The sequence below is a fragment of the Phascolarctos cinereus genome, unplaced genomic scaffold, assembly GCF_003287225.1.
Source record: "Phascolarctos cinereus isolate Bilbo 61053 unplaced genomic scaffold, phaCin_HiC Scaffold_4;HRSCAF=312, whole genome shotgun sequence".
Lineage (NCBI taxonomy): Eukaryota > Metazoa > Chordata > Mammalia > Diprotodontia > Phascolarctidae > Phascolarctos > Phascolarctos cinereus.
The window spans coordinates 324616178-324760356 of NW_027555847.1; positions in this window are offsets into that span (position 1 = coordinate 324616178).

A 144179-nucleotide genomic window follows, 5' to 3' on the forward strand; every position below is an offset into this window, starting at 1 on the left:
AATGCTGGGCTTTGGCTCTACTCATTATTGGCAGAACTAGGGGCTTTTTAAGACAAGTGCCCTTGCTCCAATTCACTCTCTGCTCTAATCTTTTGCTCAAAAAGGGCCACCATGCATCAGAATGCTGCCCCACCTCCAGGCAGATCTGCCTGCCACTGGCTTTTCCCAGCAATTCACAACCATTCACAGCCACAAAGTTGTTGGAGTTGTTTAGTCACATGAGCTATGTCTGACTCTTCATGACCTCTTTTGGGATTCTCTTGCCATTTCCTTCTCCAGCTCATTTGACAGATAGGAAAACTGAGGCAAACAGGGTTAAGTGACTTGCCCAAGGTCATGCAGTTAGTAAGTACCTGAAGTCAGATTTGGAAGAGGAAGATGAGTCTTCCTGACTGGGACCCAGCATTTTATCTACTGTGCTTACCCAGCTCAACCACAAAGTTGCATTATTTGAAACTGTATTCCCCTATATGCTAAAGTTACTTCTTCTACCCTCCCTATGCATAGATTTCCTTCTTTTAGCTTCTCACATAATATTTAATTAGCTGAACTCTTCTGGGATCAGTTCAGGGAAGTTGCGTCCCTCTGCAGAAGGCTTCAGTGCCAGGAGCCCAACTGCATTTCAAGAACTTACTGGAGATGATATCCTCCTTGTTTTGGCATTAAATGTAAAGCATTTCTCAGTGGTATTTTTTGGGGGGAGGGCAATTGTGGTTAAGTGACTTGCCCAGGGTCACACAGCTAGTAAGTGTCAAGTATTTGGTCTGAGACCTGATTTGAACTCAGGTTCTCCTGACGTGAGGGCTGGTGCTCTATCCACTGTGCCATCAAGCTGCCCCTCAACGGTACTTTCTAGAAAGCTTACTGATGGGCTCCTTCTGGCTGGGGAAAGTCTCTTACTGAGGGCTAAGCGACAGCAGAAAGGCATCAAGTCTCCATTTTCCAAAGGTTTATCTACCAAGGATTTTGTTTGACACCTACATTGGATAGTCTCTGTAGCATGCCTGTCTACATTTCTATACTTTTGTGAAAATACCCAATGATCACATGCACCTCTCCCATTGGGCTGCATAACATACTAGAAATAATTTTACTGCTCCCTACAATTATTTATATTCACAGGCTAGCCACATTCCTGCCACCATCCTCTTACCCACACTCTCCTCCCTTTGGATCATACATATAATATGAATAATTTACCAATATTCGAGCAAATCTAACCATTTCAACATTTCATGGGATGGATCCCTCTTGCCCATGTGTGGGAAAGAAGAGAAATAGGGAAGTAACTAAGAGATTGTTGAAACACCTTGGTTGTTTTTACTGTCCATTCCTCAGCTCTATCTCAGGGGAAAGAGATATTTCTACCAGCCTCTCTCTTCCATTCCAACATCATTGATACCGGAGTGGCATACGATGTCTAAGACAGGTTTAGGGATGACAGGTTCATTGAAGGTCTATAATGATACCAACTTTCCATTTGGTGTGGAGCCTGATACTTTTGAAGAACTTTGCACTGAGTACTAAGCATCTCAGCATCACAAAAGATATGACAATCTTTTTGAGCCAACCTCTGTTTCTTAATTATTCAATGTACCCTTATATACTGTGCTACACTGGGCATTGTGCTACATTGTAAGGTATGATGTGTTCAAGGAGGACTAACGCTTTTGGTGTGAGGGCTTGCCAAGCTCTTTTCAGGGCTGCTCATCCACCTTTGATGTCCACATGACACCTAACTCTCACCCATGGTTCCAAAAAGCTGTAGCATGCCTGATAGCCACTTCTCAGCAAAACAATCTCAGCAGATAGGCTAAACCAGTTTGAGGGTAACCAACAGGCCTCAAATCCATTGGTGAGTTGGGGGGATTTCTACCCCAAGCACGTGAAGACTTCTTCCAGATGAGAACAATTTGTTCCAGCGGCTGTGAAGCTGCTGAAGCAGGCGCTCTGGATCACTTAGAGCTTGGTCAGACATAGAAGAGGCCAAGGTTATCCACTGCATCCCAGGGCCACTGCCAGTCATCTTGACTTTTGCCTTGCCACTGGACTTTGATGACTCTGGAGGAGAGAGTGAGGCTGCTGACTTTGACAGCTCTGCCTCACTTAAATCCAATTTATCCACAAGTCAAAACATCACCCTCATGATGTCATTGGTCTTCTTTGAGAAGGAAGGACAAATAACAACAACAACAAGGAGGGTCAAGTCTAACGTTTCTGGGCAGAATATTGGGGCTGGCCAAAAGAAACACTCATGTTAACACCTATGTCTCTCCACCTTCTGTCCTGCGGTGATCCCATGTAAACTTCCTTGTCAAACCCACCCTACTGAGAGAAAATTCGGGACATTCTGAACAAAATATTTTTAGCACAAATCACCTTGTTATAAATCAGTCAACACATCACAAGAACAAACATGTGATTCTCACATCTAGAGTCTGAATTTCTGTAATGGCCATGCACAAATAAATTCATCTCCTTTTCAAAGTTCTTGATTTTTTAAAATAGCCGACAATGTGGGAGACCTTTTCTCTGAGATCACGAAAGATTCCAATGATCCAAAACCCAATTGCAGTTTCTGAATTATTCTGTACCTTTGCAACACAAAGTGCTATGGAACTAATCCACAATTAGCGTTGTGTAATACACAGTCTTTAAAAGCTTCCTCTTAACATTCACTGGTTATTACAAGGACATTCAAACACATTTCCTTCCAGAGAATTTATTTTAGGATGGATAGTTCAATTTTATCATTTATTATTTTGCAGCCAAAATCCCACCTCCTGCAAGAAACCTTTTCCAATCCGGCTTAATTCTGGTGCTTTCCCTTCCTTGATTATGTCTAAGTTATCCTGTCTCTAACTTGTTTGTGCATTGTCCTTTGCTTGGTCTCTCCAACATTAGCACTTGATTGCTAGCTCGTTGAGGACGGGAACTGTCTTTTATCTTTCTTTGTATCCCGCAGTGCCTGGCACATAATAGATACTTAATAAATGTTTCTTGGCTGACAGACATATTTTATTGAAAGAGACCTGGGAAAGAACCAGGAACTACGGGAGCCGGCAGGAGAAATGCAATGTATCCATTGAAAAAGTCAACTGAAAAACAGTGGTTGAGAACCACAAAGCAAATCACATGGATGAGTTCTATGTCCCCTTGACTTATTTTTTTCCTACAGTGGGACTAGTTATGCTACATAATGCTATCTACCAGGGACAATATAGTGACAAAGAAAAATTTTGCTTTCTTTGTGCACATACATGCTACATGAGTTTGTGCTGACTTCTGGACATCATGCCCTAAACCCCCTGATATGATCAAAATTGAAAAATTATGTATAGTATATAAAAAGGATGTCCTAAAAGTCTCAGTGCAATTTAAAACTTATTAAAGATCAAATTTCACAAAGACTTTTGGGAGAACCTCTGTGTGTATGTGCACGTATGTGTGTGTGGATAGAGAGATAAGAGAGATACAGACATCTGTGTATGCATATATGTATGTGTGTGCATATATATGTGTATATATAACATATGTACATATATATAATACATATACATTTTTTAAACTATATCCACACGAGGTGTCTACAAAGACAATACACCTTGGAAGGTTTTCAAGTTTTTCTAAAGCCATCTGGAGTCTTTTAAAATTTAGATTGTTTAAAAAAACCTGTTAGTTATATGAGCTATGTCTTTTTATCTAATATGTATGCTTGTATGTGTGTATATATACTTCATTATATATGTACACACATTTAAATATATACATACATATGCACATATGCATTTATGTGTGTGTATATATTATATATATTATATACATACATATACATATATAATATATATATACATATATATATACATGCATTTATTATTGCCTCCTAGCATCTCTTTTAAGGGATGATAAACTTATCATTTTTCAAAAATGATCAAACTGATCTCTCTGTTTCTTACCTGCTTGGCATATTTATTTATCCTTTTGAACTCTAATTCCTAAATTCTACCATTTTAGCCAAGTCATAGCATCTCATATTTAGAGTTGGAAAGGATCTCTTTAGACAAAGCTTAAGTGATTTGCCTAAAGTCACATGGGTACCAAACATTAGAGTCAGAATCTGAACTCAATTCTTCTAACTACAAATATAGCACCCCTCCTACTGTGCCATGGCACTTTTCCTGTATTTCAGCCTCAGGATTTGCTGTTCTATTTCTATTTTACTCTGCTGAATGTCCCTTCTTCAACAACCAATATATCTTATTTCTTATTTATTATTCCTTGCATCTTCTCTTCTTGTCTTGCAATCCATCCAAGACACTCTCTTTATTTTTAACCAACATGATCCCCAAGATCCTCACTTTTCATGCTTTTCTTTTTTCGGTTCCTGACTAATTCTCTTCTGCTTTATCTCAATACAACTTGTCAACCAACTTTCAAACACTAGGATTAAAGCTGCAGAAATTTCACAGAATCAAAGATTTTGAGAGTTGGAAGGGACCTTGGAGACCATCTAATCCAACCCAAACCCTGAACAAAAATTCCTGTACTGCCTCCTCCACAAATGGCCTTTCTTAGTTTTTTCTCAACGATATCTTAACAGGAGTGATGAGGATCCCCTCTCTCCTAAAGCAGCCCTCTCCACTTTGGGAAAATTCTAATCGTTCTGAAGATTTATTTGTTTGTTTGCTTATTTATTTATTTTTTTTTCTTCAGATACTGAGGCAGCGGCAGCTAGGTGGCATGGTAGATAGGGCAGTGGGCCTAGTAGCAGGAAGACTCAAGCTCAGTTTCAGCCTCTGACACATATTAGCTATGTGACCCCAAGTAAGTCACTTAGCCTCATTCTGCCTCCTTTTCCTTATCTATAAAATGGGGTTGATAATAATACCTACATCCCAGGGTTGTTATGGGAATCAAATGAGGTATTTGAAAACAGCTATATAAATACTAGCTCTTAGCACCCTAAGCCTAATGTGCCTTCTCTGTAACTTTCATGCATTGTTTCTAGTTTGAAGAACCAGAACAAGACGACATCTAAGGTCCCCTCATGTTCTCAATCTATGATCCTAGAAGATTTAAGGCTTGCTAACAAGCTGTGAGCAACTCGAGTAAAATCATTCAGACCATGAATATCGCCATCAACTTTAGTCATAAATGATACTAATAAAGGAGAAGTGAGGTTGTTGAATGTGGGTCTATCATCAATTGTTCCACATCATAATTAACAAACTCCTGCAAATGAATAGATGAAATGAGCATCACCGATTCACCCTGGAAAAGGAAGATGGGCTCAATTCTTTTACAGAAATTACAGAAATGTCTATATTTAGCTTTTGCTGCCATCTATTCACTATGTAATTATAATAAATAAATATGACTTTGAATGGTGGAGCTCTGTCATTTCAACCATAGTAAACAAGGAGATCTCAATACTATTCCACAGGTATTTTTTTTCTTTGTTTTGTTTTTTGTTTGTTTGTTTTGGCTAGGCAGTGAGGTTAAGTGACTTGCCCAGGGTCACACAGCTAGTAAGTGTTTTGTGTTTGAGGCCAGATTTGAACTCAGGAACTCCTGAATCCAGGGCTGGTGCTCTATCCACTGTGCCACCTACCTGTCTCGGTATTTTTTTTCCTTAAGAAAAAGTTTGTTTTACTATTCTGTAACAGTATAACACGTATGGTCTCTGGCTAGATTCTCAGAGTTCAATCAAGGATACACCAACTTCAGAAATGCGGAAATATTTTTTTCTTTTGTGATTTTCTTGTGAAATTATTCACAAAATTCATTGTCTACAATTATGAATATCATATTTTAGACAAAAAAATTGATAAAATGAATATTATGCAGAGGAGAGCAACCAGTATTGTGCGGAGTTTTGAGTTTGTGGTGCTGATAAAACTAGGAATGTCCAGCCTAGAGAAAAGAACATTTGGGGATGGGACATGCTAACTGGCTTCAAGTATTCAAAGGGCTGTGACTTTGGCAAATACCTTTAAGTGTGCATTTGTCTTCCTGTTTTATGTCTCAATTGATGTTTAAAACCAGAGAGTAGTTAATCAAAAAAGTACCTCTGCTATTGATATATAGATATAGATATAGATATTATATGTCAATATACATATTCAACTTTAAGGAGTTGGACATGATTTTTATGTATGCATGAGACCCTACTTGACAGTGGAGAGTCTTTCCAGTGATCTTTTACTTCAACCAACCACGTGTTCTTTTAGAGTCATCCGATTAGAATTATCATTGACTCTTATCTTTTCTGAACCTTTCAGTAAATTGTGTGAGTGTTCAGATATTGTCTGGTATACAATATTATTTGCAGAGGTATGTTTCCTTTCCATAACTTCACTAAGGATGTCTTCAACAAATGCAAAATTATTCTTATCAAGATGATGAAGAGATTGAAAGCTCAGCACACATGTAATTATTGATGTTTTATTAATTGTAAAATTTCCATGATTTTTAGTAATAATAATGTCAGTAACTGTTTTCTCTAACATACAGTATCCCCTTTTCTTTACACTCAACCCTGCATTGTCTTCAGAATGGTCACCACCAGAATATAGTTCCCTCAAGTAGGGCTGTGGGAAGGCTCAAATTAGGTAATGGATGTACCATGCAAACCTAAAGGCCACTATGATTATTATCATTATCATTAGTATCTTACAGCCACCAGGCTTCCAGTCTGATGATAATGCCATTCTCTGAGCCTTATATTACACTATTGCTGAGCTCAAACAATGTTTATAGAACAGTACAGGGTTGTGTTGGAAAATGTTTATCAACTATGCTATAAAGTGGGATGGGGAAATATGTGTATTCACACATACTTTTTAATTTAAACTGCATTATTAACACTTTCTTAAGTCTAAATGATTGGCAATAGCAATTGCCAATTTCTGAGGTATAAATATTCACATTAAAAATGTCACAATTAACTTGCAAAAGCTGGTTCAAACTGGTTCCAGCACACTACTGCCTCAAAGTCAACTTTATTTGGTTAAGTTGCTTCTTTTGCCTTTCTTTTAAAGTGTGATTTCTATGTTATTATGCAACAATTTGAGACTGCAATGTCATTGGTGACATGACGGTGAAGGAGAGAAAAGGTTTTTGTTTTTTTAAGAGTAACCATGGCAGAACTTTGCAACTTTTTATGCACTTATTCCTTTTTTAGTTTCATCCTTAAATACTGTTAGTCTTTATGTCTATCATTTTTTCTCCCAGTATTTCTTACTGTTTTATGAGGCCATGCTACTAATAATTTTCCACCATATTTTTGCTTATTATTTTGAAAGTGAGATCATATGATAAACTGGTTTTCCCTTTGGCTGCCATCTCCCTGCTTGGTAAGTCTAGTATTAACCAGCTAAAATGATGTTTAGGCTAAGCCTCTTCATTGTCCTGGTTGATATATTTCAGTTAAACTTCTTAAGGCAATGGTAACACTCTATATTGATGTCTATTCTTTTATCACTTTCCCTTTTTCAACATCAATTTTTTATTTAAATAATTCAAGTTGAAGTTGTTCTAATTACAAGCTATATTTTTTTTATTCTTTAATTTAGTTTTATATTGTTTTAACAGGTCAGTGTCCTAATTGTACACAGAAAATTAACTTTAAAAATGACTCACAAATCAATTATTTCCTGTTTAAACAAAAAGAGATTTTCTAAAAATTTGATTTATATCTATGATATTATCAGTACAGGAAACTTCGAATGTGAAGACTTTCTTTACCAATGCAGGTCACCAAAAAATAACATGCAACTTATTTGTATAAAAAGTTGTCTGAGGCTAAATGAAAAGCTAAATGACTTGCCCATTGTAACATAGTTAGTAAATGTCAGGCATGGAGTCAATAAGTATTTATTAAGTAGTTACTATGCATCAGACACTGTGATAAGTACTGAAGATACAAAGAAAGGCAAAAATTTTAAAATAAAAGACCCTGCTCTCAAAGAGTTTACAATCTAATGGAGGAAACAGCAGTGTGACCTTGGATAAGTCACTGTTTGCTCACCAGGAAAATGGGATAGTTGGGGGTAATCTCAGGGGGGAAAGCACTATAATTAAGGAGGGCTGGAAAAAATACTCGCATAATGTAGGATTTCAGCTCAAATTAGGAGGAAGTTAAGGAAGCTGAGGGTAAAGATGAGGAGGAAGAGACTTCATGAGGGACAGTCAATAAAATTTCTCAGAGTCCGGGGATGGAATGTCACATAAAAGGTATAACAAGGAAGCCAGTGTCACTCGATCTCAGAGTATGTGGGAAAGGAAGGAATAAGGTGTAAAAAGAAAGGAAAGGTGGGAAGGGTCAGGTTATAAAGGGATTTGAATGCTAAACAGAGGTCCTAGAGGTGACAGGGAGCCAAAGGGGTTTATTGAATAGAGAAATTAACACGATCAGACCTGGGTTTGAGAAGATCAATTGGACAGCTGAAGGATGGAATGGAGTGAGGAGAGATCTGGGGCAGGCAGACTAACCAGCAGGCTATTGTAGCAGTCCAGGCATGAGATGATGAGAGTCCACACCAGAATGTCAGTGGAAAGAAAGGGACATATGAAGGAACCGGCGGACTTGGTTTTGTCATATGTCCAAAGGCAAGAAGAAAAATCTTTTCATGAGGTCATCTTGCACAGTAGGATTAAAATGGCAATTGATATGTCCACTTCCTACCATCTCTCTTCTTAAAGTATTCGTGCTATTCTATATAGAGATGAGGCTTCTGTAACAGTCTAAAAGCCTTTGGCCTTATCAATACTCAATCTTAAGCTGTATTTCTCAATTTATTTTCACTGCCCTGCCTCATGTTCCCCTTTGTTGTGGGCACTAAGTATTAAAGTGTATATTAATTCGACTTGGAGAATCTTATTTTTTTTCATTGAATTTCTTCACCAATTTGTTCTCTACATTAGATGCTGGAAAAGAAGTTATCATCATCTTCATGGCAGTTTTTTTACAAATATTTCTCATGAGCGCTATTGTTAGCCTCAGTGAATCCAAAGGCTCTATACACAGTAAAGAAAAGGTTTCTGAATTATACATTCCTTGAGTCATAATCTCCTAGAGTCAGAACTACTCCTTAATAGAGGATTAATAACCATGAAAAGCTTTACTATTTCTTGCAGGTAGGAAGGATAGTAGCTGGTACATCATTGGTAAAGTCTCTTTTAGAGAAGCAGGCAACTTTTCAGGGAGCTGAATCTTCTGGTCAGTGTTGTACAACAAACCTCACTCTCTGGGATAACAGCAACAACAATAACAATAACAATTGCAGCTTGAATTTATACAGGGCTTTAAGGTTTGCAAAGCACTTTATGTTAACCCATTGCATCCTCACAACCACCATGGGAGGTAGGGGCTACTATAATCCCCATTCTACAGTTGAGGAAAGTGAGGCAGAAAGAGATTATGTGACCTGCACAGGATCACACAGCTAGTATATGTTTGAGGCAGGATTCAGACTCAGGTCTTCCTGACAAGTCCTGAGCTCTAACTCAGTTGCCCCTACATGCTGTAGTATGCCCTTGAACCAAGGATCAAAAGGAAAGAAGACAAATTTGAACATCTACATTTCTAGTTATAGTTCATATTACTCTTTTTCATACATTCCATTCTAGTCAAATTATTTCTTATACTTAATGTTCTGTCCCCCACTTCTTTGTTTTTGTGTAAGTGTAGACCACATTTAAAGGATATTTCATTTGACCATCAAAATACCCCTTGTTATCTCAGCAGTGACATTTCTTAAAATAGGGGTAGGAAATTCCAGGTGGGGAAATTCCCTCCACCAATGCAGGCCAGCTCCTTCTCTACAACTCTAGTCCAGTGGTGTCAAACTCAAATGTGATACATAAAGATCCCAGCAGACTGCATATTAACTTTTGTTTTAGAATGTAATATTATCTATTGCTTTGTTGTATTTTTTGTTAAATATTTCCCAATAACATTTAAATCTGGTCTTGTTGCACCCAGGAGTGTTCCAGGCAGCATGTTTGACACCTCTGATCTACTTTGAGAAGGTTGCTTAGAGTCCTACGAGGTTAAGTCTCCTCTATCTGCAATGTCTTCTTTCTTCATTTTTAACTCCCGAAATCTCCAGCTTTTCTCAAAGCTGTAAACCTTTACTGATCCTCTGAGTTGTTAGGATTCTTTCTCTCTTTTGAAATGACTTTGCCTGTCAATGTATTCACTTACTCTTGTACATGTTGTATCTCTCTTCTGCCAACCCAACATCCAGCAGCAGAATGTCGAGTACCTTGAGGATATGGACTGTTTCGGTTTTGTCTTTGCATGTCCATTTCCTGTAATGTTATGGATGTTTAATAAATGTTCACTAAATTGAATGAGCAAATCTATGTCATGGGGAAAGAATGAATGAATGAATTTCCTTTATTTCTAAGGAGAGAGATACACTCACATAGAGACAGACACACACAGAGAGACAGAGAAAAAGAGTGAAAGTGTGTGTGTGTGTGTGTGTGTGTGTGTGTGTGTGTGTGTGTGTGTGTAGGAGAGGAGAGAGAGAGAGAGAGAGAGGGAGAGAGAGAGAGAGAGAGAGAGAGAGAGAGAGAGAGAGAGAGAGAGACTATAACTATAACCACATAATACAAAAAGAAACAAACTGTTCCTAACAGGAAGTCACAAAAATAGTAATGTATCAGTGGTGGCCCAAATTGTGTTAAATATGTTTCCCCATTGTTCCTTTTAAAATGAAAGAACACAATGTGATTAGAATAATAATGAGCAATCTGATACCCTTGACTGGTTTTTCTCAGAAAAAAAAAAAAGTGATCATCCAAAAGTACATACAATCATTGAATTTCAGAACAGAGACTTTGGACATCATTGAGTTCAACTCCTCATTTAATGGGGAAGGAAATTAGGAAAATGGTGCCAAGAGAAGTTAAGTGACTTGCCCAAAGTCACACACAAAGTGCTGGACTGCTTATTTATGTATTTGGTGTGGCTACAAGGTGAATTCTTTAATATTTTGTATTCCAGTAACATAGTGGAAAATCCATTGGGGTAGGGGATATAGCATTTGGGGCATTGCAGCAAAGTTGAGAAAATGACTGTGGAAAAAAATGGGGTAGGATTTCTCTACTTTTTCTGGCCTTGTGCCTTGCAGGAGATAGTGTTGCCTTGAACTTAAAGGTCACAGGTCTAGCTGAAAGAACCAAAGATGGAAAATAAAACTCCAAACTCAAAGAATTTGGGGTTAGGGGAAAAATAAAACCAAGGATGGTAATAAGAAGGTCTAACAGAGGATCATAACGGTGAGAAGAGCAAGAAAACTCCATTTCCCATTTGCTCAGAAACTCCCTTTCTCAGAAATGCAATTCAAGATACAATTGAGAAGAGAGGGCAAGTACTAAGGAAAAAGGATGAGATTGTGTTACACAGTCTCCTTTCTTCCTTTTCTATAACTTCTCTCATTCAGTTAAATATTTTAAGTCAGCATATGTAGCCTCCCTCCCCAAACTGCCTCATATTAATTTTGTGTATAGCATGTATTCTTAATTATGTATATATTGTTTCTCCTGTTAGGATGTAAGCTCTTCAAGGAGAAGGGTATCACTTTTGTAAACATCTAACTGGCATAGTGATAAGACAGACAAACAGACAAACAGACAGAGACAGAGAGACTCAGAAACACAGACACAGGCAAAGGCAGAGAAACACAGAGACAGAAAACAGGAGAGAAGTGGGGAGGGGGAGGAAGAGAGACAGCTGAGAGGAGAGGTAGAAGGAAGAAGAGGGGGAAGAAGGGAAGAGAGAGGAGAGATAGTGTAAAAGGAGAGAGAAAGAGAAAGAAGGGGAGAGAGAAGAGAGAAAGAGAGAGAGAAAGAAGGGAAGAGAGAAAGGGAGAAAGTAGAGAGGAGAGAGAAAGGAAAAGAGGAAGGAGGAGGAAGATGAAGAGAGAAAGGAGAGACAAATGAGGAGGAGGAAGAGGAGAAAGAGAAGAGAGAGACATAGAGAGAGAGATACAGAGACAGAATACTAGACCTGGAGTCAGGAAGCCAGACATTTCCTGGCTGGTAACCTTGGGCAAGTCACTTTAGTTTCCTTATCTGTAAAATGGGGATAATAATAGCATCTACATCAGAGGGTATGTACACACATATGTGTGTATATACCTACACATATACATGCATGTATGTATGTGTGTGTGTGTATACAAAGAACTTGGTAAACAAATGTCAGCTACTATTACTTTGTGTTTGTGCCTCAGCACGTAGCACAGTCCCTGGCACCTAGTGGGCATTTAATGCATGTTTTTAGATTGAATGTGACCTTCTACTGATCACCTTTGAACCAGATTTCCCTTACACCAAAAGGTATTTAGAGGAATGAAGAGTGTGAAGTTGAAGAGAAAATTCTTTTCTTTTAGTTTCTTTTCTTTTCTTTTTTTTTTCCTCTTCTTGGAGCTGTGCCCTTTGAGTTACAGGCCTTCCATGGAGTTCTCTGAGAGATCCTTTCCTGGGGCGATGCAGCTGCATGCCTGGAGTTTCTTCTAGCCTCTTGATCTAGGTGTCTATACATCCTGTCAGGACTCTTGGAAAGAGCCTTTCATACTTTTCTACATATTCCCTCTTTCAGTATGGCTGTTTGGTATATGACTGAAGGTTAGAATGTTTTTATTAGAATTAAAATTCTTCATGCAAAGAAGTTTCTCAGTAGAATGGCATAGTTTCTTTTGAGCTTAAATTTTCTAAAGTAATCCAGGTGCTTTATGTTGGCAGGGGTCCCCATGTATTCACAACCCTGTTTCACGTAGGTGGTTTCCCAGAGTGAATGGACAATAGGCTGGTCTGTTACCCACTTTACCACTGAAGAGAGAAAAGATGAATGTCAGGGCAGCAGAAAAGGAGACAAGGCACTATTTCTTGAAGGGTTAAAGAGAACAGCAATCACCATCTTCAAATGAATGGAGCTGGGTCATTATAAGGCTGATTTTTATACCAAATGCTTTCAGTAAGAAACAAAAATAATTAGGCAAAATTCCAACACTGAATTTAAAGGCTACTTCATCTTACCCATCAAAATGTCCATTCTTATTTCAGTTATAACATTTCTTTTTTTCTATTTAATAGTATTTATTCTTTTCCAATTATCTATAAAGATAGTTTTCAACATTCACTTTTATTATATTTTGAGTTCCAAATTTTCTTTCTCCCTTGCTCCCTCCCTCCCTCCCCTACTTCTTCCCCAAGACAGCAAGCAATCTGGGTATAGGCTATACATGTCCAATAATATTAAGCATACTTCCACAATAGTCATGCTATGAAAGAAGAATCAGAACAAAAGGGAAAAACCACAAGAAAGAAAAGAGAGAGAGAGAGAGAGAGAGAGAGAGAGAGAGAGAGAGAGAGAGAGAGAATAGTATGTTTAGATTTGCATTCAGATTCCATAGTTCTTTCTCTGGATGTGGATAGCATTTTCTTTCATGAGTCTTTTGAAGTTGTCTTAGACCACTGTATTGCTGAGAGCAGCTAAGCCAATCACAGTGGATCATTGGACAATGTTGCTGTTACTATGTACAGTGTTCTCCTGGTTCTGCTCACTTCACTCAGTTCATGTAAGTCTTTCCAGGTTTTTCTGAAATCTGCCTGTTAATCATTTCTTATAGCACAATAATATTCCATTATATTCATATACCACAATTTTTTCAGCCATTCCCCAATTAACAGGCATCCCCTCAATTTCCAATTCTTTGCCACCACAAAAAGAGCTTCTATAAATATTCTTGTACATGTGGGTTCTTTTCCACTTTTTATTATCTCTTTGGGATACAGACCTAGTAGTGGTATTGCTGGATCAAAGGATATGCACAGTTTTATAGCCATTTGGGCATAGTTCCAAATTGTTCTCCAGAATGGTTGAATCAGTTCACAAGTCCACCAACAATGCATTAGAGTTCCAGTTTTCCCACATATCCAACATTTAGCTTTTCCCTTTTGTTTTTGTCATATTAGACAATTGGATAGGTATGAGGCAGTACCTCAGAGCTGTTTTAATTCACATTTCTCTGATGAATAGTGATTTAGAGCATTTTTCATATGATTATAGGTAGTTTTAATCTCTTCACCTGAAAGGTTCATAGCCTTTGACCATTTATCAACTGGGGAATGACTTGTATTCTTATAAATTTGACTCAGTTCTCTTTATATTTGGGGAAAAAGGCCTTTATCAGAAATATTGATTGTAAAAATTGTTTCCCAGCTTTCTGCTTTCCTTTTAATCTCGGTTGCATTGGCTCTGTTTGTGTAAAACTTTTTTTTTATTTTAATGCAATCAAAATTAACTATTTTGCATTTCATAATGTTATCTATCTCTTAGTTGGTCATAAATTATGACATTTCTTACAATAGGGATAGGGACTGGACCCGTGATTTCATTTGCATTAGGGAGCTCCTAGGTAAAGAAGGGAAAAGGAAGAAAGGGAAGAGGAAAAGCATTTATATAGTATCTACTATATTTCAGGCACTGTGTGATGTGCTTTTTACAAATGTTATCTTATTTGATCCTCACAAAAACCCCATTTTATAGTTGAGGAAAGCTAAGCAAACAGAGGTTAAGTGACTTGCCACTGCTAATAAGTGTCTAAAGTAATAAATTTTTAACTGAAAATTTTTTTTTCAACCTGTACTTTAATGTTTCTTTTCACTCTAGTGGCAAAACTATTGGTGAAATACATTATATTTGTTTTCCTTTGACTTATTTTTTCTCAATTAATAAGCATCTATTTTTCTCTCCCACCTCCTTACCTCTCCACTTCCATTGTAAAAGAAAAGGAAAACCTTTGTGACAGTCCCATAGCCCAATGCGCTTTGCTGAGGTGTTTTTTTAGGACTTCATGGAAAAACTCTAACCTTTTTCATAAACACTGATAGCCATAAATATAGGGTAATAGAAGATATAGCATGGAATAACATCCATCTATCTGCACTAAGAAGGACAAAGCCATCCCAGACTTTAGTTAATCCTCTGCTACAACCCATTCTTCTTCTCTTAACACCCTATTGTCACTAAGCAGAAAAGTGATGACCCTTCACACACACACACACACACACACACACACACACACACACACACACACACAGAGTTCCTGGCAGGCCAGAAGTTCAGCCAGAGAAATCTGGTCAGGTCTGCCTACCATTGTTGTTTCTGCACCACCCTCTACCCGACAACGTGGAGGTGCCAAATTTGAGCATGTTTATTCCAGAGGTTTTTGGTTTTTTGTTTGTTTAGTATATATCCTAGGACTGTTTGCTTCTTTCAAAGGCATTGCCTTTCCCTGCCCCTATATATATTCCTTCTCTGTTTCCTTGAGAGCATTCATTCCTGTAACCTCTGAAAGAAGACACATCTTAGGCAGGCAGGGCAAGTCTTTGAATGGAGCCAAGTATGAATCAAAGGTAACCTTAATTTACTGCAACATGAAGAAACAGGTCAGCAATGCCTATTCACTAGGAGGTCCCCCTGTTAATTACTCTGACTGCTTTCAGGGCAGTTGGCACCATTTCCTACTTTGATATCACATTAATTAAGTCAGTCTACTAATCAATAGACTCAAAGAAATGGCATCCAGGATAAGCCTACTGGAATCTTCTAGCTTCTCTGGGCTACAAAAGCCATTTGCCTGAGGAGATGTTTTTATCTGTTTTCAAGCTAGCTAAGGGGAAGGGAGAGGGGAAAAAAAAAAGAATATTTTAGGGACAGAAAGAGGCCACATCCAACCCAATGTTCTGGCTCGTTTTCGAGTACATTTTATTTAATCCCACTTTCCTGAATTTTTCACCAGACTCCTCACAGCCTTTTGGAAAGGATGGTGTGATTATATAACCAGGACCGCGCCTAAAAACAATCCTCTTTAACTCCCAGAATTCCAAAGAATGTTGCTTCTCTCTGGCTGTAGTTTGAGTCTTTCCCTAGGAAACCATGGAGGCCAAAGGACTCAAACAGCACACCAAGGCATGATACTTTCTGCAAGAACCACTTTCATCTTCTCTTTTCGGATATACTCAGTCACTCCAAATCAAAGTATATTTAACCCAGGCATTTTGTGGACCTAGAAGTCAACTATTTCTCAAACTTCCCTGAAATGTATCTTTGGATAAATCGTATACTCAAACTCATTCTAGTGGGGATTCTTAACCTAGAGTCCATGGATTTAAAAATATATATATTTTGATAACTGTTTCAAATATATCCGTTTCTATTGTAATCCTATGTGTTTTATTTTATGTATTAAAAAATATTATTTTGAGAAGGGGTCCATAGGCTTCGCCAGACTGCCAAAGGGGTCCCTGACACACAAAAAAAGTCAAGGATCTCCGTTGTAGGGAAAAGAACTTGGGAAAAGGTCATGTTTAATACAATGGTATTGTAGTGTAGTCAAGGGTAGAGAGCCAGTCTCCAAGATAGAAAGATCTGGTTCAAGTCCTATGTCTGACACATAGTGGCTATTTGACCCTGGGGCAAGTCCCGTACTCTCTCAGTGCTTCTGTAAAACTGCAAATTGTAGAGCCCAAGCTGATCTGTATTGATTAAAAAAAAAAAAAAGCTTCTTCACTAGGAATTTCCTATAACAAGAAAGTCAAAAGTCCAATCCAAAAAATTTTTTTCTCACAGTTAGAATGAAATTCATAGGCCCCCAAGGCAATCTACAAATACTTTCATTCACTATAATTAGGTCTTTCCCTAATTTCATTACATAGTACCCCCTACTTTAAGTGAGCCATCCTCCTGCCTCAAATCAAGGTCTTTTCTAGCTCTTCTCTTCTTCCTTTTTTCTACAATCTATTTGTAATCATAATAAAGTCTGAAATTCTAAACACAGGCCTAGATTGCTCATTCCAGATAGAATTAATTCCCAAATCAAGATGTAAGAAAGAAGTGCCCTTGACGGAGAGATATTTCTATAGGGCTTTTCTCAGTGTGCTTTGACAGTATATGGGAAGGTTTTCTCCCACAGGACACTGAGCTTAGAAGGAGCCAGGCTAGCATACATGAATGACATCACATTCAACCCCTCTGACAATCACATAATTAACACTCATACCTCACATCACCGAGCTAAAAAGAGGCCTTGAAGTGCAGCCAATCCCTAACCTCAGAGGCCACGTGCTGTACAAAGGGAAGCTATGCTTAGCCAAATTACTTGTGATAAGTAGGCTATCAGAGCAGCTGCTGTCATGGTGATGATTATTGGGGGATGCTCCTTAACATGACACTATGAAAGGAGATGGGTTGTAGGAAGGATGGTAAAGTTTTCCACACATTGTTGTTGATTGCTCTATTCATTAAGAAAATGTTATTTCCTACACAGATGTGTATGAGTATGTGTACATAAACACCCACACGCGTGTTCACGCACACACACACACACACACACACACACACACAGAATGGTGGGACTGCATTCCAGAAACGAGGAGTAGTAGTGATGGTCAGAAGAAACTCTGGCTATGATCCTTCCTACAGGTGAAACATTTTAAATAATCTTTATATTTTTAACTTTATCATTTTTGACATTGTTGTTGAAGTATATAGCCAGAAATGTTGATTATTATTTAAGCCTAGGAGGTTAGAGGCTTTTATAGAGAGAGGGAAATATATAACTGCTTTATGAGAAATTAATTTTCTCTAGTTTATTAAATAAGCAATATTTAATCAACTGTATAAGGGATTCAGAGCTGATTAATTAATTAATATGAGGAAGATTGCAATATTAGTATCTAGTGAGGAAATACCTAAACATATCCCTCTGGATTACCTCAACTCAGGATGATGAGAATGAATCAAGAAAATGAATTAGTAATGGGTAGAAAGAGAGTGGTCATCCCACCTAAGTTACATGTAAGTACTGATTAACCCCATTAATAGGTAACCCCAATAATAGGTAAGAACCTATTATTCTTACATCTTGTCTCTCCCCATAAAATCTAAGCTCCTTGAGAGCAAGACTTCTTGTTTTCATTTAAATCTTCATCACCTAATACAGTTCCTGGTAAATTCTGGATAGTTAATAAATATTGACTAATTAATTCATCAATACACCAAAAAAGTACATAGATCCTAAGGAAATAGATCATTGGCTACACTTAACAAATCACGATATTTCTTTCATCCACAAATTATTCAAAGATTTTTGTTTAAATTCATTAATCAAATTTCTGTTTCCCATTATGTCAACTGGTTGGTCTTACAAACTAATCAGAAAGTATCACATTAAAAAAAAATTAACAAATGGATTCAAAACCCACTATAACTCTTCGTTTGGAAGGTTTTTAAATAGGCCAGAAAATTATTTTTTCAAGTTTTTTTCATCTAGGCAAATATCAGAGTGCCTATAGGTGACATACTTATACTATTTTCACCATCCCAAAGTGGAAAAAATGTCTAGGAGAGGAGAAGGATTAACAGTATGAGGCTTGAGAAAAAGAAAACTGATTTTTCCATTAAGAGAACACAAGTAATTTTGAAGACAGCAGTTTCAGATGAATTAAGAGTTACTAATGGGTTGAGAACTTGGGAGATTAAAACGGTTTATAGGATAATAGGATGAGAGATTTAGAGTTGCAAAAGAACTCTCAGACAACTCATCAAGTTTAACATATGGGGAAACTGAGGTCCAAGAAATTAAAGGACTTCTCTACGATCACCCAGGTCTTCTTATTGCCAAAGACAGTGATCAGTCCACTACACCATGCTTCCTGTCTTTATTCTGGTACCCTTGACAGAAGCAGGGTATATTTGGAAAGAAAAAAAAATATAACGAGATCTGCAACATAAGATGACAACCTATCCATGTCTGCTCATCCTCTGCAATACATTCTGTACCACTGAAAAAGAAAAGGGGGAACAGGACTGTTACAAGTGACAGCCTTGGAGCTCAGACTCTGTACCACCAAGGGGTACCTGCCAGAGCCATGAGATGTCATTGGGGGGAGGGAGTGGGTACGCTAGGGGAGAAGGGGACTTTCCCAACAGCAACCAAACAGCTTCTACAAGTGTCCAGATTGCAGTTCATCCTGAGGGGCTGATGCATAGCACAGAAGGGAGGAGCTTTGGAGCTTGCAGAACTAATGGAGGCTGGCTATCATGAGGAAGAGTGGGAGTGTATTATGTGATCATTAGGAAGAGGATGGTGTAGTTGCTTGAAGGACTATCCCCATGGTTGTTTATAACAGCAGTGGAGAGGTGGGGGTGGTATAGGGGGGTGTGACACAGATTTCTGCCATCCTCTTGGTTACCACCTCAGGACATATAATAGGGGAGAGGTTGTTCCATAGCCCTTGTTCTGTTATTACCATATCCCACCAAGAATATTCAGCCTCTACTTTGGAAACTCAAGATCTAATGCAAACACTTCATTTTACAGATAAAGAAAATGAGTCCTAATGTTGGTAAGTGTTCTAAGTCATTTAATTTACTACCTTACTAACAAAGTCTCCTAACTACTACTTTTACTCACCTTACTACCAAGGTCATATAGGTCACTAGGAGCGGAATTGGGATTTGAACTCTGATCCTTTGAGTCTAGGTTCAGGGCCTTTTCTCTACTCTACCATATTGCCTACCATGGTTATGTTCTTCATCTTATATCTCTTTGTGTGTTTGATAATTCTATTATTTATGGTATATCCAGGCAGTTTTCCAAGCATGGAAGTAAGACTCATTTCCTACAGTGAGTAGTAGATCTATAGTGGGTCTAAGGTGTTTACTATTTCCTCTTGAACCCTTTGAATGTGGTCAAATTTGAACCCAAATGTAGCCCTCAAATAGACAGCTGGATTCACATGCAGTTATAATTGGGGGTAACAATTTCCAATCTTACATGGACATGTGAGGAACAATAATAACTAAATAGCTAGACAATTGAACCACAAAGGCTTGTTTAAAGGATCAGGATTATTTCACTTGAGAAAGAAAGCCAAGGGGTAACTTACTAATTATAATTATTATTTGAATGGTGACCCACTCTTTTACAATTTTGAGCCTAGACCTAGACAGAATGGATCCCAATCGCCGGCTTTCAGTTAGCTATTAGTAAGAATTTTCTTGTAGGGAGGAATAAGAAAGTATCATGGTTCAGTGGAAAGAACACGGGACTTGATTTTAAGTCTTAACTGCCTATTGCTAGCTATGGAAATCACTTGAACTATCTAAATTTATTTCCTCAACTATAAAATGGGGATAATGATAATATCTACCTCTGAGAGTTGTTATGAAGATGAAATGATAAAATGTTTGCAAAGCACTTCGCACATGGTAACACTGAATAAATGCTTGTTCCTTCCCAGCCACCTCCATCCTTCATCCCCCTGTTGGTTGCTCAGGATATGTTGGATGCCCTTGCAATTGCCTGCACCCTAGTGATGATAGTCTTAGAGCACATGAAACTATGGCTGCAATTTTTCCTTCATTCAGCAAATATTTATCAAATTCCGACTAAGAGTAACCCATACACTGACTGTAGGCCTCCACTAATGTCTTCCTCTGATGCCTCATTATGGTTCAGAAGTTACTTGGGTCAGGTAATAATGTTCAGTCTCGAAGATTCCAACTTTAAGACTTTAAGTATAAGCTCAGAATTGGACTGTGGCTCTATAATCCAAGTATTAACCTAGTTAAATGTAGGGTTGCTAAGCATCAGGTTAGGGGTGATAAGTGAATCCCTCATGCCAGTTAAATCTTCCTCTCCTCCCTAACTCCTAATCTCATACTAGGGGTTTTCAACAGACCTATTGATACCTCCTCAAACACCTTTAACTCTCAGTTCTTTGACTTACTTATTCCCCCTGATGTTTGCTTCTAACACCCTTCAGATATACTCAGCTAGACACAAGGGTCATAGCCTTGATCTTGTCATCATCCCAAAATGTACCACTTTGATGTTCATGAATTCTGAAATTCTCTTTTCTGATCTCAGCCTTTCATCATTTTACCTCCCCTTTGCTTTGCAACTCTCAAACTCCATTTATCCTATAACCTCTATAGCCATCAGTTGTTCCACAAGACATTCCCCCTACATTCGCTTCCCTTTCCCATCTTGACCCCCTTAGTGAGCCAGTTCAACTCCACACTGTCCTCTTGTCTCTCTTCCCCTTGTCTTATTGATGACCTTGCCCTGCCAAGACTCAGCCTTGTATTACTTTCACCATCCACTGCCTTTGGTCCTCCTCACTTGCTGCTGAATGAGATTGGATAAAATTACAAAATCATGCTGACTGGGTCCACCACAAATTGGAGTTACATAATCTCAACTGGGCCCTCAGTGAGGAAAGGAAATCCATTTACACTTCTAATTGATTCACTATTGCACTTGTCATAGCAGCTTTTCCCAACTTTTTCACCTCTTTTCAAATTTATGGTGCCTCCTCTTTCCACGCCCAGCTAAAAACCTTGCATCATATTTCACTGAAAAAAATTAAGGCCATTCACTGGGAGTCACCTCTTCTCCCCTCCTCTATCTCACATCACTCAGATGCTTTTTACCACTATCTTCTCCTTCACCCTGTGAAGGTGACCCTTATGCTTTCCTAAGGCACAGACCTCAAGCTGCACAAGCAATTCCATTCCATTCCATCTTCTCCAGAACATTGCCCTCTCTATCATCCTCACTCTTTCACTAATTCTCAGTCTTTTCCAATCTACTGGCTGCTTCCCTGCTGTCAACAAGAATCTGATGTCTCCCCATCTGCAAAAAACCCTCATTTTTTTCTATCTATACCCACTACTATCATCCCATTTCTCTCTCTCCCTTCCCTTCATCCTTGAGAAGGCTAACTACATTAGGTGCCTTCACTTCCTCTCCTCTCACTCTCTTCTTAACTCACTACAGCCTGGCTTCCAACCTGATCATTCATCTGAAACTGCTCTCTCCAAAGTTACCAATGATCTCTTAAATGGAAAACTAATAGCTTTTGTTCTCAGTCCTCAATCTTCTTGACCCCTCTACAGCTGTTGGTGCTGCTGTTCACCCCTTTCTTGATACTCTCTTCTTTCAGGTTTTTGTGACACCTCTCTTCCCTAGTTTTCTTCCTACCTGTTGAATCACTTTTTCAGTCTCCTTTTCTAGATTTCATCCGGGTTATACTAGCTAACAGTAGGTGTTGCACAATACTTTGAACTGTGTCCTCTTCTCTTCTTTTCTCTTGTCTTGTCTTGTCTTGTCTTGTCTTGTCTTGTCTTGTCTTGTCTTGTCTTGTCTTGTCTTCTCTTCTCTTCTCTCCTCTCCTCTCTTTCTCCCTCCCTCCCCCTTCTCTCTCTCCATCTCTCAATAAAGATATATATATATATATATATATATTATATATATGTGTGTGTGTGTGTGTGTGTGTGTGTGTGTGTGTGTGTGTGTATGTATGTATGTATATATGTATATATTGGTGATCTCATCAGCTCCCATGAATTCCATTGTCTCCTTATGCAGCTCTAACCAATCGTCTACCTTCCAGACCCCCATCCTCAATCACTTATTAAACATCTCAGACTAGATGTCTCAGACGTCTTAAACTCAGAATGTTCAAAACTGCCCTTATTATCTTTCCCCACAAACTTTTCCTCCTTCTGAACTTCCCATTCCTACTGAGGGCAGCACCATGCTCCCAGTCACTCAGGCTTGCAGCCTCGATGTTAACCTCAATTCCTCGCTCTCTCTCACCCTCTGTATCTGATCTGTTATCATCTGCTTTGTCAGTTTTATCTTTGTAACCTTTCTCATATACTCCCTCTTCCTTCTGCGGATGCTCCCACCACCCTGATGCACATCTGGACCATTGAAACATCAAGCTGGTTGGTCTTCTTGCCTCAAGTGTCTTTTTGCTCCAGCATCTCCTTCACTCAGCTGTCAAATTAATCTCCCTAAAGGACAGGTCTAACCACATCATCTTCCATCAAGTCCAACACTCTCAGTCTAGAGAGGAGGAAACTGAGGCTCAAGGAAGTTAAGTTACTTACCCAAGATCAGACAAATGTTATATGCCTGAGGTGGGATTTGAACCCAGGTCCTCTGACTCCAAAGCCAGTGCTTTATACCACCTCTTATTCTCTGGACAGTTATGTGGCACAGTAGATAGAGTGCTAGCCCTAAAGTCACAAGCATTTGAATTCAAATCTGGCCTCAAATACTTCTTAGCTGAGTGTCTCTAGGCAAGTCACTTAATCTTATTTGCCTCAGTTTCCTCATCTATAAAACGAACTGGAAAAGAAAATGGCAAACCACTTCTTTGCTAAGAAGACCCCAAATGGGGTCATGAAGAGTTGGACATGAGCAACAACAGCAAAATTCTTGGGCAGAACACCTGAGGGGGAAAAGCCTCACCCACTGGACTTGAAGACTTAGAATCTTAAAATGTCAGCACTAAAAAGGATCCTAATAAGAATCTAGTCCAATTCCTTCTTTTTATAGTGGGGAAAACTAAGATCCAGAGAAGTTATAACTCACAACTCTAAGATCTTATGATTTCAGAAGGCTTAAATGTAGTTTATCCAAAGGTAGTAGAATGACTCTTCAAGGTCGCTAACATTTTATTCTAATTTGTGTGGCCAGTTATAAAACTGGAATTTATAATGGCTCCTCAAGTAGAAAATGGTTTCTGCTCAAACACAAACTCTGTTCTCCCTCTCTTCTCCAAAATGAAGATATGAAATATCAATTAATATTAAAAGTCACTGGACTGGATTTTAAAGGTTTCATGGCATGAAATGAATGCTCTATCAAGGATTTTCATTTTCTTCTCTCGCCTCTCAAACATTTTCTCCACTGCACATCTTTCATTCATGTAATCAATGTTTTCTCCTTTTAAGACCTCTCCTATGTTATCTGGTTTTCCTACCTCTCCATGCAGGTTGACTTAAATTGCATCCAGATACTTGTGCATGCAGCAAAGTCACTGATGTACTGTAAAGTAAAATCCTTCTGGGAGTCATTGTTTAAACTTGAATATGTGGCTTGGAAGAAAAAATTGCTGTGTGAGGATTTATGCCAGGACAAACAATTTCTTTTTCCTGTAGGATAAATCAATGCTATGTGGCCAGTAGGCACATGCACGCGCACACACACACACACACACACACACACACACACACACACACACACACACACACACAGAGCCAGCATCTCATAAACTCAGTCAATTGAATTTGTAGTTAATAGCAATATTACTATTTAGGAAATCAGCATATTAGTACCTTAATACACTGAAATTATTAACCAGAGAAAGCGAAACACTGACTTTTTTAAGCCCTTAGGGTAACTGGGATTTTGCTGTAGAAAGCTTTTTAAGGTATAAATATTCCCATCAATGTTCTCATTTATATATGCCATAAAGTGTGTTTGGAATTGCCCAAATGACAAGGAGAAAAAGGGGGAGAAGTGCTGAGTCAGAGCTTTCCTCAAGGACAAGGCGACAGGAAAGAAAAACGATTCAGCCTCGGATTGGGTGTCCTTGGCAGAGCTAAGTGAAGTTTTTGTCTTTTGTAGCCAAACAAAGTTTCTTTCAGTTTTTCTTTTTTAAAGGAGGCTGAATATCATAATCCTTGAACACTGCTTCTTGTATAATAAAGGCAGTCTGTTCCACACATTTTCAAATTCACTAGTACATCTTAATTATTCCAAAGCATGGCATGCCAGATGGACACTGAGAGTGGTTTCCATCTATTAGGTAAACAATGTTTTCCAATCCCTTTGTTACTTCTGGGGTGACAAAATGGAGGGTGCAGAAGCCTTGGAAATAAACTTTTGAATTCTTTTCCTTTAGATTTTGAATTCTCAAGAAAATGGCTCGGTATGAAAGGAAACCAGGTTTACAAAAATTGACTGCAGAGGGTCTGGCATCAGGTTTCCCCACTTGTCTACTGATGGCAAAAACAGTTTCTGAAACTTGAGAAATTAAAGTGAAAGAGACAACAGCTCTTGCAATGTAACAAAAGCAAAATAAATGTTTATCTTCATTCAAAGAACATTTTATTTCTGCACTTTCCTAAGCCCCTATCCAAAACCAACTCAAGCAATATTCATAGCATCATAGATCTAGAGGTAAAAGGGACCTCAGAGGCCATTTGAAAAACAGAGATAGAGATAGAGGAAGAGACAGAGAGAGAAGACAGAGACAAAGACACAGACAGACAGACAGAGACAGAGAGACAGAGAAAGAGAGAGAGACAGAAACAGATAGAGACAACTTAAAAACTTGAGCTTAGGAGCTCATACATTTATGGAAAGGACCTCAGAGGTTACTTATTCCAAATCTTTCATTTTGTAAATGAGGAAACTGAGGCCTAGAATGAAATGACTTGCCTAAGGTCTCACAAACAGTATAGAGAAGAGTTGGAATTCAAACTTTAGTCCTATGATTCCAGTCCAAAGCTTGGAACACTTCATTGCTCTGTGGTTATTAAAGAGCACTTAAGATAAGCAAAAAAGACCAAAATCATTGTTGTTTGTTTTTCATTTTCAAAGAGGATTAATGTCATCGTGGTGTTGGGGTCAGAATTGGTGATGTCTTTCTTGACTGGCTCATGAATTGGATTTAAATGAGGCAAAGTTTCACAAAGTCATCAGCTCTCTCTCTCTTCCAGACCCATCGAAGTCCAGTGGCAGGACAAAAGTCAGGATGACTGATGATGGCCCAGGATGCAGTGAATGGTGTTGGTGACTTCTATGTCTAAACAAGCTCTAAGTGCTCCACAGCATTTGCTTCAGTCATCTTCATGGCCATTGGAACAAATTGTTCTCATCCATCCATTCCACATGGAGGAGTCTTCATGTGCTTGGAGTAGACACTCCCTTAACTCATTGATGGGTTTGAGGTCTGTTGGTTAACCTCAACCTAGTTTAGCAACCTTCCAAGATGGTTTTATGAGGTGTGGCTGCTGTGCATGCTACAGCTTCTTGGAGCCACAGGTGAGAGTTGGGTGACAGGTAGAAACCAAAGGTAGATGAGCAGCCCTGAAAAAGTCTTGACAAGCCCTCACACCAGAGGTGCTAATCCTTCATGAACATCCCATACACCCCAAGGTGTATTGACTAGAGTAATGAGTTCAAAGGCCACATCCCCATTTTATTTGTACCAGAAAGCTGGGATAAAATAATCAGTGGCTATTTGCATTGCTTCCCTGCTTCTGATCCCACCTCAGGAGAATTTCCTTCTTCTAGAGCTCCAGCTCAGAACCTACCCCTAGTTCAGAGCCCTGATTGTGGGTCTGCAGGGTACTGTGCTAAAATAGCAATTCACTATGACCCATTTACTTCTTTAATTCCCAACCTCACTATGGTGTGATGAGGGTTAATTATCTTATTCCCCTTGACACTGAGCATCTTTGAGTTCCTTGTGGCAAAGTGCTATATAAATTAAAGTGGGGACACAAATATCAGCTTGTGTCTCCCTTTGGAGGCACTTAACCCTGATGACACTAATGAGGCTGCATTTGAGATTGTTAATGGAATTCTCTGAAAAATACTCCATCATTACATAGGAAAGTCCAATGACCTTGCCTTTTCAGAAATAAGGAAGGAGAACCAAATGTTTTTTAAGAAAGAAGATATGCATGTCTGATTATTTAAAACAAAATATTCAAAGAAGGAAAATAGTTTTTGTTTGAAAAGGAAAATGACAATTTCCAAATGACCAGAGATGTGAGAAGCAGAGACAAGAATGTCTTAAGGATTTTGTTGGTGCCTTTTCCCTCTCTGCCATAGACAATGTGATTTCCTTTCATGTGACTGGGTTTGCTTATGGGGGATTCTTCCAGGACACCATAAATCCAAGGACAAAACATGTTGCCTCTTCTAAGAATCATGAGCTGACTGGTCAGTTTCTATTATTACAATGAAGAGTAGGCTTAAGGTAAATAGCCAAATAATTGAGGGAAATGATACTTCTTGAGCATCTCCAAACATTCATTTCGCTTAATCTGGGAAGCCTAGACTACATGACATTTTAGAATGTAGTGAGGCATGATGTCCACGCTGGGAAATGTAATAATCCCATTATGTTGTGCCCTGATCAATCAATAATCATTTATTAAGCACTACTATGTGATAGACACTGTGTTATATAATGGAGATATAAAGACCAAAATGAAAAATGGACAAAATGAATCTAGAGTGCTCTGTTCAGATCTAGACATCACATTTTTAAAGAGAAGGTTGACAATCTAGAATAAATCCAAAGGGATGCAATCATTAGGAGACTCTCACGTTTGTTTCTCTGTCTCTTTGTCTCTCTCCCTCTCTCCCTCCCTTCCTATATAAAGCAATATTTAGGGATGAAGACTAAGGACAAGACCTGTGCTTTCATTGTAATTTTGTAATTCTCTGATGCTAAATGACTTTCCCAGGGTCACTCAGCCAGCATATATCATAAGTGGGACTTAAACCTAAGTCTTTCCGGTATTGAGGTCAGCTGTCTAATCCACCATACCGTGCAGCTTCTCAGCTTTATATATTTTGAAATTATGAGGCCTCTCTTGTGTTTGCTGAGAGACTCATCATTAAGTCTAAGACTGTTAGTCCATTAGTCCATTTCATCTTTCCACTTTGGGAAGCCACTATTTTTTTTTTAAAGAAAACTTTGTTGAGAATGCAATAAAAACTGGATTTTCTTTATCTGGAGACAAAACCTATTGTAAAAGAACATGTCACAATAAAAGTTTAGAGAGAGCAGTAAACGCTTACAGGTGATGTTTGTTGCCAGTTCACCAGGCAATGATGAGGTAGGGAATGGTGAGGAAGTGCAGAGAGGATGTATTCACTGTGTTCTAGTAGCAGCAGAAGTCAGGGAAATCAAATAACTCCCTCCAGGGAAGTCACTCCTTAAGTATATCAGTGAGCCAGACCAGGCTCCTAATTCTCTTAAATATATTTAATTTAAGGTAGCAGAGCCCTCAATTTGTAATTAGTTGGCCATCCTCTATGAGTGGCTCAAAGGTTCTCTGGCCTCCCCCATGCCATCTGGCTTCCACTTCCCATTACCCTTTAGTCTCTCCTTCCAGCTGAGAAATAGTATTCTTTCTCATCAGTCTTTTTGCCAAGAAGGGACTACACTTAAACACATTGTTTGCTTCCAGTAGAATGCAAACTCCTTAAAGGTGGAGATGGTTTAGTTTTTGTCTTTGTATTCCTAATGTTTAGCATGAGACCTTGAACACAGCCAATGTCTGTTGAGTTGGAATTGAATTGTTGTTGAAGGAAGGATGAAACCACTAGGGTAAAAAAAGTAAGAGAGAAAAGGACCAAAACGAGCAAAATGGTAATACAGTTAAAAATTCTCCAGGGAATTAAGCTCCTTTATTACCAATTTGGCTGAATAAAGAGTATTAATATAACAAGTGAAATACACCAACATTTCGTTACATGACAATAACATTCTTATTCAACTATCCATGAAATACTTCTCTAGGACCTCAGTTTCCTCATCTGTAAAATGAAGGTCCCTTTCAGCTCTAAGGATTTATGATTTTCTGATGCAGTACATATAACCACAAAGACATTATCAGTCTTCCCTTGAGTTTCTGTTCCTGAAAACTAGAAAAGCAGCATTGGCTTAGGGTTAGGCTATATTAGATCAGAAAGTTGGGTGGATTTCTATCGAAGACTCACTATAATGGAAATTCAAGACTAGGTATTTTTGAGCCTTAGGCATGGTTTGAAAATTGCCCTCCCTTCTCCTCACCACATGTATCATTATCCCATTCCTGCTTTGAACCTTTCCTGGAACATATGACTAGACTTTACCACGAAATAAATACCTGCATGTCATATGTTAGAAGTATGAGACTTTTCAAAACCGGTATTCAGTATTGCATGGCTTTAAACCCTCTGTTCCCTCTCCTTACTGAGCCTTGGGTGGCCACTCACTTTTTTTCCTGTTCTAGCCTCAGGCTTTGGTGATGATTCCAAATTTGTATCATTCGAAGGAAGAATTAAGAGTGAGGGCAGTGAAAGAGATTTGAAGTATTTTCTTACTCTTCTGTCTTTTGACCTCCCCACCTCCTCTCTAGTCTGCAAAGGATGGATTTCTCTGCAGACCAATGAGACAATGTCCAAGTACCCTTTAGGTTGGCCCAATCCTTACAAAACCAGAACACTAGAAAACCCTTTGCAAACGGAACATTTTCTGCAAATGCAAATGCCCTAATTGGTTCAACTCTGCAAGATTGGATCTAATTTGGAGACTACCCACTGAACAATACACCACAGAACAGTACATTAGATTTAGGGTAGGTATAATTAAACTGCCATCCAGTTCCAGTATTGTCTCTTTTCCATCCCACCCTTACCACCCACAGAAGGATTGTGTGCAGTGACAAAGAAACAGCTGGAGGATCTGCCTGCCCCCATCTGTGGACTCCACTTATACTCAACGAGAATGAATTTGGCAAAGGAAAACAAGTTGCCTAATTGAATTAGTACTTTTCTTCTCCCATTTATAAAAAACAATAGCTTAAAAATCCCCACCAGGCTTTTCTCCCCAATGAACACTTCTACAAAGAGATCTCAAGTATGCCTGCCATATTTTAAAGATAACCTTTGGTCCTCAAATGAAAGCTGTTATGTGGACACTATTCAAAAGTGATATGGAGTGGGGGGGTGGGATGACTTGTGTCCCTTGAATAGATGAATTCAGTATACTGAATAAGTAACCAGATAATATAACAGAATTATTATTAGTGTTAACTCAATAGACACAGAAAAGTGAAGGATTTGGGGCAAAATGTCAATGTTAGAGCATGTAGTATAATGGAGTAGTAGCTTTAATTTTTTGTGACACCCTTTTCTACCCAAATTCAATTATTAGTCTTCTTTCACACACACGTAGGTGATATCTCACTCGAACTATTAGTATCTGCTGGTTACTCTATATGAAAGTGAGAAATAAGACTGAATCATTTTCAGTGAACCCAGGGATTTTCTGACATGATCTGCATGTGATCTTGAAGGCTTTACTAGTCATTTTCAGTGAACTGGGCACTCAGGGATTCACCCACTGCACTACACCTGGAGGTAAAAAAACCTCAACTCTGCTCTGTCAGCAACTAGAAAGTCATGTCACTCTTCTAGGCCTCAATGATCACCTTATCTGTAAAGTGAAGGGAAGCTGAGGGTCCCTGCCAACTTTAAAACTCCACGATTTTAATGTATTGTTCCTCCTTGGCATTTCAGCTTAGAGGCTGGGGATTTAGGAGTTGGAGGTATTTCCACTCTAGTTACAGAGCCCCACAGTTGATTGATGCTGTTACCGCATCAGTTCCGTGGATTCAATTAACATCACTATGCTCAGGGGGCAGCTAGGTGGCGCAGTGGATAGAGGACCAGCCCTGGATTCAGAAGGACCTGAGGTCAAATCCGGCCTCAGACACCTAACACTTACTAGCTGTGTGACCCTGGGCAAGTCACTTAACCCCATTGCCTAGCCAAAAAACCCCCAAAAAAACCATCACTATGCTCAACAGCTCCGTATCTATATATCCAGTGCCTCTTATACCCCATTTTATCATCTCATCAACTTCCTGAAGGACAATTTCCCCTGGCTATCCCACAGGCATCTCAACCTCAAAATGTCCACACCAAACTCATTATATTTCACCTCACAGACACGTCCCTCCTCCCTTTTCCTCTTTAGGGCACCACCAACCTTCTAGTCACCCAGGTTCACAACCATCACTAAATCCTTCCTCTCCTCAGAATCCATATCAATTAGTTGTCATCTTGTTTATCCTATCTCCATAACCTCTCTGTCAGCTGTCTCCTCCTCTCTACTTATGTGACCTATACCATAGTTCAGGTCCTCATCACCACTTGGCCAAACTCCTACTCATCCATCCATCACTCTGCCTCTGTACTGTCAGGCTAGTACAATCTGACCATGTCACCTCTTTACACAAAAATCTTCTAGCATAAAATACAAAATATTCAGCCTGACATTTAAAACCCTCTACAATCTAATTTCATAGTACTATCTTTTATGAACTCTTCACTCAGGGCTTGTTCTTCCTGGTACACATTCCATTTCCCACCTTTATGACTTTGTGTGGGTGGTGGTCCAAATCTGGAATGTATTCTTTCCTCCCTTGTGTTTCCTAGAATACTTAGCTTCTTTCAAAGCAAAGTGCCTGTACCACCACATACAGAAGGACTTTCTTGATCTTTCCAGTTGTTAAAACTTTGTATTAACTTACTTATATGCATATTGTACAGTAGGATGTAAACTCCTTGAGGACAGGCACTTTTTTGGTTGTTTTTGCCTTTGAATCTTCAGTGTCTAACACCAGGCCTTGTGTGTGGTAGGTGCTCATTAAATTTTTGTTCAACTGAACTGAATCCAATACTTAGCTGAGTACCTGACATGTAGTAAAGTACTCAATAAATGTTTATCAGTTGACCAGCTGAATTAAATAACTATTTGGAGCAATACAACTCCATATTCCACATTATGGAAGCAGCGTTGGTGGGAAGTTTGAATTCTCTTAGAACTTTCCTGACATAACTTAATTCGTCCCTTTGTGGCATAAGAAAATTCACTCAAGCAGGATCTCAGCAGCATAATAAGATCCAGGGCAATTTCAACTCAGTTCCATTTGACGAGAAATGTGTCCAAGATATATAGCGCAGGGACGGGTGTCTTTGCCTTTGTATCCTCAGGATCTGGCACAATTGTTGTTACAGCTGTCATTGCTATACCACCCGTCAGTTGATTATCTCCAATTTATCCTGCCTATTATATCTTGTTGGGGCATATTTGTTTGAACAGTGTCTCCCCTATTAGACCGTGAGCTCTTTGAGAGCAAGGACTGCTTTCTTTGTATCCCAGCGCTTGGCACAGAGTAGCTGTTTAATAAATGCTAGGTTTAATAATTTAATATTAAATTTAAATGTTATTTTAATATTAAATGTTATTTAATATTAAATATTAAATCAAGTAATTATTTTGTGTTAAATAAATGGCTAACTAATTGTTGCTATTGATGCTTTTGTTGTTCTTAAATAAACAGTGGTTGGTCCTGGGGATGCAGAAACAAAGACAAAACAGTTTACATGCTACAAGAGAGAATATATCACTTACATGTATACTAATGCATTCGACTCTTGGAGAATGTAATGCTTACATGTTCACCAAATGTTCATTCAAGGTAATTTGTAGAAGTTATGAGTACTAACAACCTGAATTACTAGAAAAGGCTGCACAGAGGAGGGGGTGCCTGAATTATGTCTGACAGGAAGATAAGGACTCAAAGGGACAATTAAAGATATAGTCAAGGTATGGGATCAGCTTGTGTGTACTCCCTATGCGCAGATGCAGAAGATGGAACATGGAGTTCTCAGATCTGGTTTGGCTGCATTTCAGGGCATGTGAAAGAGAATGTGTAAATATGTGCATAGTAGACTTCCAAATATCCATGTCAGTGGAGATAGAAAAAGATCACAGGGAAGCATGAATTCCAAAGATGGGATCATAGAACTTCAAAGCTGGAAGTTGAACTCACCTAGTCCCATTCCCTTATTTTACAGATGAGAACATTGAATTCTAGAGAGGTAAAAAGAGTTAGCTAGTTACTGCTAAATTAGTGGCAATTTAACCTCAACTTCCCCACTTTCCACCCTATATAGCTTTGAGGGACAACGAATAGAGTGCTGGACCTGGAGTTACGAAAACCTGAGATCAAATCCTGCCTCAGACACTTACTAGCTGTGTGACCGTGGGCAAGTGACTTAACTTCTGCCTCAGTTTCCTCAGTTATAAAGTAGATAATAATAACAGCTACATCTCAGGGTTATTGCAAGAATCATATGAGAGAACATCTGTAAGCACTTAGTGTAGTGCCTTGCATATAATAGCCAACTAATAAATGCTTGTTTTCTTCCTTCCCAGGTTTTTCTTAATTATGTCACTCCACTCCACGTCTGCTGCCCTGTCTGGTTTTTTCACCTCCACAGAACAAGATGCCCCATGTGGGTACCGCTGTTGTCATGTGCTCCCGTTTCCTTTCTCATTTTCTGTGTTGCCTCCCGCCACCCAATTAGATTGCAAGCTCCTTGAGGGAAGGGGATGCCTTTCTTTTTAATAATTATATGCCCAGTGCTTAGCTTAGTGTCCAGAACATAGTAGGAACTCAGTAAATGTGGATTGATTGGATTAGATTGAATATCACACTCTGTGAAATCATTAGCCACTCATTTCCACCTCCTCGTGCAACCGTCTTAATGAGAACTTACAGACATGGAGTTGAATGGAGTGATTACAATTGCACCTTCTCTCCTAGTCCCCATCCTATTCACTCACTTAAAAGACTCATTACCTCAGTTAAAAGAAAAAATCAAAAGACAGGAAATGAAAGAAGTAGAAGGAGGAGAGAAGGATGATGCCATTCACGTGGATAATTAGCATCTAAACAATTGAAAATGTATTTTAGCATTCTCACAATCCACCTAGAAGAGTAATTCATTCCAGCTCATTTCACACTTCTGTCTCCCTGCTAGGTTTTGGCAGAGTACTGTCTCAGAAGCCAATATATTCCCTACTCAAGAAATGGGGTTTGGCCTATGAGACTTGCCTGACACAAATGCTGTAGCCCAGGGACGGGAAGCATCTCAGTGAACTAGGCAATTTCTAACACTAGTAAACTGTCTTTTGTTTAAAGCGAAGAAGATAAAATATTGCCTTTGTCCCTAAAGTACTCTGGTTAGAGGGAACAGGCCAAAAGACTGTGATGTATAATGGGAAAGTCTGGATCAATTTCTGCATTTACACCAGTGCCTTGGAAATATTCCTTTGCTACATGTTCCTTTCCCAAATGACAAAATAAATATCAGTTTTTCAGCCCCAATTTTTAACTGCAATAACCCTTAAGGTTTCATTTCAGAATTTAGATCAGATGAGTAACAGAAACTCTTTCCCTGTACTTCTTTTAGGTAGCCACAAGGGAAAAAGGAAGCTTTTTGTGGCTTTCATGATGACCTGGTGCCTTTAACTTTTATCATAGAGACAGGTGACTGAGTCAGAAAGAACTGAATCCAACTCTAATATGTACTTGCTAAGTGACCCTGAGCAATTCATCCCATTCTCTAAGATTATGATACATAGAACAGGTGCAGAACTCATTGGTTGAGAGGTTCCATTACCAGGGGTTGCTGACACTAATGAAATAAATCTCCAGTCCAGCCCGACTACCCTACCCTCCTTTTTAACATCAGTTCATAGTTTATTCCTCCCTTTGTAGCACATTCCTTTTTTTTTTTGAGGCAATCGAGGTTAAGTGACTTGCCCAGAGTCACACAGCTAGAAAGTTTCAGGTATCTGTGGCTGGATTTGAACTTAGGTCCTCTTGACTTCAGGGCTGATGCTCTATCTATTGTACCACCCAGCTGCCTTTCTGCAATGTATTCTAGCCAATCTCAAAGCTACTATTTTACTAGATCGCTATGGCATCTTTGAGGTATAGAGTCTAAAAACAGACAAAGAACCACATAGAGACAAGCATTTGGTTGGATCAACTTCATTTTCTCTAATATAATGTCATAAGTATCACAGAAAAAATCATTAGCTTGATTATTCAATGGACCATTGGGAAATTTCTTCCCAAGAGATGTACCAGGCAGCCACTGTCTTTAATTGAGAAAGGATAAAGAGTCAAGAAGATGGTTCACTGGAGATAGCTCACTGAACTTGGAGGTAGCTCACTGAACCTAGGCCAACATGCCTCTGGCTTATACTGGTCACTTCACAAGGAAATGAGAAATAGGACTCTATGATTCATTTTCAGCTAATTAGGTTCCTGGAAAAGTTGCCAGTTGAGCCGTGAGCTGAAGGAACTTGAAGCATATCCTGTCTTATAGGAATGATAAACTCATTTAAAATTTATATGGATGCTATTCTAAAAAAAAAACAATAACAAAAACCCTAAACTAAATATGTTTCAAATTTAGCAGGGCTTGTCTGAACATATGGTGAGATATCTACAGGAAAACTTAAAGTGGAACTTAATTAACAAGAACCTTTAATTAACCACAATTTTCTAAGCACTTCACTTTTAGGACAAAGAGGAAAATTATAAGGAAAGTTGACATTAGGAATTTTTTTAAAGATAAAAACAACCAACCCTCCCAAAAAATGTTGAAAGGATATTTGAGTTTGGAATTTTTCACCCACCATCTTTTGTACCTTCCTTCTGCATCTGCATCTACATCTGCAGAAAGAACAGTGAACAAAGAGTTAAAAGAAAGGCTTGAGTTCTAGTTTCAACTGTAATTCCTAAGGCAGGAATGCAAGCTGATATATTTCAGAAGGTTTTCAACAAAGCCAAAATAGTTTTCAGTTTTGTATTCAATTAACTAGAACATTCAATTCAAACAGAACACTATTCTTTTTTATGAAATGAGTATGAACAATATCATCTTATTAAAGAGAGAGAGAGAGAGAGAGCAATCAGTTTAAAGAAAGCTTTGCAAAGCATCCTGCCTTTGAAAGCATCCTACCTGTATGACCTTGAGCCTTGGCTAGAAAATGGGAGACTTGGATTAGATGACCTCAGAGGTCACTTATTGCTCTAAATCTACAATGCTATGATCCAAAGTCATCCAAAAGATACTTAAGGATAACAACTGAAGGACAACAATAAGAATAAAAGGGAAAAGATTTGTAATAATTAATATAACAAACTATTGTCTGCACCACAGAGAATGGTTGTACCTGCCACACTTGGACCTTAATATCACAGTCCTAGGTATGTTCCTAGGGGCTATAGAAGTGACATTGAAGAGAATAAAAATGGGAAAGGCAGATGAATTAGATCAAGTTTATAAAAGGAGAAATGTGCTATAGGCAACACAACTGTTAGAATAAGAAGGGATTGATAGAAAAGGTATCTGAAGGAGGAGAAGCTAACAAATACAAGGTGTGTGGGGGGGAGGGGGGTAGAGAGCTTCTTAGTACCAAAAAAGAGCAATAGAGAAAACATCAGTAATTATTGAACTATATGTCTGCCCTCCCATCTATACTAAAGCTTTATGTAAATCATCTATACAAGAACTGAGGGCATCTTAGACGCAGGAGCAAGCAACCAATATTTTAAAATGGACCATATCTTAAATTTCGCAATTGACTAAACAACACTGAAAATACGTTACACTGTGATTATTGTTTAGTAATCATAAAAGATGTATGATGTAATTATGAAAGATGTATGTATGATTGGTAGAGGAAAGTGATGCCTTACAGGGTCATTTCCAACAAGGGATCTCTCATCCTTACATCAAACACATTCAAAATTCTTTGAAAGATATAACAAGAAAAAACTCTGTTTAGTGACCTTCTGACCGTAGACCTCTGGTAAGGCATAGTTCAGGGAGATGTGTGGATGCCAGAGGTGTTCAACACAGTGATGAAAAAGATCCAGAAAAGACACCAAGTTAAAAATGGACTCCTTGTGGATGGCAAGCTCTTCCAGATGCTCCTCTTTGCAGATGACATTAGGCTGTTTGACTCAAGCCTCAGAACCCTGTGATGCCTCCTGGATGAGATCTTTAACCACTCAAAGGAGTTTGGCCTAACCATCCACACAGGAAAGACCAAGTGGATGAAGAATGTCTACTACCCTGATTAACCTAGTAAACCTGTACATTCCATGACAATCTGAAATTCCCTACAGTTGAAGTTTTAGTTTGTGCAAAACGAATCAGTATCCCTCTCCTGCCACACACACACACTGGATCAGCTTTGTTAGCTTGGAAATTACTAACATGAGATTCCTTAAACTGGAATCATTCAGTTTCTCTTGAGTTCAAAATCATTATTTATGGGATTCTAGAACCAGAGATGTAAGGGTTGTCAGGAGTCACCTAGTTCAATCCCCTCATTTTACATATAAGGGACCTGAGGCCCAGAAAGGATCAGTGATTTGGTTAAGGTCACACAGTAGCAGAACCAAGGTTTCAACTCCTGTCTTCTGACTACCAAGTTCACTATGCTCTCCACCACCTCCCATGATTATTGTTCTACCTAGAGACAGATAAATCTGCCAAGACTCTACATTTACACCTTAATTATTATCCATTTTGCAATCTTTGCTTTAATAAAAAAAAATTTAGGTATGGTTTTTGAAACATCGTAGTCTTTTTACTTAGATGTTTATTCTGAGAACATTAATGGACACACAAAAACTACTGCCTGTTTCTAACCTTCTCGTCCAACAGCAGTTATGTAATTTAACAAACCACAATATACATAATGTTTATATTATATTCAAAAAAAGTCCTATCTTTCAAAACTGCACAAGACTTTGGGGACATACTATATATAGATATGTCTCATTATAGTTTAAAGCCCTTTGTGGACCTGGACCCTTCCTACCTTTTATTCTCTTCCACATAAATCTATGGTATATTTGCATTGGCCTCCTTGCTGTTATTCACCTAATGACTCATCTAATACTTAATATCTTTTCCCTGCTTGTCCCCCATGCCTAGAATTCCCTTCCCCCTCAATTTTGTTTCCTGGGCTCAGCTCAAATCCCATCTTCCACAGAGATATACTTTCCCAGTCTCCCCCACTCTGAGTTAGCATAGTGACTGACACAGAGTAAATGTTTAATAAACACTTATTGATTAAGATGTCTATATATCTCTATATAAACATACGTACATAGGTATCCTTGTAGATTTAATGTATAATCCATAAAGCTAAGTGTTGTTTTGCTTTTCCTGAGGCTTTGAAGAGAAAGATGAATTTCCTTTTTTGTTGTTGTTTATACCAAGCCTCCTTTTTAGCTGTGTTGTGACAAGACTATAGTAACACCTATTATCAAACAATATTCGACAATTACTCCCCTGTGTTTAGCACTGTGCACCAACAACTTGCTAAATAAACCTAGTCATTTATTCATTCAGTGAGAATCCATTAAGTACCTTCTAGGTACCAAGCACTGTGCTAGATTTGATATACAAAGACCAAAAAAAAAGCAGTTTTTTACCCTCAAGGATCTTAAAGCCCAACAGGAGGAAATAATACATACACAGAAAAATTAAAAACAAAACATGTACAAAGGAGTGTCTGGGGAAAAGAGTTGGGAGTGGATGGGGGCTAAGAGAAAGTGTCTCCTAAGACGCCAGACCTGGCCTGAGTCTTAAAGGATGTTAGAGATTTCATGAGACAAATGTAAGGAAGAAGAATGTTTCAGGCATGGGGAACTGCTGGATAAAGGCACTAAGACAGGACCCAGAATGCAGTGGACAGGGAACAGCAAATAGGACAACCTAAAAGAATATAGAGAGTGTGAAGGAAAGCAATTTGCATTGATACTGGAAAAGTAATTTGAAACCATACTGTAAAACGTTTTAAAAGTCAGAAGAATATCTTCACTTCCTTTGGGCATCCTGGAGGTGAGAGATGAGGAGAGAAAAGAAAAGACCATAGGGTCTTCTCTCCTTTGAGACCCTATGGCCCCAAGAAGAAGTCTTTGGCCTTTTCATTTATTCTTTTATATTCTAGGTGAAATGAGTGAGGTCTTTGCTTCAGGGAGTTTCAAAGTTGGGGAGAGCAAGCCACTTGGAATCTAAGCCAAGTTTTGCAGCCAATGTAAAATTGATGACCAAAGGGTCAAAATTCCATCTTTGGGAGTGACCTTGGTAACCTCAGCCGAGGAGAAAATTTTACCAGGAAATCTACAATATTTGGACATAAAATTGATAGGACTAATTCTATGTAAGAATTGAGTTTATCTAGAGACATTTTAGCCCCAAGGTATTGGGGAAAATGTTTGGTTTACTCTTGCTATACCTTAGAAGTAAAGGTCCTTTTGTAAAAACTAAAAAAACAAAACAAAACAAAACAAAAAAACCTAAACATTGTATTTCATCCACTACATATTCTCTCATTCCCAAGTCAATACTCGAACTTCCCCTTCCCAATCACATGACTTCCTAGTTAGAGACACTCAGAGATGCATACACAATTATATTTGATTCCATTAAGTCCACACAGATACAGAGTAAAGACACATGGCATATTCTCCTTCATTCAGACTGAGTTGTGACTAAGCAGTTCATATAGTTGTGTCTCTAACTTGTCCCTCGTTGGAAAGAAAATGTTGAAGTGAAAATCCAAGTCTTTTTCCTATACATCACCTTATTCCTCCAAATCACTACCAGTATTTTTCCCTAATTAAGCATCATGGTTGGGATGATGACTAATTACTTCATTAAACTGAGTTCATTAAACTTGCCTAGTGTAAAGCACTAGGTTTCTATGCTGAGAAAACTGAAGGATTCTAATTAAAGATTCCCACAGACAAGAGCACAAAGAGGAAGTCTATAATGGGGTGCTTGAAGAATATAATCAAGTTAACGAAACAAGAGAAAAAAAGGCACAGTGAACAAAAAGGCAACAACAATGGAAACCCCCTGAGATAAGCAGGCAGGAAAAAAAAACTAACAATGTGGCAACTAAAGCACATGTCAGCCATGTAGACTTTTCACTGCATGTGCCTCCTAAACTGGGTTAAGATATACATCTATTCCAATCCAGAATAGTCAATTAGGTAAATCTGGGCTCTCATCGAAGCATGTGACTAAGACAGCATGAGAGTGAGCAGATGGAGGAACCCCTTGAGAAAGATGGTGTAAAAAAAATCTCCCCATGCAGAAAGGGCTCCTTTCACTCAAGAGAGTGATCCAGGCTTTACCTTAAAACAATTTTCTCATTGTATGAAGCTACATAATATAATGATCAATATAACACAAATGTACAGTAATAATGAGTTGGGTCTATAAGGGCATTTCATCTTCCAAAAATATGTCCAGACAATGCTGCTAATTATTTTGTGTGGTTGATAGTTTCAGAGAAAGGAAAAATGCTAGTTGCAGAGGGCCAGAATCTACCAAATGGTTCCAACTCAAAATAGTTTTCATTCACTTTACATCTGGTAAGCAAAAGGATTCAGCCTTCTCCTGGTATCAGTCATTTTAACCTATTGTATTAGTGTATATCAGTGTAGTTTTTATTCAGAAGAGGCTCTTCATCCCATTGCTAGAATTCCCTCCATGAGCAGCAGTGTTACTGGCTTGCACCCATCACCCTCAACTTTTCAGTCTCCTTGGGTCACAGTAACTGAGCAGCAATAACAAAAGCACTTTCATGCATTGTACTTTTGACAGATCTTGGGATCAAAATATAGAACAAGAAGACTCAATATTTAAGGATTATTTTTTTCCTCTAACCTCCCAATATGAGATATCAAAGGAGAAATGAATTTACCTCAGCAAGAGGGAATTTAGAGGAGAGTATGGTGTGGATGAGAGGTTATCGATTACTAAACACTACAATTTTGCAAGGGCCAGGAGAAAAAAAATCATTGGCTTTAGAGCTAGAATGAACTTTAGAGATCATTTTGTCTAATCCCTTAATTTTATAGATTAGAAAATAAAAAGTCAGTAAGAAGTGAAATGAGTCTCCTCCGCTCTGGTCTCCATCATTTCCAAAGTGATATACCTAAAGCACATGTCTGACCACGTCACTCTCAGAACAAAACAAAACGAAACAAAACAAAGAAATACTGATGGCTTCCTATTAAGTCCAGGACCAAATAGAAACTCCTCTGTCTGACATTTAAAACCCTTCACAACCTGACTCCAATCTACCTTAATAAGGCTTATTACACATTGCTTCCTTTCATCCATTGGTCATTTTGCTGACCCTCACACATGCCATGCCATCCTCTCTCCATGTCGACATATATGTGCCCCATGGCTGGAATGCCTTCTTTCTTCATCACCTCTTAGAATCCCTTCAAAGCTCGGGTCATATGATACCTCTCCTCAACTGGCCCCCCCCAAATGCTTATGCCCCCTTGAAATACCATTTATTTACTTCATATTTGGCATACATGTGAATATATGTATACACATACATATATACATGCATACATATATATACACATACATATATATATGTATGTATGCATATATATGTATGTATATATACATACATATGTATGTATATATACATACATATGTATGTATATATACATCCCACACCCCTTCCCCCCAGTATAGAACGTGAGATCCTAGAAGACAGGTATTGTTTTGTGTTCATCTTTGTGTCTCCAGAACTTGGCACTTGGCATAGCACATCGTGCTTAACAAATTCTTAATTGGTTGTTGATTGACCAATTAACTGTCCTGGGATTCCATCCCACATCTCCTGATTCCAGATTCATGAGCCCCACTGCATCTCAAAATCCCATGCTAGAAGAGTGGGGGAAGAATTATGCAGCAGCTTCCTAGACCAGGGAGCATTTTTTGGTCAATACCGGGAAGTAAGTGCATTACTCAAAGTTGAGGATCAGTGAAAACACTATGGCAAAATAGTGACCCAGAAGGGGATTTTATGGAGGCAGAAGAAAAATGTAAGACCACGGAAACCTAAAAGGAGGATGAATAACAATGGACAGAGATCTCAAAAGGAGTTTTGGGGAAAGAGAGAAACGATATTTTGGTTGGATATTTGGAATTGGGAAGCAGTGTAAGATAATGGACAGAGAGTTATTTCTAGAGTTAGAAATATCTGAGTTTAAGTCTGCCATCTGATCCCTACTTGGTGTCTTACTCTGGGCAAGTCACTTAACTATTAGAGTTACAGGAAACTCTGTAAGACTAAATTGTTGAACGGGTATGGATCTGCATTAGCAGAGGGAATTTCCTCATGAAATGTTCTATCAATGTTTTTACAGATTCACTCTGAAAAAGAATATCTATAGATACTGAACTTATTTGAATAGCCAAACTTTTCTTGATAGCATTTTATTTGTTCTCAATTACATATAAAGACAATTTATAATGTTCATTTAAAAAAAATGAGCTCCAAGTTTTCTCCCTTCCTCACATCACACCTTTCTAAGACAGTAAGCAATCTACACAGATTACATATGTACTATCATGTAAATCATATTTCTATATTAGCAGGACAATACTCCTGAAGAACTAATAGACAGCATGAAGAAAAGTACACAGGGCTTTGAATCTTCATTTCACATTTATCTTCTTTCTTCCCTTGTTCTCTTTTCTTGCATATATATCCATGCTACATTTAACATTAGCATCAAGAAGAAGCTGGTATAATTGGGTTACCCTGTGGCCTATGGTAGCTGTAGGGAGACCTTTGGAACCCAGAATAAGCTCAGTCCGTGAAACTCTATTCTCTATTATAAGGGGTTATTTCTCGATGCCTGGGGACATGCCATGACTACTCTCCATACATTATAAATTTTCTACATCATACAATCACAGATATAAAGCTGAGAAGGATTTCAGCAGCCATCTAGTCAGCTCCTTCATTTTACAAATGAGAAAACTGTGGTCTAGAGATGGTAAGTGACTTGCTAACAGTAACATAGGTAAATTCATGTCGGAGGTAAAATTTGAACCCAGGTCACCTGATCTTATAACCATTGCCTTTTCCACTGTACCACAAGGCAGTTGTGAATATTCCAGGGTGGCAAGCTCAGCTATTGCCAAAGTATCTACCTTCAACCTCACTCATTGGGAAGTTCAGCAACAGAAAGGAAAACCGCTCAGAGCCAAGGCCCAACTGACAATGTACCCCACAGCTTAAAACTACATGAGGAAAAAAAATTTCCTACTCTTTGATACTTTTCTTTAATATGGCTTTTTTTTTTTCAGCCTTCTTCTGCTTCTCTTGGGTTTTGCTTCATCTATTTGGCCAAACTAAGATGCCCTGATTCCTCCACCCCTCTCCCTTTCTCCCCCTTTTCTAACCACAGTAATTTACCCAGGAGTCAAACCCCCTACTAAAGAATAAAGAATAATTTATAACAGCTCACATTTTAAAATAAAATGGTTTGGGGGAAAGGGAAAGAAGGGAGGGAAACAGGGAGGTCAGAAGTTTATTCCTGAGAACGGTATGTTGGCGGTTGTCTCTTCGAGGCTGGCCCACAGGGATTATCACATTACGTGGATTGTCTGTGCCAGACCTAGGAACAATGCCACACTGATTCCATTCAACCCCTTCATGTACTCAGTGGAGTAGGCAAAACTGAGTTGTTCATACTTTAAGTACCCTGGCATTCCTGAAGGTCTTGTTTCTTACCAGTGAGGTGTTTATTGAAATAGTAAACAATTCAGTTGCCTCAGTGAAGAGACATCATATTGGTTGGCTGAATGATCCTGGAGCCCATTAGCAGGCTTAGCTGAAGGCAATAACCCAGAGAAAGCAAAGGTTACAAGAAGCTCCCACCGAGCAAGTCTAGGTCCTACCAACTCAGTGCAAAAAAAAAAAAAAAAAGGTGACTTGTTGGATAGCAGACAAAAATGATGTTAGTTGTTTCATCTCCATATTCAAGTGTCAAACAGGATTGAATATATCATGATTTCAAATTCTTAAGCTCTGTTGTCAAATATAAACCTGGCTCTAACCTCATCACCTGGACAGCTAATTCAATTTTGCTTAATAATGTTTAACTTTAAAGAGACAGATGCATATGTCAATTCAGTTAGAGAGAGAAAACTGAGGTGAAGTAGAATGGGACTACCTCCAGCCAGAGTGTGGTATAATGGAAAGTTTTAGATTGAGAAAAATCTAGGTTCAAATCTCAGCTCTGATATTCTTGATTTTTTTTGTTCTTCCAAATGAATTTTGTTATTATTTTTTTTTCTAATTCAGTGAAATAATTTTTGGAAATTTAATTGGGGTGGCATTGAATATATAAATTAGTTTAGGTGAAATTGTCATTTTTATTATATTGGCTCTGCCTACCCATGAACAATTAATATTTTTCCAATTATTTAAATCTGATTTTATTTGTATAAAAAGGTTTTTTTATATAAAAAAGTTGTACATAATAAATTTGTAGTTTCACATGCAATCTTTTTTTTATTATGCTATGTTATGGAAATGCTTGTTTTATTCCATAAATTAAAAATAAAATAAATTTTAAAAATTTAAAAACAAAATCAAATCCCAACTCTACCATATGTTATGTGTTTGGCCCTAAACAAGTCATTTTAACCTGAGTCAGTAAACATGATTTTGAGCAGCTATTTTCCTTGCACAGGATTACTATGGGTATTGTTTTTATTATTTGTCTTTCTTATTCTATAAAGACATTAATTACATATATATATGGATTTTAAGTTTGTTACCTACTAATTTATTTATTAAAAAGAAACTTTTAGTGAAATTCATGATTATGTATTAATAATGGTGTATCTATTGTTAAATAATAAAAGTTAATTGAATAAAGCAAAAAAAAAATCAGTATGACCCTGGACAAGTCATTTAACATTAATAAGTTTATCAACTTACATTTATCAAGTACTCACTATGTACCAGACTCTGTGCTAAATCTAAAGATACAAAGAAAAGCAAAAATATGGCACCTGCCCTCAAGAAGTTCACCTTTTAATGGGGCAGACAACAGGCAAACAATTATGTTATAGCTACATACACACACACACATGTACATATATGTATATGTATATATAGAGAAAGAGACAGAGACAGAGATGGAGAGACACAGAGAGACAGATACAGACAGGCAGACAAAGACAGAGAGACAGGCAGACAGAGACAGAGAAACAAAGACAGAGACAGAGACAGAGAGACTGGGAGGTAAGGGCATTAGCAGTAGGGGAGACTAGGAAAGGTCTCGCAGAAGGTAGGATTTGAGCCGAGTCTTGAAGGAAGCCAGGAATCAGAGACTAGGAAGAAAAACAACCCAGGCATGGAGGATAGCCAGTGAAAAGTCATGGGATCAGGAGGCCTTAAGGTTCCTCATCTGTTGAATGACAGGGTTAGACTAGACAACTTGATGGATCAAAGATCAAAATTAATCAAGGCAGCTCTCTCACCAAGAAGTGCAGGACTATGGGCAAAGAACTCTGTATATACTTTCAGACATGGCCAATTCATCAGTTGGTACGTTGATGTTTTTTCTTTTTCTTTCAAAATGCAAGGGGAAGCTCATTGGATAGAAGATGCAGAAGGAATAAACCCACAAATGAATGTGATGATATTACTAATAGCATCAAAAAAACTTTTAAAAAATACAAATCTTGTTGAAAGTCTAAAATGAAAAAAAGATATGCTGTAGAATTAAAATCATTTCAGTTTGCCCTATGTAAATGAATTGTTGAAATAAAAGACAGGAAATGGATGGAACAAGGGACATCAATATAGATTACAGTACTTTTGCACATAAGTTTAACCATTGTAAGCAAATTGCTATACCAAGGAGAGCAAAAAAGCCTAAAATCTTCCTTATTCTGCAAAGCTAACACAGAGTTTCTGAGTGAGTAGAGGGCAGGGATAGATGAATCCAGAATTCCGTAGGATCTAGTAACTTCATCATAGTGCCTAGTATTTTTGGTACAACCTAAATCCCAACTCTAAAATTTTAGTTCATTTCCCATGAGGGACTATTCACCCTTTAGGGCAGCAAAAAAAAATGACCATGTGTATCCATTAATTTAGATAATATAGAGAGTAGCCACCATGATGGAGGAGAAATAGTAGTTGAGTTAGCCAGAAGTTCACAAGAGACAAAAAAAAAAAGTCCAAAAAGGAGCTATTAGTAAAATCTGTGACCTCTCACAACTATATTCAAATGCCCAAAGGTAATATAACAAACAAGAAGAAATACAAATGAAAAGTGGTAAATTTGCCTTTATAATGATCACTGAGGCTGGAATATAGCCCTAGATGATTATACTTTATTCAAAAGAAACAATATAGATAAGAAGTGTAGGGAAAGGGCAGCATTTTAAGAAAGTATGCTCATGTGAGGAAATGCAGGAACCAGAGAAGGGAAGAATAATGAATGATATCTGGGTAAAAATCAATGAAGGGAGAAACAGAAACAATTTTGTTGCTAGGGCATAACTATAGACACATAGAATAGAATAGAGAACTACATGTGGAGTTTGGGAATCAGATCACTCCCCTGGCACAAAGGAATGGTGAAAGAATCGGGAATCAGGAGATGGAGTGTTTTGTGCAAAGAAGGTAGTCTCACTGTATCACAAAGTACATGGGTAGGAGTAGGAGAACAAAATAAAATGTAAAAAGACTGGAAAGAGAGGAGAGGAAGAAGTTTTGAACAGCTTTGAAAGCCAGACTTTATGTTTGATCCTGAAGGTAATAAGGGGCAATTGCTGTTTATTGATTTGGGGCGGGGGGAGTGGTTGACATGTTCAGACCTGAACTTTGGGAAGATTTATTTGACAGCACGGTGGAGGATGGGCTGAAGTGGGAAGAAAAACCATGAGGAGGGGAAACCATGCAGGAAGCTATTTCAATCGTCTTGGCCTGAGGTGATGAGAGCCTGTACAAAGGTAATGTCAGCATCAGAAGAGAGAAGGGTGGCATATATGAAAGCCTTTACAGCTGAGTGGAGGATGGACTGGAAAGGGGACACACTTGATGGATTTGTTTTCTTCCTCCCTTCCTTAATCCCATCTTTTCTTCCTTCCTTCCTTAATTCCTTCTTCTTTCTTCCTTAATTTCTCCCCTCCTTCTTTTGTTAATTCCTTCCTTCCTTTTTTTTTTTACTTAGTTACTTCTATTCTTTCTTCCTTCTTTCTTTCCTTGTTTCCTTCCTTCCTTTAATTCCTTAATCCTTTCCATCCTTCTTTTCTTAATTCCTCCCTTCTTTCCATATGTAGCCAATGTGGATATAGTTGTTTCTCTACTGATTTTTCTTTGTATAACTTTCTATAGATTTCTCCGTATTTCATTCACATTTGTCTTTTTTTGGCACCCTAATAACATATTATGTTAATAGAGCTTAATTTATTCAGTCTTTCTCTAATCATTGGATATTAGGGCTATTTCTAATTACAGATATAAAGGGTGTGGGTACCCATTACCTTGGCTCTTCTTCTTTCCTTCTGAGGAAATGAGGTGAAGAGAGCAGCCCATAGGGTGTGCAGGCAAACCAGACACACAACACACACTCAGCACAACCTCTAGGCATATCTCCATTTCTTATTTTTTGGCTATTTATAATACAGCAGCTATGAATATTTTTTGAATAGCTGAGTACTTCCCTCCCCTCCCCCTTTTTTATTATGCTTCTGGAATAAAGCCCTAGCAATGAAATTACTAGGTGGAAAGGTATTTCATGGAAATTCAAAGGAAAGAAAAAAAATATTTTTTTTTCTCTCCTCCCAACCTTGTTCTAAAGACTCATTATCTAGCTTTACCCTTTGTTGTCCTCCATGAAACAAGACACAGGGATCTAAGGTCAGAAAGATATCCCCCAACACCTGCCCCCACCTGATAGAAAGGCTAAAATGTTATCTGTGTATCTTTGAACCCTGAAGCTCCTTATGTTGGCCTGCCAAGAAAGGCTTATCATCTCCAGCTTTTGTGTCACATCTGTCTTGTCTGGAGGAAAATATATCTTATTTATTAAAGACTTTGCTGGTTAACATCATTATCTGGTTTACCTAATTGAGCCACATATAAGATGAATATCCTGCAAATTGAATCTAGCCTAATGACTTCAAAGATAGGATTCAGTGAACCATCCATTCTTCTCAGTTCTCTCCTGTCTTAGTGCTGAAGAAACAGAGTAGCTTCAGGATTTGTCTTATGTCATCTGGTATGAAAATCACATTAATAGTGATGCACCTTAACTTCAATGTTGTATATTTCACAAGGAGAAGAAAGTCTCACATTCTCCATGGTAGTTAGACAAATAGTCTCCTGCTTTTCATGGAAATCCATGGCTTCCCCTTTCGGTACCTAAAAGAGGTGACCAAAGTAGGACACATCTTTCCATAAAGGAGAATGAGGAAGAAGAGAATTCCAGATACGGTAGAGAGCCAATGAAAATGCCCAGAGTTTGGAGATGTAGGGCCTTTTGCAAGGACCAGAAACGAGGCCACTATACAATTAGATTGTGAATGGCATGGGGTAAGGGTTGGGGGGGGGGTAAGTAAGTGTAAAAAAGACTGGAAAGGTAGGAGGAAGCTGGGTTATGAAGAGTTTTCGTTGCCAGAGGAGTTTATATTTGATCCTAGAGGCAATAGAGAATCACTGGAGTTTATTGAATGGGGAGAGAAGGCTAGAACCAGAAAGCTATTGCAGTATTCTGAGCAGGAGATCATGAGGACCTGTACCAGGATGTGGGCAATATGAAGGAGAGAGAGAGAGAGAGAGAGAGAGAGAGAGAGAGAGAGAGAGAGAGAGAGAGAGAGAGAGAGAGAGAGAAAGGAATATAGGAGATGTGTTATAAAAATAAAATTAATAGGACTTGGCAACAGTCTGAGTGACTAGGAAATGGTGGTACTCTTGACAGTAGTAATAGGAAAGTTAGGAAGATTGCAGGGCAGGAAGGCAAAGATAATAATTTCTATCTTGAGCATGTTAAGTTTAAGATGTTTACAGGACATACAAATCAAGATATCTAATAGGCAGTTGGAGAGGGGGGTCTGGAGTTAGGAATTTAGTGATTAATTTTCTTTATTTTCTTTCTAAAAAAACACTTATTATCCATTCATTTCATTTCTTTTTTTTCTTCTTCTTCATTTTCTTCTTTTCAAATTTCGATTTCCAAATTTTCTTACTCTGTCCCAACCCCTTTCCCTACCCACTTAAAAGGCAAACAATATGATATCAATTACACGTGTAAACATTAATTTTCTTAATTACATTTTGCATGGAAGTAGCATTGTATTAGTAGATAGAGTATAGGCCTTGGAACTAGAAAGACCTAGGGTGAAACACCACCTCTGTTACTTCTGGTGTCACCCTAAGCAAATCACTTAAACTCCTTATTCTTCAAGCAAGTCCCTGAAATTTAGCTACTAAATCAAAGACAGGTTGAAATTACAAAGCTAACAAAATCATAAATCCTTTGCATATTTATATACCTTTTCATGGAACCCTAAATTGTTTGAGCTGAAAAAGATGCTTAGAGATCATCTAGTCCAATTTCTCCATTTTACAGATAAGAAAACGGATCTTTCAAATTAAAAAAACAAAACAAAACAAAAACTGGGGCAGTATCTACTCAAGTAGAAAGAGAAAAGGGGCAGCTAGATGGTGCAGTGAATAGAGCACTGGCCCTAAGGTCAAGAGGACCTAAGTTCAAATCTGGCCTCAGACCAAACACTTGACACTTACTAGCTGTGTGATCTTGGGCAAGTCACTTAACCCCAATTGCCTTAAAAAAAAAAGGAAAAAAAATGCTGTCAGCTATTCATTTCAGTCAAATTGCCTAACATATCTTCCCTAGAGCTTGGAACTCATGCCTTACTTTTATGCCTTTGCTTATGCTGTTCCGTGCCTGAGCTATACTCTGAGACCCAGAATGCTGCAGTGATTTGCCCATGGTCACACCAATAGTAAGTCAAGATTGGAAACCAGACCCTATGACTCCAAATGCAACCTCATTTCATTGTCTCATGCTACAGGTGCTTCCAACCTTGTCTTTCCTGTCCTTTGGTGGTTCTGAGCTATAATGGTTCTCTGAATGCAGATCAAAGCATGATGGGGTTTTTTTTCTTTTTTGTTTTTTCTTTCTCATAGTTTTCCCTTTTTGTTCTGATTCTTCTTTTACAACATGATTAATGTGGAAATATGCTTAATATGATTGCACAAGTTTAACCTATATCAGATTGCATGCCATCTTGGGGATGGTGGAGGGGAAGGAGGGGAAAAATAGGAACTCAAAAAATCTTATAAAAGTGAATATTGAAAACTAAAAATAAATAATTATTTTTTAAAAGTTGAGGCATATGAGAAAAGTTAGGGGTCCAAAAAGGAATTTTTAAAAATTTTCTAAAGATAATCCACCACCCTCCCCATTTAATTCTGGTCCCAGCTTACTGTCTATCAGTACTATATGTCCAAGTTACACACACACGCACACACGCACACATGCATGCACATGAACACGCACATGCAAGTATAGGAACTGGACCTGTTTTTTCACTGTTATAGGGAGCTCCTTCTGTCAATGTAGGTCAACATCTTCTCTGCAACCTGTAGTCTTGGAAAGCTTCCTAGAAAACTAACAACTTAAGTGACTTTCTCAGGGTCACATAGCCAGAAAGTGCCAGAGACATGGCTTGGACCTAGGCCATCTTGGATTTGAAGTTGGCTCTTTACTCCATGGTGTAAAATACATAAATACATACATACATACATAATACATACATACATACATACATACATACATACATACATGTATGCATGCATGCATGCATATATATACACATACATACATATGACATACACATGCATACCTGCATATAAGCATATGAGTTCATAGTGGCTTCATGTCTTAATCTGGACAATATAGACAGTATTCATCCATTAGTTTTTTTTCCTCCCTGCATATACAATCATGTCAAACTCTTTTGAGTGATTAGAGATCTCTTCCAGGAGGATTTGCAGGGTTTAGTACAAGCAGAACAATTTTATCTACAAACAGAAACATCTGGAAGACCTCAAAATCCATAGACTATCCCTTCCCAACTCAGACTCTGCAGAAGATCACTTGAATTACAATGACAAAAAATCACCAGCAGGCCTATGTCTCTCTGTTTTATGGCTCTCCTGATATTGTGATCAGGGTATCATCAAATAAATTTTCTCTCTTGTTCACTTTTCAAGGAATCTTGAATAAGATTAATGTATAGATTGGAGGTGCCTTTCTGGGAGAGAACTTTTAAAGTGATAATTCTGCTTTAGTTAGTCAATTGCATTAAAAAAAACCTAACAAACAATAACCAAAATGACATCTTATATTCAGCATATCATTTAGTCATTTTTAGGATGGTAAAGATGTGCTTTGTTTTGTAATAGCACATGCAAAATTCTGCCTATTTCCTACTAACACCCTCATTGAGGATGATCTCAATATATGCAGAGATTAGTCTCATAATTATTTTATTTAGATGGGAAAGTAGGACTCCAGTTCATTAGCTCCTTCTGAGTCACTTTTCTCAGTATCAAGGTCGTTTTGTTTTTGCCATTTTATGGTATCTTTCTGTCCTGCAGATATGTTTTGAATCATCTCTGAATGTCCTCACAACTGGGTCACTTCCAGCTTGAGTGTTCTCTATTCACACTTGGTCTACTCCAACTGCTTTTCCCATCTTTGTTTTCTATGGTATTCTACCTCTCATGTAAGTCTTTACAGGACTATGATATTAGAGTCTAAGTAAAGTGGATCAACTCTTCTTTATGATGAAAAAAATTGGTTTCAAAAGACTGAAGATCTTTCTTGTATTTCTTCTGCTGTACTTCCGTTTTCATTCTTAAATGCCCTTGGCATGACTTTGCTTAGTCAAGTCTGTACCCAAACTTTGCTTAAATTGATTTTAACTTCCATTTCTTTTCTCTTTTGTAATTTGATAATGCTCAAAATCTATTATTCTTCTCCATAGGGTTGTACAAATAAGTTAATGTCGTAAATTGGTGCTGCCTTTTGCTGCTATAGCTCTCACTTTAGCAAACATATCAAGCGTTTACTGACTAAGGTACTTTGCGGGCCTTTTCATCTTATTATACAATTGATTTATGGTGATCAAACTTTGATGTGAAATTATTATATGCTGTGTTTATATCCTTTCTTCTGTTTATATTCCATTTGTCACCATCAAAATTTCTTTTTAATACACCTATTTTTATTTAATATATGTATTTTAATATATTACCAATTTATTACATTAATACATTTAATATATTAATTACATTAATGCAATTTAATATGTGTATTTTTAATCTCACCTATTTATAGAGGCCTTTGCTATCTAAATCCCCATAAAGAAATCTCTGTGTTATTTTGTATAGTAGAAAGAATACCTGAACTGAGGTTATGAGACCTGAATTGAAATCTCAGATCTACCACAACTAGTTGTGTGACCTTGGATGGTTCATATTACCTCTATGGCCCTCAGTTTCTTTGTCTGTAAAATCAAAGGGTTGGGTTAGATGACTTCTTGAGTTCCTCCCACAGTTAATATTCTATGATTCTATAATAGACCTCCACTAAGAAAGCAGAGATAGGGAATGGCTATGAAGTGAAGGAGATGTGACAGAGAGAGCCCTCCTATACTAGGTTTTCCAATGTATCTTGGCTCCCTTCCTTATAAGTCTGCCTGATATAAAAATTGTGGAGAAATTACCTAGGGGACTTCCTTACCTAAAGCAGGAGTTCATTTAGATTGAAGTCTGACAGTTTAAAATACCCCCCTGAGACACACATTAATTCTTTCTAGTCCTGATTATATCCCATATGCTCCTATTATGCCATCTTGAAGTCTGGAGTGCTACCTATAAAATCCATAGGTAGAGAGAGTACTTAAAAATTCTGTTTCTTCTGGTAAAAACAATGGGAGGTAAGATTCTAAGAGAATCTAGTCTGAGGGATAGTTCTCCTCTTCCCCATCAGAAAGAGTTAGTTCTGAGGATGAGAGCTGAAAGAAGAGACTGGGTCAAACAGACAGCAGCAAGGAGGACTTTGAGGGGACTCCAAACTAAGGAACGATAAGACCTAGTTTAAATGACAGTTTTATTTAGAGCTAAGATTAACTGGTAATACTATGAAATCTGTCTGTCTTTTTTCCATTTATTATTTTAACCCTTGCATGGTTCAACTATAGTGCTCAGTAACGAAAGACCTTTTCAAAATGCAAAAAAGAAAGCTCAGTATTATTTCTAAGGGAAAAAGATAGAGAAAAGACCTTGCTTCATTTCCTGCTTGCAACCTGGCTGTTGGGGGACCACATCCAAGGAAAAGAGACAGTTGAAAACCAATAGGGATCATTAGCAAGTTGAGTCCTCAGTCTATTGGAGGAAGAGATTTATGGGGTCACTTGTGGGACCACAATAAAGTCAGATACTACTTTTATTACTTTTCTGACATGCCTGCTGATAAAGACCCCAGTGTGGCAATAGTGACTTCTTATATTAATTTGAATATTGCTCATTTGATTTTCCTATACAGGAAACAATTGAAAAATTCCTTGGGCAATCCAAACTGATAGAAAAGGAGCTGCAGAGGGACATTTTATGCCTAGTTTAGGAAGGGCTTAAAGGAGGCCTATTGATGTGAGGGGAGGAAGTATCTTTAATACCTACCTGAGTTCTGACTTAGAACCCAGTCGACGTTTCGAGCGCAGATGTTGCTTTATGCTAAGAAACCAAACCAACATCCCGTTTGGGCCGTGACATCTGTTATTCCAAAAAGAATCTGAGGCCAAATTCTGGAAATGTTGTTCATTGATGGCAAAGCCAATCACATTCCCAAGTTGTGCTCTGGCAACAGATGTTTGCAATACCTTTCTGATAATACGCCTCCTGTTTCAGAACCCAATGTTCTCCTCAATGGCACATGAATTAAGACTGTGATTTTATGTCTCTTGCCTTTTTACCTCATGCTCTATTGATACTTGATAAAATGTTGCTAGCTAAAAGGGATCGCTTCCCCAACCTCTGCATCACAAGAAAATCACAAGATGCTAGAACACAGATTTAAAGCTGGAGGAGAATTTAGACCTCCCTCACTTTGCATTAGAAGAAACTGAGGCCCAGAGAGTGACTTGCCCAAGGTCATGCAGCTACTAATTGTCATGGGCAGGATTTAAATCTAGGTTTTCCTGACTCCTAGCCCAGCACTCTGGCTCATAAAGCCAAAATATATGAGGAATAGGGCTTGAACCCAGGTCTTTGTGACTCCTATGCCAGCTCTCTCTTCACTATGCTACTCTGCCTCTCTATGTAGATATATAAATGCAAATATGAACAAAGTAAACGTAGAGTAATTGGTGGGGGTAACATTAACAATGGCAGAATCAGGAAGGAAATACTATAGGAAGTGACATTTGAGCTGGCCCTTGGAAAACTAGAGATTCCAAGAAATAGAGGAGAGGAGGATCCTTCCATCATCTGTGAGGCCATTGGAGTGGATGTGCCCTTCGATGAGGCAGATCCCAACCTCTCCAAGCCTGCCCACTCTGTAAGATCATTGCCTATGTACTACCATGAGGTTGCCACAAGCAGGCGGCACAAAGTACAGGGAGACTGTTTTGTTCTCTCTTGACTATGAGTATACCAGTGAAACACATGAAACGTCTCTCAGTTATTCCAATCTGTTTTCTCTTTCTTTCTTTCTTTCTTTCTTTCTTTCTTTCTTTCTTTCTTTCTTTCTTTCTTTCTTATGCAGCTAAAGATTTTTATTTATGTTGTAACCTAAAGATAAATGTTTAATGTGAGAATGGGTATTTGTGTGCATTGCCATAGATTCTTTCATTCATGGATTCATAGAAGCATTTATTAAGTACCAAACATGGGCCAGGCACTATGTTAGGTAATAAGGTTGTAAACCAAAATACCAAACCCTCCATGCACTCAAAGAGTTTACAGTCTCTCAGGGGAAACTCTATATACATTTGCAATCAGGAGAATCTGTTTAGATATCAATCAATATATCTAATATATTGATTGATAAATACATAAATATCTATTGATAGCTATACACACATGTATGTATATATACACATATATGTACATACCTACATATTTATATATATACATATATGTGTGTATAAACATAAACATATAAGTAAATTAAAATACATAAAAAGTAATTGGAGGAAAAGACAATTGTAATTGGAGGGGTCAGAATATGTTTTTAGGAGGTGGCACTCAAGCTGAGTTAGTGAGTCTTCCAGGTGAAATTGACAAGGAAGGAATTATATAAGAGATATCATATGCAAAGGCACAGACTCAGAGAAATCTACATTTAATTTATTCTACTATGTCAGAATCCTATCCCACCACAAAGAATATTAGAGAGAAGGGTCAGAAAATGAAACTTGCTGCAAAGAATAATATCCTTTCAGTTGTATATATACAATCTTGCATGTATAAATCTGTGTATATGTATGTATATATACATATACACATACATATATATGTATGTGTATATGTGTATATGTATAGATGTAGATGTATATATGTTTCCGCACCTTAAATCCATCACCTCTCTGTAATGAATGTGTTATTGTTCAGTCATTTTCAGTTGTATCCCACTCTTTGTGACCCCATTTGGGGTTTTCTTAGCAAAGGTACTGGAGTGGTTTGTCATTTCCTTCTCCAGATTATTTTATAGAAGAGGAAACTGAGGCAAATAGGGTTAAGTGACTTGCCCAGGGTCACATAGCTAGTAAGTGTCTAAATCTGGATTTGAACTCAGGTCCTCTTGACTGCAGGGCCCTCCCCTGTGTAAGTCATATGATCATAGGTTTAGCACTGGAATAGACTAATATAATCCAAGCCACTCATTTTACAGATGAGGAAACAGAGACCCAGAGACTGACCTAAGTGTGCAGAGGTAGTTAGAGGAGGAGCCAGGAGTGGAATCCATCCTTTGATTCCTAATCTATCAATTTTCCTCTTGCACTGTAGGATTTATATATCTTTAGAAAAATGTCTAATAGCCAGAGGTAATCCCTACCTCCCAATCTCTCAAGCTTCTCTACTGTCAATAAACAGAAGCATTAGGCACAGCACACCTAGCTAGTGAGTACAAGAGAGATACCAAGATGAGCAATATCCATTCTCTGCCTTCAAGGAATTTACAATCTGCTATGAATGTATCTCATTTAACTTTCAGTATAAATTGTCTCATGCCTTACTGCTAGTTTGCAAGCTCCTTGAGGGCAGGGTTGAATTAATTTTTTTCTTTGTTATGGTTAGCGTCTAGTTTGGTGCTTCCTGACAGTAGGTAATTAAAAAGTGCTTGTTGAATGAATGAGAATGAGATCTGCAGTTATTTCATCTTGAGGGACATTTTCAGTCTGGTTTCAATGTATTGGCATTATGTCTGTCCAGTATTTATCATGTTGAATTTCATCATCCTCCTAAAAATTGATGTGATCTAATTGCATACCTATTTTTGTTCCTTATAATAGAAATGGAAGGTGGAGTTCTCTCTGTAAGGAAATATGCATTTATCAAGTGCCTACTATGTACACTGTGCTAACCACTTTTCAAATATTGTCTCATTTAAGAATCTGTCATATGTCAACAGTACCAGGTATATCAATTGCTGCAAAAAATTACAATAATTTTAAATAAAAATGTTCATCTACTTAAAAAAATAATCTAACATGGACACTGTAAACAGCAAGTATTTGAAAAAACTGTCAGAAAATGTGGAGCAAGTTAAAAAAGAAGAAAATTAATGCACAGCTTTGAGTTATATTTACTGTATCCATGATATCAATTTATACATATACATAATAGTAGGTATAAATACAATCCCAATGGCCTTAGGTAGGTTTCCATGAACACAGTTTGGAAAATATAATAAGCAGGATAAACTGCTACTCAAATTTCTATTGGATTAGGCAATCCCTTAAACTTAATTCAGAAATAATTCTTAAAATTATCTACTTTGCTCAGAATTTCACATTTCATCCTCTCTCCTTCCCCTCAATATAGAGAAATCAAAAAGGAGTGAAAATCTGTCCAACTTTCTGTTGATTAAGGAACACTTCCTCAAAATCCCATCACATTATTCACTTTCTGCTGATTCATCTTATCTGCTTACACATTAAACCAATAACATACTCAAAACATTTCCTTCTGAGATCTTTGTAACAATAACGTGACTTTAGATAATTAAGTCATCAAGGACCCAAAGTCTTCATATGATTTAAATTTTTTTTCTTGGTCAATGAGCAAAGCACCAAGTAAGTTATAATCACTGTTAAATGGGGAAAAAAAAACCCTGAAATATAAAAACAAATTGTAGAGCACATGCTGTTCCAAAAATGAAGCCAAGGTCCAATTATAACCTGAAAGGAACACATAATTTTTACATGTGAGAAGGCACTCTGACCCAAATACTAGCAATGTGCCACAAATAAGAGGAGTGTCTGGCAAGAACTAAGGCCAAGCACTTTCTCCACTGATCAGGGATGAAAATCCAAAAGAGCAAAGGTCAATTAATAGCTCAGAAGTCCAAGGTCAGAAATTAAGCAAAATCTCTCTACAATGTTAGTTTTTACTTGCCATTAGCACCTGAGGAAAAGCATTTCAGTTGCAGAATCACAGAAGTTCATCAGAGCTCAAAAGAACCTCAAAGACTATGTAGTCCAACCTATTAAGTCCTAACTGAATTATTAAGTATCACAGATTTAGACCTAGAAGGAGTATGAGATGCCATTGAGTCTGGTCTCCTTTTACAGATAAAGAAATGGAAGCCCAGTGAGATGAAATGATATCCTCAATGCCCCATAGGTTAATAGCTGGCACAGTTGAAATTAGAATTCTGGTCCTTTATAAATACAACGTTCCTTCAACATTGCCTCTTCTAAAACCTGAGCACAAATTTATTTTTTCTGAAAGCTATGCCTGTAGTCACTGATAATGAGCATGCATAAAAAACACATAAAGAGCATACATAAAGAGCATCTTCTTTCTCCTTGTGAATGACCACTTCTCCAAAATGTCATAGATCTAAGGCTCCTTCCAACCCTAAAGTCTTTCTTTAGCACTCAAGGCCACCTGTAATCAGCGGCTCACTCAGGGCCCCACAGAGGCAATAGTCTGCTCTTTGCCTATGATTTTTTTTTTACATTTTAATTAAGTTTCTCATCCAGGAAACTAAAGGGCAATGGCAGCAACAAGGAGTAGGCAGTATCCATTTGCCCAAAGCAAAGGGATGACAGCCAAGTGGATCATTATCTGGACAGTCCTCACATTCACTGTCTGGCCTTGAGGCCAAATGTAACAGATAAGAATTTGTGTCAATTGCTAAGCTGGACAAAAATGAACTGTTGGATTGTGGTTTTGATCCTTCATTGATTGTATATAGAACTAGCCCACAGCTTGGAAGAAAGCTGTCTGTGGCAATGATCCATTGTGTCATCTTGGCCAACACTCTCAAATTCTTATATTTCTCTCTTTTCCTTATCACTGAACCTTCAGCCCCTTAAGAAACTTGTCATGGATGAATCCTGCTGTCAAGTAAGTTTTGATGATACACCCAAAAGGCCAAGTTTTACTTGCCTCCAATTTTCCCTGCCCCTGGTCACCTGTGATCTTGCCACTTTTCTCCTTCTCCTAATAAAAGCTTTTTTTCTTTTTCTGGTGAGGGACAATCCTTTTCATATTCATTTACCCAGTTTCTTTAAAAACCCTGGGCACCAAAGGGTTATAAAACTGTATACCCTTTGATCCAGCAACACCACTGCCAGGTCTAAATCCCAAAAACATCCCAAAAAGGGAGAAAGGACCTATTTGTACAAAAATATTTATAGCAGCTCTTTTTATAGTGGCTAAGAATGGGAAATTGAAGGGATGCCCATCAATTGGGGAATGACTAAACAAGCTATGGTTTATGATTGTAATGGAATATTATTGTGCTATAAGAAATAACAAGCAGGGCAATTTCAAAAAAACCTGGAAAGACTTATATGAACTGATGCAAAGTGAAATGAACAGAACCAGAAGAATGTTGTACACAGTAACAGCAATATTGTGCAATGAAGAATTGTGAATGACTTAGCTATTCTCAGCAATATAATGATTCAAGACAATCCCAAAGGTCTAATGATGAGGTATACTATCCACCTCCAGAGAAAGAGCTGATATTGATTGAATACAGACCAAAGCATGCTGTCTTTCACTTTCTTTCTTTCTTTTTTTCTTTTATTCGATTCTTCTTATACAAAATGACTAATATGGAAATGTTTTATGTAATTGCACATATATGACCTATATCTGATTGCTTGCCTTCTCAGGGAAGGGAAATGGGAGGGAAGGAAAGAAGGACAGAATTTGGAACTCAAAATGTTAAATAAGATTTTTTTTTAAAATCCTGGGCACATGCAAATGATCAGCATGGCTAGATTAGTAGACGGTTGTAAATACTTTGGATATATAAGTATACAGAATCATTCCAATTAGGTCAAATTTTCTCCAGCACTCCTGGAGATATTGGGAATGTTCTTTTTAAGCCAAAAGAGTGCAGCTGAGTGCCCCAAAGCAATCACTTAGTGATTTGTGACCTGGAAGAAATCCAAGGAATGGTTGAAGATATAAAGACTAGACAATGAATGACTCAAATGAGGTGAGTGAGGGGGTGATGAGGGGTTTTCCTGCCACTGAGTTGTACTGCATATGAGTGATAAGAAGAAGGAAAAATATTAGGAAACTTGAGCCCAGAAAACTTCCTCAGCTACAATTTTTGTTAAATCCACGTCTTACCTGTATAGATTAGTAGCTTGGAACTCAAGAGTTCTAGAACCTCAGAGCTGTAGCACTTGACAAATTGTTAGCAGAATCAATTGTAAATTGTCAGAGGGTAGGACTGGGAGTCTGGAGACCTGGGTTCTGATCCCAGCTCTGCCATTAATTAGCTGTGTGACCAGAAGCAAATTGTTTTCTTCATCTGTCAAATAGGTATAATCATACCTACCTTATCTGTCTTACAGAGTTGTGAAAATCAAATGATATAATAAATGTCCATGAAAAGTGCAATGTAAATGTGAAATGTGTGTTAATGGTGACCATCGTTGTTGTCTTGGTTTAATAATTCATAAATAATTTATAGAATTCCATAGTCTATCTACAGAGAGATCTGAAGCAGAAGCTGAAAAAAGGGGGGGAGTAGGGGTGGGGATGAAACAAAACCCTAGATATCTACCTACCTATGGCAGAGATTGCAATCAAAGATCCTAGATGTTCTAGGAGAGTCCAAATTTCAAGAAAAGGAAGGATACTTTCAATGAAGTTTTTAAAGGGAATATCTTTTGTTGGACCATGTGTTCCACTTTTGATTCAGAAAATGTGGTCTCAATAAGCTTAATAGATTATTTTATATAGCATGTTAAGATTTGCAAAATGTTTTATATGCATTAATTCATTAAATATTAAAAAAAAACCTGAAGTGTCATTATCCTACTAGCAGTAATCAAGGGAAACCATTGATATGCTAGACTGAGTCACCACCCTTGGAGATGGGCATGAATGCTCTGGCTCTCTGATGAGGAGACACAAGTTCTGCCCCCTTGCTAAAAGAAATGCAACACCACTGATGCTGAGTGAAGTGAGCAGAACCAGGAGAACATTGTACATAGTAATGGCAACATTGTGTGACGACTAACTTTGATAGACTTACCTTTTCTTAGCAATGCAAAGATCTAAGATCTAACACTTTTACCAATTGTTTCAGAACATCTAAGACTTTGACTCGAGCATGAGGGAATGTCTGTTGATAGATTTCCCTGAGAATCTCAATGCCTGAGAAATTAGAACTGGCTAACTCAGCATTAATCAGTTTCTACCACCAATTATGAGGTATGTCTAGCAGCTGACTTACCTTGCATGCATAAACGTGATGGGAATATTCCCATGCTGCCATGCAAACAAGATATTAATATTGGAAACCTAAAACCTCAAGATACTATTTCCATATTTTTTTAAATGTGCCTCTGTTTAATGAGTTAATCTCTCAGTCCATTTAACAGCTGCCTTGCTGATAGCTGAGACTCAGTTTCACATATGTTGGTACATACCACATGAAGGAAGACACTGTGTTCTTCCTGCCATCGTCTTAGAAAACATGACCCGGAATTGAATTATCAGAGTAACATGATTTATTTCTATAACTACCATCTGAGTGAAGTCAGAAGGGATATAAACAAAAAGGAAAAGATCATAACATTGACAGAGCAATCACTTAAAATCAGGTCAACAAGGAGCTCATCAGAATCAGACCACCTTCATTAAAATATCAAGCCACCAGTGGAAACATCTAGGATATTAGGGCACTGCTGTTCCCATTAAAGGGGTGGGGTTAGAGTGCAGAAGTTACCATAGGCCACTTGACAAGTGTTAAATTACTCTTTATGGTAATTCAACTCTGGTTATTTCTCAATTTGTTTTCTCTACTGTTATCCCTTGCTTAATTCAGTCTTTCAAATTCAGTCTTAAGTATTTGTTTATGTTTGTATTTTGAATTATTTCTGGGGTTTTTTTATTCCTGCATATTATGCAATGTTACTCATCATTATGCTTTGATTTATTTAAATAGAATGTATAATTAGAACAAAGTTTAAAGATAGATAAAGACCTCTTCATAATCCTTAACTATAGTGATTCCTTCTTAATTAAATGCTATTTGGGTTAAGTTAGTTCAGGAGTTCCAACTGGCTTATCTTTTTTTCTGCTGAATGTGTGCGTTCTTTGGGCATGAAAGAGACAAGGGTACCCTGCCTCCTTTTTCAGAGTTAGCTTCCCACCACTGGGAAGCCACACTCTGTATTAAACAGTAATAACCTATTGAAGGGCTCCCTGATGTATGTATGTATGTACGTACGTGTAAAATCTGTATGTGTGTATGTATATATGTATGTGTATATATCTGTATGTGTGTATATGTATGTATATGTAATACACATATACATATGTACAATGTGTGTATACACAAATATATATTATTTTGCTCACAACATAAAAAAATGAAAAATTAAACTATGTCTATCAAATGGGTGGCCTACCTGATACAAACAGTATTTGAAAGAGTTATGACTGTCTCTCTTTTCTCTTAATTTGGTTGATTCATTTATTCTGGAGAATGTCTAAGTGGGTTCTTCTGCTTTTATCTCTTCTGCCATCTCACAATGGAGAAATCAATGAGAACCAAAATGACTAAAAAGCAGAAACTGAAAGATTCTAGTTAGCTATAAACTGTATGCTCAATTGATAATCCAATGTTGAATAAATATTTTATCCCTGTAAACATACATTGCCTGCAAAGTTTCCAGATGTTTTCAGAGAAGCTAACTGAAAATGTATATCTCAAAACTGTCTCTATATGCACAAGGCCACATTTATTACAAGTGACATTGCAGTAATAAATGACACTGAGACACTGGTTTTCAAGAACAGCTCTCCAAAAGGCAATTTATTCTTGGTAATTTTGCCTAGAATAAAACTAAGTTGTCACCATACCAAGAAGAGTGGGGCCTTGGTTCAGGTTTCAAGCTCTATGCAGTCATTTCATAGGTATAAAAGGAAAAAAAAAAAGGAGAAAGGGTAAGAATATGAGAGGGGTGGGAAGAGATTTTCTACTTTCCTACTTAATTTATCAATTTTAAAATTTGAAAAAAAAACTTTACTGAAATAAATAAGTTTAAATATTAACCAGTTTTGCCAATCATTAAGAAATTGTCCCTATAATATTGTGTAAGCTTCACAATTAAAGAGTTACAACAATAGAATAACTCAGTAATAATTCCTCAATAATCCTTTACTGCATCAACCACTACTTAACTGCACCCTAATTTTTCTTACAGCTCTGTGCAACTTAACCTTTTCTTTCAGCTCATTCTACATCTCTTAATTTGGCAAATGAGTTGAGCAAGAGATAAATTGGAGGAAGTCATTGAAGGCAGGGAGGAGAATGTAGGTACTGTAGATCCAAACAGAAAAGGGTTCAAGTGAGAGGACTTCACCTAAGGTAGAGAAGGGCTCACAGATTTCATCTCATGGGTTGCAGAGGTCAAAAAGAGAGCATTAACAAGAAAGGTAGGAAGCCAGGAGCACCAAAGATGAGCTCAGATCCCAGAACAAAACCTGGATGTCCTGAAGGAGTCCCTCATCCTCTTTTCTATTTTCTCCTACAAGAAGAAGTCAGGGCAAGCAAGTCTTCATAGGGACCAGTCTTCAGCCAGAGGAAGAGACAGAAATTAAGAGAGGGTGCTTATTTCTGATTAAGGCAGGAGAAGAAAACTAGGAATTTGACGAGGTCCTATTAGTGTTGGGCCATCTTAGCATAGACACAGTACAGTACTCACTTTTAACCTGTACTTTATATTACTCCACTCTTCTTATACTCCTCAAAAGCCGGAGGTGATAGTGTGTCTCTATATTTGCAAGCATGAAAACTCATAATTTCTTCTTTTTTCTTTTTGAGTTACAGGGAGATTTCATAGCCTCTTTATTAACTCTCCTCCAAGCATCTCCACCCTCCCCCACACCCTATTCCCACCCTATTAATAACTTAGCTGAATATAGCATAAAATAGAATTTACTTTCCAGCATTTCCATAGCAACCATCTCATATAGAATAAGTTCACCAACTCTCTGATGCAAACTATTCTTTAGAAAGAGCTTTGAGTTATGAAATCTAAGCTTCCCAGAACCTCAAACACCTTTCTGGCCACAAGAGCTCCAGCAACAGATGGAGAGTGGGATCCGGTGACCACATTAAAGCATATTTCATTATTAAAATAAAGGTTCATTTTAGTTATTAATCTCCTAACTAGGAGATTAGTTGTGCTGTTATTTAAGTGTCATAGACTGTTTTCCTGGCTTAGCACTTTCTCTCTAGTAATAGGGAATTATTTTTTATTTATTAAAGACCTACTATGTTAAGGCTGCTAGGTGGCACTGGGCTTAGAATCAGGAAAACTCATCTTCCTGAGTTCAAATCCAGCCTCAGACATTTCCTAGCTGTGTGACTCTGGGAAAGTCACTTAACCCTGTTTGCCTCAGTTTCCTCATCTGTTAAATGAGCTGGAAAAAGAAATGGTCAAACATTTTAGTATATTTACCAAGAAAACCTCAAATGGGGTCACATAGAGCAGACTGAAAATGAGTGAACAACAACAAATGCTAAGCAAACGTTATCTCATTTGATCCTCGTGATAACCCTGGCAGGTAGGTGCTATTATTGTGATATCTATTTTACAGTTGAGGAAACTGAGACAGAAAAAGATTAAATGACTTGCCCAGGGTCACCCAACAAGTGTGTGAAGCTGGATGTGAAGTCAGGTCTTGTTGACTCTAGTTCTAGCATTTTATCTGCTGTAGCACCCAGCTGAGGAAGTCTCAGACAGACAACTGTTGAGCTTAGGATAGTAAGCAAAGAAAGTTCTAGGCTGTCTTCATCACAAGTTGACTCCCCAATTTGTTTCTATTATTCATCAATCAATAAGGCAGAATGAGTCCTTAGGCCTTGGGTCACTGCTCTGTACAACACAAATAGAAAAGATGAGCCCACTGGACTTTACAACGTAGAGAAGGGAATACAAAGAACTTATAAATGCTCATGCATAGAATGAAAGGGAATGGAACCCCAAAATAAGAGATCAGAGGATTTAGATTTAGAGTTAAAGTAGGCCTTAATGGTGATCTAGTCCAACTCTTTCATTTTTCAGATGAGGAAATTGAGGCCTGAAAACTTCAGTGGCATTCGTAAGGTCACAGGGTTAGTTTTGGGACACAAAACTCTAGCGCCAAGAACATTTTTAACTCTATTAACTGTCTCAGTTCTTTGGCCTCAATCCACTCTCGTGGCATAATCTAATGGTTCTGGTTTCCCCAGAACTACATGGGCCAGAAAAATGATCACCATTTTCAGGACTGACTCTGACACTGCTTTAAATAGACCTGTTCCTAAGAAATAACACTGGGGGCTGATGACGGGCAGCAGCCCCATGGAGACTAGCTGGTGGTTGCCTGGCATCTACCTGTCTGGGTATCTCCTGCACAGAATGTACATCAACCTATCTTATTTACTACCCTAGGCAGGGGGCCTTATTCTTTGCTCATTTGTTTGTTTTTGATGCCCCCCCGTCCTTATTTAAGGAAATGGTTTACCTCCAACAGTGTTAACTTTAAAATGTGTCGTGTGTGTGTGTGTGTGTGTGCGTGTGTATTCCAGAGAGCTGGTTTTTAAACATTTTAGCAGCACAACCCTAGGTTCTCCCATGTATGAACTTCCCCTGACCCTACTAGATGCTGATAAGGTTCCCACTTTTGTTTCTCTGTTATTCCTTCAGGTCTACTTCCCTTTTTCATTTAGCTTTCCATATCCTCCTTTTGTGCTTTAGCCTTAGTAATCCTTCCTCTTATGTTCATGCCATGTGGAGACTCCTTTGGGTTTCTGATGTTGACTCTTTTCCATCACTGACAGACTTTTTGCGCAGAGCTGAACTGGACAGAACGCAACTGAACATGCATTACAGACTTTTTGTGCTCAGTGCTCAGCATTTTGTGGGCACATGGTAAAATATATTCAGTGAAGGAATATTCAAAACAGTTTTGAAAACCATTTTAAAAGAAGTTCCAAAACCATTCTGATCACTCCATTTGAACATTTATACACATTATTTATTGGGACATTTTTCTTTATATCTAATTTAAATCCAGAAATGTAAAGAGGCATTGCTACACCAGTAATTTGATGTACTTTTCCTTCACATCACAGCCTCAATCACCCCTATGCCCTTTCCAGGTTGTTCGGAGGGAGCTGGGCTTGGGACAAACTGCCCTGCACACATTGCCTGACCTGAGTACATTGTTGCCTAAATATTTTCGGCTGCAGCTTAAATCCATTTCCTCTCATTCTGTTCTCAATTGAGAACAACAGCTGGTCACCGTGCTTTGTGTGATTATTTTTCCCATGCTCTTGCATTCCATGCAAAAATCAGTCCTGTAGGGAGGACAGATCTGCTTGGAACTTACTTGGAAGCTCTTTTCATATTGATTTCTTTTTGAGAGTGAGAGGCAAAAACAATTAAGAAACTGCCTTCCATTTACACTGCATGTATATTCATCCATTCATTTACTTATTTGTCTTGTATTTACATAGTTGTTTTGTATATTTCTCTCTTATTAGAATGTAAGTTCTCTGAGGGCAAAGATATCAATTTTTTGTCTTTCTTTGTATCCCCAGCACTCAGCACAGTGCCTGGCACATAGTAAGCACTTAATAGATGCTTATTGAATGATTGATTGACTAATGATTGCCTCCTAAACTCTAATCTGATTAGTGATTTTAAGGTCATCCTGTATGACATCCAGTTTTGAGGCACTCCTCCAAATTCTAGGGAGACTGATTAAGTCTTAATTAAAAAAACAAATAAATAAATAAACTGTGCAAAATCACCTACCATGAGAGCTCAAAGTATTTGGTGGTTGGAATAATCTTGGAGTTCACATGTTAAGCTAAACTTTCCTGGGTTCCTTCGGTATATAATCCAAGTAAGAAATGTTCAGAAACCCAGAGACACATGAATGCCATTAGATGGGTCAGACATGTCATTACAATTTCTCCAGGGGCAACATTTCAATGAGTAGGCCCCTCACTCTAATCTAAATGAGGATCCCAAAGATAAGAAGAGGCTCTTCCAAACTTCAAAAGAGTATAAATCTGTGACACAAACAGTCAAGGAAATTCTTAGTTCATCTAATCTGACCTTCTCAACCCAATTTTAGAAGCAAAACTTAACGATAGGCTGAGGATGAAGGAAGACCCTCCCACTGCCTCCCATTCTCCCATGTCTCTCTGGTTATTGGTAGACAATGTAATCCTCATTAAAGAAGAGATATAAAGATACAATTCATTTAAGCAAGAGAAACAGGGAAATTAGTAGGTGGGATGTAGAAAGCGTGAGGAAAGATGAAAGAGAAAGTTGGAAAAAACGTATGATTTCTAATGGAAAGCCTTAAACGTCTATAAAGCCACTAAGATCCCATGTACTGCGACAGCAGAAACAAAAATTTCTGCAGTTCAAATGTGTCAAGAATTGAAAGATTGTCTCAAGTTTGATTAAAACTTGAATGTTAAACAAATCTTCGTGAAACACATTTTCTTTTCCTTTGGGGTTTCTTCACTGTTGCTTTATCACTTTCTGTCTTCTATTTTAGTCGTCTGTACACTTGTTTAATCCCCTCTACCAGACTATAATTTTCTCGATGGCAGGAACTTGCCATGTACATATATTTATTTCCTCACATGGTTTCCATGTAGTAAGCTGGGATGAATGATTAAATTATTTAACCCAGGAACTCTTTAAAAAAGAGGGTGGGGTTGGAATATTGTCTTCAGAAAAAGAAAAAAAAATCCCAGTATGCTCTGCTATTTCTACAGCCCCTTTAAATCACCTAAGAAAAGATTGGTGTTTTCCTGTGAATATTGCACTGAAAAGCAAAAACGGAGTAGAATTCACTGTTTTACTATGTCTGATGATGGTGTTGAAATAGTTGGCATTCTTTCTTGTAAAGCAGGAATGAGAACACAATTGATGACCTCCTCTCTCTTCTCCCATATGCTGGGTGGTTTGACACTGGAACTCATCACTCAAGGGAGGCTGAGGAAGCTGCTTTGCTGAAGTTTTTCAAGAGAAATTTAGAAAAAGATAAGGCCCTGCCCAGTCACGCGGGGGCGGTAGAAAGAGTACTGGCCTGAGAGGCAGTAGGTGTACTTTCTGGCTCTGAGATCAGTTTCTTCATCTATAAAATGGAGATGGCACAGTAGATATAGCATTGGGCCTGGAGTCAGGAAGACTCTTCTTCCTGAGTTCAAATCTGGCCTCAGACATTTACTAGTTGTGTGACCCTGGGCAAGTCATTTAACCCTGTTCACCTCACTTTCCTCATCAGAAAAGGAAATGGCAAGCCACTCCAATATCTTTGCCAAGAAAACCCCAAATGGGGTTATAAAGAATTGAACACAACTGAAAACAATTTAACAAACAATAAAAAATATTACCTCCTGAGGTTGTTTTGAGGAAAATGGTGCTTTAATACTAAAACATTCTGTAAATTATGAATTAAGATCATGGGTTGATATCCAAGTATCAAAGCATGTGAGCTGTCTTTTCAACCTTATGACTTGTTCCTTTAGGCAATGCCTTGGGACTTACACTACAATGCATGTATACACACATAGAAAAAGACCATGCGATGTGGGGAGGGTCAGAGATTTAAAACTTCAAATATAACGTCAGTTTCCATGACAGCAGCATACCAAGGATGGGGAATCACTTTAGCTCATCATGAGAGATAAATATATCCAGAAATCTGGTCTTGATCAACTTCTTGTGAACCCAACTCAGTTGTTCCTTCCAATTCCTCTGCTGTGAAAACTTTTTCTCTTAAGCCAAGCTTTTCATGGGTCTTAACTCTGCCAATCCTTGGCTAGGATTTTTATATCATTTTCATTTCCTGCATTTTGTGGAGTCTTTTCTTCTCTCAGGATCTGCCATAGACAGTCTATCCCTTTTTGTCTCTCCCTGGCCTCTTCTCCCATAAGCCCCAGCCCAAGGAAGATATTCATTTTGAGTGTGGGCACCTGCTTGCCTGGAGTTCTCTCAGAGTCACCAAATTGCAAGATTCAACTTCCTAGTGGATCAGTGTGTGGGGGTTGCACTGCCCACTTCATGGGCAGGCCCTAGTAGAAGTCCTTGGGAAAGTCACCAAAAGCTAATACAGCATCTCTCAGAGAAGCCCTTTTCATTTTCACTTGGGTAAGCTGCATCAAGTTACAGCAGGAGTGGGGATGAATTCTCATCTACTTCAGGATGTTTTTCAAAGATGTAACTGAATTTTACCCCCTTTTCCTCACCACTGCCCCTCCTCCTCTGGAATGATTTTTTCATCCATATGCCTCCATTCATTCTGTTATGAGAACTTAAGGCTTTGTGTTTCCATAATGATAAATGCAGACTGTGTGGAACTAGGGTAAAATAGTATCTATGGTGCTAGACTCGGAACTGAGAAGAACTGCATTCAGGTATTTGCCTCAGGTATTGACCAGGACCCTGAGCAAGTCAACAAGCCTCTCTGTCTTTCAGTTTTTTCACCTGTAACATAGCGGGGGTGAAGCTGGTGTTCTTTAAGGTCCCTTACAGCTCTAGCTTGATGCTTCCATAAACTGAAGCACAAAAAGTGGCAGCCCCTCCAGTTATCCCAAGGGAAATTTATCACATTACACCATCTTTTCAATGCCCTCCCTTGATCATGTTAGTAGAATTTCTTTCTCTCTCTTTTCTCCTAAAAATTAAATGCTGTATAGGAGTGATTCCAAAATAGCTGCACTGTTAATACCTCAAATCCCTCTTTGGCTAAGAAAATGATGAGGGCAATTAACAAGTTAGGAAGGCCTGCTGAAAGTAGCCAAGGAAAGAGGCAGATGGAAGGCAGGCAGGGGAGCACTCGGTTTCATTGCCGCATCATCTTGGAGATGAAAGGACTATGGTTTTCTCATGGCCACTGTGGAGAATCTATTCTTTGAAAATGAAGTGTCTGGGGACATGCGATGACTGACATGTTCATGTTGTTTGTGTGCAAAGGAAAGGAAAACATACACACGCACACACAAATTCCAAATTATGTTTGCATGTGGGAAAAAACTGAAGATTCATAGGAAGCAGAGAGACAGCTATTCTCCTGAGAAAATAAAATGGATAGATAAGAGACAAATGCATATTCTCTACCTTAGGAATTTCTTGCTGGGTTCTTCCAAAGAATACTCAGCCATCCCTAGACATCACTTCCATCTCCAAATGAGAATATGTAGCCTTTTCCTAATGTAGAAATTACTGGAAAAAGAGTGAGTTTTTTTCTTTTTTCTTTGCATATGAATATACCAGTCATCACATGCCCTGAGAATCTTTGCAATGCCACTCCCTGCAGACTCATACCCCAGTCTTCTTAGCTTACGACATCCTCTTGTCCTAATAAATGGTCCATGCCCAAGGGATACCAATCAATTAACACACTGGTCTAGAAAAATGATTCAACCTTTTCTAACACTTACATACCTATCTTTTTAAGTGTTTTATTTGGTGGAACAAAATGCTATTTTACGTACTCTCTTCCAATAACCATACAAGATTCCTTTAAAAAAAATATAGCAACAGAGACGGTTATGCTGGATAACTCTAAGATGTAATATCAAGCAAGACACAAAACAAAGAGATGCTTGCCAAAGTTATTTCTTTCTCCTTGTCCTGGAAGATGTCTAGAACAAAATCCATGATGGAGGTCTTCCAAGTATTTCTTTCTGCAAGTGATGACTTTATGTTGATTTATCAAGCCCTATAACATTGCCACTTCTCTGAAAGGAGACCTACAAACCCTCAAGAGAGTCCAATCTAACTATCCACGTAGAAAAGCCAAGTGGATGAAAAGTGTTTAGTATTCCCCTTCAACTATAGTCCAGCCTCCAATATGTAGTTGAATGGACGATCAATAGAGCAGATCTGTCAGACACTGCATATAGATAAAAAGCTGGATCAGTTATTACATAGAACTCAAGATTCGGATAGTATTCTGGAAACTGTACAGTTTGTCCCTGAAACAAAGACTGATCTTTTTAAGACCTAGACTTACTGTGGTGTTACATAGCTGTGAATCATAGAAGACCACAAACTCCAAAGAATCTATACTGCAGGTGCCCAAAAAGCCGTGGAAAGATGCATGGTGCGTGTGAGTTGCCTATAATATAATTATTACCAGTGCAAAATTGAATAGGAGATGTAGGAGAAAAGATTTTGTCAAAGAAAAGCATGACTAGAAAAGTTGTGTAGGTGATGCAGTGATTGAACAGCAGCAACAACCAAAATCCTTATAAGGGATTGTAAAATATTGGGGAGAGGAGAAAGGGGGCATATTCCTTGTGCCTTCTCATTCACTTTCCCCATGCCAAGAACCACGAAATAATTTTTCCACCAGAAACAATGTTATAAATGATGGTAAGGTTTTCTAGGCTAGCCCACCAAAACAACTCAACTCATCAAGGTAAAACACTACCTTTTATTATTCATTTATTTATTTATTTATTTATTTATTTGCTAGGCAACAGGGTTAAGTGACTTGTCCACAGTCACACAGCTGGTAAGCATTATGTGTCTGAGGTCAGATTTGAACTCAGGTCCTCCTGACTCCAGTTCTGGTACTCTATCCACCGCGCCACATAGCTGCCCCAACACTATCTTATAAACAGAATTATTTCCTACTATGTTTCAGTGCAAATGTGTTCCAACTATATTATCAGTCAAATAGAATTTTGTGGGCTAGCCTGGAAACCTAATCACCATTTATAGCAGTGTTTCTAAGGAAAGATATATTCCAACTGTAATACAACTAACATAGAAATGAATTTCTGAAACACAATGTTTGTAGGCTGAAAACGTCTTATCACTTGATTTTTTTTCTTTCTTTTAAAATTCTATATATGAGACAGAGATAGGTAGGTAACACACACTAAGTGCTTACTATGTGTCAGCCACTGTGCTAAGTGCTAGGGATTCCAACAAGAGCAAAAAGAAGCAGTCTCTGCTCTCAAAAAGCTTACGTTCTAATGGGAGAAGACAATACACAAAGGGGGGACATGAACAATGAGAGGAAAGGCAAAGTGAAAGTGCCCACATCAGGGCATGGTGGGGAGGTACTGATAGTCAAAGGCACAACCGGGGGAAATAAAACACAGCCAGCCTGGCATCATGCCCAAGATAAGAGATCCCCAAAGGAATGCCTGATATCACTGTGTCCCCTAAGTGGATGAAGAGACTGGGCCCTAGGATTTGGGTCCTAAGCATGAAAGTGGGTATAGTTGGCAGCTAGGTGGCACAGTGGATAGAGTACCAGGCCTAGAGCCAGGAAGACCTGATTTCAAATACAGCCTCAGACACTTACTAGCTGTGTGACCTTGGGAAAGTCACTTAACCCTGTTTGCCTCAGTTTCCTCACCTGGAAAATGATCTAGAGAAGGAAATGGCAAACCACTCCAGTATCTCTGCCAAGAAAACACCAAACGAGGACATGAAGAATTGGATACAACCGAAAATGACTTAACAATACCACCACCAACAAAAAGAACTCACCAACGGGGAAAAGGCGAAGGCTGGCATGAGGGGGATGGGAAGGGGATAAGCATTCATATAGCCGCTACTATGTGCCAGGCACTGTGCTAAACATTTTTTACAAATGTTATTTGATTTTCACAACAATCCTACACAGCAGGTGCTATAATTATCCCAATTTTACAGTTGAAGAAACTAAAGTCAAATTGCCCAGGGTCGCATAGTTAGTGAGTGTCTAAGGCTGCACTTGGATCCTTCCTGATTCCAAGTCCAACCCCTCATCCAGTGCTCTGCAGCTGCCTCTGGCATGGCAAAGGGAAATTGCAGGACAAGAAAGCTCCAGAACCTGAGGTAAATTTCAGCGTGAGAAGGTAGCTGGCAATTTGATATCAAGGGATTTTTTAAAAGACACCTTCCAGGGAGTATCATGCAAAAGATTCAATCTAATCTCCTGCATAATGATGCCTACAGTGTTTTTAAGCTCAAACCTATGACCTTAAGACATATTTAACATTCTAGACTATAGTACTGTAGATAGATGACAATTAATAATAATTTTGAGGCCCTCTGAAGACCCAAGGATCCTTCCTAATAAATAGAGAAAGATTAAATTATCGTTAGTGTAGACATATCGTGAAGTATAATTGACTGTATTCATATTCACATTATTTGGGGTAATAGGGGTGGGAGGATAAGGCTTGTGATTTATTTGGTGGTGGCCGGTGATCTCTAAAGCTTTTTGATCATGCACACTCATTGACAAATGTTTGTAAGCACTTAGTTGTTTATAAATTAAGTGCACTATTGTAGTAATGCTTACGTACATTATAGAATTTATATAAAATGGACTTTTTTAAAGGACAAGGTAAAGATAAAATGATATTCAATCCTAGGGAGCCACTGGATTTTATTGAGTAGGGGAGTAACACAGGGAGACCTGCGCTCTTTGACACCTGTTCGGCGGATGGGTTGGAAAAAGGACAAACCTGAGGTAGGGAGACCAATTAGGAGGCAGTTGTAATAGTCCAAGTGAGAGGTGATGAGGGCATTAACTTGGATGGTAGCTATGTGAGTAGAGTGGAGGGAATAAGTGTTTTGAAGATAGAAACAAGATGCAGAAGGCTGAGGGAAGGGAGAGTTAGAAATCAAAGACGATGCTAAGGTTGGGAATCTGGATACCTGGAAGGATAGTGGGGCTCTCTACAATAATAGGAAGATACAAAAGAGGAGTAGGAAATGAGATTTGTGACAATCTTCAAGATAATGATGCCTGCTCATCCTATGCCACTCACCATCACATTCCAAAGGAAAGGGGGGGAGGTAGGGCTCTTAATCACTAGTCACTTCCCTGGAGCACAGGACTAACACTCCAGTGTGATCTGGCTAGCAGAGGTATGCCATGGGGTGTCAAGGATCAGAAATTTCTCAGTGCCACCTTCCTACAGAGCTAAGGCCAGGCTCAGAAGGGAGGAAAGTGTGAGGAGAAGTTAGGAGCTTGTACAGTGGAGAGAGGAAACAGAGAGGAGAATGTTGAGGGGTAAGGATAGGTATCAATGTCTTGGAGACAAACTCCATAATTAGCTATCACAGGAAAAGTGGGATACAAACCATCTTCCCAGACTCCAATTGGTTGATCATACATGGAGACAGGCCGTAACTACCATGGGGTTCAGGTTATGGGTTTCTTGCGGTCAGGCCACGGCCTCTCTAGTGCTATAACCTCTACTTTTGAGAACACAGGTACAGAGTACTCCCAGTGAGGAAATTCCCTCTACCCCTAAAGATTAGCACCTGCTACGCAACCTTAAATCTTAGAGAGTTACCCTGGGCCAAGAGAATTTAAATGATTTGTGAAGTGCCTCAAAGCCAGAATATGTCAGTAGTAAGATCTGAACTCAGGTCTTCCTGAATTCAAGGCTGACTTCACCATTCTGCTTCTCCCATTTATGTTACATAAGGTAATTCTCAGTTTATAGAACATTAAGTAATTAGAGTCCTACTTTGGCAAATGAGTTTATTGTAAATACAATCAACGAGCCTGCTAGTGCTTGATGCTTTAATTATTGTACAAATGCTAAAGTGATCATTGTCTTCTCATTTTCCATCCTGGGAATAGCATAAAACTGAGGGGGACACTGGGGAGAGAAGGCTAATGGGTCTTAGCCTTTTTTTTAAAGCCTTACAATTCCCTTCATTTCCCAAAGAGCATGTCAATTCAGTATTTGCAACACAGGATTTGCATTTCTAATCATATTTCAACTTCCTTAAACATTGCTACATAATATTAAATCTTTTTAGTTAAACCTGCCAAATATCCATGTTCTGATCTTTCAGAACCCACCATGAAAAGACAGAATTTTTGCCTAGTGGGAAAGAAAGTATGATGTAAAATTTGCCCGTGCTAATGCCAGTAGTAAAAACAACTATTAAAACCATCAACTTGATCCCAGAATCATCTTTATGAGGAATATCAGAGCTAAAAGGGCTTTACTGCTACTGTTAAGTTGTGTCCAACTCTCCGTGACAGCACTTGGGGTTTTCTTGGCAAAGATCCTGGAGTGGTTTGTCATTTCCTTCTTGAGCTCATTTGACAGATGAGGAAACTGAGGCAATCAGGTCTATGACTTGTGCAGGGTCATACAGCTAGCATGTGTCCCAGGCTGGATTTGAACTCATGAAGATAAGTCTTCCTGATTCCAAGCCCAGTGCTCTATCCACTGTACCACCTAGCCACCTAGGATCATCTAATTCCTCCTCACACAGGTTCTGACCACCTCATTTTACAGGAGAGGAAGCTGAGATTCCCAGAAGTGAAGAGACATGCCCAGCCAGTCAATGGAAGAGCCAGGATTTGCACTAAGATCCCTTGACTCCAGCTCCAATGTCCTTTCCACTACATCATGTCCTTTCGCTTAAACTTGTACTCTACACATTTCATTTGCAGTGGCCAGAGGAGTTGGTTCCCTAGCACTCATTCACTCGATTTGTGCTCCCAATGTCTCTACCTGGTTAAAGTGTTGATCCTAAAGAGAGTATTTAAGTAAAAAAAAAATGCTTCCAACCAGATGTTTCCTTAGCTCATCCAAACATTTGGGCAGAACAAACAGCCTTCTCTCCATCTGGGTGACATAAGCACTGGCCTTGACGATGTTTAATTTAAACATCAGAAATTCATTCCTTTTGTACCACGCCTTTTACCCATTTACACTCCATTTTCCTGCATACCTTCCCCAAATATCTGCTAATTTATTTCATCTCTGCCCTGGTAACCACGTTTCTCCTTAAAACTAACTAGCACTTTGGGGCCCAACTTTCAAAGGGCCACTGATTGACCTTTTTTTTTTTTCCTTTCTTGCTCAATTGTGGGCCCCCAACTAACCACCCATGAAGACTTGGTGGCTGTGGATAAAAGCATCTGCAACTACATAACTATACAATTGGCCACTTAATCCCACAGAACAAAATTATTGTTGCCAAATGGACATGAGGCCAGAGTACAGGGACCACACTTAAGCTTCGTCTGACATACTGCCTAGCCCACAGCTGATGGCATAACCAAGGGAGACTAAATAAGGTGCCCTGTGAAAGGGGGTCATTTGCTGTCCTTTTCATCATTGTTAAAATATCAGCATATTCAAAAGGATCAGCAGATCTCAGGCCACACATCAGAGAAAGGTAGAGACCAGCCCACTTAGGAGTCTAAGGAGGCAAAGGCCACAATTCTCTGTGATTCTAGGAACTCAGCAAGAGAGTTTACATGAAGGACGATCTCTATTCTTTTGTACTGCCAGACTTTATGTCTCTAAAACGGAAAATAGAATTTAGCCTCACATAAAGTAATCACTGATTTTCTGAAAACTTCCATTTTTATTTTCATATATGGAATGAGGACTGGTTCATCCTCTCAAGTCATTGATGCAGAGCACTAAGGATGGGCAAGTTTGTCCATCACAGCTTATAGGTGCTTCCTTCCGTTGCCTCAAAGCTCACCTGGCCTCCTCTCTCTCAGATGCTTATCTGCTATGAGGATCTTGGAGCCTGACTGTTCACTCAGTTTATCTTGGCAGATTCCATAATAATTTCAGTGCCATCTCTCCTACAGGAAAGCTTCTCTGTTTCCATATGTTTCTTTGCACTCCATGAAGGCTGTTTATTTGTGCATACCAAGAAAAATGCCTCAACACTAACAATGAGGAAGACCATAAGGAGTTTTGTAGACTCCAGTATTGACCACTAAAGATAGGCTGAGCTTACTCTGTGGGCAGTGCCCAAGTCCACAAGACTCTTAGGAAATGTCTGGGATGCCTCAAATCTACTGATACAAGGAGGATCCTATTCAGTGGCGTTTTGCAAGATGGCAAGTTGCTAGCAAATGTAATCCTCAGTTCAGCGCTCTTGTTTGAGTGGGAAGCCTTCTTTGCTGTGTTCAGCTTTTTGTGACTAAGACTTTTTACACTAAGGGTCATACATGACCGTGTCACAGAAAATACTGGAGCAAAGTAGCCAGAAGTCTCATTAGTTACCCCAAATAGAGTGTAATAATCAAGAAAATATTCAGTTCTTAATATGTTCTTGATAGTGGGAAAGGGGGAGAACAATGTTATGGAGGGGCATAAAATGAGTGGAACATGCTTTTTACTCTCAAGGAGCTTCATTTGCATTGGAAAGATAGGCCTCATATCCATTATATGATTAATGCATACTATAAGGCAGCATATAACGAGAGCTCATTTTTTTTTTATATGGATTGCAAGGGCTATTAGTTTCCTTGTCTGATAGATAAGCAAGGGTAGGGAACCTGCAGCCTCAAGGCCACATGTGGCCCTCTAGGTCCTCAAGTGCTGCCCTTTGATTGAATCCAAACTTCACAGAACAAGTCTCCTTAATTAAAGGATTTGTTCGGTAAAACTTGGACTCCATCAAAAGGCCACACCCAAGGACCTAGAAGGCCACATGTGGTCTTGAGGCCACAAGTTCCCTGCTCCTGGATAATGGAATAGGATTAGATTCAGTTCAAACCGATTAAATTAAATTCACTAAATATTTATTGAGCACCTATTAGGTACCAAGAACTATACCCACCCACCCCCAAGTGTTGGAATTACAAAGACAAAAATGAAACAGTGCCTGCCAGAGCTGAGATTTCACTAGGGTAAGGGAAAACAACATATACACAGAGAAGAACATGCAACATAAATGCATGGTAAGTACAAAGAAATTTTGGGTGGGAGAAACACTAACATCTGAGAGATTAGGAAAGACCCCATGTAACAAGTGGTCTCTGACGGTTTTGGCTTTGAAGATAGCTAAGAACTCTATGAGCTAGGGATGAGGACCAAGAGCATTCCAGGAATAGGGGATATTTTGTGCAAATGCATGAAGTTAGAAGATGGGGTGCTTATATAGTGCTATATACGTGCAGCAGCAAGTAGACCAGTTTGACTATAATGTAGAGTGAGCAAGGTACAAGGGGAGCACAGGTTATTTGAAATCATTTTGGAAAGATAGATTGGAACCAGGTTATGCCAAAGAGAAAGAACTAATAAATAGAATTGTGTATAGAATAATTATATCTATATATTTATATAAATGTGTGTGTATGTATGAATGTTTGTTTCTCCTTATATGTGTATATATGTATGTGCATATACAAGTTACATATGTGTGTACGTATATACATATACATTTATATATACCTATTTGTGTCTAATGGTGGTCATCACTAGGGTAAGGGGAGGGAAAGGAAGCAAAAAAAAGGAAAAAATGGAAGCATAAAAAGGGAAGCAAAAAAACTGTTATATATTTAAAAGGAATAGCAAATTGTGCATAGTAGATTTGCAATTTCACGTGCAATCGTTTTTTTTATTATATTATACTATTATACTATTTTTATTATACTGTTATAGAAAAGCTTGTTTTAGTCCATAAATCAAAAGTGAATAAATTCTAAAAGAAGAAATGCCAAACAAAAGTGCTTATATTTTATTTTAGGAGCAATAGGGACCTGCTGAAGAGTTCTGAGCAGGGCTGAACATCAGTTTGGCTGCTTGGAGGAGGACGGCTAGCAGAAGGGAGGAACTGAAGGCAGAGGAGCTAATTAGAAGGTTGATGTGATATTCTAGTTGAGAAATGATGATGGGCCTGAACTAAGGTTGTGGCTCTCTGAGTAGGAAGAAGAGAACAGATGTAAAAGCTTTTGCAGGGGTAGAATAGATGACTTGGGAATTGATTGGTTGTGGAGTGGGTGAAGGAGAGTACAGGGAGAAGGATAACTCCTAGGTTGTGAACCTGAGTGACTGGAAAGATGGTAGTATCCTTTACAATTTGGGGAAATTTAGGGAAAGGAGTGGGTTTTGAGGGGAAAATGATGAGTTCTGTTTGGGTTGTATTTGATTTGAGATGATTATGGAACATACAGATGATTGAGATATCCAGTAGGCAGGCAGTAACAAAAGATTGCAACTAGGGAGTCATGATGAATATAGGGAGTCAATTGAATAGAGATGATAATTGCTTGATGGACCCTAAAAAAAAAGACCAAAAAGGATAGTATAGAAAGAGATAGGAGAAGTTCTAAGAGAGAAACCTCAGGTACATTTACACACAGGAGGCAGGACATGGGTAATGATGTAGTAAAGGAGTCAGACAAGGAATAGTCAGACACAAAGGAAGAGAATTCAGATGACAATATCACAAACTTGAGGGAGAAAGAAAGTCTAGAAAAAAAGGGAGTGGTCAACCATATCAGTCACACAGTAGTCAAGAAGGATAAAGCCTAAGAAAAGACTGATCTATTTAGCGGTAAGGAAATCATCAATGACCTTAGAAAAGGACATTTCAGTTGAATGGAGAAGTCAAAAGTCAGATTACAAGGGGTTGAAATGTAAGGGAAAGGTGAAGAAATGATGCATTTACTGTAGACAATTTATTTAGGAGTTGTGTATAAATGCAAGAAGACTATCTAGAGAAATGGCAGGGTCCAGTCAAAGTTGTTTTTGTTTGTTTGTTTGTTTGTTTGTTTGTTTGTCTGTTTTTAAATAGAGGAGATCTGGGCATGTTTTCAGGTAAATCATAAGAGGAATGATTGAAGGGGCCAATTCACAGAGGAGATGGGATCAAGAGAACAGGTAGAAGAGCTGGCCTTGGTAAGAAGGACCATTTATTCTTCTGAGATTAGAACAAAGGAGGATAGAATCTGTAGAGATGTTGAGAGGATTTGAAGTGCAGAAGCCATGAGAAGAGGGGGCTCCTGAGAAATAACTTTAGTTTTCTTGTTAAGGTATGTCGTGAGGCCATCTGATGAGAAGTGTTGGTGGTTTAAGGAGAGCAAGGAGGACTAGAGTAAACATTGGCAAGTATATCAGGAGTTAATTAGATGAGGAGTAAAAGGATCATCATGTAAACTCAATCTGCATGCCTAAACAAGACAAACGAAAAGATCGCTTTTGGGGACCTCCCCATTCTATCATTCTACTGTGTTCAGAGAAGTGAGTGATTAAATTGGAGTAAATAGAAGAGGCTCTATGGAGGAGGTGGGTCTTCAATCAAGTCTTGAAGAAGGCATAGGAATATCATGTTCAGATCTGGATGCATTTTAAGAGTAACATTGACTACATGGAGTATATACAGAACAGAGAAGACCACACTATCATAGGACACTCAAAACCATATCGTAGGAGCAGCAATTGAAGGAATTAGGAACATCGAACATGAAGAAGGCAAGAGTAAAGTGGAAGATGATGGCTGCCTCCAGATATTGGAAGAGGTGGCATATGGAAGAAAGATTGCACTTTCTCTGCTTGACTCCAAAAATCAGAACTGGGACCAAGAGGTGGAAGTTACAGGGGGGCAGATGTTAGCATTATTGAAGCAAGAACTTCCCAGTTGTTGTAGCTGTAAAATCACCCATGAATGCGCAAGTTCGTGAAAGGTAGCGTTCCATGGCTGCAAAGCACTGGATCTACAGTTAGGATCTCTGGGTTAGAGGCTATTTCTCTAAATAAATTGAGGTCTCTAAAAGACCTTAATTATTTCCTAGCTGTGAGATCATGGTGCCAATTGATTTACCTTTCATGGTTTTCATTTTCACATCTGTGAAGTGAGAATATTTATACTTAATCCACCTATCTCGGGACTGTTGTTAGGAATACAGTTCACAAGATTCAAAGAACCCTATAAATGTCCATTATTGTTATTTTCATTGAGGTATGAGGGCAGAAGCTAAATGCATACTTCTTAAGGATGTCATATGGATTATTTTTTCCAGCTATTCATTTTCCCCAGTACTCATTTTTTCCAACTATTTCTTCAAGACAAATGTTTACCACACTATAATTTTTTTTAACCACCAAAGGTCCTTAATTTTAAAAACCTATTTCAAAAAAGAAACAACGCACAAAGCAAAATAAACTGGCTCTTTATGAATAAGGTGAATAATATTCTAAGTAAATGTGGTCCATGTGAACAGTTCCTAAATCTAAATTAAGTTAGGAAGTAGAAAATCCTGGTAGTTACACGTCTGGGGGAGGTAGGGATCATTTCATCTACATACCTATCACAACCTTCACATTTCCTAACAATCAATTTCCAACTCTTAGGTATTGGGAATTATTTATCTTTATTAGCATTACACAATTATTTTTAATTATTTCAGTCTTTTGATTCATCTATTTCAATACATATATGGAACCATGAACTTCTTCGTATGCATACTCTCTCTACTGATGCAAATTGCAAATCATTTCTGTGTGAATCTCTTCTTATAAATCCTCTTACAGAATATTTATCTACTCAATACACCAAAGGCTTTCCTGATGGAGACCCTTGAAAAAGAAAAACATTGATTTAGAGAAATACTAAGAGGCTTAAAGTACAAAAAAGACAATGGATATCAATCAGTTGGCGTCTATCCCTCAAATAACAGTGAATTAAATGCTTAAGATATGTCTTCAGATTTAAACTTTGAATATCACCTGAAAAAAATAAAAGATTAGGCCTTCTCTGGAGTTGTATAATGCTGGTTATTTGGAAATTGGGTCCATAGTCTGGCCTAAGTACAGGACAGTTTTCCAAGATTCCAGGGTGTTGTTTGTGGAGATATTTTGTCAAACAAAAGAAGAAACCACCAAAGCATTCTTAACATTTGAAGGCCAAACATCCACAATCAGAAAATGTTAGTCCATTTTTTAAGGGAAACTCTCTTGAAACCAAATGCCAAATGAGCTATTTAAAGAAGTATTTGAAAAACCACTTCTGAAGACTTCTTTGTTAATTGCTTTTCAAATTGCCAATGAGAAGCCATTTTGACAATAATGAAATCAAAGCAAAGCAATCAGTTGGTGTCTGCTTTATGTCTTGCAGCCATATCTTTCACTCCTCTTAAGAACAGAAAAATTAGTGAGAGAAACAAGCTCACAGATTGTCGTCAATTTCTATTATTTATTATTATACATGGTTTGTATAACATTTATGTATCTATAGTTAAATATAACTTCTAAATGTACATTATTTTTTAGTTCAGTTACATGCTCATACATGAAGAATTTGTGAGATCTCCTGGTGTTAGAAATACCTGTTTAACCTTGGGCAAGTAACTTAACCTTCAAGGGCCTAACTTTACTCATCTCTAAAGAGAGAGAAAGAGAGACAGAGACAGAGAGACAGAGAAAGAGACAGACAGAGAGAGACACACAGACAGAAACAGAGACAGAGGAACGGAGAGAGAGAGAGTGTTGGGGCCAAGGAATCTTTGGAAAACACTTTGAGCTCTAGATCTATAATCCTATGACTCTATGAAATCTTTCCACTACAGTAAGTTTTAACTATTACTTAATAGATAAATACTAGGGCATTGCCTGAAGCATTCAAGGATTAAATGACTTGCCCAGGGTCACACAGCTAGCTGGCATCAAAGAGTTTGAACTCAGGTCTTTCTGATTCTAAGCTAAGCATTCTTTCCACTATGGTATGGATAGAAAAGAAGGGGGAAAAGAAGGAAGGAAGAAGGGAATCTCAAGGCTGGATCTCAAGTCTTCTAGTACAACACCCATATTTTACAGTTGAGGAAACTGAGATCAAGGATCACCTGCCCAAGGTCACTATATGATAAGCATCAAAGGAGGTATTTGAACACAGTTCCTATGCCTCTAGAGTGTTCTCCCTACTACATCATGCTCCCTCTCATGGTTTTTAGTTTAGTGCTTTTCTTTTAAAAATGATTTCTAAAATATACTTTTAATTGAATAATGCAATGTTTGTGTACGTGTGTGTATGTGTTTATATGCTTCTATGTCTAGGCCTCCTAGCAGCTAGGTCAGCTAGGTGGTACAGTGGATAGAATGCTGGGCCTGAGTTCAAACCTAGCCTCAGACACTTACTAGCTATGTGATCCTGGGCAAGTCATTTGACCCTATTTGCTTCAGTTCCCTCCTCTGTCAAATGAGCTGGAGAAGGAAATGGCAAACCACTCCAGTAATTTTGCCAAGAAAACCCCAAATGGGATCACAAAGAGTCGAACATGATGGAAATGACAGAACAACAACATGTAAAATCTACTGAAAAATCAGAACTAAGATGAAGAATGGAAGTTATAGGGAAGCAGGTTTTAGCACAATTGAAGCAACAGCTTAACTAAAAATTAGAGTTGTCAAAAAATGGATCAGGACAACTTCTGAGGTAATGAGTACCTCATCTATGTAGGTATTAGAACAGAGGTTAGTTGACACCCTCCTGACACATACTCATACGCAAACAGAATTATAACATTACAGAAAAATAGATGGATAGAGAGATAAAGAGATGGATGGATGGATAGATAGATAGATAGATAGATAGATAGATAGATAGATAGATAGATGGATAGATAGGTAGGTAGGTAGGTAGGTAGATAGATAGATAGATAGATAGATAGATAGATAGATAGATAGATAGATAGATGATAGATAAATGGATAGATGGATAGATGGATGATAGATAGATAGATGATACCTAGATAGATAGATAAACTTCTAACTCTGTGAAGTACAGAAGTTAGTTATACAACTACTCTTCCATATGGTTTGAATTCGGAAATAGCTAGGTGAACGCTAGAATTCCTTCTAGTTTCATAAGATTGTACCATTTGATAGGCAGAGGAAATGAAGGGGGCTATTCTGAAGGGAGCTTGAGGAGGTGGCACACAGCCTGGCTAGCCACCGCAATGAAAAAGCACGATCCTTTAAATGAAAAAGTTGCCTGTGTAGCCCTCGTTAAGGTAACAAGGAACAGAAAATGAACTTGGTGCCCGTTGATTGGAGAAAGGCTGAAAAAAAAATGTACTATGCATGGGATTGAATATTATTCTCCAGGAAGAAAGACCAAATACGGAAAATTCAGAAAAACAGGACAATTTGTATGAATTGATAAAATGAAATAGTCAAAACCAAGAGAACAGTATACGCAGATATGACAACAGGGTATAGAAAGAGAAGGTTACAAGAAGTTTGATTGTGACCTCTGAGTAATTTAAAAACTAATAATGTTCTGGAGAAGATACTGAAGCATAGCTCCCTCCTCCTGGGGGTGGAGGAGGGGGTGGCAATGTATGGGAATGGGCTATAAAGGCAGAACATTGTCTGGATTGTGAGAGGACATGTGGTGTCTTTGTTTAACTGTTATTCTTTGTCACATAGGAGAATTCATTGCAGGGAGGATGGGGGTGTGGAATTTGCCACCACTACCCCTGAAATAACTGTGATATAAAAATAAAAGGCATCAATAAAATATATTTTTAAAAGTTGTTTACATTCATTCTCTAAGAAAACCTTTGAAGGTATCCTATTTATTCCTTCAGAACAATCAATGAGGTATCTGGCATATGACTCTCACCCCATTGATGATGTAAAGTGGTGAAAGTTAAAGTGCTTATAGAAATGGCATATTTAACAATAAATATTATTATAGCTAACATTTATGTGCTTGGCACTGGGCTAAGTGCTTTACAATTATTATTTCATTTGATCCTCACAAAAACCTGAAGAGGTAGGTGCTATTATTTTATAGATGTGAAAACTGAGGCAAACAGAGGTCACACAGCTAGTAAGTGTCTGAGGTCATATTTTAACTCAGGGCTTCCTGACTCCAGGTATTCTGTCTATGGTGGTCTATCCACTGCTCCACCCAGCTGTCCTCTCTATATTATATGCGGAAACACACAAAACCCTATACAAATAAATGCAAGGTATTATCATTATTGTCATCCAATCATTATAGAACAAAGAAAGAGCTGGGAAGTAGGAGGCATCTTAGGTACCCTCTCTTTAATATTCAAAAACCGGTCTCTGAAAATTTTTTGCTGGGAATCCATTGAACATGCTAGCTTTCACGGGAGTCCAACAGACACTCTTGCCCAGTGGAACATGACAACCAAACACAAAGTTATGTCCAATGATCCTATTTTAGACTTAGACCTGGTGTTGTAATAAGGTACCTATGGCTTTAGCAGATGTTGTGATGGAGAATTAAGCATGTGCCAGGCCATAAATCCACTAATAGTCATTGAGAACAGTTCTCAAAAATGTGTTTCATTCATTCCAATATAGTCATAGAGGTTATTTACACATTGAGCAAAATTTTTATGACTAACTACAGATACAAACAAATAGTCAGGGTTCAAAGCTTTGGCCTAATGAAAGAGTAGCTTGAGAAGGCAATGCTTGGGAAAGATTTTGCCATCTTGTGGAAGAATCATCTATAATACATCTGTATGATGCCATGGGCAGCTAGGTAGTGCAGTGGATAGAGCACTTGACTTGGAATCAGGAAGACTCATGTTCATGAGTTCAAATCCAACCTCAGACACTTACTAAGTTGTGTGAACCTGGGAAAGTCACTTAACCCTACTTGCCTCAGTTTCGTCATCTGTAAAATAAGCTGGAGAAGGAAATGGCAAACCACTCCAGTCTTTGCCAAAAAAACTCCAAAATGGGGTCATAAAGAGTCAGATATAATTGAAACAACTAAACAACAGCAACGATACCTTGAAGTGGTATAGCTAGCTAGGAGTCCAAGGATCTAAGTCATAGTACCAACAATGCAGCTGATGAGCTGATGACGCTGATACGAACTTGCACAAGTAGCTAAAGGTTGACGACTTTGACTGAGTTTCTGTTTCTTTGTTTGTGATAGGACAATCTTTTTTTTGAAAGACACAACAGTTTTATTTTATTTTAAAACTATTTTTATGAACTTAATCATAAAAAAGGAGCATTTCATTACTCAGAGAACATAAAGAGAATATAAAACCACAAACTTACATAGTTTTAAAATATATATATAAATATTATACATATATATTATATATATTATATACTAAATCTAACAAAGCAGTAGCAAAATTGCCCTGTTTGTGTCCCTTTTTGTGCAAAAGTGCACTCATTATTTTACCCCCAATCACTCCCCTCTTCCTGTCTTCCCTATTATAGTCTAGAGGACCCATCATCTTCTCAGTCACCCCAGCTTCTTACTGTCACTCCCATAATCAACTTGTTGTCAAGTCCCGTCCATTCTGTCTTCATAATGTCTCTTGTATGCTAACACTACTTTGTTGTTGGTCAGTCGTGTCTGACTCTTCGTGACTCCATTTGGGGTTTCCTTGACAAAGCTACTGAAGTGGTTTGCCATTTCCTTCTCTAGCTCATTTTACAGATGAGAAAACTTAGGCAAACAGGGTTAAGTGACCAGTGTCCTGGGTCACACAGCTAGTAAGTGTTTGAGGTCAGGAAGATGAGTCTTCCTGACTCCAGGCCCAGCACTCTATCTGTTGAGCCAGACACCTAGCTGCCCCAGCTGACACCACTACCACCCTGATCACCTCATTCCTAGACTATTACATTTTACCAAGGATTAGTCTTTCTGCCTCATTTTCCCCCACTCCAGTCCATTCTCCACTCAGTTGTCAAAGTAGTCTTGTCAAAAGAGTAGATCTGACCACATCATTCCCCTACTGAATAAACTCCAGGGCCTTCTCATTACCTCCAGGATCAAATATAAAATCCTTTGTTTGACTTTTATTTATTTATTTATTTATTTATTTATTTTTCACTTACTTACTTATACTTCACAATAATTCATTATTTTTAGTTTTCACATTTACTTCCACAAGATTTTGAGTTCCAAATTTTCACCCTCTCCCCCTCCCCCACCCCAAGATGGCATGCATTCTGAATACCCCTTCCCCTAGTCTGCCTCTCTTCTATCTCTCCCCCCTTCTCTTATCCCCTTCCTCTTCTATTTTCCTGTAGGGCAGGATAGACTTCTGTACCCCATTTCCTGTATTTCTTATTTCCCAGTTGCATGTGAAAACTTGTTTTTTTTTTAAACATGTGTTTTTAAAACTTTGGGTTCCAAATTTTCTCCCTTCCTCCCTCCCACCCACCCTCATTGAAAAGGCAAGCAACTCAATATAGGTTACACATGTGCAGTTATGCAAAACACTTCCATAGTAGACATGTTGTGAAAAACTAACTCTATTTCCTTAATCCTATCCTGCCCCCCCATCTATTCTATTCTTTCTTTTGACCCTGTCCCTCCTCAGAAGTATTTGCTTCTGATTACCCCTTTCCCAATCTGCCCTCCTTCTATCATCCCCCTGCTCTCTTGTCCCCTTCCCCCCATTTTCCTGTAGGGTAAGATTTCCATACCCAATTGAATGTGTATGTTATTCCCTCCTTAAGCCAAATCCTATGAGAATAAGATTCATCATTCCCTCTCACCTTCCCCATTTCCCCTCCACTGTAAGAGCCTTTTCTTTTCTGTTTTTTTTGTGAGATAATTTACCCCATTCTACCTCTCCCTTTCTTCTTCTCTTAGTATAATCTTCTCTCATCCCTTAATTTTATTCTCCAGATATGACCCCTTAATCTTCAACTCACCCTGTGCCTCTACTATCTATCTATCTCTATCTATCTATCTCTCTATCTATCTATCTCTCTATCTCTCTATCTATCTATCTATCTACATACATGTAATTTTCCCCCTCCAACTACCCTAATACTGACAAAGGTCTCATGAGTTATAAATATCATCTTTCCATGCAGGAATGTAAACAGTTCAACCTTAATAAGTCTCTTATGATTTCTCTTTCCTGTTTACCTCTTCATGTTCCACTTGAGTCTTGTATTTGAAAGTCAAATTTTCTATTCAGCTCTGGTCTTTTCATCAAGAATGCTTGAAAGTCCTCTATTTCACTGAATGACCATTTTTTCCCCTGAAGGATTATACTCAGTTTTGCTGGGTAGGTGATTCTTGGTTGTAATCCTATCTCCTTTGCCCTCCTGAATATTATATTCCATGCCCTGTGGTCCTTTAATGTAGAAGCTGCTAAATCTTGTGTTATCCTGATTGTGTTTCCACAATACTTGAATTGTTTCTTTCTGGCAGCTTGTAATATTTTCTCCTTGACCTGGGAACTCTGGAATTTGGCTACAATATTCCTAGGAGTTTTCCTTTGGGGATCTCTTTCAGGAGGAGATTGGTGGATTCTTTCAATTTCTATTTTGCCCTCTGGTTCTAAAATATCAGGGCAGTTTTCCTTGATAATTTCTTGAAAGATGATGTCTAGGCTCTTTTTTTGATCATGGCTTTCAGATAGTCCAATAATTTTTAAATTCTCTCTCCTGGATCTATTTTCCAGGTCAGTTGTTTTTCCAATGTTTTCTAATTTTTTATTCCTTTGGATTTGTTTTACAGTGTCTTGATTTCTCATAAAGTCACTAGCTTCCAATTGCTCTATTCTAATTTTTAAGGAAGTATTTTCTTCAGTAATCTTTTGGACTTCCTTTTCCATTTGGCCAATTTTGCTTTTTAGGGCATTCTTCTCCTCATTGGCTTTTTGGATTCTTTTGCCATTTGGGTTAGGCTATTTTTTAAGGTGTTATTTTCTTCAGTATTTTTTTGGGTCTCCTTTAGCAAGCTGTTGACTTGTTTTTCATGATTTTCTTGCATCACTCTCATTTCTCTTCCCAGTTTTTCCCCTACTTATCTTACTTGCTTCTCAAAATCCCTTTTGAGCTCTTCCAAGGCCTGGGACTGATTCATATTTTCTTGGAGGCTTTGGATGTAGGAGCTCTGACTTTGTTGTCTTCTGGTTGTATGTTTTGATCTTCTTTGTCACCAAGGTAAGATAATATACTCTGAGTCTTTTTGAGGGCTTGCTCATGATTCCAGCCAATTACTTGAGATTTAAACTCTTTGTTAAGGTAAGAGTCTTCTTCCAATGTGGAGAATGTACTGTCCCAAGCTTTGGCGGGTTTGTGCAGCTGTTTTCAGAGATACTTGTAGGGACCTGTAAATTTTCTGTTCTTGCAAGGTGGTGTGATAAGGCGCGAGGTGTTTACTCCTTTCCTGTCCTGTGCTTTGGTCTGTTAGTGACCACAAGCACTCCTTTCTGTGAAGAAAGGTTTCATCTCCACTGCCACTACAAGCTCCACCATGCCAGTGCTCCTCCTCAACCCAGGACCTCCACCCAGAACTGTGACCCAGATCCAAACACAGGCAAAGCAAGAGATTCCTGCCTCAGCACTGGCAAAAAGATCTCTGCAATCCCCCTCTGATCAGCCACTAGGATTCCCCCTCAGTCAGTGGGCTGGAAGCTCAGGATGCAGCCACCACCCTGGCGCTCTGCACTCTGCTCTCTGCACTCTGGAGCTGGCTCTGAACTAGCTCTTCTCTCACCGCAGAAACAGACTTTTCCCACTGGCCTTCTAAGTTGTCTTTGGTGTTTGTGGGTTCAGAGGTCTGGAAGCCACCACAGCTGTCCGAGATTCAGTCCTTTGAGGCCTGCTCCAGGTTCACTGCGGCCTGCGCACCCAAACTGAGTTCCTCTCCCCACCCAGCATGATGTACCTCTCTGGTAAACCATCCAGGTTGTCTTTGGCTGGAAATTTGCTTCACTCTGTCTTTTTGTGGGTTCTGCTGCTTTAGAATTTGTTTAGAGCCATTTTTTATAGGTATTTGGAGGGGTTTGGGGGACAGCTCAAGCAAGTCACTGCTTTCACTCAGCCACTTGGCTGTGCCTCCTAGGACGATCATTCTTGTTTCATCTATGTCAGGGGATATAGTGAATAAAGTGCTGAATTTGGAATTGGAAAGACCTAAGTTAAAATCCTTCCTCAGACATATATTAGCAGTTTGACCCTCGGCATATCAATCAACCTCTTCTAGCCTCAGTTTGCTCCTTTGTAAAATAGGAATACTAATAATGCTGTGTGCTATTGGTGTGATGATCACACAACACAACAGTCTTAAAGTACTTTGTTGACCTTAAAGTCCTGTAGAAATGTTAGCTATTCTTATCTCATAAGTCATTTGTGAGTGTGTGTGTAGGTATGTGTGAAACTATCAAATTAATGATAAATGAAAATTATGCTTTGGGTTAAAAGAAAAATAACTATACAAACACAAGGTAAAATTTTATTCAGTGTTCCCAAAGAATTTAGATTTCATGAGCACTCCTTCTACCTGAAAAAAATCTCAACTTACTCCATGCCCTACTCCAAGACAGTATTTATAAATTGCATTGTTTAAAAAACAAAACAAAACAAAACAAAACAAAAGCAACAACAAAACCCTTTGTAGCTAATTTCATGTTGAGCCTCTCCAAACTGATTCAGACTGTCATCATGCAAGAGGTATGCAGTTTTTCTCTGAGCTTTCACTTGAAGACTTTCTAGATTGATAGAGTCTTCTAGAATACGTGCCCCAAAAGCAGAGTGAGAGAGAGAGAGAGAGACTAAGACCATCTCACAAAATGATGCATAGGAATAGGACTTCAGTTGAGGAAGGAAGTTTTACTATTATTATTTAGGCAGCTAGGTGAAGTAGTGACTAAAGTTCGAGACTTAAGAGACAGAAAGATGTGTTTGAGTTCTACCTCAGGCACTAACTGGTTGTGTGACCCTGGGCAAGTCATTTAACCATTCTTGGTCTCAGTTTCCTCATCTTTTAAATGAGTATAATAACAGCACCTCCTCACTCCCACGAAGATGTTTGGGTTAAATAAGAAATACAGACAAGGCACAAGACAAATCCTCAAAACCATCACAGGTTGCGATGCTATGAAATACAAAATCATTTAAAAAGATAATTGCTTTTTCAGGCAGCCAAATATAATAAGTTTTCATTCCAACCCAGGGATTTTTGTGAAATCCAGAACACAATACAGACAAAATAAAGTGTTCCTCCGGTGGAAACCTGGTCACTTTTGTCTGTGGTCATCCTCATTCTTACCCATACCAACAACTGAATCCACCAAAATGGGAAAACCATTTGTACTTAAAGACGATGTGTCCCCAAAGTACTTTACAGAGTTGTAGTTCCAGGCTTGGGTCATCCAGCCCAACCTTCGCATTTTATAAATAAGGAAACTGAGGAATATGACATAACTTCCCCAAGACCAGGTGTTGACTGGTAGAATGAGGATCCAAACCTAGGTGCTCTGATGCCGCGTCTGAGCTTCTTCCCATTCTGTCCCACGCCGCTTTCCACTTCTCGATGACAGTAAGCGGGCCTCCTTAAGCAGGTCCTCTCTTCTTTGGGTTATGGGAAGCGACGAGGAACATCAGCATTTAAAGTAACTTGCTTTTCTCATCCAGTTCTATTCTATCATCCTCCCCGTCACCAGACTCAAGGCCTAGGTGTCATCCTTGGCTCCTCACTTTCACCTCCAACATCCAATCAATTGTCGAGTCACGTCCATTTCACTTTTGTAAGGTCTCTCATATAAACCCTCTTCTCTCCGCTGACACTGCCACCGAAGTGGTCCAGACCCTCATCAACTGATGTCTGAACTAGTGCAATAGCCTGCTGATTGGTCTCCCTGCCTCAAGTCTCTTCCCACTCTAATCCCCACTCCATTCAGTTATTAAATTAATCTTCCTAAAGCCCAGCTCCTACCATGGCATCTCCCCTGTTTAATAAAACCTAGTGGAATCCTATCACTTCCATGATCAAATGTAAAATCCTCTGTTTGACATTCAAAACTCTTCACAACCTGACCCTCTCCTATACGTTGTCCTTCTCGCCCTACCTCCATCCCCATCATATACTCTTTGATCCAATGACTCTGGCTCCTTTACTATTTTTTGCACAAGACACGCCACCTTCTGTCTCTGGGCATTGTCACTGGTTATTCTTTAATGCCTGGAATACTATCCCTCCTCATCTTCACCTCCTGGCTTCCTTCAAGTTCCAGGTAAAATCCCATCCAAAAGAAGCCTTTCCTTATCCCTCTTAATGCTAGTGCCTTCCCTCTATTGATTGTCTCCAATTTATCCTGTATATGTCTTGTTTGTACATAACTGTTTGCATGTGTCTCTCCCATTAGGTCCTCTGATGCTGCATCTGAGTTTCTTTCCATTAGATTGTGAGCCCCTTAATGGTCAAGACTGTCTTTTATCTTTCTTCATGTCCTCAGGGCTTAGAATAGTACCTGGCACATAGCAAACACGTGATAAGTGCTTATTGACTATTGACAGCCTGCTTCTGTTGTGCCCATCCAGAAGATCTTTTCCACTAAGACCACTCAGCACATAGCAGAAATCATAGACCACAGTGTCTACAAATGAAGCATCCACAATGCTAACACTTCCTCTCTGATAATGGCACAGCTTGTTCCTGGGTACAACTGAAAATTCGTTTATCAATGCCAAATGGTCCCATAGGACTGTGGTCCCAAGAAGCCTGAATTCTATCTCTAGGCCACCTCCTTTCTTACATAAAACCTATCCTGAAATACCCCACTGGCAGTGCTCTGCATTTCTTATTATAATTTGTGTTCACTTATCTATGAACATGCAATCAAAGAATGAGGACATGGAGAAACCTTAGAGGTTGCGTAGTTAAGCCTCCTCAATGAGGAAACTAAGTCAATAAAAGTGAGGTAACTTAGCCATGATCATATAGGTAGTCATATAGCAAGAGGAGGGATCAAATGGATTTTATTTTTTCACCACGTGAAATGGTGAATTGAAGTATTTCATCCCCTGGGGTCCGTTCACCATTTTCAAAAGGAATTAGAAAGTTGAGGAAATTGTTTGAAGTTGCAGGGAACGGAACAGATCAGCATTAAGAATGGAGCTATTTTACCAGGATTCTCTATAGTGTAGATTGGGAGACACAGATTTAGATAATTAAGGAAAAAAATATGGCTTGAATCCAGTTTGGCAGGGGCAAGGTAGCCTAAATCATCTCAGTTCTTTACTTTGTGTCTTAGTCTCCATAGCTATAAAATAACAAATTGGAGTTAATAATACAAGACTGCTGTGAGAAGGGGTCAAAGGACAGGGGTCTCTAATAAGCCTTGAGCTCCTCAGAAACTATGTCGACAGAGTTGATTGATGGCGCCATACTGTTGTTGCAGTCAGCTGGCTACTAGTATGGTTTCAATTCTGGTCCATTATTCCATTTCTCTTATCTTCTCCTGCAGCTCTAAGAGCTCCTGCTCTTCTAGAGATGCCACCCCCACAATTTGAATCCCATCCTTGCCAAGCACATAGCCATATGCTATGGTTTTCCCACACCAAAGAGAGGTCTTTTCTGCCTTTGGCCATGTTCAGTCTGCATCATATGCATAGATAGGAAGAAGAGGCCACATGTGTATAGAGGGCCCATTTGTAGTGAGGGCTATCATTGTGTGGCTTGGAAGGAAGGAAGAAGAGACATCTCTAGCCTCTTCTCCCCACATCCTTCTCCAAGGGAGTCATTTCTGCCAGTAGGGGAAGCAGAAGGTTGGGGTCAGAGGTTATTACTCCACTCTTACTCAGAGAAGGGGTGGGGTACTGAACTAGAATTACATCTATCTGCTCCCTTGAATATTGTTTGTCTAGGAGATATGATTGAGTTTGAGCCTAACTTCAGATTGCTTTGTCATCATTATTAGGAGAATGAGAACTCCTAGCTCTATAGCCACAGCTTTTTTTCTTTTCCTCCAAAATACCAGTTCCACAGTGAACACACATAGCAAATTGCAAACATTTATCCAAATCATAGCAAAACAGAAACCAGAAAAGGTATACATAGGAGACTATATGCCAAACGATACAGAATGGAAGAGCTCTCCAATTGGGAGCCATGTAAGTCAACTGAGATAGTAGGTCCTGGATCTCACCCAAGGGCAAATTCCCTGTATTCTCTAGAGTAGAAAGCTGGGAATAGGGTCATGATGGAGACTACTACTCCATTCATGTCTTCCCAGAATCTTTTCCTTTAAGCAATCTGAAATGGGATTGGCCTCTTCCATCTTTTCTCTTGAAGTTGGAAGCCAGAAGCACCCAAAGCGGCTCACCACTTGAAGAGTTCTGAAAACTTGAAGTTTTGAAGAGTCTCAAAGGGAACTAAAGCTTGAAGGGTTAGTCCCAAAGGAGACTGGGGAAGGCTGGTGCTCTCTCTTCTTACCAGCTCTGCCCTGCCCCTTCCATAGGGAGGCCTTTCATCTCCACCAATTAGGAAAGAGTCTCATACCAATGGGTTTTAGGCTAGGGGTCGTGTGTGTGTGTGTGTGTGTGTGTGTGTGTGTGTGTGTGTGTTTTCTCTTTCCATGATATCAGGATATTTATAGTCAATCCACAAAGTACAGTAGCCTAAGGATCTTCAGGACTTCAGTTTGCCTTCCATCTCTGCCACTAATTGTTACCTTGGGCAAATCTCTCCACCACTTCTCAGGTTCTCATTTCCTCATGTATAAAAAAGGAGTTGAATTAGATGAGTTCCAAGATTTTTATTTCCTATGATCTAGGAACATTAATTAAAAACGTAATTCAGTTTAATACAATTCAACAAACATTTATTAATCCCTACCTCCCTATTGCCCTTTTTCCATTTTGGAAATGTGGTCCCTCCTCTGCCTCTTAGAATTCTTATCTCCCTTTCAGTCATATCTGACTCTTTGTGACTCCATTTGGGGTTTGCCATTTCCTTCTTCAGATCATTTCCCCAATGAGGAAACTGATGCAAATAGAGTTAAGTGACTTGCCTGGGGTCACACAGCTAGTAAGTGTCTGAGGTTAGATTTGAACTCATGAAGATTGCTGTTCTTGACTCCAGGTCCAGCACTCTATCCACTGAGCTACCTGGCTGCCCTAAGTCTAGTACCTTCACACACACACACACACACACACACACACACACACACACACACACACCCGTCCAAGTACCTTGCATATATTTTATACGTAATTTGCATTTACTTATCTCAGTACACGTTTTTCTCATCTATAAAATGAAGGAGTGACCAGACAGCTTCTGTGTTCCCTTTCAACACGACATAGCAAACTTTGAAGGTTTGTGAAGTGCTTCATCTCTGGCGTCTGTCTCACTGGGTCCAAGATCTTATGTTGTTTCCTTGGATTGAAGGTAACCTCCGTAAGGGGAGGCACTGCTTCACTTTTGGTTTTGTATCCCCAGAACCTAGCACAGTGCCTGGCACATAGTCAACACTTCATAAATGCTTGTTGATTGATTGAAGGCACTGTGTAGTTGGGGTTGCAGGGTTGGGGGACATTAGAGGGGACAAAGGCAACAAACAAAACAGGTCTTGACTTACATTATGTGATTGTGATGGGGTATGGGCCCTAAGAAACTCCCTCCTTGAACTCTCCTTGAACTCTCTTACTTGGTCAAAAAAGTCCCCAGTAGTTGCCTTTCAACTGGCCTTTCTTCTCCCAATCTCCCAATTCTTTGTTACCCTTAATTGAACCTAGCCCTCTATTGTCTGTTACCTCTGGACGGACTCAGCCACTTCCTACCCTAGACCCTATCTAGACCCCGTTCTACCTTACAGTCACTCCCATCAAGATCTTCCATAGACCCCTCCTCCAATCATTCCAGCTTACTGACCACTCCCATCAATCCCTTCTCCCAGACCCCTCCTCCAGTTACCCCAAACTACTTGGCCACTCCTAGATCTCTTCTATAGTCTTTTCTATATGTAAGATCCATCCTATCCACCATTTAGGGGCTGAGACATGCTCAAGCCCACTTGTTTTTACAAGCTTCACAGATGTTTAGCTTCCTTAGGAGTCTGGCCTATATGTCTGATCTTTAATAAACCTTGTCTTTGGCTGAAAGAAAGGTTGGGTCAAATTCATTTGGGCAGGATCCACGTGTTGTGATTTTGGGGTCCCAGCACCCCTAAACTTCTAAATCTTAGCAATTGTATTCCCCTTCTTGTCTTACTGCAGTGAGGCTTCTGAGCAACAATATTTTACCAGTGCTGGTCCTGCCTCCTTGTACAGAGGATGATGTTGAGGTCTAGGAACATTAAGTCATTTGCCCAAGGTCACGTTGGTAGTAATTAGACCAATTCACATTCATTAATTAGAATAGCAGAGTACAGTGCAGAGAATGCAAGGTTCACAGTCAGAGGGACTGGATTTGAATCTGATTCTATAGAGTTGGTATAGTAGAAAGAGAATTGAGTCTGGAGTCAGAGGAGCCATATTCGAATATAATCCCTGACCCTTGGGGGCCTTGGGGAAGTTACTTAACCTCTCTCATACTCAGTTTCCTCTGCATAGAATGAGAGGGTTGGACCCTTCATTGATAGATGGAGCAGTGGGTAGAGCATGTGGCATGGAATCAAGAAGATTTGAGTTTAAATGTAGTTTCAAACACATTAGTTGTGTGACATTGGACAAGTCACTCAGCTTCTTTCTGCCTCAGTTTCTCCAACTGTAAAACAGGGATAAGAGTAGCACCTACCTCACAGGGTTGTTTGTGAACCTCAGATGGGCTATTTGTAAAGCACTTAGCACAGTAACTGAAACACAGAAGCTGCATTAATGCTTGTTCCCTTCCCTCTTCTTCCTCTTTCCTCTCTTCTAACTCTAGTTCTAGAATCCTGTGATTGATCCTCTAACCTTTACTAGAGTCCCTTCCAGGGCGAAATCTACAATCCTATGATTACTAAACTAATTATTTGACAGAGTATGATGTAAATTTTAACACACATCTGCATCCTTTTTTTTTTGTCCAGGATCAAAAATATGTAGCAACATCTCTGATTTCATCTTGCTTCTAAGTAAGTTTTTATCAGGAAAAAAAAAACCAAAAAATCCCCAAAACCAGAAGCCTAAATAATTAGAACCAAAGCACCAGAACATTAATATCACTGTAGAACAAATAAGTGAGTAGATAAATCCACACTGGAATGTTCCAGCTTTGATGGGATTATAATTCATGGTGTGATACCCTCTTCACCTTCAGACTTCATGTGTCACAGAGAATTAAAACGTGAAAAAGCTCCCCAACAAAAATTGCTTTTATCATCCCCATGTCACTATGTTTCTGCTTCTCTGTTTGTGTGCTCTAGGGTGTGATCCCTAAGTAATCAGTAAAAGACTGTGTATAAAATAAAAAAATAAAAGTATTGCTTCACATAGCTCATTGGAGCTTTGATATATGTGCCCCAATACAGGAACAAAAACAAAATAAAGAAAAACAAAACAAAACAAAAACATCGCCAGCATCGACTGGGAACATAAAATTTGGCAACAGGCAAAAGAAATATCTTATTCTTATCCTATCAAAATAGCAATACTTCCTCCAGACCTTGGACTCCTAACCTGGGGTCCATGAGTTTGCTTTTTTAAATATATTTTGATAACTGTATTTCAATATAATTGGTTTACTTTGTAAACATATGTGTGTATGTGTATAATTTTTCATTAGAAACATTATTTGGAGAAGGATTTTATCAGACTACCAATGCACCCCAAGCTACAAACTCCTGCTGTAGATTCAGCACAAGACATGAGTTTGACTCAGTTCTAAACAGGGACCGTCTGGTCTGCTTCTTCTAGTGACTAAAGGGAATTGGATGTGATGATGCCACACTTTTTTTTTTCCAACAATATTGCCAGTGTGCAACAACATGCTATAATGATTAGATTTGTAAGAGAATGGGGGGGGGACTTTTTTTGCTATGTTTTTCGTCCATTTTTAAGTAAATTATGATCATCTGAAATTGTCTTGACTCGTGGAAAAATAATCTGAGGTGTTGGGGATTGTTTTTTCAAGTTTTCCTGAAACACAGGCATTTCAGTTTGACGGCTCAAGTAGGTGAGGCTGATAATCTAAGGAGGGCCTCTGGTTGGGCAGTGTGTGGCAGTCACATGGGATGATGGGTGAGGAAGCTGTTTAGTTAATTTGTTAACTCCTACCTTTAGGCACTTGGTGTACAAGGGATTTTTTTTTTCCTCCTCAGGTGCTGATTTTGAAAAAGAAACAGTAGCCACCAAAGCAAACAGTCAGCCATGTTATTCCCAGGTTTGTTTTTTTCAGACAAATCCTGTATAATTATCATAATAATACTAACTAAAAGCTTGCAAAGTCTTTTAGATATATTGTCTCTTTTGATCCTCACAGTAGTCCTGGAAGTTACCTACTTTCATTATCCCTATTTTTCAGTTGAGAAAAATGAGGCTCAGAGATGTAAAGTAGCTTGGCTGTGTTCATACAGCTAGTAATTATAACAATAAGAGGTAGCATTTATATAGTGCTTTAAGGTTTGCAAAGCATTTTATAAATATTAGCTCATTTCATCCTCACAACCCTGTGACGTAGGTGATACATGTTCCCTGTGTTATAGATGAGGAAATTGAGGCTGAGAGTCGAAGACTCTTGCCCCGGGGGGCACACAGCTAACAAATATATGAGGTCACATTTGAACTCAGGTTTTTCTGATTCCAGGTCCAGCATTCTTGTCTATTGTGTGACACAACTAATGTCTACAAAAGAATTTTGAACCTAGATCTTCTTGACACTGTATCCAATTGCCTCTTTGTGTCCCTCTGTGATCTTACCTGTCTGTATGTCTAACGATTTATAGACTAATTGGTTGTCCCTGTCACCCAGGAAACCCCTGGGTGAGTGCTAAGTGACTGATTGCAGATGAAGACCTGAGCCAGCTCTCAGAGTGTTAGCTGCAACTCTCTTTGCAGAGAAGGAAGATACTTGGCCCAAGATAATGTCTGCTTCACTACCAAACCAGAAAAGTATTCTCTAAGGAGTGAGTTAGAGTGCATAGGAATAAATCATTTGCAAAGTAGTCCAGTTCAATACACTTTTCATTTTTTAATACTACTATATTTTTTACATTATAAATGAATATAGAATATAATCAGACCAAAAAGCATTTTTAAAGGAAGCCTTACGATATGTTTAAACCACATATTTTCAAGTCTAAACAAACAAAGTTCGCCTTTTTTTTCCCACTCAGGTCTCCCCTGGGTACCCTAAACAATTGGTTCCCCTCTACTCTTGTCTTGACAGCCCCAAGCATTTCTTAATAAATTGCCCATGGGCAATGCTCAATAGAGTGCAGGTTGAGGGCTAAGGTTGAAGGCTCAGGCTGAGCTCAAATGAGGGGAAAGAAGGAAGAGGAAAGGGTGACTTAGGACAAATAGATTTGGAGCAATAAACAAAATAATGAAATCTGTGTCAACAGAAGGGTATAGTCTTGGGACAATGAGGCTAGGATATGGTTTATGACAGAGTCCAAGGCAATTTTCTCCACTTAATTTCCTATTCTCTGAGAATATAAGACTGGCCTCATCTTCCTGCTTCTCCTGAGAGGTCCTCGATTGGGTGCTCCATACTCCCCCCCAGCAATATTTGTTTGAGATGTTTGGGTCCATACTCGAGATTCCATCAATCTCCTTCTTGCCACCCATGATACAGATCTGCAATATAGATTTATAGAGTGGCATGGACACTGGGAAGTTAAATGACTTGGTGGATGTCACATCTAATATGCATCAAAGTCAGGACTAGAACTTAGGTCTTCCTAATACCATTTCCAGCCCTCTCTCCACTGAGCTACTCTCCTCAACTATCAGCATTCCATTGAAGGTCATCATCTTTAAATGGAACTCATTCATTGCCCACCTAGCAATCTGGGTTGTAATTTTCTGGTTGTGTTATCCTTTGTCCCTTACTCCCCTGTTACATTGACCTCCCTTCATCAGCTGTGGCACTTCTACAACTCTGATCCCATTAAAAGGCAGCCCTAATCAATGGTTCCAAAGCAGAGAATATGACTGGAGCTTTCTCTGACCAGTTTCCAACCAGCTGAAGCCTGATATAGCCAAATGAAGAGCATCCTAACATTAGAGACTAAAACCAAAAAAGACCATGCTAGACATCAACCAAAATTGCTCTTTCCAGCATTACCAGTGATTTCTTGCCAAATCCAATATCCTTTTCTTAATCCTCATTTTCCTTGACCTTCCTGCAGCCTTTGACATTGTGGTTCACTCTCTCCTCCTTGATCTTCTGTTCTCTCTGGGTTTTCAAGACACCACTTTCTCCTGGTTCTCCTCCTACCTATCTGATAGCTCCTTCTCAGTCTCTTTACTGATATTTTTAGATCATGCTGTCTAGTCATAGGTGTCCCACAAGGTGCTATTCTAGAGGCTTTTCTCTTCTCCCTCATCAGCTCCCATTTATTTAATTACCATCTCTATGCTGATGATTCTCAAATCTAAGCTGCCACAATCTCTCTACTGATCTTCAATCTCACATCTCCAACTAAATTCCAGACATTTCAGTCTGGATGTCCAGTAGTCTTCTTAAATACAATGTGTCCAAAACTATACCATTTGTCTTTCCCACTAAACTTAACCTAATTTCCCTATTATCATGAAGGGTAATACCAACTTTCCAGGCCTTCAGACTGTCAACCTATGACTCATCCTGGAGTCTTCACTCTCTCTCACACAACCCACCTATCCCTCCTACCCCCTTATCCAATCTGTTGCCAAGGCCTGTAGATTTCACCCTTGCAACATCTCTTGAATATGCCCCCTTCTCTGCACTGACACTGCCATCACTCTGGTATATGTTCTCATAACCTCACACCTGGACTATTACAATAGCCTGCTGACAGGTCTGCCTGATTCAAGCCTCTGGCCATTGTAGTCCATCATCCTTTCAATCACCAAAGTAATTTTCCTAAAGCACACCATGTCACTCCCCCCCTCAATAAACATCCAAGGCTCTCAGTCACCTCCAGGATCAAATACAAAATCCTCTGGTGTTCAAAGCCCTTCATAACCTAGCCCCCTTCTCCCTTTCCTACCTTCTTAAAGCTTATTCTAAACACTGGCCTCCTGGCTGTTCCACAAACTAGACTCTCCATCTCTCCATTCTGGGCATTTTCTCTGATTGTCCTCCATGCCCAGAATATTCTTCTTTGTCTTGTCCACCAAACTTCCCTGGCTTTCTTTGGGATTAAAATCCAATCTTCTGGTGGAAGTTTTTCCCAACTCATCTTATTTCTAGTGCCTTCCTTCTTTTAATTACTTCTATTTATCCCGCATGTAGCATGTTTGTATATATCTGCTTGTTGTCTCTCCCATTAGATTGTGAGCTCCTTGAGGGCAGGGTCTGTCTTTTGCCTCTTCTTGTACCTCCAGCACTTAGCACAGTGCCTGGCATATAGTAGGCAGTTAATAAATGTTTTTTTGATTGACTTCAACCTAACCATTCCCCTTCAGGCACAGAGAGTAGAGAGAGGAGGACAGGAATAGTAAGAAAAGCTCTGTTTTGATTCTGATCTTGAAACAAAGGAGAATCAGGAGACGAGAGAAAGTTTGTGTAATGGTTTTAATACCTTCCCCTTATCCACTTTCATTAATCTTCAGCCTCCTCCAACACTTTCCAGGTTCACTTCTTATCACTTCACTGTATTTTTTCCACTTTAAGACTAAGCCCAGCAGCCCCATCTAGAACAACAGCAGAAAAATTTTTGTTCTAGTGTGGATTTTTTTTTAAGTTTAATAGTATTTTACTTTTTTCCCAGTTATATTTTTAGCATTCATTTTTTACAAGATTTTGAGTCCCAAATTTTTCTCCCTCTCCCTTTAGGCAATTTGATGTAGTTTATACATGCACTATCATGTAAAAATGCTTCTATATTAGCCACAGTTGAGAAAAAAGATACAGATCAAAAGGGGGGGAAAAAACCATGAGAAAGAAAAAGTAAGTGAAAAAAATATGCTTTGATCTGCATTCAGAGTCCATCAGTTCTTTATCTGGATGTGGATGCAATTTTCTTCATGAGTTCTTGGATTACTGTATTGCTGAGAAGAGCTGAGTCATTCATAGTTGATCATCACATAATATTACTGATACTGTGTACGATGTTTTCCTGGTTCTGTTCATTTCATTTTGCATCAGTTCATACAAGGCTTTCCAGATTTTTTTCTGAAATCTGCCTGTTATCATTTCTTATTGCACAATAGTATTCCATTATATTCATACGCCACAGCTTGTTCAGCCATTCCCGTATTGATGGGCATCCCTTCAATTTCCAATATTTTGCTACCATGAAAAGGGCTCTTGTAAATATTTTTGCACATTTAGGCCTTTTCCCTTTTTTATTATCTCTTTGGGATATAGACCTAGTAGCGGTTTTGCTGTGTCAAAGGGTATGCACAATTTGATTACCTCTTGGGCATAGTTCCAAATTGCTCTTCAGAATGATTGGATCAGTTCACAATTCCAACAACAATCCATTAGTGTCCCAGTTTTCCCACATCCTCTCTAACAGTTATCATTTCCCTTTTTTGTCACATTAACCAATGTGATAGGTACGAGGTGGTACCTCAGAGTTGTTTTAATTTGCATTTCTCTAATCAAAAGTGATTTAGAGCACTTCTCTATATGCTTATAGGTAGCTTTGATTTCTTCATCTGAAAACTGCCTGTTCCTATTCTTTGACCATTTATCAGTTGAAGATTGGCTTGCATTCTTATAAATTTGACTCAGTTCTCTATATATTTAGGAAATGAGGCCTTTATCAGAGACACTTGCTATAAAGATGGTTGCCTAGCTTTCAGCTTTCCTTCTAATCTTGATTGCATTGATTTTGTTTGTACAAAAGCCTTTTTATTTCATATAATCAAAATTATCTATTCTACATTTTTCAATGCCTTCTATCTGTTTGGTCATGAATTCTTCCCTTCCCCACAGATCTGACAAGTAGACTATTCTTGCTCTTCTAATTTGATTATGGTGTCACCCTTTATGTCTAAATCATATACCCATTTGACCTTATCTTGGTGTGTGGTGTGAGATGTTGATCTATACCTAGTTTGTGTCATATTGTTTTCCAGTTTCCCCAGCAGTTTTTGTCAAATAGTGAATTCTTATCCCCAAAGCTGGGGTCTTTGGGTTTATCAAACACTAGGTTACTATGGTCATTGACTACTGTGTCTTATGCACCTAATCTATTCCACTGACCCACCACTCTATTTCTTAGGCAATGCCAGATAGTTTTGATGATTACTGCTTTATAATACAATTTGAGATCTGGTATTGCTACACTACCCTTCCTTTGCATATTTTTTTCATTAATTTCCTTGATATTCTTGACCTTTTGTTCTTCCAGATGAATTTTTGTTGTTGTTTTTTCTAGCCCTATCAAGTAATTTTTTGGCAGTTTGGCATGGCAATGAATTAGCTAATTAGTTTAACCAGAATTGTCAATTTTATTATATTAGCTCAGCCTACCCATGAATAATTGATATTTTTCTAATTATTTAGATCTGACTTTATTTGTGTGAAAAGTGTTTTGTAGTTGTGTTGATATAGTTTCTAAGTTTGTCTTGGCAGGTAGACTCAAAAGTATTTTATATTGTTCAAAGTTATTTTAAAGGGAATTTCTCTTTCTATCTTTTGCTGCTGGGCTTTATTGGTCATACAAAGAAATGCTCATGATTTATATGGGTTTATCTTATATCCTGCAACCTTGCTAAAGTTGTTAATTATTTCAAGTAATTTTTCAGTTGATATTTTAGGGTTCTCTAACTATATCATCATGTCATCTGCAAAGAATGATAGTTTTGTTTCCTCATTGCCTATTCTAATTCCTTCAATTTCTTCTCCTCTTATTGCTATAGCTAACATTTCTAGTACTATGTTGAATAATAGTGGCGATAATGGGCATCCCTATTTCACCCCTGATCTTATTGGAAAGGCTCCTAGTTTATCCCCATTGGATATAATGCTTGCTGATGGTTTTAGAGAAATACCGCTTATCATTTTAAGGAATGCTCCCTTTATTCCTGTGTTCTCTAGTGTTTTTTAATGGGAATGGGTGCTGTATTTCGTCAAAAACTTTTCCAGCATCTATTGAGATAATCTCTGCTATGGAATGACAATAAAAAAGCCTGCCTAAGAAACAACACAAATTATTCAAAGATTTTTTTTAATCCTCTTTTAAAAACCTCAGCTAAAATATTTAGAACATTTATTTCCTCCAATGAGAAGCACCATAGCATAGTGCAGAGAGAACCCAGCCTCAGAGGCAACAAAACTTCAGTACAAATCCTTCCCATAACACATACTGGCTGTGTGGCTATTGGCAAGACCTAGGCAGTACCCTAGGCCACTCTAAACTGCAGTTCTCTGTACCAATGAAAGCTCATGGTTGACCCATATACCTATTTGCTTTAACCTTTTTCTCTTTTAAATTTTTGTTATTTATTTATAAAGTGTTCTTTTATATCACAGTCATTTCTTTGATATTATAAAATGGAATTATAGGATCCTAAACTAGAGCTGGAAAGGATCTGAGAGGCTATAGAATACAACTCCATCCCTATTTCATAGATGAGGAAATTGAGGCATACAGAGATAAACTAGCATGTCCATTGTCACACAACTAGTAATTGACTGAAGTAGGAGTTGAACCTGGGTCTTCCTCTCTCAAAGTTCAGTACCCCATTCACTAATGACCACTCTAATTTATATAAAATACTTGGCAAACTTTAAAGTACTGTATCAATGTCAGATATTGTGAATATTCCGTTTCTCTCTAAGTCTTCATTCATGGTAAAGTAAAAAGCAAACAAAAGAAAAAGAAAACCCAAACTTAAGAAAATGAAGTAAAATAATCAATCACATCTGATAGTGTGTATAACGTTCTCTCCATGGGGCCATCTCTAGTCCTCTTGATCTATATTTTGTCATGGGACCCATATGGTTCAGGAGGAAAAAATGAGGCTGGTGACTTTGCACAGCCCTCCCTCACTTAAATACAATTCTCTTGTAAGTTACAACATCACCCTCTGGATGTCGTGGTCTTCTTTGAGAAGTCAGGAACAACAAAGAACATTCTACCCACCCCACTCTTCGCCTTTCTAATAAAAGGGAGGTATATTTCCTCATTTCTTGTCTGAAGCCAAGATTGGTCTTATAATTACCCAATGTCCATTCAAGCTCCAATTTTACTCCAAAATAATACAATCAGGTTCCAATTTTGGCAAGATTTTGTGTATCATTGATCAATTCTAAATTAACTAATTTGGCTGGAAATCTCCCTTCAATTATCTGGAAGATGAGCAGATAACTTCCACAACATGGTTGGACACACCTAATATTTCATGAGGGCTTTGCATGGAATGCTATTTTTCCCACACCCACAACTACATCCATATATGCAGCAGTTTTCCTCCTCAAAATAAGTGTTTAATTATGTTCTTCATAATATTTAACAATTCAATGCCTGCTTTACTTACCATATGTAATTTTATAAAAGGAGACTCCTAAATTTTTATAATATCCTTCAAGATAAATCATATTTTCATTATTTTCCCCATGTGGAAAATGGTTCACTATGAATTATGAAAGAGCTAAATTAAACATTTAGTCACATAATGAGTTAATGAAAGGATTAAAAGTAGAGCCTAGCCCTTGTTGGCTCTTAGATCAGGAGATAACCAGTATATACTCTCTGTGCTTTTCCCATAAAGACAGCTAGGTGTAGAAAAGGCAAGTGTTTTATTTGAGAAGCTACCTTGCTAATCACTCATCACCCTCTAACATTAAAGTTCCATTATGCAGAAAATAAGCAACCCCAAAGCACAATTCCGGTACGTGTTCTCACTGACTCCCAAATGCAGGTTTTGCAGACTTTGACAAAATGTGTCAAGAGATTTATTACCAACCTGTAAGATAATATCTAATCACTTCATTCTTTTCTTCTGGCCACATTCTGTCCTTTGTCTCTCTCTACTGCAATTTCTACTACCTGTCTTCCCTTCTCCCCTTTTCTGTCATTGACTAACATGAACAATGATATTATTCCAAGTCAAGCATTTGGTCCAGGAAAAGGTATGCCTTAAATTTCTCCTCTCTCCCCCGCTCCAATTATTTTTGTCACTCGTTAGGTCTCCAAAATACACAAGGCAGTGATTTTTGATTTAGGGTCCCTGGGAATAATTGGTTTGCCTTCAACCCAGATTCCTTAACCCCCTCCCCACAAAAACTTCCTCCAGTCATATCATTTAGAGTAGTGCACCTGCGTGTGACCCTGGAAGTGAAGAGGGACCCCAGTGCTGAATTCTCAATCTTCGTGTGAGATTGTCTTCAGTAACCCCTGCCTGCTGCCAATGAGTCCCAACAAAAATTAGGTGGAAATGGCATAGGGGGTGTGTGTGTGTTGTGTGTGTGTGTGTGTGCCTGCTAATGCATGTCATGTGGTCAGATTTCTGGCTACAAACCATGTCAGGGATGTTTCAAGCTGCTTCCTTAGACTGAGGTGGAGGGGGAGGAATGGAGGCTTTTCCCCCTTCCTACCCCAGCCTCCATGCAGTAGTGAGCACAGGCATCTAAAGTACACGTTCTATCTCATCAAAATGAGCGTGCCTATTTTTGTGTTCTTTCCAGAGCTTAAGCAAATGAATTCTTATCCAAAGGTAGATATTTCCAAGCTTGGAAGTAACATTACAAGTTCAAAATGTACAGGTGACTCAAGTCAGAGTTGAATAATGGCAGAGAAGGAGCCCCCAGAAACTACTGTAGTGCTCCTAAAGAGGACAGGTATCAACAAGACTGCCCAGAGCCCAACTAATTTACAAGCACACTTGTGCTCTCTCCTGGATCTATTTTCCAGGTCAGTTGTTTTTCCAATGAGATATTTCACACTCTCTTCTATTTTTTTATTCTTTTGGGTTTGTTTTACAGTGTCTTGATTTCTCATAAAGTCACTAGCCTCCAATTGCTCTCTCTATTCTAATTTTTAAGGATGTATTTTCTTCAGTAATCTTTTGGACTTCCTTTTCCATTTGGCCAATTTTGCTTTTTAGGGCATTCTTCTGCTCATTGGCTTTTTAGACCTCTTTTGCCATTTGGGTTAGGCTATTTTTTAAGGTGTTATTTCCGTCAGTATTTTTTTGGGTCTCCTTTAGCAAGCTGTTGACTTGTTTTTCACAATTTTCTTGCATCATTCTCATTTCTCTTCCCAGTTTTTCCTCTGCTTGTCGTACTTGCTTCTCAAAATCCCTTTTGAGCTTTTCCAAGGCCTGGGACTGATTCATATTTTTCTTGGAGGCTTTGGATGTAGAAGCATTGGCTTTGTTGTCTTCTTCTGGTTGTATGTTTTGATCTTCTTTGTCACCAAAGTAAGATAATATAGTCTGACCCTTTTTGCGCTGCTTTCTCATGATCCTGGGCAGTTACTTGAGTTTTAAACTCTTTGTTAAGGTAAGAGTCTGCTTCCAATGTGGAGAATGTACTGTCCCAAGCTTTGGGGGTTTTGTGCAGCTGTTTTCAGAGATACTTGTAGGGACCTGTAAATTTTCAGTTCTTGCAAGGTGGCATGGTAAGGGGCAAGGTGTTTACTCCTTTCCTGGCCTGTGCTGTGGCCCAGAACTGTGACCCAGATCCAAGCACAGGCAAAGCAAGAGATTCCTGCCTCAGCACTGGCAAAGAGATCTCTGCAATCTCCCTCTGATCAGCCAATCAATTCCCCCTCAGTTTGTGGGCCAGAAGCTCAGGAGGCAGCTCCTACCCCTGGTGCACTTTTGGGGAAATGGAACTGTGATCCCATGCCCCTCTCTCAGCACTGCAGAAACAGACTTTTCCCACTGACCTTCTCAGTTGTCCTTGATGTTCATGGGATGATAAGTCTGGAAACCTCCGCAGCTGCCTGCAATTCAGTCCTCTGAGGCCTGCTCCAGGTTCGCAGCAGCCTGCGAGCCCATACCACACTGACCTCCTCTCCCAGCCCAGCGTGATACACCTTTCTGATCAACCATCCAGGCTGTCTTGGGCTGGAAATTTGTTTCACTCTGTCTTTTTGTGGGTTCTACTGCTTTAGAATTTGTTTAGAGCCATTTTTTACAGGTATTTGGAGGGGTTTGGGGGAGAGCTCAGGCAAGTCACTGCTTTCACTCTGCCATCTTGGCTCCACCCCCACGCATTTATGTTAAAAGATAGAATGAAAGTTTTACTTAAAAAAAGGTAACATATGGAAGAATAGGATGTAAAACGGTTCTTTAGAAATGTTTACAACTACAGATGATTTTATAATTGAAAATAAGTTTCCCAAAGATTTAATTGTAAGCGTTATAATTGATCAGCTGAAGTGCCTGGAGACACAGTTCCAGAAATACTTCTTTTCAAATTTAGATTCTAAAAAACTAAGTTGGGTTCATAAACCATACTCAATTGAAATAAAAAATATCAGTCATCTGCATCAAAAATTCAAGAAGAATTTGCTGATTTATCAAGTGACACAGGTTTAAAACTTGAGTTTCTTAAAAAATCATTAAATGAATTTTGACTTGGGATTAGGACAAAATTTCCAACAATTTCTGAAATGGCCCTAAACATACTTCTGCCATCTTGTACTACTTATTTATGCAAAGCAGCATTCTCAGCATTGACAGTTATAAAATCAAAATATCAATCAACTGTGAAAAAAGTTGAAGATGCTCTCCAACCTGTAGTATCAAATATTCCACTAAGATTTAATTCTTTATGTAAAAATGAACAAGCACATCCATCTCATTAGCATGCAAGTTTGCTTTCAGAATGGTAAAATTATATAAGTGTGTGTGTGTATGTGTGTATACACTGAAGAATTGTTTTAAAATAATGTTTTTTATGATTTATTATCAACAAATGTTTGATTTATATACCTATACCTATATACCTGGGTCACATAAAAATTTCTTGGGTGAAAAGGGGTCATAAGTGGAAGAAGTTTAAGAAGCCCCAAGCTAATCAAGCAAACAATTCTCAAAGAAATTACATATAACAGATGCCTGACAATATCAGAACATTTGATGATATCAGGTATTAGAGTCCAATGGTGAGGAAAGACTTTGGGAAGGCACACTACAAATATAGTTTTAAAGCAACATTAATACCCGGTGTCTCTAACCAAACAACTCCTTCCTGTTCTTGCTGATCTTTACAAAGGTCCTCCATTGCCAGGCTTAGCTGATCAGCAATGCTATTGCTGTGTATTTCCAAATCACTTTCATTCTTTATGGAACTCTCTGAGTAATACAACCTTATGTGGAATTTCTACAGTCCCTGAAATCTTCTAATGTTCATGAAGACCCTACTTGAAGATTCCTGTCAAGGTGCCATATCTCATTGTTGTCATAGGTCAATAATTTAGAAATGGAAGTGACCTTAAAGTGAGTCAGCAACAAGCATTCATTAAGCGCTTGCTGTGCGCTGAGCACTAGGGATGCAAAGAAAGGCAACTTCCAACCTGTGGAATGTTGATTTGTTCAAGAGGGACACTTCACTAAATGATTCAATATAACAAGCAAATTAACTTTCTATACACTGCAGGTCATTATCTCACAGATATAGATCTATACATATGCGCAGATATATATGGAGATATATCTGTACATATGTATAGATATTTACAGATACATATGTATATGTATAGATGTATATCTTTAGCTGATGTAATTAATAAAATGCAAATTCATTTAAAAGCTTTATTGAATTCATAGCAGCTTTTTGTCATTGAGTATTTTCTTTATCAACAGAACAGATACTATCATGGGGTAGGGGGAGTGTCATGGAAATTTTTTGGTGCTAAAAAATGTTTTTTCATGCTAACAATAGGTTGAGAAGGACTGGTTTAATTTAATCCACTTGTTTTATAGAAGATGAAACTGCACTCCTGCTTCTTACTACATAAGTTCCAGATGTACTGAGGTACTAGTTACTTTACCTCCGGAAGGCGATGTTTTATATGGAATATAACTGCGCAGAATAACAAAGAGTCAGTTTCAGAATCATAGAATCTTGGGGTTTGAAGATACCTCAGAGGCCATCAAGTAAAACTATATCTGAAAATGAATCCCTTCTATAACACAGACAAATCAGTTGCCCAGTCTTTCCCAAATCCTTGCTTATTTCAAAAGATAGAAAGTTCCTGGACTACTATAGCATTGCATTTATAATTGGTTCTGATCAAAAGCTTCTTGTGGGACTCTTCTAAGGATAAGCCTTTCCCCTTAATGATGTCACCATATCTGTCTACCCTAGATTCATCTGTTATTGAATTTTGGACTATGACTTCTAAGAACTCACCAAAATTACACAGTAAAGGAACTCCTCTCTAGCTACAATAATTACTTGGAATTTCTATATCAACCAGTAATACAATGAGTTGTTCTCACTCAAGAAAATTTCCTTGCCAACACTTCCAGACCTTAAAACTATATCATAAAGCATTAATCATTAAAACTTTCTGTTACTGGTTTTAAAAGAAAAGAAGGGTATATCAGTGCAAATGACTAAATAAGCATGAATCAAAAGCAAGCAAATTCATAAGTCAATGTTTGGTCAATACAAGAACATAATTACATTGGGATGTACTTCCTACTTGACAAAGAATTCAGTTTGGCACAAAATAGATTTAGATTAATATCTTAAACCATACTCCATAATGAGCTCCAAATGAATACCCAATTTAAACAAAAAAGGCAGATTCTAAAAAAAAAATAGAGGACAATGGATTGAGGTGTCTTTCACATGTGGCTGTTGAGAGAATTCTTAACCAAACAAGGGAAAGAGGAGATCTATTTTATCAAGAGATAAAATAGAAAATTCCCATTACATTCAATTGAAAAGATTTTGCATGAATAAAATTAGTATAACTAGGTTAAGAATGGAAACTTGATTGGGGGAAAAAATCTAATGTCTCTGATGACAGTTTGATATCCAACATATGTAAGGAATTCACACAATATGTATGACCAAAAGTCATTCCCCAGTACATAAGTGGTTAAAGTATGTGAACAAATTGTTGTTCAAAAAACAATTGCAAACTATAAACAACCATATCAAAGATTATTCCAAGTCATTAAGAAAAAGAGAAAAGCAAAATTTTAAAACTAATGGTCGTGACGAAAGATGGAAAGAATCAGTATTGGTATGACTGTGGAAAGGTGGGTATGCTGATAGATTATTGGCAGAATTATAAATTGGCCCAACTGTTATGTAAAATAATTTGGAATTATATGGTAAATATGACTGAAATGTTCATATGATCACGATGCAAAAATGAGAAAATGCACCACCCTCCCTTTATTGAAGATATGAGGGACTGTGAGTGTTGAAATATGCGTGTGTTATCAAATGTAATTATTGAGTCAGCAGGTATTGCTGAACTGACATGAATAAATCTTATTGCAAGGGAAGGCTCAGTGAATAGAGGAAGAAAGGAAGTCTATTTTAGGAAACTAATGTTATATAAAAAGAAAAGGCATCAATAAAACTTTTTAAAAAGGAAACTAAGGAATTAGCTGAAAAAATTAAATATGTTTTTGAATGTAATTCTTAACAGCATTCCCTTAATGGTTAAAAAGATTATGTTTATTCTACTCTAGAGATGCTATGTTGTAATACTAGTGATTTTTAACCTTTTTGCATTCCTGTTAGTGTTTCCTCTGTTTTTAGTTCCTGGAGTAGCATGCTGCGGTAATCTCTTTAATGGAATTTCCCCCGAATAATTGTGCAACAATTAAAGGTTTGCCTTGTGAAATTCTGTTAATCTTAAATTGTTTCATTGAATGCTTCTAACCACTAGGTGTACTCAGAAGTGACATTGTTGTGAAGGCTAAAGCAGGCAAGCTTCCTGAAGAGCTGAGGAAAACAAAATGGAAGAAAAGCAGCAAAAGAAAAAAGACTTAGGTGAGTTCAATGAGTGAGATGAAACCCAAATCAACATGCTAGGATTTTTTTTTTTTTAGGATAGTGAGGGGATAAACTTCTTCACTGGATATTTTCGATAGGGATAGGGTTGTGCTTCCCTTGATGTTGGGAACTACCAGGGAGGAACTCCCTCAACCAAATTCTCCATCTGTTCTATGGATCTACATAAGAGTGAAACATCGAGCCTTCAATTTGGAAATTTTTCTTCAAAGTTAAAGCCCCTATATCTTTAATGAAGGGAATTTGGAATTGTCTAAAGATAATTATTACCTCTTTAATTTATTTTTAAGAAAAATTTTATGAAAGCAAAAACAAAACCAACTTTACTTGGTAGTTTGGCTCCAGTTGCAGAATTTCCATAGGTCTCTGATGACTTTCTGTTAAGAATTATGTGGCTACAAACAGCAATGACAAGAAATTCTCTTGCCAGTCAATCACAGACACTCCTAGCTCATTATGTTTATGGTTGACATCAAACAAGAAGAACGGATGAGGAGGAGTGTGATTAGATTTAGGCATCTGGGCTGATTGCTACTCTCACAGAGCCACTGAAATCTATTTCATTTGATTATACCTATTCCCTCGGAAAATGAGCTCCATTCATTTGAAACACCCTGCAGAAAATATTCTATAAAACCAGTGGACCCAACATGAATTGAAATCATTTGTGTTGGAGCCCTGAAACTGTATAGGATGTTTGGCAAGGTGGAAGAACTGGGGCCAGCCTGTGACATCTGAAGAAAAAAAAATCTACAAGAGGAACTCTGTCTCTGTTTGCTTTGGCAAAATCACAATCTGTGTCTGAGATGGACATTTTAGCCCCTGAGCTGACTATGTTGTGAAATGTCAAAAAGGAAAAAATACAGACCAAAATCTAAACCTGTGTTACAGGAAGGAAAAAGGGGAAGTCCTGGATATGACCAGAAGAGCTTCCTGTCCTATAGACAGAGCTCTTGGACCACCCACAAAGGGTCTCTGTCCTGCAAAGGGCTTCCTTCCCCAACTACACAGCAATCATTCTGAAAAAGAGTAAGAATTTACCCTGATACCTAAAGACATGTAGTTAACACAAAGACATGTAAGCCAGGAGACTGGGCCAAATTTTTAATGACAGTGAGGAACTCATGTTTCCAAACAGGATTTGATTATAATATTCCTTAGCGGAAGAGGATCTTGAAGTTTCTGGAAGCTTCCTATGCTCCATAAGTGACCTTGAATCCTAGTCAAGATTTGAGAACTAAAAAACTAAAGAATTGCTGACAAACTAGAAAGCCCTGTACAGTACAGTCTCCATTAATGTCAATATAAATGCCATTAATGTCTCCCTTTTGTATATAGATGGCCAATGACTTGCAGAGTATGTGGCATTGAGTAACCACTTAATAGATTCTTGTTGATTGATTGATTGTGATTTCATATCAATGCCCATCAGGTATAATAATGCTATTTTTTTTATGGAAGACCTTATTTTTCCATAGACCTTGCTTTCATATTATCTTATCTTAGCAAGGGATGACAATCCATTTTGGCATATGTCATTCATTCAGCAAGTTCTTATCAAGTAATGGGCAAGGCACTAATGGGAAGCCCTGGGAAATATATAAAGAGGTAGATAATGCATTTATGATCTGGTAATGAATGGAAGAATAAATGAAAGAATGAAATGTTTAATTAAGTGTTGTTATGCAGTTATTTCTGGCCCATTTGGGGTTTTCTTGGCAGAGATACTGGAGTGGTTTGCCATTTCCTTCTCCAGCTCATTTTACAGATGAGGAAATGAGGAGAAAAGGGTAAAATGACTTGCCCAGGGTCACACAGCTAGGAAGTGTCTGAGGCCAGATTTGAACTCAGGAAGATAAGTCTTCCTGATCTCAGGCCTTGCAGTCTATCCACTGTACTCCTTAGCTGCCTTTGTTTAATTAATTAAGCATTCCTTATGCACTAAGCAAGTGTTTATTGACTATTCATGACTAAGCCTTTGGGAGACAAATAAAAAAGTAAGGTAACCCTTTTTCTCAATCGTAATCTCAGTGTGTGTGGTGTGTGGGGGTGTGTGTGGGGTGGGGGTGTGGTTTCCTCCAAGTAGAATATATGTATGTATGTATGTATGTGTGTATGTCTGTATATATATATATATATGCATATATATATATATACACACACATACACCCCTACATATATATATTGTATATACATATACATACATGCAAATATATACATTATATATATATATATATAATATATATACATATATATATATATATATATATATATATATATATATATATATATATATATATATATATATATTATATATGTATTCAATTGCAAAGGCAGAAAAGCCTAGAGGTCCTTAAGGGGTAGATGGCAGGCCCTATTGTCTTTAAGGCATATCAGCAGGTCATATGGCAATGCCTAGGTGTCTAAAGGACATAGCATCAAGGAAGATGATAAGAAAGAAAAGAAGTACAACATGACTAATTTGAAAATATGTTTAGTAGGAATATATAGACTACATCAGATTGCACTCCACATTTGGGAGGGAATTGGGGAGGAGGGAGAAAAATTTAAAACTCAACAGCTTATAGAAGTGATTGTTGACAACTAAAAATCAATTAATTAAAAAAAAAAGAAGAGAGACAAGACATATATTTAGTTAAATCCTTTGAGGATCTACGCTTTCTGTCTACACAGACCACAACCCTTTGCTTTAATAGATTTTCTTAAGTTGCTATGACCAAAAAAGTTTGCTACCCTAATGGAATGAGATATATGAAATGCCATATAAAGGTTCATAAGGGTGAGAGGGTGTTACCAGTTAATAGACTGGTCATTACAACTACAATCTCATAAGTTCCACTTCTAAAGCAGTGTGTACTGTTGTTTCCCTGTTTGCCAAGGTAGTTACATTGGCACTGTCATCTCTCCCCACTCTCAGACTCAGAATACCAGACCATCTGGGACCTCTAGGTTGCTGTTCTGCTTTTGACAGATTGCCAACCACTACCTTATAGCATGGAATTAAGTATGACAGGAGTGCCTTGAACTCCATCCCAGGAAGTTAATTACTGAAAGAATCAAGAGAAATTGAGCATAATCTCATTTTTCATGTGATAAGATCCCATAACATGTACCTGGAGAATGTTGTTTGTAATGAGACTCTAGTGTCCTTTCTTCTTAAATCTAAACCAAGGTCCAAACAGGTAATGTTTCAGGCACTCTGGTTTTAGCATGGCATTTCCCAACCACAAATTCTCAAGTGGGAGCCTTAGCTGATGGTTTATATTATGTCTCCAAACTGTTTACCAAAGCACTGTTTGAGGATGAGTGATTTCATAGGTATAAGGAAGTTCCCGGTAATCAAAGCCCCTCTACCAATACAGGATGGCACCTTTTCTTAAACTTATGGTCCTACAGAATTGCCTAGAACACAATGTTAAATGACTTGCTTAGGGTCACAAAGCCATTGTGGGTCACAGGGAGAAATTGATTCTAGGTCTTCCAGGCTTCAGAATCAGTTAAGGCCACAGATTATCCTTCAGCTCTATGGAAATTATCTGACTGTATTTTTTTATTTTTTTAAAAATTTTGAACAACCATTATCATTAAACACAAGCATTTCAATATACAATGGAGGACAAAAAAGGAGGTTTGCATATGAAACCACAAACTTTTGCTAGTTTCCTTTTAAGAACATGTTTATTGAATTGAAGAAGGTACCTCAGACTCCATTTACCTAGCATGAAGTAAAGTGGTGATTGGAGATTAGCCAATCAAAACAGATGATTAATTCCACACACAATTGGGTATCACCTCCCCATTGCACTCAGAACTCTACAGCAATACCATGTCAGAATCCAAACATCACTGAGCTTCCCAGGATAAAAAAAAAATCTGGCTTTTTCGGAAGGATGCAAAATGTAGCTACTTCAATAACGTGACTGGAAATTCAAAAGCAAAGAGTTCAACAAAAATCTTGGCTTCCTTCAAATTGCAAATGCTGAAATAAACAGAATGTTGAAATAACACTGTTTCACCCCTCTCCATTTATATCATCACTTTTATTCCTCTCATCTATCTTATATGCTCTGGTCTCCAAAACTCAAATCTTTCTAGGCCTACTTTTCCTCCTGCAACTAGAGAAGAAGGATGGGAGTCACTTAATTACAAACTAAAGGCATTTTCTTAATAAAGAGAAGACTGCTTAAGCAATAACCATTTTCTTTTTATACTTTTAATTTTTGTTATCTCCTTCATTTCCTAATATATCCCTTTCCCACCCTCTCCCAGGCATCCATTGTAACAAAGAATCAAAATATAAAAAAAAATTAAAATAGTTCAGCAAAACTAGTAATATATCAACCAAATTTGACAGCATATGCATTGTTCCATACCCACAGTGTTCCACATCTTCAAATAAGGGGGTTGAAGGTGAACAAGCATTTATTAAGAACTTGTTATGCACCAGGGACTGTGATAAGCTCTGAGAATACAAAGAAAAGCAAAAATAGTCCTTGTCCTCTAGAAACTCGGATTCTAATGGGAGAGACAACAACAAAAACAACTATCTATCTATCTATCTATCTATCTATCTATCTATCTATCTATCTATCTATGTGTATGTATGTGTATATGTGTATATATATATGTATGTGTATACATATATATACATACATATACACGTGTATATGCAAGATACATAGTGTATATGGAAAGTAATCTCAGAGAGATAGCATTAGCAGTCCTAAGGATGAAAAAAGAGCCTTTGTGGAAGGTGGACACTGAACTTCTATGCCGTAGAAGATTGTGGGCAGAGGTAAGAAGGGAGAGTATTCAAAGCATAAAGAATATTCATCAAAAAAGATGTAGTGTTCGGCAATGGAGGATAAGCAAGGAATAGCAAGAAGTCTGATGGTACTAGATTGCAGAGTACATGGAGATGAGTAAAATTTTAAGAAGAGTAGGAAGGTAAAAAATGGTCAGGTTGTGAAGGGCTTTAAAATCCAAACTGAAGACTTTATATTTGATCCTGGAGATAGAAGGGAGCCACTGAAATTGATTGGGTAAGGGGGTGACAGGGTCAGACCTGTACTTTAAGAAAATAATTTTGAGAGTTGAGAGGAAAATGAATTGGAATAAGGAGAAAGTTGAGACAGGGAGACCAGTTAGGCTATTTCAATAGTCTAGGTGTGAGGTGATAAGAGTCTGTGTCAAGGTGGTGATTATGTAAGTGGAGAGGGGGGAAAATATGAGAGATATGTAAATGCAGAAATGAATTGATAATGGATTGGCTATGTGGGGTCAGTGCATATTAGGAGTCAGGAATGATACCAAGTTTATAAGCCTGATTAGGAAAGTGGTGATACCTTCAGCCATAATAAGGAATTTTAGAAGACAGGAGTGTTTGTAGAGAAATGAAAAGTTCTGGTTTCTTTGTTTATTTGTTTGTTTTTTAAAGATATCTATAGAACATCTGGTTCAAGATAGTTGATAATAAAATACTAAAGATCAGGATAAAGGTTAGGATTGGATATATAGATCTAGGAATAACCTAAATAGAGATGATAATTGAACCTATGGAATAAAATGAGATCACCAAGTAAAATACTATAGAGGGAGAACAGAAGAGAGCTAAGGACTTCCTTTGGGGAGACCCATAATGAGGAAAGAGGTTTATTTTCTCATCATCCCTCTATGAGACAATTATGTTTAAATATCATTATGATTGCACAACATTCTGTTTTGTTTTTGTTGTTCTTTCCATTTAAACTATAATGAGTTTGTTTATTATATTCCTGGTTCTGCTTGCTTCACTCTGCATCACTTCATACAAATCTGTTATCTTTCTCTGAATTCTCCATATTCACCATTTCTTATAGTAAAATAATACTCCAATATATAGTCATTCCCCATGGGAATATACTTTGTTTCTAGTTCTTTGTTAGCATTAGAGGTGCTTCTATAGTTATTTTCATGTATATGGGACTTGTCTTTCTGTCTTTGACCTCCTTGGATTATGTGACTAGGGATGAGATCTATGAGTCAAAGGGTATAGACATTTTAGTCCACTATTGGTATGATTTCAAATTGCTTCTCAGAATGGTTGAACCAATTTGCAGATCACCTATAGGGTACTAGTGTGCTTATCTTTCCACAGCTCCTCCAAAATTAGTTTTTTTCATTTTTTGTCATCTTTGCCAATTTGCTGGCTCTTAAAAGAAACCTCAGACTTATTTTTATCTTATTATTAGTGAGTCAGTCTTTCATATGACTATTATTTGTTTGCATTTCTTTTGAGAACTGTTTTCATATCCTTTGACTACTCATCCACTACATTTTTGTACCAACTTTATCTATCTATCTATCTATCTATCTATCTATCTATCTATCTATCTATCTATCTATCTGTCTGTCTGTCTCTCTGTCTGTCTATCTATCTATCTATCTAATTGTATCTTGGATATCAGACCATATTAATGCTGAAACTGAAAAGCTTTTGCACTAATAAAATCAATGCAACTAAGAAGGAAACTGTCAATTACACATATGAAGTGAAGATTTTATTCTACTTGTCAGTTTTCCTACTTATCTTAGCTGCATTAATTTTGTTAGTGCATCAGCTTTTCAGTTTCATGTACTAATATAAGTAATCCAGGTTTCAAACCACGTCTGAGACTTATTTCATGAGATTCTCCTGGGGAGAAGCTGATTCAAGATCTATAAAGAGCAGGGAAAATTTGTTTTTTCTTATTTTTCAAAAAGAAACATGCATGGTTCCAGATCTCCCTGGGACAAACCACAGACTTTGGAAGCAACAGACATATAGGGAAAGCCATCTACACAACATGTCCCTACTTTCCATCTTTCCTTCTTAGAGATTTCAAGGAATTATCTGTTGGGTGAGATTATGGCCTCTCTTTTGGTTGAGTTATCTTGCTCCCTTGGGAGAGTTCATTCACTTCGTGTATATCTGGTATGTACTAATTTGTATAACTTGTGATTTCTGTTTATAATTTGTTTGGATAAATAGGTTTACTCACTAGTCACTATTTGTGATAGTCTTTTGTATAACAAGTGATCAGTGAGAAGGTCCAAGACAGTGGATATAAGCTTAGAGTAACCTTCCCTTCTTTAAGAGAGAGCTTCTAGAAAAGTTACTTTCTTTAAACATCTGTATGCCTAGATCCATAATATTTAAGGATACACACATATAAACATATATAAGTATATATGTATACATATATGTGTGTGTATTATATATACATACATATAATATAATATATATGTAGTGTATTTCTGTATTTGTGTATGTGTGTGTGTCTCTGTGTGTGTGCATTTCTAGTCTGATACCCCTTCCTCAGAGAAAAATAGAGTAGCCAGCTTTGAAGTCTCTTCTACTGCTCTCAGGCAAGAATCACAGTCTCCTTTGGAAAGCTGAGGGCAAGTTTCCAGGGATATGTGCCAATGCTTTCCCTACAACCTATCTACACATTTAGACACCCTCTCCACCTCCACCATGGATATACACATATTACATAGGTGTACACATAACTTACACTAGAGTTTTTAATTCTGCCATGAAGTTAGATGGATGTAATAGTAATAGTTAAAAATAAAGATTGATTTTATTTTAATTTTTGGCCACCATTGTCTTATTTAGATCCATAAGCTAAAAATTCCAGAATTTAAATGACCTAAAACTGAGTTTTTCTCAAGTAAAGGGAAACAAAAGAAATATATCTCCCCAAAAGTAAACATGACAACCAATACCCCATGTCCTAATTTTTAAATGATTGAAACACATAAGAAGAAAAGAGAGGATGGTAAAAAGAAGCAACCAACTTTTGTTGCCTTTCAGTCATATGTTGGGTCTGTCCCAAGTCCAACAGATGGTTGTTCTAAGTGCAACAAGGACAGACCTCCATTTAAGCCCTGATTTCCAAACCCTTACCAAGGCTTTTGAATTTAATCTCTGACCTATTCAAACTCCTGAGAATCTAACGGAACCTAAAGTGTCTTATCAGCTATTGTTCATACACCAAGTCAGAGAACCACTGGCCAGTTGCCTTCTGGAAGCTCAAGAGGCAGGAGAAGGATTTTTGTCTTCTACCTCAAAGAAACCCAAGAGGCCTTCTAAGAAATCTCTACTCCCCTGAGAAGAAGCAGCTTTCTCTTCCAAACTCCTTATAGATTCAATTCCTAAAACTAGTCAGATAGGTGGGGAACAGAATGTGCAATGGGAAGGGCTCTGATGTTGGATTCTCCTTGTCAGGATCGGAGTTCAAATCCTGGATCTTACATTTACTTCTTACCTAACATGGGAAAATCATTTCAACTCTCCACTGGTCACTTTCTTCATCTTGCTCCCAAAACATTGGAAGATTGGGGATATGATGAATATGTTTCAAAATCCTCTGTAGCCCAATCATGAGATACAGAGCTCTTCAAGAAAGAGAGATGTAGAAGAGCCACAATACAGAATCCAAGGTCGAGTTTTGAAGGATGCCCATGTTGTATGCAAAAGACAAACATATGGCAAAAGAAACACTATGAGACCAACTAGAGATTTTGTGGAAGGACCAAGAATTGTTAGCAAAAGGAGAATCAGTAGAAGAGGAAAGAATAAATGCTAAATAGAAATTAAAGAGGATGAAAGGATTAAGAAAAAGGAAAATTAAGGGGTAAGATGAGTCTACTCATAGGATCAGAGATTTAAAGCTAGTAGAGACCTTAGAGACCAGGCAGCCCATCTCTTTCATATTACATAGGAAGAATCTGAATGCCAGAGAGAGCAAATGCCATTCTCGAAGTTACAGGGGAAATGCAAGTGGCAGAGCTGGACTTTGAACCTAGTGTCTTTAGCTCCAAATCCCTATTTCTTAACACTGTACTATGGGGGCAGATGGGTGGTGCAGTGGATAGAGCACCAGCCCTGGAGTCAGCAGGACCTGTACTCAAATCTGGCCTCAGACACTTGACTCTTACTAGCTGCGTGACCCTGGGCAAGTCATGTAACCCTGATTGCTTTGCAAAAAACAAACAGACAGACAAAACCTCCCCATTGTCCTATGATTTACTGCTTCTTTTTCACACCAATCAAATTAGACTTTAGCATGAAGCCTATGAATCTTAAATTAACTCACACTACCTCTTAATCCCTGGAACTGAGTACTCTGGACAAAATTGCAAACTTCACACAGTCATTGAATTGAAGAGGTGCAACAAATGTCAGCGGTCAGCTAGTCCAACCCATACCTAAAAAGTAAACTCCTAGTTATGTTCTGCAGCACACCCAGCCAGCATTTTCTGCTAGACCTTTAATTAGGGGGACTCCTCTTCTTTCCAAGGAAGCCCCCCTCTACTCTTGGACAGTGAGAGTCATTATGAGATTTTTGCTGACATTAAGCTTATATTTGCTTCTCTGCAACTTCTACCCATTCTTCTTGGTTCTGACCTCTGGAACCAAACAGAAGTCTGATCCCTCTTTCTCTCACATCTCTTCAAATACTTGAAGAAAATTACATGTCCTCCTGAGTCATCTCTCCTCCAGGATAAACATCCCTAATTCCTTTAACCAGCTCCCCTAAAGCATGAACCCAAGGCTCTTTGTTGCCTCCATTGACTTCCTCTAGACCTCTGGTTCTCACTCTTTTTGTGTGCCATAGACTTCTTAGGTAGTCTGATGAAACCTACATACCCCATCTCAAAATGATGCTTTTAAATGTATAAATTATAATACATAGGATTACAGAAGAAACCAATTACACTGACATAGTTATCAAATATATATATATATATATATATATATATATATATATATCAGTTAATTTTTATTTTCAACATTTATTTTTATAAGATTTTGAGCTCTAAATTTTCCCCCTTCCCTCCCCTCTCACCTCCCCAAGACAGCATGCAATCTGATATAGGCTATACATGCACAATCATATTAAATATATTTTCACATTGGTCTTGTTGTGAAAGAAGAATCAGAACGAAAGGAAAAAACTGCAAGAAAAAAAGAGAGAAAATAGTGTGTTTCAATCTGCATTCAGACTCCATAGTTCTTTTTTTTAATCTTTAATTTTTTTTATATTACTATTAAACATATTTTCACATTAGTCATGTTGTAAGGAAGAATTAGAACCAATAAGAGAAACCACAAGAAAGGAAACAAAACAAAACAGAAGGAAAAAAATAGCAAACAGTATGCCTTGAACTGCATTCAAACTCCATAGTTCTTTCTCTGGATGTGTATAGCATTTTCCATCATGAGACTTTTGGAGATGTTTTAGATCCTTGCATTGCTTAGACGGGATAAGTCTATCAATTTTAGTCATTGCACAACATAACTGTTACTTTATACAACATTCTCCTGGTTCTGCTTACTTCACTCAGCATCAGTCCATACAAGTCTTTCCAGGTTTTTCTGAAGTCTGCCTGCTCATCATTTCTTATGGAACAATAGTATTCCATTACATTCATACACCACAGCTTGTTCAGCCATTCCCGAGTTGATGGGCATCTCTTCAATTTCCAATTCTTGGCCACCACAAAAAGAGCTGCTATAAGTATTTTTGTACATGTGGGTCCTTTCGCTTTTTATGATCTTTTTGGGATACAGGCCTAGTAGAGGTATGGCTGGATCAAAGGGGATGCACTGTTTTATAGCCCATTGGGCATAATTCCAAATTGCTCTCCAAAATGATTGGATCAATTCACAACTCCATCAACAATGCGTTAGTGTTCCAATATTCCCACATCCTCTCCAACAGTTGTCATATTTCTTTTTCGTCATGTTAGCCCATTGAATGGATGTGAGATGGTACCTCAAAGTTGCTTTAATTTGTATTTCTCCAATCAATGGTGATTCAGAGCATTTTTTCATATGATTATAGAGAGTTTTAATTTCTTCATCTGAGAACTGCCTGTTCATATCCTTTGACCATTTAATTTTAAAAAAATTTCAAAGACTCCTTGTTAAGAACCCTTCTATGACACTCTTTAGCTTATTAATGTATTTCCTAAAATTTGATGCTCAGAATTAAACATAGAACTCCAGATTGAATCTCACCATGGCAGAATTGGGTTCTGTTCCTTTATTTATGTAGGAATTGTGATAACCCAAGCTGAGCTCTTTTTATTCATCCATTTTCCATTTTTCAGCACCAATGACTTATTTGAATAGCTCAAGTTAGTATGGTTTAGAGGAAAACTGCATGCAAGAGTATCTTTATCCTTTCTTCTAACTTGGTTTGCTTTTTACTTGGGATCTAAGTTGAACAAACTATTCACAGAGCTGATTCAGAAATGACTCCTACATTTATAGTCATTCATTTTCAACTTGCATAGCTCATTTCATTTTTGTGATACTGATCAATGTTTACTAAGGTCACTAGCTTCTAAGTCTTTACTTGAAGAAAATATTTATAATGTATAAACTTATTAGTATATATATTTCTATTTCTAATATATAAGTATATATTATATATTATAATAACTATATAACATGTACTATATAAGAATTATTTAAGTATACATAACATATAGTAACAAATGCATATGCTTATGAGTGGCCTACAATTCTTTTAAAGCTTTGTTTTCTTAATCTTAAATCATATTTTCCAATTTATTTTTTATTATCTTTTGCTAGCATCTACTTTTGCTTTGGATTATTTTGGACTCCTATGTGACCCTGGATTCAGAATGTTTTGAGGAATCAAAATTACCAAAATACATGAGTCTCCGTCTAGTACATTCTCTTTTTCTTTTTTTTTCTTTTTAAGCAATTGGGGTTAAGTGACTTGCCCAGGGTCACACAGCTAGTAAGTGTCAACTGTTTGGTCTGAGGCCAGATTGGAACTCAGGTCCTCCTGAATTCAGGGCTGGTGCTCTATCCACTGCACCACCTAGCTGCCCCTCCATCTAGTACATTCTCTACCAACAGACCAGGCAGGAACCATAAACCATAAGCAAAGCATTTAATTTGGATTGAATAGTAAAGGGGCAGCTAGGTGGTGCAGGGAATAGAGCACCAGCCCTGGAGTCAGGAGGACCTGAGATCAAATCTGGCCTCAGACACTTGACGCTTACTAGCTGTGTGACCCTGGGCAAATCACTTAACTTCATTGCCTAGCCAAAAAAAAAAAAGAATAGTAAAGTAAATAAGGGAAATTAAATTATAAGATTTTCTGCCTTCCCCAAATGTAAAAGGAAACAAATACCTCTAGATTTTGTTGCCAGTAGGATGAAAAACTACTCTATAAACATTATATATCCTAAAGTTGTGCCATCTTATGTTGCTGTAGCTTCTTTCTTCAAGAAAGCATTACTATTTTTGGGTTTTGTTTTGTTTTTGTAAGACAGACTTGGTTGAATCTAATCAATATGTTTTCAGCTCACTTGTACTTCAGGCTGATAACCATGCCCTGTCATCACACAAAAAAGGCTTCTCAGATAACTTTTACTTTTGGACCTATTCATCTCTAATACTCCCTAGCTCCTCCTAGGGAAATCTCCCAATTCTCCTTTGTTCACTTTAGGGGAATGAATTCCATTCAATTCCAGTCATGTCCCTCTACACTAGCACTTGGAATTCAGTGGGCAAAAGTCCCTGCCTTTCTTAAAGTCACTGAGTAATGATGTATATATGGATTTGGATTGGAGTATTGTATAGACTTCTTTGTAGATTTTCTCTTCCCTGTCATCCTTTGCAACAGATGTTGGCACAGAAGCTACAATTATCTCTATGGTGGTCTTTTTGCTTGTGCTCATTATGAGCACTGCAAAGCAAGATGATCAAGTGTCCCATAAAACAATGCATTTTCTTGTCTTTGGGTGCTGATGAAACCAACTTCACCCCGCTCCTTTATTTGCCTCTCCAAGAAAACCTTAACTAAAGCTTCCTTATGTTTTCTGGTCTCATTTACAACAAGAATGTCAACACTGATATGGTTCAGTTCCTTTGTATGTATGTCAACTCAATCATTGGACCACACATTTAGAGTAGAAATGGTTAAAGCCATGTTAGACTGCACTGTTAAGTTATGTGATTCTTAGCACCCTCTGACGCCCTTTCTAACACTAGCACCAACCTACCCCTAACCCAGCTTTCCACTCATTGGATGTTACTAACTTCTCCCTCCTCCTACAATCTAGTCAAAATGACCTTCTCTCTGTCTGTCACACATGACATTCTATCTTCCTGTCTCTTGGCCACACATGTGGAATACAGTCTCTCCTTCCCTCTACCTCAGAGAGTTCCTTTCTTCCTTTAAGACACATCTCAAACACCATCTTCTGTATGAAGCCTTTCCTGCTCCCCTCCTACTACTAGTGTCTTTAATGACTCTTAAATACATTTTTATTTAACAACTTTGTGTATGTGGCTTTATTTAACTCCTTTGTTATTTGCATTGATCTAGTGCTTGATATCTCCCTCATTGGAATGTAAGTTTCTTGTGGGTAGGGATTATTTCATTCTTTATATTTACATTCTCAGAACATATAGCAGTTGTTTGATAAATGCTTATGGATTGATTCAATTCAATACAATTCAATTTAGATTAGTTGACATTTATTAAGCACCTACTGTGCTAGGTATTGAAAGAAAAAGGGTACCAGAGGGAGCTTTGACTGTGGCTATACTAGAGAAATGAAGATATAATAATAATTTCTGGTGTTATTACATATCTCCCCCCCACACTTCTTCCTAATCCCCAAGAATACTGTTAAGGAGCCAGGGAAATTGGGTAGACCTAACTGAGCATTATACAGTGTGCGCCACTGAATACTAGTGTTCCAAATAAAACCAATCTATTGGAAATCATACCTTCTAAAGTGATAGGGAATGCCTAGGTCTTGATGGGGTTTGGACATAACTAGTGAAAGTCACCAAATCAAACAATATTTTTTTCTGGCATCATCCCTTCCTGACTAATTTGAAAAAATTGGAAATCCTGAACTTAACTTCAAAGTACGGATAGATGTGTTTAATAAAAATACAAATAGACCCTCCAGGGATTACTTGCTACCTCATATACTTGTGAACCTCGGCAAGTTATTAAAATTTGTCAGCCTGTTTCCTCATCTGTAAGTGGGAATAAGAATAACAGCTACCCCACAGGGTTTCCTTGAGGATCAAACAAGATAATATATGTAAAGGTCCTTGCAAACCTTAGAGTATTATATAAATGCAAATAATTATTGTTATTATAATTATTATTTGTCAACAATTCTCTAAAGAATTGTCCTCTGGGTTTTAGAGCCTTAGACCTACCCTTCTCACTTTCAACCAAGTTGAATCAAAGGTATGTTCACTCAGAACTTAGAATGGTATTCCAGGAAAGAAAAACGTTGTGGATATTGCCCTAACTCAATGATATCTCTAACAGAAGTGATAAGAAAGTTTTTCAAGGAAAGCTCACCACTGAAACCTAGTTTTAAAATGAATCATTGCAATTATTATAAAGATGTTGGTCTATGGTAGGAAAGGATGAAGATGTTCACTGATAAAAAGGGAGTTGTAATCCCACACCCCAAAGCAATCCAGAGGAATCCTGGGAAAGTTAATCATAGAATGACAGGCTACCTCCCTTTCTCTGAAGTTCTCCAGTTTTCACAGCTAGGGCCATTTAAATCCCACCTGCAAAACTATATATTTAGAGTTGTAAGGAACCTCAAAGGTTATCTAGCACAATCTCTAACCAAATTATCAATCTGATCTACCCAAATCATTAATCCATCATCTCCAATAAGTGACTGCCTGACCTCCATTTGAAGACCTCCAGGGATGGAAAATTCACTGTTCTGTAAGATGTCAATTCTCTGTGTGGTCACCTCTAATTACTCATTTACCTTGTATTGAGCCAAAATCTGTATTCCTGTGACTCCCACTCATTGTTCCAAGTTTTGCCCTCTGGGACCAAGTAAAATTAGTGCCAGACCCACTCTTGCACATGGCAAACCTTCAAATATCTAGAGACTGGTATCCTCTTTTAGTTTTCCCTTTTCTAGACAAAATATTTTCAGTTCCTTCAAATAGTTTTTATATGGCATGGTTTTTAGTAATTTCAATCTCCTGCTTGCCCTTCTCTGGATCCTTCCAGCTTGCCAATGTCCCTTATAAAATAAAGTACCCTTAATTAGTCACCATACTTTTGATTTGGTCCAATCATGGCAGGGCTATTTCTTTCCTTGCTCTGATGATCATTGCATTTCTATTTTTTTTTGCTTTTCTTTATTTAATATTTCATTTTTCCTCAGTTATATGTAAAAACAATTTTAACATTCATTTTTAAAACTTTGAGTTCCAAATTGTTTCCTTTTTTCCCTCCCCATTCCTCTTATTGAGAAGGTAAGCAATTTGATCTAGGTTATACATCACTGCATTTCTATTAAGGCAGCTTAAGTTTACATTAGCCATTTGGAAACTAAGCAGGGATGGGTTTGAGCCAGTTTATACTGGCTCACAAAAGCCATTGTTAAATATCCAAGGGGAGCATTTACATCTTAAAAATCAGCAAAGGCTACAAATCATGGTTTGATTTATTGTTTTGTTGATTATCTAAACTTAAGTGATAGAGAAAATGTTAATAAAGCACATTAAATATGTGGTTCATATTTTTTTGTGGGAGAACTGATTGTTAAACATTTACCAACACATCCCTCATGATAAGCTTACTGGTATTTTTCACGTGAACTGCCTTTCTGCAGTCTAGTTGCCCTTCTCCTTGTGTTTCCTCCACTTAAGACTAGGATTGGTTCCAATCCTTCTCTAGGATCACAAATTATAGGATCCAATGATATGTGGCCTCAGGAGCTCACCTTCAAGTTAGCTTTCCTACTGGTCCTGCTTTGACTTTATAATCAGCTTTTAATAGCTAGGATTTTATCTTTTTCCTCATGAGCAATCTTCTACGGGGTAGCCCAATTCTTCAGAAACCAGCTTACTGTCCTGAGGTGAGTCTCTACTTTAGTTCTGAGATTATCACACCAGTTCATCCGGGATGGGGATCTGGTCTTGTATCCAGGGGTGCTGTAGAGCCAGCTCAAAACAATTTGTGAGAGCTGATTATTAAATGTTCAATGTAAGAATTTACACCTTGGAAATCATCAAAGGCTACAAAACTTTTAAATTGCAGTGCTGGAGACTTGTGAGAGTCCCTTGGTCAGCGAGGGAACAAATCAGTCAATACTTAAAGAAATTAATTCATAATATTCCCTGGAAGATCAAATGCTGAAGCTGAACCTTAAATATTTTGGCCACATAATGAGAAGACAGGACTCATTAAAAAAAAAAACCAACAATATTGGGAAAGATTGAAGGCAAAAGGAAAAGAAGGCAGGAGAGGATGAGATGAATAGACAATCATGGAAGCAATGAATGTGAGCTTGGACAGACTTTGAGAAACAGTGGCCGATGGAAGGGCCTGGCATGCTGTGGTCCACAGGATCGCAAAGAGTCGTACACAGATGAATGACTACACAACAGCAGTGACAACAAACTTGAACTTCATTTATTGTCTTATTGATTGTCTGGACTGAAGAAAGTAAAGGAAACAATGTTAGTAATGCAGACTAAACTTTAAATTACATCCTATGTACATTTTCCCCCCAGAGAGCTGGTTATTAAAGATTTCCCAGCACATCCCTATGTGTATCTAATGCCCAGTCTCCAATTTCTCTAAGGATTTGGAATACAGTCTCTGAGCCCTCGTCCCCTTTCCAGGTCCTCGTGACTCACTGCCAGCCCTCCCTAATGGAACCTTTTTGTGGTCTCCAAAGACTTTTGAATTTTCTGGCTATTCAGGCTACAGCACTTCTTTAGCATCATTTGAAAATCTGCCAATGAATGGTTGTGCCTCAAACACAGGTTGAATTCTTTGTCACCACCTAATGACATTTCTGTGGCCTGTAAGATAGCTCTAAATGTGCCAATATTCCAGCAGTTTTTCATTTATGATTCTGAAGTATGTAAACAACTAAAATCACTGTGGGTGGTCTGGGGAAGGGTAGTATAATTAGAAAGCGTACAGCAAAGAGGAACAAGGAAGACTTCAATCTGACAACTGAAAGCAACTTTGCTAACTGCAGCAACAGCATCAATTATATTCTCTTAGGGGAAGTGGTAAAGCCAATGGTGTGAATTAATTTGATGAGGCTAGGCAAAGAATTCCAGAGCTTTGAACTTCAGCGTGTGGTTTTTTGGCTGGACGAGAGCACATTATTCTAAAGTAAACGGTAGCAGGGGGAATAACCTTGCTTTGTATGTTACATGAGCACACTGACCTCCAGCGAGCATTTGTTTCAAACAATACCATTCACCATAAACCCAGGCAGCAAGCTCCATGAGTCTAAGACAAAGCTAGGAATCACCATCAATATGGCCTCCTGCCTGCCGTGTGTTCTGGCACAGAATTCCAGGCTGTTTAGCAATGCTTCTGCCAGTGGAGACAAGGCAATTGGGAGATGTTTATCTACCTACAGTGTTTTGGATTTGGACCTTCATGAATCATTCTAAAGCTGCCTGAAATGAAAGAAGGAAAGGTTCAGAAGAACAAGACAGGGAGACAGGGAGGAGGACCAGGTTAATACAAAGGTCTGTTAGGGAGGTATTAATAGAAGGGTCAGAGAATAGGGAGACTTCAGGCAGAAACGTTCCAGGCATAGGGAAGAAAATATTTATCCAGGAAACTGAGAGCTAATATATAGGAAGGAGGGCAAATGAGAAGGTTCAGGGTATTTACTCTTCATATGCTACAGACTTTGGTCCACAAGGTTTGCATTTGGCTGTGGAAAACTAGGGAAAGGGGAAATCCCTTCCTGTCCTCTCCCTAGATTGAACTCAATTTACGCCATTGAATAAATGGACAAAGGAACTAATAATTATTCTTTTAAGTGATACAAAAAATAGTTTTCAATGTCCTGCAGACAACTGCTCAGATATTGGTTCAAAATGTTGGTGGCTTGGTTAAAAACCCTCTCCTTAAAATAATTTGCAATTTTTTGAGCTTAATAGGACCATAAAGATAATCTTACAGACCAGCTAGTCCTACCTCCTCTTGTTATAGATTAGGAAACAAAGATCCAGAATTTAAGTGACTTGCCCAAGGTCACACTGATAGTGAGCATGAGAGGCAGGATTGACATGCCTATCCTCTAATTATGGAGTCAATGATCTTTCCAGCATACCAAGTTGTCTCCACTTAGCAGCTTCACTTAAATTGTAAAGTAATGTCTAAAAACCAACCAAGATACCCATCTCCTTTGAGTTCATAACAATGAATTAACAAAACAGTTATCAAGCCCTCTCTGTATACAAAGTACTGTACTAGGTGTTGGGGACACAAATGGAAAAGTGACCCAGTCTCTACTTTCCAAGAGCCCACGTTCTAATAGGAGAGACAGCTGCAAGCTGCAAGTAGAATGGAAAAGTTCCATGGTCCCCAGAGAACAGAGCAGCAACAAAGCGGATGGTAATGCTTCTTCTTCAATGCTGTTTCTACTGATAAAATCATATCAGTTTCTGATGCTGAACCATTTGATAGTACCAAAGACTTTGGTACAAGAACTTTCTTTTCTGGGTCTTCCATAAGTGTGATTTTTAACCCCTGAAGGAGCAGTTTCAAGGCTACATCACCATAGGAGTTGTTTTTAGTATGATGGCTGTGGATACTGGGCTGGAAGCATTTCTAATTCCAAATGCTCTGGGGTTCAGAGTCCTGGGCTGTCTCCATCAGAGTCTGAGAGGAGAGGGTGGTCAAAGTGGTGGTGGTGATGGCTTGTCCTATGAGAATCAGTTTAGCAGTGCTGTGTATTCTCAGTAAGGTATTGCTTGATGACACAATCAGAGACTGGAGAATAAGAAACATGGGTTTAGGCTCGTAGGCTTCCATTCACTAAATGAATTACCCTGAGTAGTGACTAAACTTCTATTTGCCTCAGTTTCTCTATTTACAAAAGATACTCCATTCTCTCCATGCATTTCTATTAAGTGGATATTTGCTTTAAGTCATTAAACTATTTTGCCAACACTGTTAGTTGTTTAATATCACACTAGGAGAAGCAAAGTATTTGTAACTCACCTAATGTTTAAACAAACACCAATAATAAACAACTACCAAAACATTTTCCCAATCACCAATGGTTCAATGAGCTCATAATTTTAGAGAGCTTGTTTGACAACACCTGCTAAGATTTGTGAGATATATGTGTGTGTGTGTGTGTGTGTGTGTGTGATTTATATGTATGAATATGTGTGTATGTATGTGTATATATATACATAATATAAGTAAATGTGTGTATGTATGTGTGTATACATACACACACAAATACATATATGTATGTTTGTATGGTTTGGTGGCTACATATGTAAAAGGTGGAACAACATGGCCTAGGGGAGCCAAAGCTGACCAAGACATGAAGTCAAATCCTGATTTAGATACATGCTAACTATCTGGACACAGGCTTGACATATTAGTACCCCAGACAACTCTCCAGGATTATAGATTACCAAGAGCTAAAAATTGGTATCAATAGAAAACACACTGATGAAGAAATAAGAGGTCTAAAATGACAATAAAATTATTTACATATGGCTCTCTGCCAAAAAAGAATTCAGGACTTTACCCCAGGTGTATTTCATTCACCCTTCACAACTAACTGAAATTGATCATGAATTTACACTTCTCAAAGAGCATCTAGTTTTGTGTCAGCCCACCCAGGCACACTAGCAACACACTTCCTGTTTGAATAAGGCTAATTCCAAATCCAACAAAGTTTGTTCATCACAGTCAAGGGCCCCTGCTATAACTTGCCAACAAGGGCAGTACAACCATTGGGCAGTTCGGCTTTGTGTGACATGTCTCATTCCACACAAATGTTCATCCAGGACACACTCATGACACATGGAAGTAATGATAGGGGGAAATAGTAAAGTCCCAACTATGTAGCCCTTACTAAAATATTCAAATGGAAGTATGTGAATATTTTTTGCACTGTATTCGATGGATACAAATTTATTTATCTCTCTCCCACAGACTGCCCACCCCTGCACCCCCAATACGCATGTAGGTGCTTAAATGTATTCATTTATAATTAAAGTGCCCTATGTACTCTATAACTCCCACAGAATGCAAGTTTTTCTTCATTCAAATACTTGCAGTTCCATTTTATGTGACACCAAAAGAAGAAATTGGTTTTAGTCATTTAAAAGACCCCAAGGCTACCTAACACTATTTAGTTAACAGTATAACCCAGAAGAGGAAGCATACAGTATAGTCTCAGGAACGCATGCATTTCCACCAGCTGGTATGCTTATAAATCACACAAACTTAAATATTTATCTTACAATTAGGACTTTAAAACATAAAATGAGCCCAATTCATCCAGTTTTCTTCCAATAACCCATTAACTTACCAAGACCAATCCAGAAATATTTATTCTGTCTTAAAACAAAAATTGAAACACACACCAAATAAATGATTTCAACTAAATTAGTTTTCTAATGACTTAAATCACATCAATGATTCAGCCATCTTTTCTAGGGATACACATCATTTGTTCCCTTAAAAATATTTTCCATCTTGATATAATAAATTTTAAAATGACAGTAAAAGGGAACTAGATAGCTGAATCCTTATATTTATAATTGTTCTTCATTCATTCAGTTTAAACAACAGAGTACCATGCTAAATCATATTTAATTTCTCCATTAAGGAAATCCACACTACAATGAGATTCTTTGTCAGGGAAGAGCATTTCGATGAAGTAAATATGTGTATATATACATGCATTATAGATGCATTTGAAATCCAACTGTATCAATCTCTGTCTCTGTCTCCCTCTTGTCTCTCTCTCTCTGTCTCCGTCTCCTCACTGATGAGGAACTTCTCTCCACCAATACAGACTAACACTCACTCTGTAAATTATAGTCTTAGAGACCTGCCTAGGGCACTGAGAGGTTGTGACTTGTCCAAGATCACTCATTCAGAAGCCAGGCTTGAATCCAGGTCTTCCCAACTCCAAAGGCAGCTCTCTATCTACTCTATCATGCAAGGAGATGAGGCTCTCCTTATGAAATCTAATCTTTTTTTTTTTTTGCTTTTTGGTGAGGCAATTGGGGTTACATAACTGGCCTAGGGTCACACAGCTAGTAAGTGTCATGTGTCCAAGACTGGATTTGAACTCAGGTCCTCCTGACTCCAAGGCTGGAGCTCTATCCACTGTGCCACCTAGCTGCCCTTGAAATCTAATCTTTAAACTAATTCTCTTCAAGAAATACAATCTCACAGATTGCATTATTGTATTGTATTGTATTGTTTTGTGGTTGTATTTTGTTGATAACTAGGTTACTTTGATTTTGCTATTAGACCCTTTAGGGAAGACATTGCCTTTCATAAAGATTGGCCAAGGACTGAATGCAGAAAGAAACTGAGCAGGTGAACTGGTGGGCATGAAGGGTATGGCATTATTCACAACTAACTCAATGAGTCTGCAAATTAGATGCATCATGAAAAATCTCCTCACAGCGCTTTTTCAGGGCACTACTAGGACAATTCTCTTAAGACTGTCAGAGGCAGTTTGACACAAAGGAAAAAACCTCTCCAGTAAAAGTACCTGTGTTTACATCCCATCTTTGGCGTCTGCTACCTGTATGATCTTGGACATTTAATCATCCTGAATCTCAGTATTCTCACCTGTTGAATGGGTAAATTAGACTATATGACCTCCAAGGTCCCTTCCAGACCTAAATCTATGTTTATATCAGAAGCCTTCATGAAAATCTGAAGTGGCATCAAGGTGCTAGGTGTGATGTTTCAAAAAAAAAAATCTTTGTACATTACATCTGAGATGGTGGTAACACATGGTCATTCTTTCCCCTCTGGATGGCTATACACTAGGGAAAAGATAAGAAGAATTTTTTCTTCTGAAATTTTACTTCCATGAAATTTCCAAAGAGCATATGCATGCTAAAGAGATATCCCTCTTTTCAGTTCACTAGGGACCCAATAACCAATGTGAAATCACAGGCTTAGGCTTTGAATACACACTTGCTTGAAATGCATAATGCTATTGCTTGTGCAATTTTACCAGAATGTTTCAGAACTGGAATTTCAAGTAAAAGTGGAGGAACAGAAGAAAGGCAATGGCACAGGGTTTTTTTTTTTCCCTTACTCTGAAAACTATCAGTAGGTTAGATTCTTACACCTTCTGGGGAACAGATGTTCCTTTGGGAACTCATCCCCTTAGCTCCACCAACTGCAATCATCAAGTTCCCAGGGACAAAGAGTTTACATGGCCAACTTCAAAGGAACTCTCCCAATCAAAAAGAAACTGAACTAGAATTGGCACTTATCTTATCTCCATAATGTTAATATTAGATTCCAGACTTTGAAGGTGGTATTCTTTCAGTTCCTTTATTCTTGACCCAAGCTGGAGATAAGCACTTTTGTGTCGAAGGCACTAACCACTGAAAGGACAAGCTCTTGAAATGCTTCCAATAAGATTTAAATTGGATGTACTTTAGACAGGCCAGAATTCGAGAAACACACACACATACACACACACACACACACACACACACACACACACAACACAATTCTTGTTTGAGTGATTTAATTCAAACTACTGTCTTAGTGCTTAATAAATGATCCTAGTGACATGTTTGGAAAATATCAATGTTTCTAACACCCTGGGCAATGCCAAGTCAGGCACTTCTACCTAACTAGAGAGAAGGCTGAACTTAAATCTATGTTCAATCAATAAAAATGACAAGAACTTTCTGTTATGATTGCTGGAAAATGTTGTTTTGCCCTGGTAACTAAACATGTCAGGAAGAGTTGCATGAATGAATAAAGTAAGAGTTGGGAAAATGAAAGGAGGTGAAGAAGGGAGAACACCAGAGGACTGGCAAATTCATGCAACAGCTTGAGTATATAGCACATTATTGGAAACTACACATTTGGTCCTCGTACCACTAATTTTTGAAAACCTAGAAACTGCTGTCTGAAGGTAATTTGGGGGTCAGTCAATAAAACAGAGGCTCCTCTCACAAACTCCCTGTTACTTTTTTAAAATATTTGTGTTGTGTTTATGTGTGTGTATGTGTTTCATAGGAATCTAGATTTAATTTGGAAGGAGCCTTGAAAGCATCTTTCAGCTCTAAATCCATGACCAAAAGCATAGATTATATATCTTTATGAATAATTATATTATATAAGTGCAAGAATCTTCATGTGGGGCCTATGAACTTGTTTTATGAACTATGTTGATAGTATTTCAATGTAATTAGTTTCCTTTCTATTCCTATTATTTTATTTATGCATTTAAAATGTTATTGAAGAAGGGGTCCCTAGGCTTCACCAGGCCATCCAAAGAGCATGTGACACTAAGAAGTTTACAACTCCCTGAATAATGTATTCTAAATTAGACATATAGGAAAGTTCAGAGGGTGTCACAAACATGCTACTAAATTTGGAGGCAGAAGACTGCAGGTCAAGTCTCAACTCTTACTAGCTGAATAATTTGAAGTCACTTCTTCCTCTCTTAAAAAAAAAAGTGTTGCAGCACATGATCTTTAAAAAATCCATTCCAGGCTTAATATTTTCTGCTTCTATGACTGTTAATGTCATTGCCACAAACCATACCAAAAAGCCCCATGCCTCAACCCACCAAAACCACATTAAAAATAATAAATTATGAACTTTAATTAAACTAAACATTTTAGAATACAAAGAACTAAAAAAAGGATTGCATCCAAAATTTCAATCTTCTGTTTCCTAGTTTATTTTTAAAGTATATATTAAATGGAGCAGCATGATAACAAATTTGCCCAGTCTGTGTCTCCTTCTGACTTTTTTTTGCTTTCTTCTTTGTGCTTAAAATGCTTTACTGATTTTCTTTTCTTTTCTTAATTTTTTTTTACATCTCAATCACTACCCACAAACGCCCCTCCTCCCCCAAATAGAAGTTCTCATTTATAACCAACAAGTATAGTTAAGCAAAATAATTCAACTTGACTGGGTCTGAATATGTGTTATTCTGCACTGTCTCTCTTCTGCCAAAAGGCATGTGGTGTGCTTTATCACCAATCCTTTGGAGTCATGATTGGACACTGAACTGATCAGAGTTCCGAAATCTTTCAGTTTTTCTTTCATTCACATTATTGTGGTGACCTTATAAATCACCAAACCTTACCTTAGAAATTACAGGAGGAAGGGGATTATATAAACTAGATATCACATCCATGCAAATAGATGGTTACATTCTGTTTCCTCTTACTCCCCTTCACCAAGCCTGTTGCCTGGCTTGGGGAATGGTCTAATGCAACCTCTTTTCTCTACTATTACTTTCCTTCCATATAATGGGATCATTAGAGACACACTGAGCTCCCTTCATTCCTTTCTTTCATTAATTACAGCTTGCTAATTTCCACATCCAGCAGTGTTTTCTTTACTAGCACACAAATGTCTTCTCTTGTGAAATCTTCCATGATCCCCTAGGCTGAAAGTGAGCTCTTTCTTCTTAAATGTCTAAAGGCACATGCTCTGGGCCTCACCTTTGAAGGGAACTTGAATCAAAATTACTTGAATAAAATTCTTATTCAGCTCTAATAAATAGCAAACTTCTTAAGAGAAAGTCTTCATCATTTCTGCTTTGTATTTTCAGTGCCTTAAGTTTAGTAGGGAACAAATAAATGTTCTTTGAATTTAACTTGAAGTCTTCCTCCCTGACTTCTCTCTTTTGACTCTTACCTAATTTCCTACAAAGCATCTACTCATTATTTGTACATGCAACCAAAATCAAACGCTAGTCAAGGTGGACAAATATTAAGAAGCCAGAAAAAGATCTGTATCATGGAAAAGGAAAGCTATTGGAATTTAAGTGAAATTAGACATCATAACAAACTTTGGAAGGCATTAAAAGAGCTAGAGAATATCAGGAAAATAATTTTTAAAAAGGTAAAAATAGCACTTCTAGATTTCAAATAGTATTATAAAAGAGCAGTGATCAAAGTCATTTGGTATTGGTTAAAAAATAGAGAAGTAGATTAATGAAACAGATGCACAAGGGAGAAAGAGAAATAATGGAACTCAATCCAGTGTTCAATCAAACTGAACACATAAATTACTTAGAAAAGAATTCCCTATTTCTTAAGAACTGTTGGCAAAACTGGAAAACAGTCTGGCAGAAATTGGACTTAGACCAACATCTTACACCATATTTCATAAGTTCAAAATGAATACATAACCTGAATATTAAATGCCATCAAACAATTAGAAGACAAACAGATCATGTGCTTTTAGAAGCTATATGCAGAAGGTCTTCTTATCCAAAAACAGGAGAGAGGTAATTACAAAAGATAGAACCTAATTTTGATTACATGAAATTGAAAACTTCTGCAGAAACATTAATTCGGCTAGGATAAGAAGAGAAGCTGTCAAATTGGGAAAATCTTTTCTGTTGTGTTTAAGATATACAAAGATAACTAACAGAAATATTGACTAAAAGCCATTCTCCAATAGATAAGTGGTCAAAGAATATGAAAAAAATACTTCTCAAACTAAGAATTATTCCAAATCACTAATATTAAGAACAATACAGATCAAAACAACCCTGTGGTTTCACCTCATACCCAGCAAATTAGCAAAGGCGACAAACAGTTGGAATAAATCAATGTTGGATGGGTTGCGGAAAAATAGGTACAACAATGCATTGTTATCAGAGCTATGAATTCATGCAACTATTTTGGAAAGTTATCTAGAATTATGCAAATAAAGTGCCTAACTGTTTATACCCTTTGACCTAGAGATCCTACTGCTGGACTTATATCTTTATAAAAAGGAAAATGATAAAAAAAAATAAAATAAAGTTCACATGTACACCAAAATATCTAGAGCAACACTTTTTGTGGTAATAAAGAACTAGAAACATCACTTATAGATGGCTAAATATATAATGGCATACTCACGTAGGTGTATATGTATATATGTATATATTATATATCTATATATTATAGGAATATCTATACATATAAATTATATGAGTTTATTGTTCTGTAAGAAATCAAAAGCATGATGAATACAGAGAAGCATGGAAAGACTTACATGAAATAATTGCAAGTGAATTAAGCGGAGATAAGAAAACAAAATTCACGCTGACTACAGCAATGTAAAGGGTTCCTTAACCCTTTATTCCAACCTCTCATTTTACAAAGGAAGAAGCTAAAGCCCAGAGACTTGGCTAAGCTCACTGGCAAAGTCTAGATTTGAATCAAGGTACTCTGGTTCTAACTCCACCTGGAAAGCTAGACACTTGAACACTGAATGATGCTGCCCCTTGTTCAGCTTCCTCTTGAACCCCTATTTAAGGAACAAAGAAAATAAAAAGGAGAAAATGAGTACAGAATTAGGACTAAGGGAAACCAAATCCATCCTCTGTACCTGCTTCTCTGATGTACTCACTATGATTCAGAAATTAGTTGAGCAGTTGAGAAAATATTTCTCTCTTCCCTGGACTCTAAGAGACAGGGGGGCAAGTTGTTGAGTCCTTCCCTATCTCTAATTCATGTTTGACCCCTGTGGCACTAATTTGGGACTGGACTTTTGGCCTCTGACGAACCCTACTTATTAAATTTCCCTTCACTCCCCACCTCATAATGCAAAGAGCCACAAGCAAACCAAGAGCTAAACATATTGAAAGGAGGTTCTGAGGTCTTTCCTTCATGTTAAATGTCATCTCCTTAAATGATTTATTTGTTTGTATTTATTTTATTATATATTTATATACCTTTTATATATTTTTATATTTACATCCCTTCTATCTTATTACAATATCTCCTCCCTGAGTAAAGTCCATTATCAAGTGTAGGCCTGCCAGACGCCAAGATTCCACAGCAGCATGGTGCCTCAGTGTTTGATACCAATGATATTGTCATGCATAATCAGTAATGTTGCTGCCTTGTCCTTGTTAACATTTGGTATTATTGTCTATCTGTCTGACGACTTGATTCTGTCCAACATGAGTCAATAAGAATTTATGAAGATCTATTTTGACACAATATTGAATTTTCATATTACTTAATTCATTTCTCTTTTTCTGTTTTTAAAAACTAAGCTAGGATGAGCCATTCTCCTTTCTGGCGTACTTGAGAACAGACCTATTATTTCATAGATGTAAGGAACTCCTAGGGGTGAAGACTCCCTACCAGTATACCTAGGCATCTTCTCTGAAACATATAGCTTAGAGAGTGCCTAGAGCTCTCAAAGGCTGTGACTTGTCCAAGGTCCCAAAAACAGAAGTTGCACTTGAATCAAGGTCTTCCTAGCTCTAAGGTCAGGTCCCTATCCATTGGACAATGGTATCTCTCAATGACTTACTCATTACAAATTAAGTCAGTTACATTTATTCAAATGTCCTTGGAGGTGGCCTCAGAAGAATTACTGATTGTTCTTTCCCACTCAACCAGCCCACTGGTTACAGGTCGTGAGGGGTTCTGATATATCTCATGGCCATTAAGATTGATCCCATGGGACAATTACTCTGGAGAAACAAAGAAAAATTGCATAAAAAACAGACTGTGTAAAACCAGCATTACAACATTGGGCACTAAGAAAGTGGCGCATTCTTCTTTCAAAGTAGATAAACCTATATTAAAGAAAGAAATCATAAACTCAGCTGTCCAGAGATGTTTTTCCCCTCCACAACAGTATTCATTTAGGTGAGAAAAATTGTTTTGAAGAGTTTATTGTTGTTTTTTTTTTTTATCTCTTCAAAATCACTGGCCAAATTTTCCTCCTTTGTATTATAAGGGATAAATTTTCATTGAATGACAACATGGAACTTTTCATATTTAAAGACTCAATATTAAGCAATATCTTTGGCTTGTCATGTGCATGGGTTTATCTGAGGTACTTTGTCAACAACACACAATTTATTTATGAATGAGTTATATTTAGAGTTGTAGAACCTCAGAATGGGGAAATTCCTATGATGCCAGGCCACAAGGTACTAGATGACCCAACTATTGCCACCACCTTTGAAAAATGTAAGAAGGACAAGATAAATGCAAAATTAAAATTGTGGTTTTGACTCAAGCCTTCCATCTTTCCTAAACTAAGCATTTAAAACTTGCTTATCGTAAGGATTAAATAAGAAGTTTGTAAAGCAATTAGCACAGTGCCTGGTGCATAGTAGGCATTTAATAAATACTTATTTCCTTCTTTCTTTCTTTCCTTCCTTCCTTCCTTCTTTCTTTCCTTCCTTCCTTCCATAGGATAAAGGGAAGCAGAAAAACACATACAGATGGTCTGTTTATTTCATCCTTTGAACTTTCCTTGGGCCTTTAACAAAAGTATCCATATCTTAAGTAAGAGAAACTACTGGTAGATGGCGTCAGTTTTGAAATATGAGTGTACTGCATTAGCAAGGCTGATCCTAGAAGTATATAGGAATTTATCTTCACTCATCTATGGAATGATAATATTGTCATATATACCTGAGAAAGCTGATTTGGGGAAAAAGAAAAAGAGAGAAAAAACAATTTCATAGACTCCTCAGTCTATGGCTGAATATGTCATGTTAAAATATCATCATGACTTGGGTAGCTATATGAGCACCAGGCTGTTTTCAAACTATGAGTTCTTATGCTTTCATGAGTTTTTTATTGTTTTATTATAGATTATTAATTTATTACATTTATTATATTTATTATAGATTAATAATTTTCATCTTTGATTTCTTTTTTCCTCCATCCTTATATTTTGTTGTTGTATTTTTATTATCTGTGTTAATTTTTAATTGGTAGATGCATTTTAGTGTATTTTTGAAGTTTTCATAATGTGCATTTAACACAATTGCTAATGTGATTTTTTTATCACATTTATAAAATAGAATTACATACCCAATTTAAAAGTGTGTGTGTGTGTGTGTGTGTGTGGTGGCAGGTGGAGGAGAGAGAGAGAGAGAGAGAGAGAGAGAGAGAGAGAGAGAGAGAGAGAGAGAGAGAGAGAGAGAGAGAGAGAGGCAATATATTTGTTCCAGACTCATGACTTCATAAAGAACTACCAGTGAGGAAATTGCCTCTACCAATGTGGATCTGCAGCTATCCTACAACTTGTAGTCTTAGAGAACTGCCTGCAATACTAAATAGTTATATGACTTGGCCAAAGTCACATAGCTGATACATATCAGAAGTGATACTTGAACATAGATCTTCCTGTCACAGAGGCCATTTCTATATCCACATCTCATTTTTGTGTATACATACATATATAGGGATAAATACTAGAATTTTTATTTCATTGCTAGAGGGAACACCTAAATGAGAAAAGTCTGTCTGCTGATTCAGGTCAGCACTTTCTTTGCAATTGATGGTCTTAGAGAGTTGCATAGAGAACTGAGAGGTTGTGACTTGCACAGGGTCACATAATCAATATATGTCAGAGACAGGGCTTGAACTCAGATTTTCTGGCTCTGAGGTCAGCACCACATCCATTACACCAAAGTGCCTATATTCATATACCTGTCTAAATGAATTCAAACAATTCATAACTACTTTAGTAAGTAATTAATTTGGTTTTATTTCCAACATTTTAATAACAATTAATTTTAATAATTAAATTTAACAAGTAATTAAAATGCTAATTTGATAAGTGCTAATTATGTTAACAAATAATACCAACTGTAGAGCGAGTTTCCTCATCCACATACACATGAGTGTATATAATATATAATTTTATCTATAAACATTGGTAAACCTAAATTGTGTTATTATTTTTAATTAATCATGTCATTCTGTGAGTTGAGAGTTTCTTCTCTACTGCTTATAAAAACCTCTTTAACTGTGGTTTTTTGCTGATAAGTTCTTTCAGATCTTGTTTATCTTTGAAGCAAATTCTTCAGTTTTCAAATGACATAGTCATGTTTATAAGGTATGTAATTTGGGGGTCCAATTCCATTGTTTAAAGACTTGCTTATTTTTGTTCAACTTTGATGTTTTTCTTTTCTGGCTTTTGCAAAGGCAAATGTTACTTTGATTGCTATTTTTAAAATGTAATTTCATTTGTCTTTTTGCTGTTTTTGTTATTTGGAGAATGTGTTCCTTGCCTTTGTAACTCTGTGGTTTATCAATTACATGCCTTGGTGAATTGTAGTTAGGATTTTTTTTTGGAATGGGAACCTTTACATTCTTTCTATTTGGAAGGAATGTTGCCTAATCTTGTTTGCAATGGAAAGTTTTCCCTAATTGATTTCTTGAATAAAATGTTCATATTTCTTTTTGTTTTTCAGTGTCATATAGGATCCCAGTTACTTGACTCTTTATACTTCTTGCTTTGTCTTCCAAACGTTATTGTGTCCTGAAATATCTTTAGTTTGTTTTTTCAATTCTGTTACATCCTGGCTTTATTTTTCAATTTTGGTTTCTGCTCATTGTTGAGCTGTGTTTAGCTTAAGTTATTCTTTTATTTGGAGCTTCCATTATTTTTTTTTTTAGTCTTAGGATTTTATTTTATAATTTCCCTAATTGTTCCTTCATTTTTATTTGTATTTTTACAAACCAAACTAGAGTTATCCTACAATTTCTTTGATATATTTAGTATCCAGTTTATCATTTGGTATTTTTTACATTTCGTTCATAGATCCTTAACATGTATCTCTGAAGAAATTTTATCTCTTAGGTCTTTTATATTAAAGAATTTCTTGATTGTTTTACAAATTAAAATTGTTAATAATAACTTTTCTGTTTAGACGATGGAATATAAGATAGACCAGACCAAGCAAATAGAACTAGGTGTGACTAGGATTTGACACGGTGGTAGTGTGCTATGCAAGAAGTGTTGATCTTACTCAGGGGTATGCACAGGACCAGGCACTCCCTGAGGAGGGAAGGAAGAAAGGGAAAAGTGAGCAATCAATGCAGCTTTAGGATTTACTGTAAATTCTTTTCCTTGTTTTTTTTTCCTCCTGTTTCTATTTTTCTCCTTTCTTTTTGGTAGAATGAGGGGAAGGGATGTTTCTTTATCATAATCTAGTTGGTTGAGTGGTTACAGTGTTGTAACTGAAGTCAGGAAGACCTGCGTTCAAATCCAGCCTCAGACACTTGCTGTGTGACCCTGAGCAAGTCCTTTAATCTCTTTCATCTATAAAATAGGTCTAGTAATTGGGATTAAGTGACTTGCTTAGGGTCACAGAGCTAGAGTGTATGAGGCTGGATTTGAACTCAGGTCCTCCTAATTCCAGGATTGGTGCTCTATCCACTGTGTCACCTAATTGCCTGTGTCTACTAATAGCACCTACCTTAAGGGCATTATGAGGTTCAAATGAAGTAATATAAGTAAAAATCCTTGTGAACTTTAAAGTTATGCTTGTTGTTGACATTATTGTTGTTGTTGATGTTGTTGTTGTTGCCATTGCTGGGATTTGGTATGAACTAGCCATTCTTGCTTCCTACTATTCATCCATCATACCAGAATCAAAGCAATTTTTTAATCTTTGCTATTCTCTTTTTCTCTTCAGATGTCATTTCCCAAGTGTCAGGATTTAGCTTCTGTCACCTCATTATTCCAACTCCCACTTTTATATAACAAAATTTTGGGGTAACATTTTAAATTAAAAAGACATAATTGGTACCACTTCCTACACACATGAAGACCTAGCCGGAGACTAAAAACAGGTAATGTATTCTTCCCCATAGCCTCAAAATATTTATTAGTGCTAAACTGAATCCAATCAGTAATATCTGATATGGAAAAAGGCAATGACTATTACAGTACATTCAGCCAAGACCAGATTACAACTTAGTGAGTATTTGGTGTGAAACCTAGTCTAACTAAGAAGCTAGCTTCACATGCTAAAATAGGAAGCAACCATAAGGATTGGCCCTGTGTGTAGGTGACATGAGTTAATTGATGGGACTTGAAGAGTACCTTAAAACATCCTTTTGCCTCCTTCCCAAATCACCCCACTTCTTCCAAGTTTCCCCCAGAAGTATTAATAGGATGTCTAAAATTCCATTAAAGATTCAATCCCTTAGGTTAGGGCATTTGTCTCACTGCAATTAAAGGATGGCCCCCTCGGAAATAAAAAGCGCTCCCCAAAAAAACAGAGAAAAAAAGAATTATATAAAACAATCTTCAATAAAAACAACACTCTTCTTTCTAGTGTCCCTGTTCAAGTGCAAATAAACCCAGGAGGGTAACATTAATCTATTATAAGTCATCATAACATTAATATGAATGAGTGTACCTTCAAGCACTACAGCTAACTGCAACCAGAGCACTAGAAGGATGGAGACATTAATGAGTGTGAGGAATTTGGGGCACACTGCCTGAGGAGACTGGCCCTGAGTGGACTGCCATAATGGACAGCATGAGGAAACTAAGAATTCTGAAGATAAGAGGAAGGATATAAATTTTGGGGACAGGGTTTCCATAAAGGGAAGTAGGAAATGCTCAAATTCAAACATGAGACTATGCTGTAAGCCCCAAGTGACATAGGAAGTATAGCTGCATTCTCATCAGTCCAAGTTCATTTCCCAGCCAAGGTACCCTAGATAGGAAGGGAGAAGAACAATGAAATTATCTAGCCAGTAAAGGAAGAACCCAAAGAAGGGATAAAAGAGATAGAGAAAGCAGATTGGTTTCAAAGTCTCACCCCAGTTGGGGTTTTTGTTGTTTGTCTTTTGCTCTCTAAGAGGACCATGACTTCAGAGAAGTGATGCTGTGACATGCAAGTGAATTAGATTTAAAGGAGGGAGGGCTGTGCAAAGTCACCAGACTCACTTTCTCCTCTGGAGCCATCTGGTTTCAGTGGCAAAGTGTAGATCAGGACAAGATGGCTCTGGGTGTTATGGGAGACTTTGGCCTTTTAAGTTAAGTTCTTTCCCAAGTCTCAGTTTGACTGAGGCAGCACCCATTCAGGGATTAAGGCTAGGTGAGAAATGATGCTAAGAATAGCCTCTTTTCCTAGTCAAAAAAAAAAAAAAAATCTGAGGGCAGGAATATAGAAAGGAGCTATTGGACTCGTGAGCATCGCAACTGGGCAGAGAGGAAAGGGCAAAGAGATTTCCGGATAGTCACTGGTAAAAAGAGTTATAATTAGTAGAATTTACATTATTAAATAAGTGATCTGAAATGGTTCATGAATAATAGAGTCATAGAGAAGTTTAATGTAAAATATTATCTATCATATTGCATTTATTATATAACCACAATAAAGAATGATTCAGTTAATAAAATGAAGGTGAAAGCTTGAGGAGGTAGAAGTGGAGGCAAGACTATTTGGGGGATAAGTTTCTCCTAATACTTACTCATTCAATAAGTGCCTAATATGTTCTGATGGGGTATGGGCCCAAGCCAAGACCTTTACCTCCTGTCCCCAAAAAGAATTTGGGTCCCATTTGTCTAAGGGATTCTCCTTGAATTCTCCCATTTGATCAAGGAGGTCTCTTGCATTCCCCTGAGGCTATAATCCTATCAACTGGTCTTTCATTATCACTTAAACCAAATCTCCCTA